The sequence below is a fragment of the Lutra lutra genome, chromosome 1, assembly GCF_902655055.1.
Source record: "Lutra lutra chromosome 1, mLutLut1.2, whole genome shotgun sequence".
Lineage (NCBI taxonomy): Eukaryota > Metazoa > Chordata > Mammalia > Carnivora > Mustelidae > Lutra > Lutra lutra.
Window position 1 is genome coordinate 215,994,964 of NC_062278.1, and position 108,267 is coordinate 216,103,230.

Below are 108,267 nucleotides of genomic sequence, written 5' to 3' on the forward strand. Positions count from 1 at the left end.
CTTTGACTAGACATTAGCGACACCCAGCGGCCGCACGGGGAGACGCCGCGGACAAGAGCCTGAGATCCCCAGAAGAGTTGGGTGGCGGGGATGGGGGGTGGGGGTCCGGGTGAGTTTAGAGGGGGCGTATGTGCGTGAATCCCCGCTCAGGAATGGCAGAGGATAGTGACGCGAGGGGAAGGTTGTGGCCCGAGCCAGGGAAACACTAGCGCCCAAGGCAGGACCACATCGTCCCCACATCCGACCCCCCCCAAGGGCAGGGCCATATCCCTCCTCCATTTAGACCTTCCCAGGGCAGGGTGCTGTACCCCTAGGATTGGAAAATGCTCTGATCAGACACCCCTCCCCAGCGTGGGGTTAGGTCCTCTTCTCTGGGTGCCCGCGAAGAGGTCTTCCCGCCCAAGCCCGCCCCTGCAGTCTGCTCGGGCTGACGTCACTGCGGCGTGGCTGAAGGGGACAATCCCTGGCTTCAGTCTCGCCACCTGCCCCGCCCCTCGCGGCCGCCGCAAACGCCCACCGGGGGTGCAACGCGAGATGAGGGGGGGCTCGAAGTTGGAACGCCAGCCCGTATACCTCCAGGAGATGCCCCGCCGAGGCCCCGCGCCCCATGAGGCGGGGTCTTTGCGGGGACTCCCGGGGGCCTGAACACATGCGCGTGACCCTTTAAGGCAAGCCGGGTCGCCACTGCCGCCACCGCGGTTACTAGGGATATAACGTCATGCGCGGGCGGGGAACGTGCGCGCCAGGGCGGAAGCGGAAGGGGCGGGGCTCCGCAGGCCGAGTCTCCAGCGCTGCCGCTGCCAGAGTCAGACCGGGAGCCGGAGCGGGCTGAGCCGCTGAGGCAAGATGGTGGACTATAGCGTGTGGGACCACATAGAGGTGTCTGACGATGAGGACGAGACGCACCCCAACATCGACACGGCCAGCCTCTTCCGCTGGCGGCACCAGGTAGAGTGCGCGCGTCCATCCCCTGCCTCCCTCTCCCCCCTCCCCCCAGCGCCCGGGACTCGGCTCCAGAGTTCTGACCCCTAGTAGTGCCAGGGACCCCGCCATTGACACCTGGGATTCCCAACGCACAGTCTGGACTTTCAGTATCGCTTGGGGTTCCTCGATTCAACTCCGGACCCCAGAACTGCTAGGGCGCCGAGTCCCTACTAGAGATCGCGGGCCTCCCCTCCGGTTTCTGCATGGAACTCCCACTTGACCCCTAGGGAACCTTTCTCCGAGTCTAAACTGTTAAGAGAAGCTTTGGGGGTGCCCCTCAGTCCCCTCTGGGACTTTCCACTTGTACGCAGAACTCTGCCTCAGAGTCTGGATCCTGATCCTATTCTGGGAGGCATTTCTGATCTTGGATATACCATCCGCCCCTCCCCAAATGGTAGAATGCTCAATACTTTGAATTCATTCTGAGATCTTCTTTCCTAGTTCTTGACAGGGATTCCCGTTCAGATCCAGAGATCCCGCTCCTCCTCCCAACAGAACAAGGAACTGTGTTCTTCCCCGAGATTTCTGTTCCTGGCTTGGGAGTCCAACCCATAGCCAGGACCCCTTCTCTGCAATGTACATGGGTGCTACACCAGGGCCTTCAATCTCATTCAGGCCTGGAGTTTTGGAACCCGTTTCCCCTCCAGACCAAACAACCGGTTCCACTGTGATGGAGCCTTCCTAATGCCAGCCACTCTTAGCGTCTCCTACTGTGGACCCCATTTCCCATTATACCAGGAAACCCTACCCCGCAGGGCTTCCGGCCGGTCTTTCCAGAGCCCCTGCCCCTCCTTGGTATTGCAGGCCCAGGCACCACCCACCCCCAACAGTTTCCTGTAGGAGCCTCTGGCAGCCTTGGAATGCCTTATACCAACTCCAGTCCAGCACCCAAACCCACCCGGCCTTCTTCCTGACCCCAGCTCAGTCTGCTGCTCTCAGACACCCAGACTGTACCTGCTCTCACTAGAGGACCGCCCAATTTGATTCCAAATTTACCATCCCTTCTTTTACCTATTTGCCCCCAAATCCAGATCCCAGAACCCTGTCTGGGTGTCCTCCTGCCTCTCTCCCTGCCCAGCAGTGCTCACAGGCCAACAAAACAGCTCTCCTAAGTCCTAGTAGTCTAACCTCTTGGTCCCGCAAATCTGAGCTCCTACACCGACGTACTGGTGTATACTATACTCTCACACTGAGGACGAGGGATCTCTCAGAACCTTCCAGTTAGGAATTCCTCACCCCACCCTTGCATAAGGCAACTCCCAGTCAGAACCTCCTAGAACAGCCTTTCCCCATTCCGTGGTGTCTTTTGTCCCTACATCTGGTCTCTAGTCCCATTTCCAATCCTTACCCTACGGCAGCAGTCTCTAGGGGAGTGTACCTGCCAGGCAAGCCACGGAGTAAGAAGAAAGTTCTAGCACTTCTGTTTCTTGCTGTGTGTAACATTTTATTACGAAATGCTTAAGATCTGCGCAGAGCTCTAATAAGTCTATTCTTGGGAACACCTACTTCTCTCACATAAAGAGGTTAATCTATACAGCTGTATTGAGAACATTTTGGTCCTGCTGGGTGGCAAGTCAGCGTCCCCTCTCCTTTTAGAGGGCATCCTCCCCACCATGCCTTCCTCCCTCCTGGCACAGGACCTTTACCGGTCCTGCTGAGGACCCTGGAGCTGTAGTGGAGCCTCGTGGGGGTGGGGGAGGGGGAGGGGAGATAAGCATCTCCAGCTGTGACAGGCAAGCTTGGGCTCTAATCCCAGCCCTACCGTTTACTGCTGTACTCTCCCTGCCTCGGGAGACCAACCTGAGAATGAAATGAGATTAGGTTCGACAAGAACTTGGCTCCGGGCCTGGGAGGGAGTAAGCAGATGGGAGCCGGGAGGTGGGATTAGTGAGAAGGTAGCCTGGTGCGCTTCTGAGTATCAGCCTGCAGGCCCGGGGTCCAATCCTGGCTCCGGAATCCAATCCGTTGGCTTACTGTGTGACCTCCGGCGGGTTGTTTGATCTTGTCTCAGTTTCCCCCAGCTGGGACTGCTAAGGGTATCTGCCTGAAAGGGTCTTTAGATAGGAGGGGTTACTTTATTTAACTTGTGTGATGTCCTTGGGATAGACATCATCTGGCGTGTGATAAACTCTCTGTAAACTTGAGCCGTTAGCATCATTGTTGTTATTCGGGTGATCCGTGCTCCTGGGAAAGAAAAATTCCAGAGGTATCCAGAAAGGGTCAGGGGAGTCTCCCAGGCCCTGCCATGCCCCGCCCCCACCCCTCACCCCCAGCTGCTGTTACTGGTTTCTTGTGACTCCTTTTGTGGAACTGGATGGCACCAAGGTTCTGGGAGCCTCGGGTTTTCTATCTGTAGGGCAGATGGCTGGGGACACCTGCAGCGCCCCCCCCCCCCCCCCCCCCCCCCCCCCGCGGGCTGCCCTGCCTGCTCCAGCCCCTCCCAGAGGTGTAAAACCCAGGCTGGGCAAGCTCCCGCCCCCATCGGCTCTGAGAGGCCTTTATTTAGCTTCAGTCTCCCTGGCGGCCACTCAGAGGACACCGAGAAGAGCTCGGTGGCGGCCCAGCAGGAGTCAGCAGGATGGTAGGTTCCTGCTGCCACCTGAGGCCAGCGATGATGCCAGCCTCTTGGCGGCAGGGAGCCTCCTGGGCAACAAAGGCCCATCCCGGGAAGGGGAACGGGCAGGGCCCAGGGCTGCTTTCTCTGGTCCCTCCACAAGAAAAGGCCCTTCTCGGCCTTTATCCACATGGGCAAAGTGAGATTCAGGATTGACTGTAGCAGTCCTGTGGGGCGTGAGAGAAGGCTCCAGGCTTTCTGGTTCCCGCCCACCGCCCGCCTGGCTCCGTGCTAGAACCTGGGGATACGGCTTCCAAGAAGGCCCAGAAGTGAATCGGGAGACCATTCTGGTGGCAGTGGCTGTGACGGCGGTAACAGTGGAGCGTGTTCAGTACTGAGTTGCCAGCAGTTTCCTGGGACTAACTCCCGAGGCCCCGTTTCCCAAAGAGGAACCCCAAGGCTTGGAGAGTTTTAAGTGTCTTAGCTAAGGTCACGTTGCCAGTAAGTGGTGGAGCCGGGTGACTGGACTGTGCAGTGCCGACCGCTCCCAGCTACCGAGCATTTACTCTGGGCTGGAAATTGACCTAAACGCTTCAAGTACGTTTTCTTGTTTGAGGCCCAGAATGGCCCCCAGAGAGAGAGAGAGAGAAATTGTCCCCTTGGATGGTAGTGGCAGTCTCCAGCACGGGAAAGGGGCTTACTGAGCATCCAGCACAGCTCTGGACTGTCGACTTGAGCTTCTTATCTCCTTTGCTTCTCCTAGTGCCATCCTGTGAGGTCGGGGCTATTGTCACCTTTGACAGCTGAAGAAACGGAGGTCCCTAGAGGTTAAGGGATTGACCCAGGGACACCTGGCCTTTACTCGGTGGCTGTGGGTTATGACCCCACATTCGGGGCCCTGCACCTGTCGTCCAGCATCTTACCATGTCATCTGGGGATCATGAAGGGGCCTTGGGGGCACAATGATGTGGCATGGGGGCACTTGGACAAGGCTCTGTCAAAGCTGAGACCGGGGGGCAGAGTAAGTGGAGCAAAGGGAAGAGAGTTCCAGGTAGAAGGAATAGCCTGTGCAGAGGCCACGAGTCAAGAGCAAGCTGGGGCATTTGGGGAACCATGAGGGCCAGCATCTGCCTGGGACCCAGAGTTGGGAGAGGAGAGTGGGACCCAGGCCCCCGTGGGGCCTTGGTGCTATCTGAGCAGCTTGGGGCAAGGGTCAGGGTTCCTGTCTGAACCCAGGCACTCTAGGTGGGGGTGGCGGGAGGGCTGCAGACGGATGTGTGGATTTCAGCGCCTTGCAGCTTCTGAGTCCAGCTTCAGGGAGCAGTGATGGAAGGTAGGGGCGCCTCTCAGGGCTCAGGCAGTGGTTTGAGATTGAGCAGGTACTGCTGAGAGCCGGTGGGGGTGATGGAGCCCAGCTGGGCTGGGGACCAGACGGGGCCATGCTGTGTGACATGGGGTCCGCTGGGGACCTGAGCGAGAAGGGGAATGAAAAGGGACCATCTGAGCTTGGGGAACAGCCGAAGAGGCGGTCTGGGGAGCAACAGCTGGGGAAGGGGGACAGGAGGCTGGTGGTCCCCGAGCTAAGGCTGAAGGAGGTGTGCCGGCCTGGAGACAGTAGAAGGGGTCCTGGCAGCAGTCCAGCAGCAGTGCCCTGAGGGGAGCGAATTGGAGACATCTAGAAGTGGAAGTAGTCAGGACTGGGTAGCAGAGAGGGAGGGAAGGACAGGGCCAGTGAGCAGGCCTCAGCTGGGGGCAGAGGCGGCTGGAGGAGGTTGCTGGGCAAGGAAGGACACCCGAGTGTCCCTGAGGGCAGCTCTAGGGAGGAGGGGGAGCCTGAGACCCCCATCCAGTATTTCATCATTTTATTCATCCAACAAATGTTTCCCATGTGTGCGGTGTGTGTGAGATACAAGAGTGAGCGGATCCCCGCCTCCATGGAGCCAGTATCCCCGGAGCGGGACAGCGTCGATAACACAGTAAATAATTATCACCAGGCATTAGCAGGTAATGAGTGCTGAGGAGGAAGGTGACACAGAGCAAGAGTAAGGGGAGGTTGCCATCTTCAGCAGGGTGGTCAGGGGAGGGCCTCATCTGTAAAGTGACCTTTGAGCCAAGATGGTAAGGATGTAAGGGAGTAAGTGGTATTGGGAGGTGGAATCTGAACAGAGAGCTTTCCAGGCTGAGGAAACAGCCAGTGCAAAGGCCCTGAGGTTGGAAGTGGGTTGGAGAAAGGGTGAGGCAGCCAGTGTGACTGAGGGGAGGGGAAGACCGTCCAGGGCCTTGTGGGTGGGTCATGGGTAGGACTTAGGCTTTTGCTGAGTGTGGTAGATGGCCCGGAGGGTTCCTGGGTGGGGGGTACAACGATGTGCACAGACACAGTTGTGTGCAGGTGTACCGGTGTGGGTGGAAGCTGGCCATCCGGGCCACAGAGGGTGGCACATACATTCCCTGGGCCATCCCAGGTGCAGTGGGTAGAGCCCTGGGTGGGGTGGAGCTGAGGTCCGGGACTGGCCCTTCCCCCCAGTGACGGGCTGTGTATCTACCCCCAGGCCCGGGTGGAGCGCATGGAACAGTTCCAGAAGGAGAAGGAGGAGCTGGACAGGGGCTGCCGCGAGTGCCGGCGCAAGGTGGCTGAGTGCCAGCGGAAGCTGAAGGAGCTGGAGGTGGCCGAGGGCGAGGGCAGCAAGGTGGAGCTCGAGCGGCTGCAGGCCGAGGCTCAGCAGCTGCGCAAGGAGGAACGGAGCTGGGAGCAGAAGCTGGAGGAGATGCGCAAGAAGGAGAAGAACATGCCCTGGAATGTGGACACGCTCAGCAAGGACGGCTTCAGCAAGGTGGGGGGGGCGGGGCTTCCCCTCCTGCAGGGGCGGGGTGCTGCGTGCTGGTCAGGGGTAGGTGGTGGGCAGCAGGTCAAGGTGGGCACGGGCTGGTGGGGGTGCAGGGATAGGTGTGCGGGGCTGGGCGGATGAAGCACCCCACTGGTACCGCCCCTCTGATCTGCCCGAAGGCCCTAGTCCGAGGCCACACCTGCCACACCTTGGCTCCCGCCACACTGATGCTCATGACACCGGCACCGCCTCCGCCATGGAAGGGATGGGCACTGCGGCCTCGGCCCGCCCGGCCGCGCTGGAGGTGCCCTGCGGCCTCGCCCCAGCCCACTCCCCCTCTCGCCCCACCACAGAGCATGGTCAATACCAAGCCAGAGCCGGCGGAGGAGGAGTCGGAGGAGGTGAGGGAGCAGAAACACAAAACCTTCGTGGAGAAGTACGAGAAACAGATCAAGCACTTTGGTGAGTTGGGCGTGGGGTGGAGGGGGCCTGCTGCTGCTGGGGCGTGGGGTGCGCGTGGCAGGGGCCAACCCTCTGCCTCCAGGGCCCTTCAGCACCTTGCCGACGCCTTCCCATAGGCATGCTCCGCCGCTGGGATGACAGCCAGAAGTACCTGTCGGACAATGTCCACCTCGTGTGCGAGGAAACGGCCAACTACCTGGTCATCTGGTGCATTGACCTGGAGGTGGAGGAGGTGAGCAGAGGCTGCCCCGGGGCTGGGGAAGAGCCGTTGTCCCGAGACCGTTCCTTGGTGACCTGGTGTGTTTGTTCCCCCTCGCAGAAATGCGCGCTCATGGAGCAGGTGGCGCACCAGACCATCGTCATGCAGTTCATCCTGGAGCTCGCCAAGAGCCTGAAGGTGGATCCCCGGGCCTGCTTCCGGCAGTTCTTCACTAAGATCAAGGTAGCGTGCCCAGGAGCCGGGCCGGGCTGGGGTGTGGCCCTCTGTGGCACACCAGCCTCGGTCTGCAGCAGGGGTGTCCGCGCGTCCGCTTGGGTTCCCGGCCGTGGGATCGGAGCCTGCTGTAGCAGGGGAGGGCAGAGGCGTGGAGGGGCCAGTGGCCAGCTCCCAGACAGTTTGAAAGACAGGGTTGAGGGACAGAGTCAAGGACGCCTCAGGGCTCCTCAGCTGAGCGCCTGGAAGAACAGGGCGGCCCATGCCGGGGCTGGGGGGACTGAGGCCAGGGCAGCACGTGCAGAGTGGTCCAGAGCGCGAGCAAGCCGTGTTGAGTTTGAGGTGCCTGCCGCCCCCACAGGCGGTTGTGGAGGAGGTGATCGTCGCCGGTCTGTGGCTCGGGGGACGGGGCGGGCAGGTGGTTGTTAGCGCAGAGATGGCAGAGCCGGCGAGGAGACTGCACGGGCCTATGCGGGCTGATCTGGGTGCGGCCCCGTGAACAGCTCTCGGCCCCCGACCCTGCAGACCGCCGACCGCCAGTACATGGAGGGCTTCAACGACGAACTTGAGGCCTTCAAGGAGCGTGTGCGAGGCCGCGCCAAGCTGCGAATCGAGAAGGCCATGAAGGAGTATGAGGAGGAGGAACGTAAGAAGCGGCTGGGCCCTGGCGGCTTGGACCCCGTTGAAGTCTATGAGTCTCTCCCTGAGGTGCGGCTCCCCTGTCCCCAGGTGGGGGGCTGGAGGGGCAGCAGGGAGGGCCCCTGGGGACTTAGGCCCTGACCCCCAGCCCTTCTGCACCCGCAGGAACTTCAGAAATGCTTTGACGTGAAGGATGTGCAGATGCTCCAAGATGCCATCAGCAAGATGGACCCCACCGTGAGTAACGGCGCCCCAGGGCCACACTCCAGCCCCACTCCCGGCTGCCCCGGGAGAGCCTGTCACCCTGTGGCCCGCACGGGAGGCAGCCAGGCTTCCTTTCACACACTTCTACTGTGTGACCACCCCCAGAGGTGAACACAGCGTTTTCAGCATGTCCCCTGCCGCCGAGTGTCACTGCCCCTGTGAGCCATTTACGAGCCTAGTGGTCCCACCAGGTTGCCCCACCTTCATCCAAGGAAGGGGCGTTCCTCCCCAGCCTGGGTTACCCCATCAAACCACAGTTTCTTTGGAGACTGACCTGGAGAATGCTTGGGGGTGCTGAGCATGTGGTACACGTCACCTGTCACTGTATGTGCCCGGCGTGGGGCTTGAACTCATGACCCCAGATCAAGAGTCACGTGCTCTACTGATGGAGCCAGCCAGGCGTCCCCAGCTGCTGCTGCTTTTAGGAGCAGTGATGGTGCTGGTGGATGGGACTCTGTATCTTCATAGATCTCGGTTTGACCCCGTGCCTGCTGCTTGCCTCACTGGTTGGCCACACTAGTTTCCTCATCTGTGAAATGGGTCTAGTTGCAGGACCTGGCCCAGGATTTCTAGAAGCTTCCATGAAAAAGGATCTCTAGACCAAGGCTCCATGTCTGTCTTTAAAAGTAAAGTTTTATTGGAATGCAATTCTCATTCTGGACGTACACTGTTTAAATTTGAGTTAATGTTAAGTGAAACGGAAAGGTCTGTTCCTCACCGGCATTGGCTGTGGCTGAAGGACTTGGCAGGCACACGTGCAGATTGCAGACCATTCCCATCGTTGCAGAATCCCCTAGACAGCTCTGGTCTAGAACAAGCAGTGAGCAGGTTGAAAGATGTGCAGGGGGTAGGGGGGTGGAGGGGGTGGGTGGGCAGCCTGGCCTCACTCGCCATCCTTCTCCCCACAGGATGCGAAGTACCACATGCAGCGCTGCATTGACTCCGGCCTCTGGGTCCCCAACTCCAAGTCCAGCGAGGCCAAGGATGGGGAGGAGGCGGGCCCCGGGGACCCTTTGCTGGAAGCCAGCCCCAAGCCAGGCGACAAGAAGGATGTCAGCGCCTAACTCGCCTCAGCTGCTGCCCACCTGCCTGCAGGCCCCCGTGTGCCCCTCTTCAGAAAACAGAAATAGATGCCGTCTCCCCAGCTCCTGGCTTCCTCCACTTTCGCCTCCTGCCCTGCCTGGGGCTGGGAGAGGGCCTGTCCCTGCCCCCACTGCCCCCACCTCCAGTGCTCATCCAAGTCTCTGCTTTGAGTCAAGGGGCTTCACTGCCTGCAGGACGCTACCCCTCCCCCATCAGCATTATGCCAAAGGCCTAGGGGTCCAGGGAGGGGTGGAGGTCGCTAGGCTGGTTCCTGGGGTGGGGGTGGGGGTCTCCAGCCCAGAGGCCTGCTCTAGTCACTATGGGCTCTGTTTTCACTGTTCATCTGCTGTCGGAGTCTTCTATATGGTAAACAGCAATGATCTTCCAATAAAGGATTTCAGATGCTCAGGGGGGCGTCTCGAGGGCTGTGGACACAGCTCTTCTCGTGGAGTGGGGGGAAACCCAGTGAGTGTTGGAGGCCTGGCCTGCGGTGCCTCAGGCTTTATCCTCCAGCTGTCTGGGCAGCTCCCTCTGTTCGGATTCCAGGCTCTTGCACGTGCTGTTCCACTGCCTACAACATTCTTCCCCAGGGTTCCTTTACCTTGGAGTTCTCAGCCCCACCCCCCACTCTATGGCTTGGCCCCCAGACCCCCTGCCCCATTCAGGAGCATCGTCCATCTCTGATCACTGCCCTTTGCATCCATGGCCTCCAGTTGGGTCCAGATCCCATCCCCTCTGGCCTGCAGCCCACCCCAGCCACTTCCACTATCCCCCACCCCCACCCCAGTCCACATCAGACCCCAATAGGCAGTGGCCAGAGGGGAGCCAGGAGTCAAGTCCCATCCCTCCCTGAGAGCAGAAGCCTGAAGTCCTCTCTGCAGCGCTCTCTGCCCCAGTCTCTTCCTGTCCCCCCCCCCGCCCACTCCACTCACCCCCTCTCCTGCTCCCTCCTTGCAGGTCCTGAGCACTTTAAATTTCTGTATCAGTGTGACCTTGGGCAACTTACTCAGCCTCTGTATACCTCCCCCTCTGCACAATGAGTAATGTTAGTGCCTTTCTCCTGGGGACTTAGTGCTAAAATGAGATCATGCCACAGGCAAGCAGGGCGCCTGGCACTTAAATGCTCAAAATGTGGGCCTTGGCGTGTGCCTGTCCCTCTCCCCGGACACCCCTGCACCCCTCGTGAGGCTCCTTTAAAAAGTAATGAAATATTTGGGCCACATGAAAGGGCTTAAAGAATAGTACAATGAGCAAGGACACCATTTTAGGATGAAGCCCAGCAGGGAGGCCGTCTGCCTGCCCCTTCCAGGGGGTCGCACCCTGGCAGCTGCTTACCCCTCGGACCAGAGCTCGGTGCCACTTCCTCCCCAGGGCCCTCCCTGGCCCACCTGAGTTGCCCCTCACGTGCAGTCAGGCGGCTTGTCTCACCTGCCATGTGCCAAGCTTTGCCAGCCTGTGTGCTGTCCTCTCCCTTCGGCTGTGGCCCTGAGATAAACAGTGCGCTGGATGGATCCGGCCTCAGTGGGCACTCGGTAAACCTCTGCTAAAGCGAAGAGCCAGTAGATGCTGTTGTGTGCAAGCTGATTGCCACCAGGGGGCAGTGGTGAGCTGCAGACCCTGCGGGCATCCCCTAAAGCTTTTATACGGTGGGCATGGCATCTGGAGGGCTTGGGGAGGAGGAAGGCATTCCTAAGGCCCTGGGGAAACCTCGGCCATCCAGGATAGGCGACTTCATTATTTACTGTGAAAACTTTCAAAGGTGGAATCCATATTATTGGTTTTTCCTTTTGCCTCAGGCTCTAATATAACTCAGTACTGTTAATGAATCTCTACTTAAAATTTCAGTATTTTGTTCATGGGTGTTCTTTTGTTCACATTAATTGTGCTTTTTAAAAAATACTTCATTAAAGTATTTATCTTGGTTACTGAGGTTTTGGGTGCCCTCTTTACTTTTCATGCCTCCCCTCCTGCACCATAGAGTCGGCTCTCTTAAGAAAGGATTTAAAACATCAAATGCTATTAAGAGACACTCAAGGGGCGCCTGGGTGGCTCAGTGGGTTAAGCCGCTGCCTTCGGCTCAGGTCATGATCCCAGGTCCTGGGTTCAAGCCCCACATGGGGCTTTCTGCTCAGTAGGGAGCCTGCTTCCTCCTCTCTCTGCCTGCCTCTCTGCCTACTTGTGATTTCTCTCTGTCAAAATAGATAAATAAAATCTTTAAAAAAAAAAAAAAAGACACTCAAGAACTAGCTCTGTCTGTCCGCCCTCCACCCAGGTGGTTCCCCGCCCCCAGTCACGGGCGCCCATGGGAACCAACTGTCCATGCTTTCTTGTGACTCTTCCCAAGATTTTCTTTTTACAAAATTGAATGCATTTTGTTCTTTAATTGAATGTGTTCTTATCCCCTCTCCTCTTCTTTACCTGAAACATAGCATGTTTCACTGTCTGAAATGCATCTTGCTTTTTTGACTGAACAGTATGACCTGCAGACCCACCTTTATCAGTCCATCACCACTTCCTCATTCTTTCTACCCTGTGTGGAAAGCTATAGGGTGTGCCTTTCTTGGGGTTGATTTCATTCAGGGCTTTCCAGTCTCTCTCTTTTTACAAACAAGAAAGACCCTTGTGCACCGTTTCCCGTAAGCACAGGCATCCTACCTATAGGAAAAATTCCCAGAAGCAGGATTGCTGGGTCTTAAGTGAGAGAAACAGAGTTCAACTCAAAAGGGTTTCACAGGGGACGCCTGGGTGGCTCAGTTGGTTAAGCAGCTGCCTTCGGCTCAGGTCATGATCCCAGCGTCCTGGGATCGAGTCCCACATCGGGCTCCTTGCTTGGCAGCGAGCCTGCTTCTCCCTCTGCCTCTGCCTGCCACTCTGTCTGCCTGTGCTCACTCTCGCTTCTCTCTCTATGACAAATAAATAAATAAAATCTTTAAAAAAAAAAAAAAGGGTTTCACAGAACAAACTTTAATGAAGGGATTTGTGTCAGGGATGTCAGCGGGGTTGTGGAACCAACAAATTCATATGGAACGTATTCGTTTTCTATAGCTGGTGTGACATAACCGCAGACTTAGCGTCTTCAACACAAACGTACTGTCTTCCAGTTCTGCTGCTCAGAAGCCTGACACAAGCCTCACTGGGTTAAAATCGGGACATTGGCAGAGCAGCAATCCTTCCGGAAGCTCCGAGTAGGATCCATTTCCTTGCCTTGCCCAGCTTCTAGAAGCTGCTTCCATTCCTTGGCTCCTGGCCCTTCCTCTATCTACAAAGATGGCAAAGATAAGTCAGGGGGCGCCTGGGTGGCTCAGTGGGTTGGGGCCTCTGCCTTCAGCTCAGGTCATGATCCCAGGGTCCTGGGATCGAGCCCCGCATCGGGCTCTCTGCTCGGTGGGGAGCCTGCCTCCCTTCCTCTCTCTCTGCCTGTCTCTCTGCCTACTTGTGATCTCTGTCAAATAAATAATAAAATCTTAAAAAAAAAAAAAAAGAAAAGTCAGGCCTTCATATCATATCACTCTGATTTCTTTTTCTGCCTCCCCCTTCCACTTTTTTTTTTAAGTTAAGATTTTTAATTTTATTTATTTGAGATAGAGTGGGAAGAGGGGCAGTGGGAAAGGGACAGAGAGAATCTGAAGCAGACTCCATGCTTAGTGCAGGCCTGACTCAGGCTGGATCTCACGACCGTGAGATCTCGACCTGAGCCAAGACTAAGAGTCAGTCACCCAACCGCATTCTCAATTTCCATCTGCAATTTTGCTTATTTATTTTTAAAAATATTTAATTTATTTATTTGTCAGAGAGAAAGAGAACATGAGCACGGGGAGGGGCAGAGGGAGAAGCAGGCTCCCTGATGACCAAACAGCCCGATGTGGGACTCGATCCCATGACCCTGGGATCATGGCCTGAGAGGAAGGCAGCTGCTTAACTGACTGATCCGCCCAGGCATCCCTCCATCTACAATTTTTTAAAAAGGATTTTATTTATTTATTTGACAGAGAGAGAGAGATAGAAAGAGAGCACAAGCAGGGGGAACAGCAGGCAGGTAGGCAGGCAGGCAGAGGGAGAGGGAGAAGCAGTCTCCCTGCCGAGCAGGAAGCCCAATGTGGGGCTGGATCCCAGGACCCTGGGATCATGACCAGAGCCTAAAGCAGCCACTTAACTGACTGAGCCACCCAGGCGCCCCTCCATCTACAAATTTAATTCTCCCTTTTTATGCTTCTCCCTAACGAAGCATAACCTATTCACAGATTCCAGGGATTAATTAGTTCCTAATGGGCTTTTTGGGGGGTCTGTTACTCTGCCTGCTACAGGGAGGCACCACAACCAGGGCTCAGGTGCAGGGGCAGGAAACAGAATTAGCAGAACTCATTGAGATCCGGAGCCACAAGGAAGGCACTCCTTGCAGAACATGTGGTCCCAGAGGTACAATCACTGCCCAAACTGTGCCCAGCAGGAAGGGAGCAGGGGACTAGATATCACTCCACGGTTCTCCCACTTCTGGTCTCTGGCCAGGCTTCCCCGTTGGCAGAACCCACCCGAAGCTGGGTGCAGCACTTTGACTACTTCTGGCCACAAGAGGAAGTCCTCAGTATCATAGGCAACAAATACCTAGACAACAACAAATAGCCTAGAACAAGTTCCTCCAGCCCCCGATACGCCTTACTTGGCTAACTTCTTCCCTCCCTACCACTTAGCACCTTCCAACATATCATAAAACCCACTTACTAGTATTTATATCGTTTACATCTACTCCCCGGAGGCAGGGATTCCTGTGTTTTGTTCATGGCTACATCGTCAGATCCTAGAGCACAGCACACAGTAGGCACTCCATAAGTGTGTGTTTTTAAATTGTGGTGAAATGTACATTCCATGAAATTAACCATTTTGGGATGTGCCATTCAGTGGCTTTAACTACAGGAAACTGTTGCCGTTAAACACTTAATCCCCCATTCATAAAATATCTGTAATTTTGTGGGACGCCTGGGTGGCTCAGTCAGTTAAATGTCTCCCTTCAGCCCAGGTCATGATTCCCCGGGGTTTTGGGATCGAGTCCTGCATCAGCTCTTTGCTCAGCAGGGAGCCTGTTTCTCCCTCTACCTCCGCCTGTTGCTCTACCCACTTGTGCTCTCTCTCTCTAGCAAATGAATAAATGAAGTCTTTTTAAAGAATCTGTAGGGCGCCTGGGTGGCTCAGTGGGTTAAGCCGCTGCCTTCGGCTCAGGTCGTGATCTCAGGGTCCTGGGATCGAGTCCCGCATCGGGCTCTCTGCTCAGCAGGGAGCCTGCTTCTCTCTCTCTCTCTCTCTCTCTCTCTCTCTCTCTGCCTGCCTCTCTGTCTACTTGTGATCTCTGTCAAATTAAAAAAAAAATCTTTATAAAAAAAAAAAGAATCTGTAATTTTGTGACTGGTTTATTTCAACTAGCATAACGTTTTCAAGGTTCATCCATAGTGTAGCATGTACCAATTTCATTCCATTTTACAGCTGAATCATTTTTTTTAAAGATTTTATTTATTGATTTGACAGAGAGAGAGATCACAAGTAGACAGAGAGGCAGGCAGAGAGAGAGAGAGGGAAGCAGGCTCCCCGCCGAGCAGAGAGCCCGATGCGGGACTCGATCCCAGGACCCTGAGATCATGACCCGAGCCGAAGGCAGCGGCTTAACCCACTGAGCCACCCAGGCGCCCATACAGCTGAATCATTTTGCATCGTAGGATACAATTTCTTTGCATATACAGTCCCGATGTAGAATTGCTGGATTACATGGTAATTCTACACTTAACTTTAGGAACCACCAAACCATAAACATATTCTAAATTCAGTAATTCAATGTCAGGGACCCAGAAGCAGAGTAAGAACTTGTCCTCAAAATCCTTTTCTGCCTTTTCAATTCAGAACCATGTGAGTGAATTACTTACTTAAAATAAGCAATTCTTTTAAGAAAAGAATGACGATGTAAGAACATTTTTTGGCACCACTTGGAAACCACATAACTGTCCATCCATGGGAGAAGAGACAGATAAACTGTAGCCTACTTTAAAAAAAATTTTTTTAAACTTACTTATTTATTAGAGAGAGAGAGAGGGAGACAGACCTTGTGTGGGGGAGGAGCAGAGAAAGAGGGAGAAGCAGACTCCCTGCTGAGCAGGGAGCCCAACTGTGGATTCAATCCCAGGACCCCGGGATCATGACCTGAGCTGAAGGCAGACGCTTAACTGCCTGAGCCACGCAGGTGCCCCAACACAATGTTTTCCAGGTTCATCCAAGTTGTGGCATGTGTCAGAGCTTCATTCCTTGTAATGACCAAAAGTTCCCCCGTATGGCTAGACCACATTTTGTTTATCCATTCATTGATTTATGGACACCTGAGTGGTTTCTGCCTGTCATCTAGCTGATGTTTTCATGTATTTCCAACCCCTCGTTGAGTGCCTGCGATATGTCCTAATCAAACAATTCTGCAAAATAGATCTATATGCAGGGGAAAGGAAAGATCATCAAAAACTATCACTAATTGAAAAAGGTAACGGCCCTCACTCTGTACTCGGGTTCCAAGATCTCACATGTACTTCCCTGTTTGAGGTCTCTGACATGTCTCAGAGTTTGCGACTCCAGTTAGCCCCATTCTGCAGAGTAGGAGATGGGTATGAGCAGTTAAATGTTTGCCCAGGATCCCACAGTGGCTGAGCTGGGATACAAACCCAGAGTTTCTGGTTCCAGCCTTCGTGTGTGTAACTCTTGTTTCCTCCCAAGACCAGCAAGGAATGCCCAGTTTAAGGCTGCTCGTGGGAATTTCCCGGAGGCATGTATTCACATATGTACCCAACAGGGTATGGCACTTCCTTGGAAGGATTCCCAGGAAACTGACCAGCCTCATGGCTGTTTTGGGGGAAGGCGCTGACTGTTCCATGAACCCTCCAATTCAAAAGAACACAAAGGGGTTTTGTTTTTAATTCACCGACTGGACTCTTGGCTTTTGCCTGGGCTGGTGGGAGCTCTGGGAGGCCCCTCCCTGCAGGGTCAGGGGAATCCCCCAATTCTAGCTTCCTCCTAAACACCCACGAGGGACTGGTGACCAATTGTTCTATTTTGCTCAGGACTGTCCCAGTGACAACCCCGAAAGTCCCTAGTGGTAATCTCCCTCAATCCTGGGCAAACCCTGATGGTTGGTGGGGTGACCAGGAGTGCCCCTGCTGGGACTGGAAATGTCTGTGATGGAGGAGTTTGTAAAGGCGGCCTTGGGCCCTGGGGGCAGGACACTAGCCTTGCCCGCAGTCTCTGTAGTCTCCTTCTTCTTCAGCTGTCAGGTGGGTGTGCTGGTCCCACTTTAAGAGAAACTGAAAGAGCTTGGTGAATTCTAAGCACATGCAGTCTGGGACAGTGTGAGCCGGAATTATCTTCTTATTACTGGGGTTATTAGCATCATTATTATTATCAGTCATCATAGCCACCTGCCACTTCCTGTCCCCCTGGGATGCTGGACACCAGTGCCAGGCTCAGCCCGTGCTCTGTAGAGGCTGCCTCACTTCACCCAGCTGCCTGTTGAAGAATCTGGCAACTTCGACTTCCTGCTGCTGCGCTCTCAGGGGCAGAGAGGAAGCTGAGGCCGGAAGGCCATGGTCAGGCTTTCCACAGCAAGCAGGACAGCCGCTCAGGCCCAGAGGGCTCCCTAGATCATTCACCACCATCCCCCGCCCCACATCTTTAAGGCATCTCCTGGGTGCCAGGCATAATTCCAGATGCCGAGCATATAGTGGAGAACCACACAGACCCCTCCCTTGTGGAGCTGACATTTTAAAGTGGAAGACAGGCGTTAAAATCAGTGCTCACAGAAACTTCCAGAGAAATGTCATAAGGACTGCAGAGAAAAATACAGCAGGGGAAGAGACAGAAAGATGGGATTGTTGGTTTAGATCAAGGAGCTTCTGGGGAGGGCTGAGGGTTTATTTCTTGGCCTGGGTAGTGGGTTTATTACTGTTCTTTAAAACTGGGCCCACAGGTGAAGCCTGGGAAATCTTTCTTTAGTGCATGGTAAAGGAAAACTTTCTCTACTTGCAACACTTCTGATACCCAGTATGTGGGTTTTCCGCACCAGACAACTCTCCAATTTTCTGTGGCAACCAGCTGGGAGGAACTGAATCAGATACAAAAGATGGGGGATGACTTAAAAGGATTCTTGGGGCGCCTGGGTGGCTCAGTGGGTTAAGCCGCTGCCTTCGGCTCAGGTCATGATCCCAGGTCCTGGGTTCGAGCCCCGCATCGGGCTTTCTGCTCAGCAGGGAGCCTGCTTCCTCCTCTCTCTCTGCCTGCCTCTCTGCCTACTTGTGATTTCTCTCTGTCAAATAAATAAATAAAAAAATAAATAAAATAAAAGGATTCTTTACTCGGATAGGACCAAGCAGGCAGAAGATAGGCTCAGGCCTAGGTCGAAGGCTGGTCGAGAAGAGAGCTCAGATGAGTGAGGTCAAGGAGGGCGTCGTTGTCGCCTCTCTGTGCCTCCGTTTCTTGCTCGGAGAAATGGGGACAACACAAGCCCCCAGAGGACTGCTGCCTTGATCAAATGAGATACTGCATGAGAACAGTCAGCGCATAGCCTTCTCGGTAAATGACAGCGACTTGCCGCTGTGTGTTGGTTAGAACTCCGGTCAGGGGGACTTCCAAGCTGCTACTTTGACAGCCTCAGAGAACGGGGCTGGAGGTGATCAGGCGGAGGATGTGAATAGGCGGGCTGGAGACACCGCCCGGGCGTGCGTGAGGGGGTGTCTCGGTCCAGCCAGGTGCAGCTGGCCCGGCGGAGACGAGGGAAGCGAGGCAAGATGGAATGGAGTCACACGGCAGGGGCCTGGAAGACGGAAGGGCGGCTGGCTGTAGCCTTGATCGCCAAAATGAGGACAAGAAGTTTACGCCAGTTCCGAAAGCCTCACTTGGGCCAACAGCCCGCGTAAGAAATCCACGCCGTTTGAACGCCTGCACTGTCGAACCCCGCATACCAGCCAGCGCTTCCGCATCTCCTCCCTCCAGCAGCCAATCACTGACGCCATGGTGCCATCCCAGCCAATCGCGGTTGAGGGTAAAAAAAAATAGGTGAGGGTGAAGGCCAATAGAAGCGCCGCTATTGCAACGAAAGGACCAATGGCTACGTGCGACGGGTCACAACAGCAGCCAATGAATATGCCCATTTCAGGCGGCCAATGGGAGGCGGCGTCTCGGCGGCGATTTGGCGGTAGCTGCCCGCAAAGCGGGGCGGGGTCCCGGGTTCGAGCCAGAGTCCGGGGGGAAAGGGTGAGCCTGGAACCTCCGGGAGGTCCCCTGGAGGGCAGCGGCCGGCGGGAGGTGCGGTGGGAGGCGCGGCGGGAGGCTGCGCGTGGCGGAGGGTGGACGGAAACACCCGCTGCCTCGTGACCAGTCGATGCCTGGTGGGTGCGCATCGCGGCTCCTGCCCCAGCCAGTGAGGTTTTGGGGGTGGTGTTGGGGGGGCGGTGCGGGTCTCCTGGGTGCAGACGTCACTCCTACCGCATCGGCAAAGCTGGTCTGCACTCAGTGGGGACGAGGACGAAGGAAATGGGCACCCCCCGAAACCCCATCCATATTTTCTCAAACGTTAACATATAGTAATAGCGAACATTTATCGAGTATGGACCGCACACCGAGCCCTGAGCTGAGCGCTTCCCCTCCCGCATCTCACTGAATCCTCCCGGCATCGCTCTGGGGGAAACACTGCTCTGTGCCCCTTTTCCAGACGAGGAAACGGGCTCAGAGAGGAGCTGATTCCCGAGGAATCGGACACTGTGCTACGACGACACTCTTCTTCCCGTCACTGTTTATCTTAAACTGGAGGACTTGGCGGCCTGACCCTGGGCCTGGCTCTCGAGGAGTCCCCCAGCTGGACTGAGGGGAGACTGGAAACAACCCCTCCTAGGCTGGGGGGAGTCCGCAGGGCGTGGGGTCACTCGTGCGGGTAGGTGTGGGACGCATGAATCTTGGCCTGCTAAAGAGAGATCATCAGGACGATGAAATCAATAATAATGATTTTATTTTTGTTTTTGTCATATTTTGTTATTTTTTCATGCCTGCATTAAGGGCTAGGTGCTGTGGGGATGTCACAACCTTCTTTTCATGGCAATGCTCTCTGCATCTTCATTTTCCGATGGGAAAACTGAGGCCCGATGTGGCTAAGTGATTTGCCTGAGTTGACACGGAGAGAGCCAAGATTCGTCCCTGGTCTGTCTGACCTGCCTGCCTGGTGATTTGGGGAAGGGGGGTGCAAAGCAGGTTTTTATATTAATGCAAGTTTGTCCAATAAAGGGGTTCATTGTTCATGGCAGATCTAACAGGTGTGAACGTGTACCCCAACTCCATCAAACAGATGTAGAAACAGGCTCAGGGAGGGGAATTGGATGCCTAAAGTCACACAGTGAGGGGGTTCTAGAATTTTCCCCTCAGGCCTAATGTTTGGGGGCTCATGGCCTATCTCTTTCTAGCCAAGCCAGCTGTCAAAAGCATGTCTCTGTGCCACTGGGGTGCCACCACCAGGGACAGCAGGCCTGATGGCAATGGAGCTCAGCCCATGGCCACCAGGGGAGGCCTGAAGGTCCTTCTGCACTGGGCTGGCCCTGGCGGCGGGGACCCCTGGGTCACCTTCAGCGAGGCCACACTGACCGCAGAGGAGGTCTGCATCCACATTGCACAAAAAGTCGGTGAGTCTGGGGCATCAGCCCTGTGGCAGGGGTGGAGGTGCTCAAGGTAGCTGGGCCCATCCGTCTGTCCATCTGTCTGCCCGTTCATTCAGCAGACATTAAGTGAGCAACTACATTGTGCCAGCCCCAAATCACTGTCTTCTTAGAGCTGATAAGAAGGAAAATCAGCAAGAAACTCAATGAATAAGAAAACTGTGTGGAAGGGGCACCTGGATGGCTCAGTTAGTTAAGCGCCTGCCTTTGGCTCAGCTCACAATCTTGGGGTCCTGAGATCAAGCCCGGCACCAGGCTCCCTGCTGGGGAGAAGCCAGCTTCTCCCTCTCCCTCCCCCCACCCCAATTATGCTCGTTTGCTCTCGCTCTCTCTCTCTCAAAGAAATAAATAAAATCTTAAAAAAAAAAAAACAAAAACTGTAGGAGAACAGAGATAGATGATGGAGAAAAATTAAAAATTCAGGAGAGGAGTACCTGGCTGGCTCGCTTGACAGGGTATGTGACTCTTTTTTTTTTTTTTTTGAGATTTTATTTGTTTATTTGACAGAGATCACAAGTAGGCAGAGAGGCAGGCAGAGAGAGAGAAGAGGAAGCAGGCTCCCTGCAGAGCAGAGAGCCCAATGTGCGGCTCAATCCCAGGACCCTGGGATCATGACCTGAGCCGAAGGCAAAGGCTTTAACCCATTGAACCATCCAGGCGCCCCGTGGGTATGTTACTCTTGACTACAAGTGAGGTGGGAGCCACAGAGGACTGGGCGCAAAGGAGGGGCGTGACTGGACTCAGGCGTCACGGGGGCTCTCTGGCTGCTGTGCGGGGAATAGACTGTGGCAGGTGAGGGTGGGAGCCAGGAGACCAGGGTGGCAGTGACCTCCAGGAGGAGATAACGGGGGAGAGGTCAGCCAGGGCCAGATCTTACATTGCCTTAAATGCCAGAGGGAGGCGTTGAGAGTTTACACTTTCTCCTGAGAGCAGTAAGGAACTGCGGAATGCCTGAGAGAGCCCATAGCAGAGGCACCAGAAGTATCCTGTCTTCCTCCTGAGGAGGAGAAGGTCTGTCCAATTGGACCTTGCTTATATGCCCCTTCCTCCAGGAAGTCCTCTCTGATGCCCTTTGCCACAACCAGATGGGGGCCTCATGGTGGATTTCTGCCACCCTTCGTACTTTCCCATGGGTGGCTGATCCTTCATGAGCTCCGACAGGTGTGTTGGGTGGTGAGACACATGCCCAGCAGAAGAAACAGCGTGTGAAAAGCTCCCAGACAGCTTGATATGTGTGAGGAAGCAAAAGATCTTAAGAGTAATGAGTGTCGCTTTCAAGAATTTGAAAAGGGAAGTAGGACTTGAAAGTGGATCGTATTGTCAGACTCCAGGTCATAGTTATTATTATTTTTAAGATTGATTTATTTTAGGGAGGCGGGGGAGGGGCAGAAGGCGAGGGAGGAGAATCCCATGCGGACTCCCCGCTGAACGTGAAGTCCGACTTGGGGCTCCATCTTACACGCCTGAGATCATGACCTGAGCCTAAATGGAGAGTCAGACATGTAACCGACTAAGCCCCCCCAGACACTCCCTGCCCAGGTCATGGTTAGTCAGTGCTGAGGGGGTTGGGCTTTCTTATGGGGGCAATGGGGAACCATGGAAGTTTTTAAGCCAGAGAGTGAAATAGTTAGATTGGTTCTTTAGGAAGTTGTCTCTCTCTTTTTTTTTTTTTTTTTAAAGATTTTATTTATTTATTTGACAGAGAGAAATCACAAGTAGGCAGAGAGGCAGGCAGAGAGAGAGGAGGAAGCAGGCTCCCTGCTGAGCAGAAAGCCCGATGTGGGGCTTGAACCCAGGTCCTGGGATCATGACCTGAGCCGAAGGCAGTGGCCCAACCCACTGAGCCACCCAGGCGCCCCGGGAAGTTGTCTCTCAAGGAGGCATCCTCCTGTGAGAGGCAGTGAGTATACTTGGACCCAGCAACTTTGGAAAGCCATTGGTATCATCCAACATTGTTCCTTGGGGCCGCATAGTTCCACTTCTAGATAGGCCTGGTACAGACGCTCAGCTCATGTGTTCTAGGAGACACATACCAGAATGTTTGGAGCAGCTTCATAATAGGAGACCATCTCAGGGTATCCTGTACGGGAGAGGACACAAACTAAGGTTGAAGGCCGGAAAGCTATACAATCAGGAAAAAGGAAATTTAACCAAAGTTACACCTAATCATATGTGAAGTTTTTTCTTAATTTAATTTAATTTTTTTAAAGATTTTATTTATTTATTTGACAGACAGAGGTCACAAGTAGGCAGAGAGGCAGGCAGAGAGAGAGGAAGGGAAGCAGAGAGCCCGATGCTGGACTCCATCCCAGGACCCTGGGATCATGACCTGAGCTGAAGGCAGAGGCTTTAACCCACTGAGCCACCCAGGCACCCCTTTAATTTATTTTTTAAGATTTTTTTTTTAATTTGACAGATCACAAGTAGGCAGAGAGGCAGGCAGAGAAAGATAGGAGGAGGCAGGCTCCCTGCTGAGCAGAGAGCCCTATGCAGGACTCGATCCCAGGAGCCTGGGATCATGACCTGAGCCGAAGGCAGAGGCTTTAACCACTGAACCACCCAGGTGCCCTTTAATTTATTTTTTAAAGTAATCTCTACACCTAACATGGGGCTTGAACTCGTGACCCCAAGATCAAGAGTTCTACTGACTGAACTAGCCAGGCGCCCGTTGTGTGAGGTTTTTTGTTTTTTGTTTTAAGAGATTTTATTTATTTATTTGACAGAAATCACAAGTAGGCAGAGAGGCAGGCAGAGAGAGAGGGGGAGGCAGGCTCCCTGCTGAGCAGAGAGCCCGATGTGGGGCTTGATCCCAGGACCCTGAGATCAAGACCTGAGCTGAAGGCAGAGGCTTTATCCCACTGAGCCACCCAGGTGCCCCATGTGTGAGGTTTTAAAAGCTGTTGTGATTGGGCGCCTGGGTGGTTCAGATGGTTAAGCATCTGCCTTTGGCTTGGGTCATGATCCCAGGGTCCTGGGATCGAGTCCTGCATTGGGCTCCCTGCTCCTTGGGGAGTCTGCTTCTTTCTCTGCCTCTGCCTCTCTCTCTCTCTCTCTCATGAATAAATAAATAAAATCTTTAAAAAACAAAACAAAACAAAAACCTGTTATAACATGAAGAAGTAAATTGTAGAAGGACACCTATAGTGTAATACTGCATTTATAGTTTATAACATTTGAGACTAGGTCATAGAGGATACGGGAATGATAAACTCTAGTTCAGGAGTGTGGTTAACCCTTTTTTTTTTTTTTTGAAGATTTTATTTATTTGCCAGAGAGAGAGAGAGAGCAAGCGAGTACACACAAGCAGGCAGAGAGGCAGGCAGAGGCAGAGAGAGAAGCAGGTTCCCTGCCGAGCAAGGAGCCTGATGCGGGACTCAATCCCAGGACCCTGGGATCATGACCTGAGCCGAAGGCAGCGGCTTAACCCACTGAGTCACCCAGGCGTCCCAACCCTTTTTTTTTTTTTTTTAAGATTTTATTTATTTATTTGTCAGAGAGGGAGAGAGAGCACACAAGCAGGCAGAGAGGCAGGCAGAGGCAGAGAGAGAAGCAGGCTTCCTGTCGAACAAGGAGCCCAATGCAGGACTCGGTCTCAGGACCCTGGGATCATGACCTGAGCCGAAGGCAGCAGCTTAACCGGCTGAGCCACCCAGGTGTCCCAGGAGTGTGGTTAACTCTTGGGGGAGAAGAGGTGGATATAGGCAGAGGCAAGTTTTCTGTCTTGTGGCTGTACTTTGGTGATGATAAATTATTCTCAACAGATTGTCTTAGATAACAGTTTCAAGTGATATGTATAAAAGGATGTCTTGGGTGGCCGGGGCAGGGAATGGCCACGAGTCTGGAGTCTGGGGTTAGGGCTGGGCTCTGGATCCGAAGGATCCCAGAGATGGAGGATATGGAAAGAGCAGGTCTTGTGACCCATCTGATGTGGATTACAGGCAAAGTTGAGGACAAGGACCAAGTCCTAGTTTAAAAGAACCAGCCAGAAAAGAGGCGGGCTTGGGGACCTGGCATGAGGTCCCTTTGGAACATGGCACATCTAAGGGGGCTTCATGTCCAGGAGGAGACATCCGGGAGGTGGTTGGGTGTCCCTGCAGGGCTGGAGCTCGGAGACCAGGCGACGTGCCAGCGGTTGGGCCGGTCGGTCAAGGGTAGGTTCTTGCTGTAGTAACAAGCAGCCCCCCAAATTTCCCTGGGTCAAGACAATGAAGGTTTACCCAAAATCCAGTGCAGGTCAGATGATTCGCTTCTGTCTCGTAGCTTGGCACAAGGGGTCTCTACCATCCCTGAGCCAGAGGAGATGGTAAGAGTTTATTTCCAGGCCTAGAAATCTGCGTATCCCTTTCGCCAGCATCCCATTGGCCAGAAACTGGTCCTGTGGCCCCATCCCAGCTGCAAAGGAGGATGGGAAATGTAGTCTCTGAAGCCACAGCTCGGTCACCATATTGTATTGTCCTCTGTGGGCAGAAGGAGGCCCAGGGAGGGAGGGCCTGTGATGGGAAACATCAGGTGTGAGGGTCCACAAAGCAGCTGGCAGCAGATGCTGCCCCCTGACCCTCTTTCTCCCCTGTTCCAGGCATCACTCCATCCTGCCTCAATCTCTTCGCTCTCTTCGATGCCCAGGCCCAAGTCTGGCTGCCCCCAAACCATGTCTTGGAGATCCCCAGAGACATGAGCCTGACACTGTACTTCCGCATGAGGTGGGTGATGGGCCTTTGGGAGTCTTGTCCCCTTTGGTTCTGTCCCCTTGCTCCCCTGCACCGCGCCTTCCTGGAGCTGCATCTGAGTCCATGCTAGGTCCCAGCTGTGACCTCTCCATCCTGTCTTGCAGGTTTTATTTCCGGAACTGGCATGGCACAAACCCCCAGGAGCCGGCTGTGTACCGCTGTGGGCCTCCAGGGCCCAAGTCTTCCTCTGAACAGGCAGAGCAGGGCATGCAACTACTGGACCCGGCCTCCTTTGAGTACCTCTTTGAGCAGGTGCATGTAGGGCTGGGGAGGTGGGACTGTTCGTGAGGGACTTTGGTGCCATTGAGGATCCCCCCCAACCTCGCCCCAATTCACTAAGGCTAATAGATTTCAACTCATGCCACCTGGGATCCTTTGGCTGCCTGGACCGAAGGGTTCTGGAACAAAGGATTGCCTGGGAAAGGGGGCTGTGGTCAATTCGTGACGTTCACTGCGGGCCGAGGTTGGACAGAGGAGGCACACATGCTGTGTATTTGGCCTTTCCTGAAAACAGGGGTCCCCTCCCATCCCCAGAGTGGACAGAAGCTGGGGAGTAAACAGGCTCTTATGCCTCCCTTTCTGCCCAATCTGTCCCCCAACCCTCCTGCCCCAACCCCCAGGGCAAGCATGAGTTTGTGAATGACGTAGCATCGCTGTGGGAGCTGTCCAGCGAGGAGGAGATCCACCATTTTAAGAACGAGAGTCTGGGCATGGCCTTTCTGCACCTGTGCCACCTTGCCCTGTGCCGTGGCGTCCCCCTGGAGAAGGTGGCCAAGAAGATCAGGTGTCTGGGAATGCGGCGGGAACGGGTATCTGGGAGCCGCAAGAGACCTCGCCTACTGCCGTGTGTTCATTCAGCACTTATCTAGTACCTGCTGTGGTACCAGCGTTCATTCTGGGTATTGAGGCCACAAAGTGACCAAGTCAGACAGCAGTCACTCCCCTCCTGAGAGCACATCTGGTGAAGGAGGCATCAGTAAACAAAATACAAAAGGGGGAGGTCTGGTGTTTCCGACAGTGATAAATGCCGAGGGGAAATTTCAGCAGGGAAGGAGGAAGAAGGAGCGAGAGGGAGAGGTGTAGGATTTCAGCTTGGAGGGTCCGGGACTCCCTCAGAGAATGTAGCATTCAAATTCTAAGGTGCAAAGGAAGTGAAGGCAGGAGGCTTGCGAGTGTCTGGGAGAGCATTCTAGACAGAGAGGACAGATAACTCTCTGTTTAGAGGACAAAGAGGCCGCTGCAAAGATCCTGAGGCCCGCCTGATGCATTGGAGGATGTGTGGCTGAAGCAGAGCGAGCTTGGAGAATTCCTTAGATTCTAGGGAAGGAAGGTCCCAGGAGTGTGGGGAGCTGGGAGCCAGCTGTGGGCATGGCCATTGCTGTGAGGGCCCTGGTAATCAGGGTAGACTGCCTGGAGGAGGCAGTGGGAGACATGGCTCTTGGAGAACCAGTAGTCCCTCTTAAAGCACATATCTTTCTGTCCCTGTTGTTTTATAACTCTGGAAGACTCTGGCTGGGACAGTAAAGTCCACAGTGCTGGGAAACCCAGAGGATATACCCTCTCTAGCCTGGACAGCAGAGAACGCTTCCTGGCGGGGAGGTGACATTTCTGCTAAGACCTGAAGGTTGAGTCAGCTTTATCCTGATGTGGAATACGTTGGCAAAGCATTCTAGGTCGAGGGAAAAGCATATACAAAGGCCCAGAGGCAGGAGGCAGCAAAGCCTGTTTCTTGGGGATCTGAACTTGGAATATGAGGGCCAGCTTGGCCGGCAACCCCGGACTCCTGACCAGCCCTTCCTGGTTGCCCCCCACCCAGCTTCAAGGACTGCATCCCTCGCTCCTTCCGGCTGCAGATCCGGCGGCACAATGCGCTGACCCGACTGCGCCTGCGGAACATCTTCCGCAGGTTCGTGCGGGCCTTCCAGCCGGGCCACATCTCGCAGCAGGTCATCATGGTCAAATACCTGGCCACACTCGAGCAGCTGGCACCCCGCTTTGGCACGGAGCGCCTGCCCGTGTGCCACCTGGAGCTACTGGCCCAGGCCGTGGGGGAGCCTTACTACCTCCGGGACGCCGGGCAGGCTCCCCCAGAGCCTGGGCCGGAGTTGGCCACCGGACCACCCACTCACGAGGTGCTGGTGACGGGCACAGGTGGCATCCAGTGGCGGCCGGTGCGGGCAGAGGTGAGCAGGGTGCCTCTTCCGTCTAGTGGTCCAGGTCGGGCTGGGGCTGGTACTCCTGCTCAGCCTTGGCCTTGGCCTCTGAGGGTGGCTGCAGGGAACCCTTTCCCCGTGTGGCTCTGGGATGTCTATTTATCCCCCGGGGTGGTTTTTTGGGGAATGTCCTCTGTCTGTGTCTCCCCCCTGGGGGCCTCTGAGGAACCCCTGTCTGGTATTTGAGGGTGAGAGGGCCTGGCTCTTCCTCTCTTCCTCCCTGAGGTTCTGGCCTCTGGCGTGCAGCTCTCTAGGGGGAGGGTCCCCATCATCCAGTCTGTGACACAGACTCGAGTGCGGCTGCCTCAGGAGCATCCCCGGTCCCTCCAGCTCCCGCTTCTCTGCAGGGAGAATGTGCGGGAGACTGAACGGGTATAGCCCTGCGTCACGCACCTGCCCTGCGTGCTGGCTTTCCAGGGTCCCAGAGGCGATGGCAGCAGCAGGAATCCCCATGCTGGCCCATTTGGGAAGAGAACCAAGGCCCCAGCAGCGGGCGACCAGCCAGCAGACAGGCCTCAGGAAGCGCTGTGGACCTACTTCTGTGACTTCCAGGACATCACACACGTGGTGCTGAAGGAATGCCACGTCAGCGTCCACTGTCAGGACAACAAGAGCCTGGTGGGGCCCAGGGTGGGGGCCTGGCAGGGGTGGGGGCTCCTGTGGGCTGGATGCCTGGCTGATGTCCTGTCCCCACCCTGTCCCACCCTTGGCCTGCAGGAGCTGACCCTGCCTTCCCGGGCCATGGCCCTGTCCTTGGTGTCACTGGTGGATGGCTATTTCCGCCTGACCGCAGACTCGAGCCACTACCTGTGCCACGAGGTGGCTCCGCCACGGCTGGTGATGAGCATCCAGGACGGGATCCACGGACCCCTGCTGTGAGTGTGGGTGGGGCAGTGGGGGGAGCTGGGGGAGGAGTGGAGGGAGCAGGGGAGGGGCGGGCGGAGCAGGCAGGAGGAGGAAGGGCACATGGGTGACACAGCCAGGTGGTGGCTGCCTAGAGCTCATGGTGAGGCTTGAATGAGGCACGTGCGTGTTTGTGTGTATTCACGTCTTTGCGTTCATGTTAGTGCGCACGTGTTCACCCATGAGCGTGCACGTGTGGGAGTGCGTGCGGTCGTGTGTACATGCGTGCAGATTGGGCACGCCAGCGGTGTGGGGGAGAGGGGGCGCCTGCAGTGGTGTGGACATGTGGCACAAGGGACCGGGTTTGGGATAGTCAGCGCGCACGTCTGCAGGTCGAACAGCCCGCCCGGCGTGCAGCTGTGCTGCACGGTCGCCTGCCCAGTTGTCCTTGCCTGGTGTTGCGCGGCGCGATGGGCTGGTGATTTTCGTGGAGCCGTGTGTTGCGCAGATGCTGGCGGCCATTCACACGTTCGCGTGAGCATTCACATCCCTGCAGGCGTGTGTCTGTCTTGGTCACTGGCGGTCCCTGCGGTTCTCTACAGACTCGCGGGGCGGAAACTGTGCAGTGTCTGGCCATCAGGGGTCCTTCTGTGTGCCGCTGGGTCACGGGGCTGTGACTCTGAGCTCATGTGGTCATCATACCTGTGCGTGGCTGTCCCCCAGCCTACCTGTGACAGCGGGACTGGCCGTTAAGATGTTTTAAGAGGTCCGACCCCTGGGAGCCTCCTCTCTACACTGGAGGAGGGTGGAGGGGCCATTCCGCCTCTTGAGGGCCGAGGTGGCACAAGGTCACTGCCTGGTGTGTGTCACCTGACAGGGGTCTCTGGGCCCCATCCACGGGCATCCTCGTGCGTTCAGGCGGCTGTAACGGTCCCGGTGACCGGGTGATGCCAAAACAGCGGACATCGATTTCTCACAGTTCTGGAGGCTGAAAGTCTCAGTGCAAGGCGTGGGCAGGTCCAGTGTTTGGCGGAGAAGCCTCCCGCACGGGTGCACAGACAGCCAGCTTCTGGCTGGGTCCTCACATGGGGGAAGGGGCAGGAGCGCTCTCTGCGGTCCTCTTCATAAAAGGGCACGAATCCTATCCATGGGCTTTCCACACTGGCGACCTACTCAGCCCCCAGAGGCTCTGCTTCCTCGAGCTGTCGCGCTTGATTTCCACACGGGAGTTCTGGGGAGACGTGGATGTTGGGTCAACAATAGAATGGAAGCCCCAGTGTCCGGGGCGGGGGCGGTGTGTCTGGACCCGGGTGGCAGTGTCATGGGTCCTGCCCATCTGTGTTCCTGGCGGTCGTCCCCTCTGGGTCTGGGATGTTGTGGCCCCTTATGCGCCCTGTCGCAGGGGTTGCGATTGGTATCGTCTGTACATGTGTGGCAGGCTACCCACCCTGTGTCTGAGTGGCTGGCTGGGCATGTGCCCTCCGGTATCTGATCGATGTCTCCTGTCTCTGGGCACGTGTTACCATGTCGGAGGTGCTGCCTGACCGTCGCCCCACACGCGGGTGCCTGTCCCACTACCTCTTTCATCCCGTGGGTATTTCTGGATGCGCTCAGACTCCACATCCACACAGAAGTGCCGACATTTGTCCCAGCCGGGAGTGCTCCCCTACGGGCAGATTCTCTGTATCCCTGTTGCCTGGCATGTGCCCCATGGTACCCCCCAGATTCTCTGACCGCGGCCCCCTGGTCCCCCCATAGGGAGCCATTTGTGCTGGCCAAGCTGCGGCCCGAGGATGGCCTCTACCTCATCCACTGGAGCACCAGCCACCTCAACCGCCTCATCCTCACGGTGGCGCAGAGAGAGCAAGTGAGCCTGGGGCAGGGGTCCTGGGCCGGGGCTGGATGCGCTTCTGGTCTGGACCCCTGCTCACTGCCCTGCCCCCTGGCCCCCACCGCAGGCCCCAGGCAAACAGCACGTGCACCTGCGCAAATTCCCCATTGAGCTGCAGGCCGGGGTCTTCACACTGGAGGGCTGGGACCGGTCCTTCCCCAGCGTGCGGGAGCTGCGAGCCGCCCTGCAGGGTTGCTGCCTGCGGGCTGGGGATGACTGCTTCGCCCTGCGCCGCTGTTGCCTGCCACGGCCCGGAGGTACGATATGGGGGGCCCTGGACGGGGTGAGGGTGGGCGTTGGGGTCCCCATCCCCAACCCAGGCCAGCCCTCCGTGACGGCACCTCGACCCTCCAGAGATCTCCAACCTCATCATCATGCGGGGGTCTCGGGCCAGCACCGCTCCGCCCAACCTCAGCCAGCTCAGCTTCCACCGGATCAGCCAGGATGACATCACCCAGGTGTGTGGGGTCGGAGCTCCCTGGGGCCGGGGGGTGCTGCGGAGGGCAACCCTAGGTGCTGGTCATGGAGCTGCCCCGTGCCCTGTTCCCTCAGCTGTCCCACTTGGGCCAAGGCACGAGGACCAACGTGTACGAGGGCATCTTACGAGTGGGAGGCAGAGGCCCCAAGGAGGACACGGCAGACAGTGAGGAACCCCCTACGCCCAGTGGGGACTGTGGGCAAGAGCTCCGAGTGATACTCAAGGTGCTGGACCCCAGTCACCACGACATCGCCCTGGTGAGTGAGCCTAGCCAGGGGGCCATGGGGAGAGGTGTGGGGGTCAGGGTCTGTGGCTGCCTGACCTGCCCTGTCCCCACAGGCCTTCTACGAGACAGCCAGTCTCATGAGCCAGGTCTCCCACGTGCACCTGGCCTTTGTACACGGCATCTGCGTGCATGGCTCTGAGAGTGAGTGAGCCCCACATGCCCTCTCGTGTCGTCAGCAGGCCACCCCCCGCCTATGCCCGCTCCCTGGGTTGGACCCTGACCCTCAAGCCTGTGTCCTCCTTACCCTTAACTCTGTGCTCCACCTTGACCTGTACTGGGATCCCTGACTACACACCTCGATCTGTGACTACTTGACCTTCGACCTGTGCCCCAGCCACAGACTATTTCCCAACAGTCCCCGACTACACCTGGACTCTTAGTTTCACCTCGATGCCTGGCTGCACCCTGATCCCTAGCTCCGTCTGCCACCCAGCCTCTGTCTACCCTCTGACCCCACCGTGTGGGTGCCAGTGTTGTGGGGCGCCCTAGTCCTCCCAGATCTCAGTCCCTGCTCTACCCCCACCCCTGCACTTACCCTGCATGTACCTCAGAAGTCCTTGTCCAGCCAGTAGCCCCCAGATCCTCAACCCCATGTGTCTGTCTCTCTTGCTTTCCTTCTAACACTGGTCGACACCCCATGAGCACCCCAAGCCCGTGGTATCCTCTCATCACTTAAGCCCCAGCCCCATGTTCCATGCCTCCACTTGTCTCCACCTGCCCCCAGGTCCCCAGTCCCATCCTCCCCTTTGTCCTTTACATGGCAGCTTTGCCCGCCCCCCACCCCCACCCCGGACTGAGATGCCAGCATTCACCTCTGCCTCACCCTGCACCCACATGGCCTACCCTCCCTCCTGCATCTCCTCTCGCCCCACAGTCACTCGTCGGTCGCCCCCAGCATTTCTGCCCCAGCACCTTCCCTACCCACGGTCCCAGCCCCCATGTCCTGCCCCCACCGTGTCCAGGAGTGGGGAGGCAGGTGGGCGGCCTGTGCAGTGGCTGGGACTTTGCAGACATCATGGTGGCAGAGTACGTGGAGCACGGGCCCCTGGACGTGTGGCTGCGGCGAGAGAAGGGCCACGTGCCTGTGGCCTGGAAGGTGGTGGTGGCCCAGCAGCTGGCCAGTGCCCTCAGCTACCTGGTGCGTGGCCTATGGGCGGGGCCTGGGTTGGTGGGGCGCGCCGGGGCGGTCATGTACACACTGGCCCTAGGAGGTCTTTCCATGAGCCTCTTTTGCTCACACATCCCTGTGACTCCCATCTCCCCCAAGAGAAGAATGCCTCAACCTTCTATGTCCCATGGGGGCCTGAGCTCAGCAACTCTGTCACTCTCTCTTGGCATTGGTCCCAGCTCCTCCTGGTGCAGTCACCCCAGTTTCCAGAGCACCTCTGTGTGCCAGGCTCTGTCCTAGACCCTGAGGACACAGTAGAGAACAAAACCAAAGTCTCTGTCTTTAGGGAGCAGGTATTTTAGTTGGGAGGGGCAAACAAATGATTAACTACTTTACACAGTATTTTAGAAAGCAGTGACAACCGTGGGAGAGTAGCAGGCTGGGAGATAAGCAGTTGCTACAGGCGAGGGAAGAGGTGGAGTTTAAAATAGATGCTACGGTGACCCGGAGGTGAGGAAGGGGGGGGGGGGCACTTCAGGAAGTGCTTTCTAGGCAGCGGGAACAGCCAGTGCAAAGGCCCTGGGGCAGGACCATGCCTGGCATGGTTGGAGGACAGCAGTTGGACCTGACCACGAGCTTTGACCACCAGCTCTGGGAAGACAGGACGGACCTACTGGGTATCCAGTGCCAATGATGTACTTGTATCCCCATGATGGCTTTTGTTTTGTTTTGTTTAACCATGGTTATTTTCTTCACGTGGTCTGTCCCTGTGGAGACCACATGGGATGGGAGTGGGGGCAGCATCTGTAGCACCCCCCCCCAGTGGTCACACCCTCTTTTCACACCCCCACAGGAAGACAAGAGCCTGATTCATGGTAATGTGTGTGGCCGGAATATCCTGCTGGCACGGCTGGGGCTGACAGAGGGCACCAGCCCCTTCATCAAGCTGAGCGACCCCGGTGTGGGCCTGGGTGCCCTTTCCAGGGAGGGTGAGGACCTGGGCTGGCTTGGGTTCAGGGATAGGCTTCCCCCCAACTCTTTTTCCATCCTCGCTGACCTCTGACCCTGGCCCCCAGAGCGGGTGGAGCGGATCCCCTGGACAGCCCCTGAGTGCCTCTCTGGCGGAGCCAACAGTCTGACCACTGCGGCCGATAAATGGGGCTTTGGTGCCACCCTCCTGGAGATCTGCTTCGATGGGGAGGCCCCTCTGCAGGGCCGTGGCCCCTCCGAGGTATGTCTGGGGCATCTCTGGGCCCTTCCCACACAGGGGATTGGTACCTCCAAGGAGTCTAGAGGGCACGTTCAGGGTCCTGGGCTGCCTCCCCTCTGGCTATGTGGCCTGGCATATATATGTGGCCTCATCTCTCTGGGGCTCCATCTGATTGTCAGCTGGGGCTGACAGTCTCTACCTCATCAGGTTGTTGTGACACACAGCAAGTAAGTGACATGCTTCAATTTTAAGCAGAGCAACCAAGGCCGTCATGGGAGAAGCCCTAGGCTGTGGGGGTGAGGGAGGACCAGAGGACCTCCCTGAAACAGCTGAGGGGTCAAGCAAGGCTTCCCAGAGGAGGTTTCAATCCAAGTACAGAAATGTTGCAGTGACCCAGGCTTGGAAGTGCAACCTAGGCAGAGGTCACGGCAGGTACAAAGGCCCTGAGGCATCAGATTGCGGTTGGAGCTTCCTGGAGTCAGAGTGAAGAGGAGGCAGGGCAGGAAGGGCCTCGTGCCGGCTGTTCCCGAGCTCTGCAGAGTCAGCTGGACTTGGGATTCAGCCCAGGCTCTGCAGTGGTGTCCAAGTCTGCTTCCCTCCACCAAGCCACAGTGGCATCATCTGTAAAATGGGAATGACGGAACAAGGACCCAGCATGCTCTGGGGGCTTGACTGTCTTTTGGAAAAGGGGTTTGGGGGCAGGGGATGGGCGGGGGTTACTGACTCCCATGGGTCCCCTTCCTGGCAGAAAGAGTGCTTCTACCAGAAGCAGCACCAGCTTCCTCAGCCCTCCTGCCCGGAGCTGGCCATACTCACCAGCCAGTGCCTGACCTATGAACCAGCTCAGCGGCCCTCCTTCCGCACCATCCTGCGGGACCTCACTCAGCTGCAGCCCCAGAGTGAGCCCCACCCCATTTCTGGGATCCCTGCTGGTGCTGACCCCGGGCCCCTGAGGTTTCTACCCTATAACCCCTGTCAGGTGTGACAGTGTCTGACTCACTTCCGGGTGTGCGGACACCTGTGCTTGCCTTAATGGTTTTTGTGGGGAGAACCACGGCTTCCTTGGACAGATCGGGCGCTTGCAGCTTTCTGGCTTTCGTTTTCTCTCATCTTGAAACACCCTTTACCCTATGTGAGACCTTCCCGAGTGTCCTAGGATGCAGCCACTTCTGCATTTTGGACACGAGGTAGAATTTTCCAACCGTTGCAAAAAAAAAAAAAAAAAAGTTTCCTTATGTTTGAGATAGGATACTGGCAGAGCGGTGGCCCCCTTTCTGTGCCTCCGAGGGTGGGCCTGTCCGGGAAGAGGCAGGAGTCCAGTGACATCCACCGCGGCTCTTCTAGATCTTGCTGACGTCTTGGCTGTGAACCCTGACTCACCTGCGTCAGACCCCACCGTGTTCCACAAGCGCTATTTGAAAAAGATCCGAGATCTGGGCGAGGTGAGGGGCTCAGGGGGCTGGGGCGGGCCTGAGGTTAGTTCTGGAAATATGGGTGGGGCCTGGCCTAGAAAACACACACACACACACACCCCACCCCCGCCTCAAGGGAGTCCGAGTCCCGGCCCCCACAGAGGAGGTGGGGCCTGGGATTTTCCAAGCGCACCCAGCCAGGGGGTGGGGCCTGGGGAGCCGGGGCAGGGCCGACCCGCCTGCGCCTTCCCGGGCCAGGGCCATTTCGGCAAGGTCAGTCTGTACTGCTACGACCCCACGAACGACGGCACCGGCGAGATGGTGGCCGTGAAGGCCCTCAAGGCGAACTGCGACCCCCAGCTCCGCACCAGCTGGCGGCGGGAGATCGACATCCTGCGCACGCTGTACCACAAGCACATTGTCAAGTACAAGGGCTGCTGCGAGGACGCAGGTGGGCGGGGCCGGCGGGGCCCGGGGCCCATTGGAGCCGCTGGCTGGAGCCTCCAGCTGGAGAACGCGGGCAGGGGTGGCTGCGGCCCGGGGCTGCCTCTTTCCCACTTTGGCCCTCTGCGGGGCGCGATGGGTGAGAGGGACTCAGCGGCCCCCTCACCGGGGTTTTTAGGATAGGCTGGCCCGCCTGAGGGCTGGACCTAGTGTGGGCGAGTCAGGGCCCCACGCTGGGGAGGGCGAAGCTGCGGCGCTCGGAACGCGGGCGCCCAGCCCCTGTCTCCGTCGCCCGTCGCCTGCACGGGCCACACCCTGCCTTGCTTCAGGAGAGAAGTCGGTACCGCTGGTCATGGAGTATGTGCCTCTGGGAAGCCTGCGAGACTACCTGCCCCGGCACAGCGTGGGGCTGGCGCAGCTGCTGCTCTTCGCCCAGCAGATCTGTGAGGTGGGCCCGCTGGCCCCAGGACCCGGAGCCCGGCTCCCTCCTCTGTGGCCCCGGCCCCGGTGGCCCCACACCGCCCGCTCACCTGTCCCCGCCCCAGCTGCCGGCCCTGCTCCCTTCTGCGGCTGCCGCCTCCCACCCTGCCCGCGCTGGCGTGGTCCCAGCAGTCCCGCCCCACTCCGCAGCCCCTTCCCATCCGGTCTGGCACGCCTCGGGCTCTGCCCCCGGCCATTGACCCTGACTCGCCCTTCCCCCAGGGCATGGCCTACCTCCACACACAGCACTACGTGCACCGAGACCTGGCCGCCCGCAACGTGCTGCTGGACAACGACAGGCTGGTCAAAATCGGGGACTTTGGCCTAGCCAAGGCTGTGCCCGAAGGCCATGAGTACTACCGCGTGCGCGAGGATGGGGACAGCCCCGTATTCTGGTGACCGGACAGGAACCCGCTGGAGTGGGGGGTCAGGGGTACCTGGAGCAGACAGGGTGAAGGAGATAGATGCCGGGGTCTCAGGCGACAGGGCCTGGTCTCAGTGAAACTGCTCCCCCCCACAAGGGTGGGGCCCTGACTGGGACCAGAGAGCCCCTAAGCCCCAGGTAAGACTCCCACCTGGTCTGGCCAGAAGCATGAGTGACCCCCCATTCCCCCGCCCCCAGGTATGCCCCAGAGTGCCTGAAGGAGTGTAAGTTCTACTATGCCTCCGATGTCTGGTCCTTCGGGGTCACCATGTACGAGCTGCTGACCTACTGTGACTCCAGCCAGAGCCCCCCCTCGGTGAGAGCCAGGCCCTCAGCCCCACCCCATACCAGAGGCGCTGGAAAGGAAGGCATTGAATTCCCAGCTCGCCCACTGTAGGGAGCACTTAAGCCACGTGGGCCTCACAGTCCCACTGTGTAAAACGGGCCCCCTTGCCGCGTCAGGGGGCTCTGATTGTGACAGAAACCCAAATAGAAACAGCTTATTCAGGCGTTTGCAGCCGGGGAGGCACAGCTTGACTTAGATCCTCAGCTGTCCTCAGGAGACCCATTTTTCTCCCATCTCCGCTCAGCTGCTCTCCGAGGAGGCATCTCTCAGGAAGCCCCCCCATCCCCCCCCACCCCCTGCTCCGTTGTGGCAGCAGTGGCCCCCTAGCTCTGCAGGTGCAGCCTCCCAGCTGAGGGGACCAAAGGGTCTCCTCCCCACCCGCATCATTGAGGGCTTTCTGATTGGCCCAGCTTGGCCCCCCCAACCATGGTTATTGGCCAGGCCTGGGCTGGGGGAGGAACCAAGGCTGTGCTCGGAGTTTATTCCCAAAGTCCATGGTCAGAGGGGTGGGCAAAGGATTCTGGACCGATGAAAACAGTTTGCTGAGAGGCTTAACAGCAACCCCCCCCACCTCCGACTTACTCCATGAGTGTTAGTTACCTACCTTCCACATAACCCAGTGGTAGATGTTATTGCCCCATTTTACAGATGAGTAAACTGAAGCCCAGAGAGATGAGGTCATAAATCTGAACCTGGGCACCACATCCTGGTGGAGGCAGGCGGGGACTGCTGAGCCGGCAGCTTCTGACGGCTGTTTAGCTGGCCCCGCCCCCTGAAAAGAGCTGCTTTTGTCTCTGTGTAGAAATTCATGGAGCTCATAGGCCTCACCCAGGGGCAGATGACGGTGCTGAGGCTCACTGAGCTGCTGGAACGCGGGGAGAGGCTGCCCCGGCCGGAGAGATGTCCTTGTGAGGTGAGGAACCCCCCCACCCACTTTTCACCTTCCTGCCATCAGACCGCAGAGAGAGCAGCCCCCGCAGACCCACTTTCTTTCCTGCCCAGATCTATCTCCTCATGAAGAACTGCTGGGAGGCGGAGGCCTCATTCCGCCCCACCTTCCAGAACCTCATACCCATTCTCAAGACAGTCCAGGAGAAATACCAAGGCCAGGCTGCCTCAGTGTTCAATGTGTGCTGAAGCCTAGCAGTGGCTCTCGGGGGACCGGAGCAGGCGCCCACCCAGAGGGCCTTCCGGGTCCCAGAGGAACCTGACAAGGAGAGGCCTGCCTCACCGTTCCCAGTGCCTTACTCCTGACCGGAGCCGCCACGTCTGTGAATGGACTTTCCTTCTGTCTTACTCCCTTGGGTTGCTGTAGCAGTCTTACGGATGGGATGGCTTATAAACAGAAATTTATTTCTCACAGTTCTGGAGGTTGGGAAGTCCAAAACCAAGGTGCCAGCACGGTCACATTTTGGTGAAGGCCCTCTTCTTGTTTCACAGCCAACACCTTCTGGCTGGGTCCCTACAGGGTCGGGGGGGCGGGGGACGCTGGGGATCTCACTGGAGTCCCTCTTATAAGGACACTTAAGCCCAAGGACACCATCATGATTTAGCACCTGCCAGAGGCCCACCTCCTGATACCGTCATATCAGGCATTGGGATTTCAATGTGAGAATTTTGAGGGGACGCAAGCCTTCAAACTGTCACACCCTCCATGGTTATGATCCTGGTGCAGGCCCCTGAGGGACCCAGGACAAGCAAGGACCTAATCAGGCCCTTGAATCCAATCTTCTGGCCTCCCCACTCCCAGCCTTAGTTAGGGCCCGGCATTTCCACTAGCTGGTAATAAACTCATATTTTCTCTGCTGGAGGCCGTGTTCCTTGGGCCCTTCTTCAGCCGGTGTTTGCTGTCCTGGGCTTTGCAGCTGGAGCAGGATGCTGCAGAGGAAGGCAGACATATCTCTGACCTTTGCTTCCACCAAATCCCCAGCTAGCAGGCCAGTGCCTGGAGCACAGAAGGCTCGTGGGAGCTACTCGCATAGAGATCAACAAAGAATGCAGGGCTTGGAGGGGCCCTGCACCAGGTAGATAAGCCTTCCGGGTTCACGCTTTCCTCCCTGTGTGACTTCAGGCAAATGGCTCTCCCTCTCTGGGCCTTAGCTCTAAGCTCTGACTGGGCATTGTCATGCTGGCTACCTCGGGGGACTCACAGAAATAGTTAATGGGGTTCTTTAAGTCAGACGCTTAGTGGACAGATATGCAAACAATGTACTTAATAAACATTTTATATTCTTGTTAATCTGGTGTTTTCCAAAGTGTTTCTTTTTTTTTTTTTTTAAAGGAAATGATTAATTTTGCTTTTCTCCCCCTCGAGATGTATGTGTTAGAGCACGAGCGAGAGGGGCAGAGGGAGAGGGAGAGAGAATTTCAAGTAGACTCCATGTGTGTGGAACCCAGCACGGGGCTTTGATCTCACGATCCTGAGATCAAGACCCTGATATCACCACCTGAGCCGAAACAAAGTGTCCAACGGTTAACCCGCTGCGCCACCCAGGTGCCCCTACTGAGGCGTTTCTACTGAGACAGGATGTGTGTCAGGCCACATTGTGAAAGGCCTGAAATATTTTTCTTTCTGCTTTGGTTTCTCAAGACCTTGTGGCCTGCAGCTCCCCTTTTCCAGATAATTCCATACGGATGTGTTGAGGTTTGCTTTTTATAACAGTTTTCATATTAAATATGCATTACAGTTATAAATGGGCACGAGGTGGTGATACTGACCCATGCGGTGAACTGTCCCTCTATAAGCCACTACTGTCATCTCCCTGAAGGCAGCTAATGTCATCTGGTTTCCCGTTCTTGCTTCCAGAGACTATCTAGAAAAAGGAAATCTATGCGCATACTAGGCTTTCTCAACTCTTGGAAAAATAGTAGCATGTGGTGGGCCCAGCTAGCTCAGTAGGTGGACCCTGTGACTCTTGATCTTGGGGTTATGAGTTCAAGCTCCACGTTGACGTGGAACCTACTTTAAAAAGACACATTCTTTTTAAAAGGCATTTCGGATTTTATTTATTTATTTGAGAGAGAGTGAGAGAGAGCACGAGAGAAGAGAAGGTCAAAGGGAGAAGCAGACTCCCCGAGGAGCTGGGAGCCCGCTACGGGACTCGATCCTGGGTCTCCAGGATCATGACCTGAGCCAAAGGGAGCTGCTTAACCACTTGAACCACCCAGGCGCCCCCCCCCCCCAAAAAAAACATTTTTTAGGGGCACCTGGGTGGCTCAGTCGTTTAAGCATCTGACTCTTGGTTTCAGCTCATTCGTGGGATCAGGTCTAAGAGATATTATTTCAGGAGTCTGAGAAGGCTCAAGATTTTTTCACTAGAAATTGATTGCTTCTTCACTTTCCATTTTTTAAAAAAGGATTTTATTTACTTGAGAGAGGGAGAGAGCGCATGAGCAGGGGGAACAGCAGAAGGAGAGGGAAAAGCAGGCTGCTGGCCGAGTAGGGATCCTGATTCAGGGCTTGATCTTAGGACCCTGGGATCATGACCTGAGCTGAAAGCAGGTGCTTAACCGACTAAGCCACCCAGGTGCCCTAAATAGCCTCTTTGAAGAAATGTCTATTCAAGTCCTTTGCCCATTTTTAAATGGTTTTTGTTGTTGTTGTTGTTGAGTTGTGTTGTAGCTGCATCCCCCACCCCAAGAATATTGAGCCCTCATGCTAAGGCTTTTAGACCCTCCTAGAAGTCCCCCCATTGTCCTCTTGAAATGTTGCCTTGCAATCCCATTTTATCACCTCAAGGAGAGTACCTGCCTGGAGATCCCCTGTTAACTTCCTCTGTAACTTGCAGGAGTTTCTCTAATCTGGATATAATCCCTCACCAGATAACATAAATTCCCCCAGCCATGCCAAAGTGACGCATTCCTATGAAACCTTTTATAAGTCAAAAATGGCCTAAAGTGAAGAAGTAATTATCATGAATTTATGTGGAAAAAATTGTTAGTGTTCCCAGACCCAGAATAAATGGGGAGAAAGCCCTGGTGCTCGCAGACGCAGGTCAGAGCTCTGGCGGCTCGCTGCTGGGGTGCTGAGTGTCATCCCAGGGAAGGACTTGGGGCACCCCTCCCACTGCGTAGTTGGGCGCCGTCCTCTATAATGTCCACTACGAATCCAATGCTGAATACTATTTTCGCTTTTAATCTTTTCTCCTAAAAAGGAAAATTCTCTTCAGATTTCCTTTGGTTAAAAAAAACAGGTACTAATGTAAGTCTTTCGTAAAAGCCAAGTGGTGTAACGGAACTTTAGAAAAGGGAGGGAGACCAGGGTTACTTACAAATACTTTTGATTTTGGTTTTAGGCGCCCTCTCAGGACTTTAGGGGAATGGACGGGGGTGCCCCCCGCCACCTCCCTACCTCCCCACCCAGGGCAGGGCAGCAGGGGAGAGACCCAACTGGAGCGGGGAGATATTCCAGCTGAGAGAGCAGGGGGTTCTGTCTCGGAATGGGGACAGTGGGTGGATGCTGGCTGCTCTCGAGGACCTCAACAAGGTTCCTCTCTGGAGCTCAGATCAGAGGCACGAGACAAGGTCCGAAGCTCTGGAGATGGAGCAGATGGAAATGGGAGTGCCCACCTGGGCCCCCAGAACCTTTTCTTGGGGTAGAGAAAGTTGCTGCCCCCAGGGGAGGGGGTAAGGGGAGGCAAGGGGGGGTTGTGAGGACGGAGGGAAGGGCCAGTTATAAGTAGCACCTTCGGCTGGATTCGGCCCAGGATTTGGCTGTACTCCAAACACCCCACCTCAGCATGACACACAGGGAATGGGGGGATCCTCCAAGATCTTCCAAGTTAAAGCGCCCCCACAGTAGCCACTCAGACAAGTCAATGCAGAGCCAGGCACCCGGGCCCCTTCAACGTGGCTTCTGTCCATTTTCATGTCTTTACTCATCTTAGGGGACCCTCACTATCTCCCCCAAGTCTCTTATTTGCCTCATCCTGGGAATATCAGGTCCCCACGCTAATGCCTTTAGACCCTGCCTACAAGTCCCTCCACTGTCCTTGTGCAATTCCACCTCATCACCTCAAGGACACTGCCTGCCTGGAGATCCCCTGTTAACTTTCTCTCTGGAAACCGAGCACCCCCTTCACCCAAGTTCAGCAGGAAGGAGGCGTCTCATCACCTCCTCCAACGCACCCCAGGCTTCCTAGTACTGAGCACAAAGGAAGCCAACTGTGTTAGCATTTCCTGTCGATCACGGGGGCCAGCGGTGTGAGTCAGGCCTGCCCCGTCCAAGACCCACCAGCAGCCTCTACCTCGCTGGGGTCCCCCCGCTCCGGACCCCCTGCTCTTCTCCAGGGCTGGCCCGAAGAGCCGCCCCTGGATTTCTGCAGTTTTAACGCTGTGACTGGGCTTCCGTCCCGTGGGGGCCACACCCACTCCCCCACCCCACCCCCGGCTGCCCTGGACCGCATTAGGGCGACTTTCGCCTACAGGCTGGCCACCATGGTGCTCCTGGGGCTGCTGCCCAGGGCCTACTGGACTCCACTCATCTCCCTGCTTCTCGTCTGCTGTCTGCTGCCCCCAGGTGAGGCAAGTCAGGCTGGGGAGGACTGGAGCTGGGGTACTGGCCAAGGGCCGGCAGGGTGGGGGTGGGAATTGAAGCAGAGCTCCCCTCACCCCGCTCCTGGCCCTGTAACACTTCCCTAAACTTGCATCTGAGAGGTACTCACCCAGCGGCCTCAATAGAATGGCTGTTGGGCCTTCAGGGCTCCCTGATGCCTCATCCCTGCAATGTGACTTGCCCCACCCCACCCCCCACAGACTCCTTCCCTGGACCTTTGTCTCTACTTTCCCCTCTGCAGGGATCTCTTCCCTTTCACTCAGAACACTCCTACTTTCCCTTCAGAGCTGGCCCGATTTGCCTCCTCCTCCAGGAAGCTTTTGTTGGCTCACTTCCTCCTCCAGGCTGGATCAGGGTCTCCCCTAGCCTTCCTCAGGGCTTTCCCCAATTCCTGACCAATCATCCGTCTTCCCCACTGGACTGAAGCACCACAAACGCAGGGAGGTGGTGTTGAGAGGTGGGGGCTGTCGGGGGCTGAGGAGAGGCACCGGCCAATAGAGTGTCCCTCTGCTCCCACAGGTGCCCCAGGACAGCAGTTCCCGCTGAGGGTGGAGGTCCAGAGCCCCGTGGTGCCTGCTGGGGGGTCCTTCTTGGTCAACTGCAGTACGGATTGCCCCAATCCCAACCTCATCGCCCTAGAGACATCCCTATCCAAGGAACCTGTGGGCAATGGCCTGGGCTGGGCGGCCTTCCAGCTCTTCAATGTGACTGGTGACACCCAGGTCCTCTGCTCTGGCTTCTGCAATGATGTTCAGATGATAGGCTTCTTGATCATCACAGTGTACCGTGAGTGACGGAGCCTGGAGGTGGGACCGGCCTGGGGCAGTAGTTGGGGGGGGGAGATGGTGAGGGGTGTGGGGGAGCAGGGAACCCTGAGTCTGCAGAGATGGACCAGAGTGTGGACCTGAGCGTGTGTGTGTGTGTGTGTGTGTGTGTGTGTGTGTGTGTGTGTGTGTGTAGAGAGAGAGGGGCACATCACAACCATATGCCAAGGCAACAGCTGTGGAATCAATTTACTTGGGTCCCATCAAGCACTTTTTTCGATGACATCTCCTTCTTTTCTTTCTCTATTTCTTATGGCAGGTAATAAGTCATGTATGTGGTTTCAAATCAAGAGTTATAAAAAGGCATTAAAGTCAGAACCTCCATTCTTCCTAGTGCTGGCTGCGATGTTTTCATGTGGACACTGGGCGCTCTTTCAGTTCATAAGCAGCCCCAGGCTGGGAGAGGAACCCTGAGGAGCCTCATTCCGCAGATGAGGACAGAGGGCTCAGTGGGGTCAAGTCGCTTGTCGGGGCTCACAGCCCACAAGTGGAGAAGCTGGTCATCTGGCTCTCAGGTCCTTGCTCCTAACAGCTGAGTCTTCCCCAATCCCCGCCGTTACCACTTTCTTTGTTTGTTTTTTTTTTTAAGATTTTATTTATTTATTTGACAGAGAGAGATCACAAGTAGGCAGAGGCAGGCAGAGAGAGAGGAGGAAGCAGGCTCCCCGTGGAGCAGAGAGCCCGATGCGGGGCTCGATCCAAGGACCCTGAGATCATGACCTGAGCCGAAGGTAGAGGCTTTAACCCACTGAGCCACCCAGGCACTCCTGTTACTAGTTTCTTATGCTTCCTGCCAGAGTTTCTCTGCATTTAAAGGAATCCAATAGATCAGAAAAGAGAGCATGCCCCTCCTGGTCCCTGCCATTTGGCGGAGCCTTCATAGAGAAGTGTGGTATATGCATGGGATCGTGTGTGCGCCTGTGTCTGTGTCCCCATGTGCGCGTCTGTGCGTGTACATACATACGTGTGTCATCATCTGTGCGGGTCTGTGTGGAGTGTACACAGGCGTTAGTGTCTGTCTGCATGTTTGTGTGTGCCTGTGGCGTGTGTGGGTGTGAATGTGAATGTGGGTAAGTCTGGCTCAGGATCTGCGCCTGTGTGTGTCTCTCTGTGTGAGCGTGTGTTTCTGTGTCGATGTGTGTATCTGTGTGTGATGGGCGTGGAGGTCTGCGTCGGGACATGTCTGTGCTTTTATGTCTTTGTATCTGCATTTCCGTGTAAGGTGCAGATCTTTGTGTATCCCAGATACCTCTGTCCAGCGTTCTGTGGAAGCCTGTCAGTCCTGGCTCACAGGAGCCGAATGCACTCATCCCTTCGAGACCCTGCATCATGTTGGGTAGCTTAAAAGCAGCCAGAGTGGGAGTATTTACACTGCAGAAATTGGCAAACGCTCCATGTTGGGGCTGTCCCACCCCACCCTAGCCCTGAGTTCCCAAGCGTTACTAGCATTAGCCCACATGCCACCATCTCTGACCCCTGGTGCCCGAGGTTGGATGGGGGCCCTTTTTGTTAAATACTCTAAAATTGTAAATACAGGCTTCTCCTACTATTCCAAAGGAAAGCACTCCTGTGAAAACTTTTGTGAGTCAAAATGATGTAAAGTGGGTGGGCCTGGGGGCCTCAGTCCTTAAGTGTCTGACTTCAGCTCAGGTGATGACCCCAGAGTCCTGAGATAGAGCCCATCAGGCTCCCTGCTCAGCAGAGAGCCTGCTTCTCCCTCTCCCTCTGCTGCTCCCCTTGCTTATGTGTATTCTCTTTCTCTCTCTCCCTCTCCAAAATAAATAAATAAATAAATAAATAAATAAATAAATAAATAAAATCCTTTAAAAAAATGATGGAAAGTGAAGAAGCAATCAATTTCTATTGAAAAAAATCTTGAGCATTCTCAGACGCCAAAAATAACATCTCCTAGGCTTTTCTGATACATCTTACGGACACATTTTGCTAACAGGCTCACAAAATAAATGGGGAGAAAGCCCTGATGCTCGCAGACACAGGTCAGAGCTCCAGCGGATCGCTGCTGGGATGCTGAGTGTCATCCCAGGGAAGGACCTTGGGCGCCCCTCTCACTGGACATGATATCTGCTGCCCTATAACCCCTCCCTGCAAAACCAACACTGAATGCTATCTTTGCTTTTCGCCAATTTTTTTTTAAAAGGTTGATTTATTTATTTGAGAGGGAGCACAAGCAGGAGGGGCAGAGGGAGAGGGAGAGAGAATTTCAAGCTGAGTCTGCACTGAACACAGAGCCCAACGTGGGGTTCGATCTCATGACTTGAGCCGAAACCCAGGGCTGGAAGCCTAACCGACTGTGCAGAGGCGCCCCTGGCCATTTTCCTTTCCTTTTCTTTTTTAAGAGATTTTATTTATGTGAGAGAGAGAGTGAGAGAGCACAAGCAGGTGGGAGGAGCAGAGGGAGAGGGAGAAGCAGGCTCTCTGATGAGCAGGGAGCCCGACATGGGGCTGGATCCCAGGACCTGGGATCATAACCTTAGAGGAAGGCAGAGACTTAACTGATGGAGGCACCCAGGCGCCCCCTGGCTATTTTTCTTAAAAGCGAAAATCCTCTTCCGATTTCTTCTGCTTAGCGAAAACAGGTGCTAATTAATGTTGGGCTTTCACCAAAGTGGAGTCATGAACTTTTGGAAAGCGGGGGACACCTGCAGGAAGATGTTAGCTATTTTTCACAGCAGCCTGTGCACTGGCCTCCGTGTGATAGCTGAGATCCAGGCTTGAGTTGTTGAGGGTCCAAGATGCTTCCTGAAGGGGGCCTAGGAGGGGCACTGCAGCTGCCGCTGGGAGCAGACCCAGCCAGCCTGGGGCTGTGCAGTCCCTCAGGGCAGTGCCAGGTCACCCTGAGAGGCTGCCCCAGAAGAGCCTTGAGCACCTGGGACTGACTGAGGAGGCCAAGGCCAGAGTCCAGGCCAGACACTGGGAGGTGGGCTGTGGGAGTCCCAGGCTGTGACATCAAGGAGGCAGGGGAACACACAGGGGCCTGGAGTTTGGGTGACTCACCTTCTAACCCCAGCTGGGCCCCTCACCTTACCCTCACCTCTCTGGGCCTCAGCTTCCCTATCCGTAAAAAAGAAGGATATAGAGATTTTGCTTGGTTGCTGTGTGCATGAAGGAGAATGACATTTGGAAAGTCTAAGGAAAACTAAATAAACAGGAACTTTTATAAGTACTAATAACACTGTAAGTGGTCATAACTTAGTCCCCTTTCTCCCCCCCCCCCCTTTTTTTTTCCTCAACTGTGAATTTCTCAGGAACAGAAAATCTGACTTCTATTTCAGTTCCTGGCAAGGGATCCCACAAAACAGGAAATAATAATCATGATGTTAAGGACAATAGCAAACACTTCTGGCACAGTACTAAGCCCTCCCCATTTATTAACTCAAAAATTCAGTTCTGCCCTGGGCCACCCTCAGCCTTCTCTCCGCTCCCTGGGGTGGGAGTTGTAGGGCTGGCTGGTGAGTACAACGCTCCCCCCTCCCAACCCCGCCCCAGGGTTCCCGGAGCGAGTGGAGCTGTTACCCCTGCCCCGCTGGCAGCCCGTGGGCGAAAACCTCACCCTGCGCTGCAAGGTGGCAGGCGGGGCGCCCCGGAGAAACCTCACCGTGGTGCTGCTCCGCGGGGAGGAGGAGCTGAGCCGGCAGCCGGCCGTCGGGGAGCCCGCCGAGGTCACGGTCGTGGTGCTGGCGGGCAGAGAGGACCACCTCGCCAATTTCTCCTGCCGCACGGAACTGGACCTGAGGCCCGGAGGGCTGGGATTGTTCCAGAACAGCTCGGCCCCCAGGCAGCTCCAAACCTTTGGTGAGGGAAGAGATTGCAGAGGGTGGGTGATGAGCTGAGCCAGAGAAGGGGTACCCTGGTCGGGAGGTTTCTTGCAAATGGAGGGCACTGGACCTCAGCGGCTTCTGGGAAGGGATGCCCTTGGCCACTGAGGACGGTGTAGCCTCAGTTGGGAGACTCGAGGCCGCGGTAACTAACGAGAAGTCTAAGGGGGTGTGTCCTGGGAAGGGGGTGAGCCAGGCTGCAAGATATCCTGGGAAAGAAGGACCCTGGTTCGGGACAGTGTGCATTCCATGGGGAAAGGGACGCCCAGGGCTCTGGGAGACCCTCCTCCTGCTCACGTCCGCCCTTCTCCCCAGCACTGCCCACGACCACTCCACATCTCACTGTCCCTCGGTTCTTGGAGGTGGGAACGACTTGGTCCGTGAACTGCACCGTGGACGGGTTGTTCCCCGCCTCTGAGGTCCAGGTCCACCTGGCGCTGGGGAACCAGACGCTGAACTCTACAGTCGAGAACCACGGGAACACGATCACGGCCACAGCCACAGCCACAGCGAGCATGGAGCAGGAGGGTGCCCAGGAGATTGTCTGCAACATGACATTGGCGAACGTCAGCTGGGAGGCCCGGGAGAACGTAACCATCTATAGTAAGAGGGGGCGGAGCCAAGACAGCAGGCCAGGCGAGACAAGGGGCAGGGCTTCGGTATCGGGAGTGGAGTGACATATATAGGGCGGAGACTAAACTGGAGAGGTGGGGTCTGAGCCCGCAGAGAGGAAGGGGTTGTCGTGTGGGCGGGGCCTAAATTACCCGAAGGGTGTATATATAGCAAGATTACCCCAAGCTGGACTGGGGCCGCGGCGGTGGCGGGGGGAAGGGGCGTCGCACCGAGTAGCATAAAGGCATGGCCTGGATACTCCAAGAAGAAAGAGGCAGGTGGAGGGCGGGGACAGATCTATGTGAGGGGCGTGGTCAGTAACCTACTGGGCAATGTCCCGTCTTTAGGCTTCCAGGGGCCCATCCTAAACCTGAGTGAGCCCAGCGCCCCCGAGGGGACCGCGGTGACTGTGACTTGCTTGGCCGGACCCCGAGTCCAGGTCACGCTGGAGGGAGTTCCAGCTCCGGCCCCTGGACAGCCTGTCCAGTTTCAGCTAAACGCCACCGAGACGGACGACAGGCGCATTTTCTTCTGCAGTGCGACCATCCGGGTGGATGGGGAGATCTTACACAGAAACAGCAGCGTCCAGTTGCGTGTCCTGTGTGAGTAGGTCACTCTGATCTTTAAACCCTTGCTCTCCTGGTTTGGTGGGAAGTCTCTCCCTTGCCCCACTGTGCCTCGAGTGTGTCTTATCATTGGACTGATCCACAGACGGTCCCAAGATTGACCAAGCCAAATGTCCTCAACGCTTGATGTGGAAAGATAGGACTATCCATGTCCTGCAGTGCCAGGCTCGGGGCAACCCGGACCCCACGCTGCACTGTGTCCAGGAAGGCTCCCGGCTTGAGGTGCCCATCGGGATCCCATTCCTCGTCAGGTTAAACCATAATGGAGCGTACTCCTGCAAGGCGGCCAGCTCACGAGGCACACAGACTATAACCGTGGTGATGAACGTTTGGGGTGAGCCAAGACGGGGCCGCGGGTATAGATGGGCAAGCCCGGGCGGGGGCGTGGGGCGGCAGAGCGTGTGTATTTATTTCTTGTTTCTCTGCATAGATCGGAACGCCCGCGCCGTCAGCATCGTCCTGGGGGTGTTAGCGGTCCTGGGCGTGGTGACGATCTGCGCTGCCTTACTGTACGTCTTCGGGGTCCACAGGCATAGTGACATCTACCATGTGAACCGGGGGAGCACTTCGTTGCCCCTGACGTCTAGGCAGCCCGAGGAGGCTGTGGGGATGGATCCATCCTGAACTTCCAACTGGGGGAACACTGGACCAAAGACGATGAGGGGTTTGGCTGTATCCCCGGGTTCCGCACCAATAAAGCTCTCAAAATCCGGAGTCTGTGGCTTGATTCCACGTGTGCTGAGGAGCTCACCCACTGCGCTTGGCGTCCTTTGAGTGACATCTCTGTGGCAGCAAGGGGTGGAGCCTGTGGTGCCCAGACGCGGCTTGAACTCTGAGAGGCGGGCTGGGCCTTAGCCAATGGGCTGAGGGGGTGGGAAGGGAGGCGGGGCTTGTCCTGGCCAATCGGCGGGCGTGCCCTCGTTGCCGCTCTATGCCGCTCCGCCCAGGCTCGCTGGTCCCAGAAGGCGCCGGGTTTCCCAAGATGGCGGCCGACGTGTCCGTTACTCACCGGCCCCTGCTGAGCCCGGAGGCTGGGGCCGAGGCTGAAGCTAATGATGCCGCGGAGCGCCGGGCGCCCGAAGAAGAATTGCCGCCGCTAGATCCAGAGGAGATCCGGAAACGCCTAGAACATACCGAGCGCCAGTTCCGTAACCGCCGCAAGATACTGATCCGGGGCCTCCCGGGGGACGTGACCAACCAGGTATGGGGGGGGAGCGTGGCGGGAAATACCACCGTGCGCGTGCGCGGGGGGAACCGGGCGACACCAACGCTGGCCTGCGCTGGGGGGCGTCGGCGGGAGAGTCCAAGCGCGGGATCAGTGCGGGATCGGGAGAAACCAAGAGCAGGATATGGGGGCGGGGGGTGGGCAGTGATGGAGGGAGAAACCAACTTTGGACTGAGGGAGGACGTTGCTAGGGGCGACCACAGGCTTGGACGAAACCAAGTAATTGAAGGGGGGGCGGGGAACTGGAAGGGGGCGGGCAACTTTGGCCTGGTTGGGGGATTGTGAATGAGCAGCTATATTGGGACTGTGGAAGTAGGGATGGCAGTTGCTCCCTGCTCTGATCGTGTATTGCCCCACCCCCTCTACCATGGGTAGGCGGGATGTATCCAGAAGTTTCAGGGTTCATTGGAGTATGCCTTTCCATAGCACGCATTTATCGACCCCTCTGCGTCATCCGGAAGTTGTAGTAGCTCCTGGGGTCTTTTTTCCCCTAAAGCTTCTGGATTAATTTGGAAAAATAGAGTCTAGTTCCCCCAGCTCACAGACCTGCAGGCCTCCCCCACTGTTCTGTGACCCCTCCCTTGACTGGTCTGGCCAGGGCTGCCCTTCTTTTGGGGCCTACATGGGGTAGGGCTTCCCAGTGCTCTTTGGACCCAAGGAGATTGCATCTAGTCGGCCCTGCCCTGCCACAGTGGGATGGGTTCTTTCTCCCTGCTGCTGAGAAATCTCTGCTCTCAGACCCACGTGCACATCTGCCACTGACTCTCCCTAACCACGAGTAGGCGCATGGCTGGTGGGGTCTCAGAGTGTGCTGAGGGGCAGACTTGAGGACAGACCTGGGGCAGGTGCCACTAAGCATGGTCTGTTTTTTTCCTAGAGCTGGCTCTCCTAATGCCTACCATCTCTCAGCTGGGAACACTCTATCTCCTTCAGGGTGCATGGTGTGTGTCTGGCAGTAGCAGGCCCCAGGGTCTGCCCACAAAGCTAGCTTACCAGAAGGCCAGCCCTGTCAGCAGGAGGGAGTTGGGAGGCATGTGAAGCTATGCCCTGTGGTCTTATTAAGTACACAGGGTCCCCAGTTAGGTACCCCCTGGCTGGCATTCTCTCTGCTGCCCTGACCAGCTGCATGACCTACGACATGTTTCTTTGCATCCCTGAGCCTCAGTTTCTTCATCTACAAAATGGGTTAATGCCCAATTTGTTGGGATGTTGGAAAGAGTCAGACTTGCAAACCGAGGTTCAGATGGATTGAAGTTACTTCCCTAAGGACATACAGCTGACCTGGGACTTGAACTCAGACCCGTCTGACTCTTCAGTTGTGTTGTGTTAGTTCAAAGCATGGAGTCTGCAGCTAGGCTCTGAATCCTGGCTGTGAGTGTTCCCTCATTTGTGAGATGGGGATGCTGATTGATCTGCTTTCATAGCTGGTCCATGTGGAGGTGGCTCTGGGTGGGTGCCTTCATCCCCTGGTGACTCTATCCTTTGGCTTCTGTCTCCACAGGAAGTGCATGATCTGCTCAGCGACTATGAGCTCAAGTACTGTTTTGTGGACAAATACAAAGGGACAGGTTTGTGGGGCTGTGGGTTGGGCTAGTGGCAGGAGGTGACAGTCCCTGAAACTGGGAGGGTCTAGGCCCAACATTTCCTGTCCTGAACCTCAGGCCCAATATTGTCCCCTAGGCCATACAGGACAGACTATTGTCCCACTCTGGCTCTCATCCTGGGTGCCCATTTGGGGCAGCCTTGGCCTTCTTCCCCTGGGCTGCCTAGCCAGATACCTGAACACTGGGCTCCCCACTTGCCCACGCCATTCCCCCCAGCCAGCCAGTCACCCAGGCCTAGTCTGGCTTTCTCCTTCACGTCCTCCAGAACAGTTGGCATCCCTTAATTCCCTCAATTTCCATCTGACCCATGCCCCCTCGATCTCTGCCAAAAAGGCAGCTTCCCTCTGATCCGTCCGCCTCTATGATTTCATGCCTTCCCCCCAGTGGCCAGCCCTGATCCAGTTGAAAATCTGACCAAATCTAGGCCTAACCTTCATTGTTCTTCTCTCTCTTCAACATCTCTGAGGCTCCGGCTGACACTACGGTGCAGGGATGGGCCCCGGCCTCACCGTCCCCCTGGGCACCCATCATGTTCCCGGCTGTTCCCTCTGCCAGTGCTCTTAGCTGTCCACTGTGCCATCTGGGCGGCATCGGGCAGCTCCACGTTGTGCCCCGAACGCCCCGCCCACCATAGCACTGTCACGCTGGGCTCTTGTCACTCTCTCACTCACCTGCCTCCTACACTTCGTGGCTGGCTCCATGAGAACAAGGAAGGGTCTTGTCAGCCTTGGCGCCCCCTCTCCCCCGCCCACCAGACATGGGAGGCTCTCTGTGGGTGTCTGTGCCTGCCAGGTATTGTGCCGGTATTAAATCTTCTGGGGCCTGTTCTTGCAGTGTGTAAGATGGGTGAGGAGCTGAGGACAGGTAACTCCTTGCGACCCACCTGGCAGGCTAGGAAGGTTGTTCAGATCTCGGGTGCAGGAGGCAAACGGACCTGGGTTCAGGTCCTGGTCTGGCCACCCTCTGTGGCCCCAGGCAAGTGATTTACCCTCTGGAGCCTCAGTTTTCTCACCTGCAAATTGGGCATGACCTGCTTGGGTTAGCCATGAGGCCAAACCTGTTAAAATACCTAAAAAGCTGGGGGTGCCTGGCACCTAATGGGTGCTTATTAATATTGGTAGAGGCAGTGCATCAAAAGTATTTACTGAGCACCTCGTATGTGTGTGTGCCGGGCATCAGGGATCCAGAGGTTAACTGACATTCTCATCGATAGAGTCTTCCAGCAGTGGTCACTGAATGTTGTATGCCAGGTACTGGGTACATAACTGTTAACCGAGCGGAGAACAGTCTAGTCTGCAGACAAGGGTATTATTCAAACAGCTGCAAACATGGAGGTTTGCACGCGTGCATGCGTACACACACATGCACACACACACACATGACCAGAAGCTCCGGATGTGCAACAGGAGAAGTCAGGCTAGGCTTTGTGGGGAAGTGATGTTTGAAGGGCAGGTTGGGTTAACCAGGCAAAGCAGCATGGAGGTCTGGCTTCCAGGCTCAGGGTAAGCGGGAGCAAAGGTCCGCGGCCGAGTGGGCGTGGCACAGTCCAGGAAGTAGCAGTGAAGAGATGGGAGAGGAGGTCAGCAAGGCCAGTGGGCCAGGCCACACAGGATCCACTGGTCCCTGTAATGAGAAACCAACCCCTAGACAAGGACGCGATGCCATCTGATTATCCTTTTGAAAGGCTCCCTGTCGCTGCTGGGTGGAGAGCAAACGAGGCATGGCGGTGGGACTGGATATGAGAGGTGTTGGTGGCCCAGAAAGGTGGTAAAGGAAGGGTGCAGAGCAGGGCACTGGGGCTTGCCTGCCTGGGTTCAAGTCCCGACTCCTCGATGGGGGCAGGGGGCACTGCTCTGGACCTGTTTCCTTGCTGGCCCAACGGGGGTGGTCAGGAGTAAGTTCTCTCGTTTCCCATGAAGACACTGAGACCCCAGAGCTCCCCTGAGCCATTCAGGGGCTGGACTGGAAGCCCAGGCCCCAGCGACTACATCCTGAACCACTGCCACATAGCCCCCGAGTTAGAGTTAGACGCGTGTAGGACCCAGCAAGGAACACAGTGGGTGAACCCTGCTGTGGGCGGGGATTAGGGACAGAGCAGGGAGCAGGGCTCAGGGAGGCGGGAGGCCCCTACAGCCGGGCCTCAAGGCTGCCAGCCATTCCCTCAGCCGGTCTCTGACAGGTCCTGGTTGTTAAGTATTCTGAGGTCAATGCAAGGTATGGGGGGGGGCTTGCCCCTCAGGGTGCCTCCTGAGCCTGCACTCCCTTCCGCTGCAGCCTTCGTGACCCTGCTGAACGGGGAGCAGGCAGAGGCTGCCATCAGCGCCTTCCACCAGAGCCGCCTGCGGGAGCGCGAGCTGTCGGTGCAGCTGCAGCCCACGGACGCGCTGCTGTGCGTGGCCAACCTGCCCCCCAGCTTCACGCAGCAGCAGTTCGAGGAGCTGGTGCGGCCCTTCGGCAGCCTGGAGCGCTGCTTCCTGGTCTACAGCGAGCGCACTGGCCACTCCAAGGGCTACGGCTTCGCGGAGTACATGAAGAAGGATTCGGCTGCCCGCGCCAAGTCGGACCTGCTGGGCAAGCCGCTGGGCCCGCGCACCCTCTACGTGCACTGGACGGACGCCGGGCAGCTGACCCCCGTGCTGCTGCACTCCCGCTGCCTCTGTGTCGACCGCCTGCCCCCCGGTTTCAGCGACGTGGACGCTCTGCGCCGGGCACTGTCGGCGGTCCACACGCCCACCTTCTGCCAGGTGAGCCCTGGGCCTGGTGCAGGGGCCTGGGGGGTCGGGGCCAGGGACAGAGCGCCTCGGAGGGGCCCTTTGGAGTCACCTGCCTTTTCTAATCTCCTGGGTCCCTTTTCAGTAAAGCAGCGGCCGTGCCACCTTGAATGGGGTTCTTGTTAGAAAGGCCACGTGGTGTAGTGGGTGACAGCCCAGCCCAGAGCCAGATGGCTGAGGTTCAGATCCCTGGGCACCCTTTAGTGACTTGCTGAACCTTGGTGGCCTTGAACCTCCTATCAAGTGCAGGTGAGGCCGCCTTTGAGAAAGCTGGGTGCGAGGCCGGTCACCTCTCTCCCATTCCCGTGTTCCTCAGACGTTTGCAGAGGAGCGTCGTGGCTCCCAGGTCTGGCCTTGGAGAGGCTGTCCAGAGACAGCCACAGTCCCGTGTGAGCCTGGAAGTCAGGATGTCAGGCTTGGCTGAATTCCAGCCCTGCCCTGTGGCTTTGAGCAAGTCAGTCACTCTCTGAGTCACAGTTTCCCTCCATAAAAAGGGATTCAGCACTCACGTCAGGTCGGCAGAACAGTGTCTGTTTCATCCGAGTGGCATGTGTCATGCACTCCGGTGTGTGTGCCTGGCCCTGTGACAGGCACGGTGGCGTGAGAGCAGGCCAGACCCACTCCTCTTACCCACAGAGCCCCTTGTAGGCACTCCTTCAGTACCCGCTGAGTGCGTTGCTGAGAATCCCTTCATCCTAGAACAGCCCACGGAGGCAGGTAATAACCCCGTTTTCGGGCGGCACAAGTTCAAGAGCCCTGCCGGGGCTGTATAGCCAGGGAGGGCGTGGCAGGGCCAGGATTGGAAGGCCGCAGCCTGGCTCCAGGGGCCCCCAGGCAGCCTGACGGAGCTGCCGTACAGGCTCTAACCCCAGATCCCCCCAGTTCTGTGGCCAGGGGCGGCTCCCGCTTCCCTCGTGTAAATGGAATGTTGGGGCCTAGGGACTCCACTGTCTTAGGAAGCCCACTCCTTGCTCACTCTGCATTTGGTCACGCTGCTGCCTTCCGTGGCGTACCTGCCACATGCTAGGTCCGGGTCGGGGGCTCAGGACACAGATGACTTAGGTTGGCAGCTCTGTCCTGTCTTGAGGGGGTGGGACAACAGGGTCATGACCAACGATCAGTTCTCATTCCGAGCCTCAGTTTCCCCATCTGGAAATGGGGCTAGCAGTGCTTTGTGATTGGGTTATTGTAAATGGCTCCTTGTTCATGGTTCCACTTAGAGTACGTGTCCTGGTTGAATGGAGGCCGGGCTCAGGAGTGGGGCACTTTGAGGTTTGAGCCTTACTCTCCCTCTCTAGGAACTGTGAAGCCTCGCTTGCCCTTTGACCCCTCCCTCTCTTCCCCTGCAAGATGGCACATGTTGTTAGAAGATGTGCGTCTGGGCCTTGGTCAGAGGCGAAGCTAAAGTGCTCAGTAGAGGCAGGCTGATGGCCGGAAACCCCCTACCTGGGCACCCAGAGCGGGGGCATGCTGAGAGCACCGCCCTTCCTTGCCCCCGGGGAGGACTGTCTCCTTGAATCCCCACAACCACCCTTAGAGGTGGGTTTGTTTAGTCACAGGTCACAGATGAGGAGAGCGAGGCCCAGGGCTGGGCATGTGCAGTGATGTGCCGACACCAGCCTGCCAGTAAGAGGGGCCTGGGGGTCGAGGTCCAGCAGCTGACCCCGGGGTCCCCCAATCCTGAGCGGGGCACCCTCACCTTTCAAGAAGGTGGGACGCAGAGCTGGGAACTGGCCGTCCTGGTGGGGAGCGTCATTCTCAGCATCGCCAAGCTGAGCCCATCAGGCAGCGCCCTAACAGCCCGCTCTGCGCGCTCTGCCAGCCCCTCACGGGCCGGTCTCCAGCAGTGCTGTAGACGCGAATAAAGCAGGTATCCCAAGGCTCTGGGTGTTGTCAGAAGCCTCTTCCGTTTTATTTATTTTTGCGAATGGGCAGGCCAGTCCTCTTTGGAAATTCAGCAGGTGCAGAAGGGTCAGTGGCGAAGGCGGCTTTGCCCGCAGCCCCTGCTCAGAGCCGGTTGTGGTGTCTCCTTCCGGCGAGATTCTACCATGCATTTCAAGCAGATGCGTGCGGATGTCCTTGCGCTGCCCTCTGCCTGACCCAGATACAGCCGGGCCTGCTTTGGTTTGGTTCTTCCGCTCAGTCTCGGGCATATTTTCATGCTCAGACACGAGGGAGCTTTCTTACTGCTGTCAGGGATGCCCCATATTCGTTTCATGGGGCCTGCTGTCCTCTGTGGATGGACGTGCATCGCTGGGGACCAAGGAACATTGCTGTTTCTTGAAATGGCCAGAGGCGCCCAGAGGTGGTTTCTTGAGGGCAGCAGCATGACCTTGTCCGCTCCCAGGTCTGGCTCTGTGGCCTGGGCCAGGGACTGCCCTTGTCCAAACCCGTTTCCTCCCCTGCAGAGTGGGAGCGCGGCCCGTGCCAGGCTCTGCGACGTGCTGGGACAGCCCCCTGGCACCCAGCCTGCGGCGGGCACAGTCTGACCGGGTGCTTGCCTGGGATCTGCCTGCCCTGGGACAGCACCCACTGTGCCCATTCGTTCCCTGAGCAGGTGGCAGGCTCACATGGTGGCACAGCTGACCTGACCTGACGGGGGCGGGAGGGAGGGCACCCATGGCCTTTATCTTTGTGTCTTGCTGCAGAGACAGACCCGGGTGGTGGGGGAACGGACACGTGACACACATCACATGCGGCATCCTCCCTGTCTCCAAAAACGTCTCCATCCCGGGACACATCTGACCCAGAGTCTGCATAAGGGGCTGTGGGCCTAACCCACAGGCTGCTGTCAGGAGCGGTGGGGGGCCCTGACTGGCTGTATGACTTCCCTCTCAACTGGCACATCTGGTCTTGAACCTGAGCTTGGAGGCCACGTGTTTCACCCCCAAGCTGTGTCCTTCCTCTCCAGCCCTGGCTGTGTGTCTTCAACCTGAGGCTCAGTGGAGCTGTGTCAGAGCCACCCATCTCTCCTCCCCCCAGCACCCCTTCACAGCTCTGTAACTCCGCCTCCCTGTACCTTCGTGTGCTTCACGGTCCCCATCAGAGTCCCCAGGTGGCGCTGGTCTGAGGCCCAGGGGACTTGACCCATGTGAGGTGGATCCCAGCTTTGCGCTCTTACCAGCTGCGTGACCTTGGGCATGTCGACCTCTGAACTTCAGTTGTCCACTGAAAAATGGGTAGGATGCAGCCTCCTAGGGCCATCCAGAAGATTCGATGAGCTGTTGCAAGAACAGGGCTCAGAAGAGTATAGGGCTAAAAATCCACCCCGTCTGGGGAGGTTCACTGTCACGAGGAGCCAAGTCTGGTCACTGTTGTCACTTCACATGAGGGCAGCCACTACCACTTGGGTGCTCATGTCTCCCTCCCCACCCCCTGCCCCCCCCCGCCAGCTGGCATACGGCCAGGATGGGCAGCTGAAGGGCTTCGCTGTGCTGGAGTACGAGACGGCAGAGATGGCCGAAGAGGCACAGCAGCGGGCGGACGGCCTGGCGCTGGGGGGCAGCCACTTGCGCGTCTCCTTCTGTGCCCCCGGGCCCCCCGGCCGCAGCATGCTGGCTGCGCTCATCGCTGCGCAGGCCACGGTGAGTGCGTGCCTGGGAGGTGCGCCCCCAGGGGTGGGGGTGGGGCACCCAGGGGCCAGACCCTCCTCTCTGGAAATGTCAGGGTGTCCGCTGGACTCAGGATGAGAGGGACAGGTGAGCCCGCGTCCCTGCGGCCAGGCGGGGCTCTAAGCCGCTCTCTCTCTCTCTGCAGGCCCTCAATCGGGGCAAAGGGCTCCTGCCCGAGCCCAACCTCCTGCAACTGCTCAACAACCTGGGGCCCTCCGCCTCCCTCCAGCTGCTGTTGAACCCCCTGCTCCATGGCAGTGCAGGGGGCAAGCAGGGTAAGGTGGGGCCAGGCAAAGTGGCGGCCGGGGTCCCCAGCTGTCTCGGAACCCGGCGCCTCCGTGGACTGTTTTCCCATCCAACCGCTAAGTGACTCGAGCCTGTGAGCAGGGGCTGGAGGAGAGCACCACAGAGGGAGCAGGTGCCCCGAGCCCCTCCTGGGGGAAGCAGAGCTAGCTGCAGAGAGGCTGGCTAGTGAAAGGGCCATCCCTCCCTGTGGCACACTCTTCTTCTGGCCCTCTTTTGGGGGACGTCGGTTGCTTTCAGGGAGCTTCAAGCCCAGGGCTGTGCTTCACTGGGGCAGGCGTTTCCATCCTGGGTTTGCCGCTCACTTCCCGATCTCCCCAGGCCTCCTGGGTGCACCTCCGGCCATGCCACTGCTCAACGGGCCCGCCCTGTCCACGGCACTGCTGCAGCTCGCCCTGCAGACCCAGAGTCAGAAGGTAACTGCACGGCCCGGGGCCCTGGGGCCTCCGTATCCATACACACGCTCTGGCCCCATGTTGGTCCATGTCACACCCCGGTCACATCTGCCAGTGGCTTGTCATCGGTGGGGTGAAGACAGGTGCTCAGGACTCTGGCGATGACACAGTCTGGGAGAGAAAGTCCAGGCTTCACAGGAGTCGCTTGCTGGTGTCTCACTCCCACCTTCTCAACGCACAGACACAGAGACCCGTACAGACCAAGATACACACACATCCACACACACACTGCTGACCTACCCGGTTTGGTTCATTAGGGTCAAGTCAGTGACGTGGGGGTGTCTGACCATCACTGATGGCCTCAGGGGCTTGTGGGGCTGAAAGTGGCTCCACGTGTAGCTGTTACCCTGTGTTGGATACTGTGCTTCCTTGATAATCAGCAAGGGGACCGGGTGTGGGACAGTGTGTGCCTGGGAAGGACCGTCATCTTATGTGTGTCTGACGGTGGCTGGCAGTGCGGGGTGATGGGCCCTGACACCCTGAGCATAAGGTGCATGTCCCCGGGGTCTTCCCAGGGCCTGGTGTGCCAGAGGCCCTCTGTCACCACTGGGTGGCTGGAAGGGTGACGGCTGGGATGTGGGAGCCCATGTCCGTGTGTGCCTGTGACTGGCTGGGCCTGGAGTCTGGGCGTGCTGGGTGTGGTGACCCCTGCCTCCTGCCTGGGCCACGATGGTCCATCTCCAGCTGATTGTGCTCTCTCCAGAAGCCTGGGATCCTGGGAGACTCTCCCCTGGGCACCCTTCAGCCTGGGGCCCAGCCGGCCAACCCCCTCCTCGGGGAACTGCCTGCAGGTAACACAGATCCTGCCCCTCCTCATCTTTCTGGACCCGTTCCCTCTCCCCCTTTCTGAGCCCCTTTCCTTACCGGGTGTGGGTGGATGACCCCATCTCTCTCTGGGTCTCAGTGGCCCTAGCTGTCAGTTGGGCCCCCGCCTCCCAGGGTGGCCGGAAGGATCCCGGGAGGTGACATGCTTAGAGGGCTCTCCGCAGTGCTCACTGCATACCTGCTAGTCCCAGTCCTAGCGGAGGCCCAGGACCCCCAGAAGATGGGTCCTTTCCGGTTGGGCGCCAATACCTCCTTCTCCCTGTAGGGGGGGGCCTGCCCCCAGAGCTGCCGCCCCGGCGAGGGAAGCCACCACCTCTGCTGCCACCACTCCTTGGCCCCTCTGCTGGTGACCGGGAAGCCATAGGCCTGGGTCCCCCAGCAGCCCAGCTCACTCCACCCCCGGCCCCAGTGGGACTCCGAGGCACCGGCCTTAGGAGCCTCCAGAAAGACAGTGGACCTCTGCCAGCACCCCCTGGGGTAAGGCCCCACCCTGTACCCAGTACCACTCCGGCCTCCTGCCCTGCCAGACCCCGCCTGCCAGGGGCCCTCACGAATCCAGCTCTCCCACCACAGGTCTCGCTGCTGGGGGAACCCCCAAAGGACTTCCGGATCCCCCTGAATCCCTACCTGAACCTACACAGCCTACTCCCGGCCAGCAACCTGGCGGGTAAGGAGGCCCGGGGCTGGGGAGGCACAGGGAGAAGCCGCCGCCCGGCTGAGGGCCACCTGCCTAACCCCCCAGCCCCTGGAGGTGGCGGCGGCGGTGGCAGCAGCAAAGCCTTCCAGCTCAAGTCCCGCCTGCTCAGCCCTCTGGCCAGCACCCGCCTGCCCCCTGAACCAGGGCTGCCTGACAGCTGTGGTTTCGACTACCCCTCGGTGAGTACCTAGCCGCCGTGTGGTCAGCCCTCCCGGGGGCCGCTGCTATGGCCCTTTGTCCCCTTAGAGCAGGTCATTCTTTAGAGCATTATTTCTCGAGTGCTGATGGCCAGGAGAGCTCTAGGGAGATTGTGGGAAAGGTGCCACACACAGTCCCTGCCCCGAGTCACAGGTCTGTCTCTGCACATCAGACCTGCTTCCTGTCTGTCTGTCTCTCCTGAGAGGCGTTAGGCTGTGCTTCTGGCTCTTAGAGACAAGGCACGGTGTCCTGTTGGTTTCTCTGTCTTCTCCCTTCTCCGACTCCTGTCCCTGTCCCTGGAGAGCTGCTCCTTCCGTGATCCCAGCCCCCCATCCCGGTCAGCCATTGGAGCCTGGCCACTGGCAGGCCCCCTGTGTTGTTTGGCCCACGCTGGACGCTGGGTTAAAAACAAATAACAACTGAGATAAATGTCGACACTAACGTAGAAAAGACCTCACACACCCCAGATGGGCAGCTGCTCCTGAAACACTGTGAACACCTTCCCACACGGGTGCCACACGCCTTCACAGCAGCTGCCTCCAGGACCGATGTGGAAGCCCTCCCTGCTGTGGGGCGCACACCCTGTTTCCTTCCAGCTGCCCAGCCTGCACTTGGAAGTTGCCCACACACAGTCGAGTGTGCCTCCTGCTGGAGGGGGCCAGACTTCCCCGGGAGCAGCAGTGCCCTGGAACTCAGCCAGGGGTGAGGCTGGCGCGGACTCCGACCCAACATGCTTCTCCCCCTTTCCTTCAGGATGTGGGACCTCGGCGGCTCTTCTCCCATCCACGGGAGCCCACACTAGGGCCTCACAGACCCAGCCGACACAAAGTAAGGGCTGCCCTGGCCAGCTTGCCTCCTGGGTGTATCAGTTAGCTCTTGCCGCATAACAAGCAGCCCCACCACTTGGTGGCTCAGAACAGCAGATAATTGATTTCTCCGTCGCGGAGGCCGGTGGGTGGTTCCCTGGCGGCTCAGCTGGGGCTCGGTCATCTGCATTGGTTTTAGTCACATACCTAGCAGTTACTGGGCGGGGTGCTGGGGGGCTCAGCTGGGATGATGACCAGCCCCCGGAGCTCGTTCTCCAGCATACCACCCTGTGAGGGCAGCCCACGTATGGTGGTGGTGGCCCCGGGACTCCCCAGAGGAAGCAGGGAGGCCAGGCCCCTCTGCCTTTACCGTCATGCTGCTCGTCCCAGTGGCCAAAGCTAGTCACTGGTGCGGGGGGCATTTCGGAGGGTCTGCAAAAGCAGGTGGAACTTCAGTCCTCTCTCTCATTCAGCCCGCCCCCTCTCTGCAGATGTCCCCCCCACCCAGTGGTTTCGGAGAACGGAGCGGCGGGGGCGGTGGGGGACCCCTCTCCCACTTCTATTCGGGCTCGCCCACTTCCTACTTCACCAGTGGCCTGCAGGCTGGCCTCAAGCAGAGCCACCTTAACAAGGTGAGGAGCTTCCCCAGCCACCAGTTTCCCCAGGGACAGCCAGAATGCAGGGGCTTCTGTGACCTTTGGTGCCTGGGCCCTGGCTGAGGTGGTGGCAGAGTGGGGTTCTGGGCAGGGCTGAGCTCAAACAGGCCATCCTCCCCACACCTGCGTTGTCTTGCCCCTAATATCCAGCCTTCCTGGTCACCTTTCACTCCCTCTCCAGTGGCCTATGGTGTGGGCGATATTAGCCCCAGTAGACAGAGGACGAAACAGGCTCACAAAAAAGAACTCTTCCTCCCCTAGTCTCCTAGCTGATGAGTGGCAGAGGCAGGATTCGAGCCCAAAACCCCTTCCCTTGGCCCTTGGGGACCGCTTCCTCTCCCATTCCATCTTTCTCCCATGTCTCCCAGGCGGTCGGCTCCTCTCCACTGGGCTCCGGAGAAGGGCTCCTGGGACTCGGTCCCGGGCCCAATGGCCACAGCCACCTGCTGAAGGTACGGGTCATGAGGTGGGGTGGGGTGGCAGCGAGGACATGCCAGGCTGGGGAGCAGTGGCCCCTGGATGGCCCCTGACTTGCCACCCCCTCCCCTCTGTCTCTAGACCCCACTGGGTGGCCAGAAACGCAGCTTTGCCCACCTGTTGCCCTCACCTGAACCCAGCCCCGAAGGCAGCTACGTGGGCCAGCACTCCCAGGGCCTCGGGGGCCACTACGCAGATTCCTACCTGAAGCGCAAGAGGATTTTCTAGGGGGCCAGTGCCAGAGATGCTCAAGGGCCTGCACCAAATCACTTTTGGGTTTTCTGGTGTTCTGTTTGTGTTTTTTCTTTCCCCCTTTCAGTAATAGAAAAATCTCTGAAAGACTTTGTTGACCAACCAGCCGGAACCCAAGGAGTGTGGGGGAGTCTCGGGGCCGCTGTGCACCTCTGGCCTTCTCCCGGCATGGAAACTCTACAGCCTTAAGGGAGAGGGGCCCTCGCCTGCTCTCTGTCCCCTCCCCCATATCCACTTGTGTCTGTGTCTGTCTCTCTGGGAGTCCTCTCCTGCCTCGTCACTCCTGTATTTTGGCCTTTCGAGTGCCTTGGAGGTTCCCCTGACCTCCCGTGAGGATCAGAGACTGTCCCCCTTTTTTAACTTTGACAATTGACTTTTGTTTCCTTTTCTAATTTGTATTATTTTTTAAATAATCCAGGACGACCCCCAGCTCTGATTCCTTCAAGGTCCAGCATGTCTGGGCCTTCATTCCACTCTTTTCGGTTTGAAATGGCTCAGCCCTCTTTCTCTCATGTCTGCTGCAGGCATGGCTGTGTCCTGCCCCTGCCTGCCCACTCTGGCCTGTATTCCAGCTGAGGGGCCCTAGGCCCCTGCCACTGTTCCCTTGCCTTCTGATGCCTTAAAGCTGGGTCCCAGGCCCTGCGGTCAGAGCCTCTTAGATGCCGAGCTCCAGGAGCTTGACTCAGGACCAAATGGCTCTGGCCTGGGGATTGGGCCCCTCTACCCAGGGTCCCCACTCTGAGGACAGTAGAAGGCCAAAGCCTTGGTCTTGGCAAAACAACCCTATCATCCTTCCTGCCCAGGCCTAGGTGCAGAGACAGGTTTTCTCTGCCAGCTTAAACCAGTCTTGCGGTCAGTCTGTGGGAGTCGGGTATTGTGCATCTCACTGAGCCTCTGCTGTCTACCCCCTCCCCCACTACCCCCATGTTGAAGATGAGCTCTGCCTCTCCATCCCCAGGCTAGATCACCTGGAGCTGGCCTCCTGGCCTTCTCTTGGCCCAGTGCCCAGTCCAGCAACTTCATGCAGATAAGCTCTGCCCCTGCCCACCAGCAGGACCTGTCGGCCTGGACCCTCCTTCTGGCCGGCTGGGCCACCAGCTTTCCTCCCCTGACTCTGAGGGGTCCACATCCACTCCAGGGGGGTGTCGTCTCCCCAGTCCTCCCTCACAGACCTTCCTTTGCTGAATTAAAGTTTGTAAGTAAATGGTTTTAAAGAAAGCAGAGCTGGCTGGTTCTTGGGACAAACAGTGGGCCTGGGTGGGTAGTCGGGGATGGCCCCGCAGGTCTTTTGTGGGGGCGAGCCTGCCTGGCTCTCTCGCACTTCGGCAGTCCCTTCCTGGAGTCCTTCCTGGCACACGTCCCACTCAAACGACAGTGCTTGTATTCGGGCAATTACGGGCCTCTTGGGTTGCGGGCCTGCCACTGGGCATGCCCAGTCCCGGGTCACGTGATGCCTGTCATGGCCGCCTCCGTGGCCCGGGGAGGCGTGAGTGCTGGATTTCTGCTGCGGGCGGCCAAGGGAGCCTGGTGGAGCCGGCCTGGGGGCTCCTGGGGGTCTGGGGAGGCAGCGGCGCCAGTGACAGCCAGAAGATTCCGAGCGACAGGTACCTGGGGCGTTTTGGGGGACAGCATTAATCCGCCAGACGCCTGCGAGGCGCGCCGCGGCCGCTCACCCAACTGTGTTTTCCAGGCTCGCGCCCGGCGGGGGAAGAAGAAGCTAGCGGCCCCGACCGGCCCGGGGACGTGTGAGTGCAGGGAGCCAAGTCCCCTGTTCTTTATCCCACGAGGCTCCTCTGGTCCCCACCTTGCCCTGCAGCCTCATCTGTGTCCCCCCCTCTTCCTCGTCCTATTCCCCTGGCAGTCAAGGGGAGGGGAACCAAACCTAGACGTTACCTGCTCACCGCGCCCACCATCAGGTTTGGTATCTGCACCCCCATTTGTCCCCAGGGTGAACGTGGTGTTCGTAGACCGGTCAGGCCAGCGGATTCCGGTGAGCGGCAGAGTGGGGGACAATGTGCTCCACCTGGCCCAGCGCCATGGAGTGGACCTGGAAGGTGGGAACCCGGCACTGGGAATTGGGGAGGTCCTTACCCATTGTTTTAAAAACCCTGCAAATCAGATATTGTTCTCCGTTACTTAACCCTCCTGTGGCTTCCCATCAAACGTGGCTAAAATCTAGACTCTTCACCATGGCTCAAACCCTGACCAGCTCTGACCCTTCACTCTCTCAGCAGCAATTTATTGAGCATTTCTTAGAGGTCAGTAAAATTCCTGCTCTCCAGGAGCTGTATTCTCTCCTTCCTCTTTCTAATCTAGGCAAACTGGCTTTCTTGCTTTTTGCTCAAACGAAAAAGCCAAGTTCATTCCTGCCTCGGGGCTTTTGCATTTCCTGCTCCAGACATCTGAAGTGCTTTCCCACCAGAACTTCTGGCTCCACCTCATCCATTGGGTCTCATTCCTGACAATCTCATCCCCTCAGCCCAGCTAAAACCCTCAGCCCCAGCCCCTCCATCACCTCAGTGTGCTTTATTGTCTTCCTAGCACTTCTCAGTGTCTTGTTTCATTTTTGTCACCTATTCTCAGAATGAGATCAGAAACCGTGGTGCTACTTACCGGTTGCCTGTCATGTTATTTAGATGTAACCGGTATTAAATCTGTATTTGCTGAATAAAAGATAATCATAGCAGACATTACGTTAAGCGCATTAAATACCTACTGACTGACTGAATCTTCTTGACAAGGTTATGCGATAAGGGAGACTGTTATTTCATTTTATAGGTGAGGAAGCAGCCCCAGGTTAAGTTGACATGCTTCAAGGTCAAGTAAGTGGCAAAACTAGATTCAAAGCCTGCTTATTTTAGCCACTGATCGGTGCCGCTCTTCTGTGTATATTGAACACCTACTGTGTGTTAGGCAGCAACGTACAAAACAGACAAGACCCCTGTCATTTCACGTCAGTTTCAACTTCACAGGAACCATAATCCCAGGAGTAAACATGTAATTACATCATGAGCAGCTGGAAAGGGCAGTCTGGAAGAAGGAAAAAAAAAAAAAAAAAAAGGATAGGGTTATTTTTGAGGTGACTGTAATACAGAGCCTGATATAATATCATCGGGGGTGGGGATGTTGGGGGCTGGCCGTGGCAGGCCTACCTCAAGTTCTGTTCTGGAATCCAATCCTAGGAGCCCACAACACTGATTGGAACGTGAGTTTCAGAGGCAAGTGGCCTGTGTTCAGGTTTTGCCTCTTACCAGCTCTGTGACTCTGAGCAAGGTCCTTGACCTCTCTGGGCCTCTGAGGCCTCGTCTATGAAAGGGGACAGTTCATTTGCTGTCTCACTGGGCTGCTCTTGCACTTAGTGCTGAATGCCCGGCCCCTGGTTAGTGTGCTGTTGCCTCGCTGGGACTCTTGTATTCGATAATCTCTCATTGATGAGGACACCCCTGAGGTGGGAAACGGGGCTGGGGACGAGATTCCTTGGGGACTGCCTAGAGCTGCAGGGTTCAGACATTTTATCTCCAGGGGGCAGGGAGGGTGGGCCAAGTCACCAGGTCCCCCCTGGGTGGTTCTTCTGGGTTAGGAGACTGCCTTGCAGCTTCATCCTCATTATCCAGCAAGTTGTGGAAGAGACAGAAATCTGTCCCATTCGCTTATAACATGTCTCGAGCTTCCACCTGCCAGGCTCAGTGCCAAGTAACAAGAAAGCAGGCCAGATTGATGGGGCACAGGTACACCCAGAGATTCAGATGGTAACCTGAGATCGTGGTAAACGCTGTGCAGAAATTAGAGTCCCCACGGCCAGGCAGGGATAGAGGGTGGTGGGTGGTGTGGGGAGAGGATAAGAGACAGGAGATGGGTGGGGGCGCCTGGGTGGTTCGGTGGGTTGAGGCCGCTGCCTTCAGCTCGGGTCTTGGTCCCAGTATCCTGGGATCGAGCCCCGCATCGGGCTCTCTGCTCAGCAGGGAGCCTGCTTCCTCCTCTCTCTCTGCCGGCCTCTCTGCCTACTTGTGATCTCTGTCTGTCAAATAAATAAATAAAATCTTTTAAAAAGAAAAAAAAAAGAAACAGGAGATGGAACAGTTGAGTCCCTGAAGGCAAGAAGGTTCTAGCCATGGTAAAGGAGTGGAGAGAAGAACATTCTAGGGCAAGGGGACAGCAAGGGCAGAGTCCCTGTGGTGGGGATGAGCTTGGTGTGTTGGAACTGAGCAGGGGGGCCAGCGTGGCTGAAGTGAAATGAGTGAGGGGTCGGGAGGATCTCAAGGAATGAGCTGAAGAGTTTGGTTTTATTCTGGCTGCGAAAAGGCCTTGGAAGGTTTTGTTTTATTTATTCTTAAGATTTTATTTATTTATTTGACAGAGACAGCAAGAGAGGGTGAGTGGGAGAGGGAGAAGCGGGCTTCCCATAGAACAGGGAGCCCGATGCGGGGCTGGACCCCAGGACCCGGATCATGACCTGAGCTGAAGGCAGACATTCAACAACTGAGCCACCCAGGTGCCCCAAGGCCTTGGGAGATTTTAGACCCGGAGGGACATTATCCTCAAGCACAGTTCTTAGCGACCAGTCCAAAGGGTGGGAATGTGTCCGGGGGGGAAAAGCCGGAAACCCCAGCTTCTGTATCTTTCAACCCTTATTTTCTGGTCTCTTCCCCTGCCACAATGGGTGTTGAGGAAGGGGGTCCCATCGTCAGGAGCAAGAAGGAGAAGGAAGCCCGTCTGCCCAGCACAGTGACAGGGTCCCGGCTAGGGCTTACATGCTGCAGGGATCCTGCCTGACCATTCCCCTCTCAGCCACACTGAAGTCAAGTCCACGCTCATTTACAGTTCTGTGTGCACCATCTGGTCCACAGCCTGCTGGGGGGTCCTTGGGAGATGAGACACCCTAGACAGCCCTTTGCAAAACGTACACCCAGCTTGGGAACAGCTACTCGAATCAGTGGGGGTGGGGGTTGTCCTCAGTGCAGGCCCCTGAAGGACAAGGGGCCAGCGGGGAAACAAAGGGCCTCTTCCCTCTTCTGTCTGTGCCGCAAGGTGCCTCCGTGACCCTGCCCCTCACTGGCACCTCATCTGTCCCCTGCAGGGGCCTGTGAAGCTTCCCTGGCCTGCTCTACCTGCCATGTGTACGTGAGCGAGGACCACCTGGACCTTCTGCCTCCTCCCGATGAGAGGTGAGCGGGGCCCGCCCCTCCCTGCTGTCCAGAGGCCCTCCAGCGGCCCCAGCCTCTCTCCTCCCTGCCCTCCAGCGGCCCCAGCCTCTCTCCTCCCTGCCCTGTGGGGCCCCCCGCCAGCTGGACAACGCGCCCCCCCATGACTGCTCTTCTCCTCGCTCCAGGGAGGACGACATGCTGGACATGGCCCCCCTTCTTCAGGAGAACTCCCGGCTGGGCTGCCAAATCGTGCTGACTCCTGAGCTGGAAGGGGCTGAATTCACGCTGCCAAAGATCACCAGGAACTTCTATGTGGACGGCCACGTCCCCAAGCCCCACTGACACCGGCAGCCGCGTGGCTCTGGGGAGCCGGGACCAGAGAAAAAACCAAGTCGCCAGCCCAGCCCAGAGCATGGACAGGCCAGAGAGAGATGCTGGAAGCAACCAGAAGGCCAGAGCCCCTGCCTCAGAGAGATCCCATGTCCAGGCTCTGGTTTTGGGCGCGGCAGGGAGACCCAGCCCTGCTGGGGAGGCCTCCCCCCAACTCATGAGAATCAGTGTGCAGATAGGGTGGAGTCTGACCGGAGCAACAATAAAACCGTCTCACGGACCTCCAGTGTCTTGAGTGTCCTTGGGGGGGGGGGCAGGCCCTGGGGGGGGGGGTCTCTGGCCGCATCTTCTGGAGCCCCACACAGTAGCGCTGGGGCCATGGGGGTGGGGGCGGGGGGACGATTGAGGCAGAGACCTGGAAGCTTCCGTCCCAGAGAGCTCGGGAGCGGAGCGCACGTGCAGCCGCGTGGCAAGGCCCCGCCCCCGCAGCCGCAGAGGGATTTGGAGGGACCCAGGCTGGTCTGGAGGGGTGTGAAGACCACCGGAGCAGAGCTGCCGGGGTGGGACCGGGGCAGGCCGGAGGGGTGGGGGTGGGGGTGCTTGGAACCGCGTGCCGGGCGCTGCCTGACAGCCCCACCCCACCCTCCGCTCGCCCCGCCCCCCCCCAGGTGGGGCTCATCGCAGCCTCTGCCAGAAGCGCCCCCACCAGGCACGTTCTGTTCCACTCAGGTGGGGCTCATCGAGTGGGCTCGGGGTGGGCGGGGCCGGGCGTGACTAGGGAAGTGGGACTGGGCCGGAGCGTGATGGAGGCCGAACCCGTCCCAGACTTCTCGAAGTTGCAAGAGCTGCTGGCGTCGCCGTGTCTGGACCCTAAGCCGTCCCGGGCGTCCCCTGCTCAGCAGGCACCAAGGACCCCAGGATGCCCCAGACCCAATGGCAGGTGCGTTCAGGAGCGGCCCCTTCCCCGAACCTGATCCAGTGGTCAAAGGGTCATGACCTCTGGTTCCTGGGGTTATCCAGGGGTCACAGTGTTAGTTACTGGCACTTAAAAAGAAGTTCTGGTCCCGAGGGATCCTTGGGGTCATGTAGGGGTCACATGGGGGTCAGAGGCCACGCAATTCCCCCATGTCTCTGAGGGCTACATAGGTGCTGCCCAGGGCTGGGGGTGACCACCCTGTCCCTTGTCCCCAGGTCCTTCTGGCCTGCACGCCAGGACTCGGTCACCGCCCTGCGTTTCGTCCAAGAAACAGCAGAGGGGCTGGTGCAGCCCCCTGCCCGGGACACCCAAGCCCTCGGGCCCTGCTGGGAGCCAAAGGCCATGGAGACTCTGGGACCCTCACCTCTGGCAAGGGATGCCAAGAACATGCAGGCCCCAGTCAGTCAGCCATGCTGCAGCTCAGGGCCCCCGGAGACTCCCCCAGCCCCCTCAGCCCTACCCCAGAGGAGGCCCCGGAAGCAGTCAAAGCCCCACCCAGGCGCTGAGAAAGTGGACCCCCGCTTCGAGGGGGTGACCCTGAAGTTTCAGCTAAAGCCGGATTCCAGCCTACAGATCACACCCAGCTACAGGTAGGGGCTGGCCCAGAGGAGGGCGCCCTTTTGCAAGTTATAGTGATAATAGTGGGGGCGGGGGCCTCTGGGCGTGGGCTCTCAGGGGCGCCCCACACCAGCCCTACATTACAAACGGCCCAGTCTCTGAGCCAGAGCTCAGGCTGCGACCAGTCTGGGCCCCTGCTACAGCGAGCCCACAACGTCCCGGTCCGAGCATAGGTCCCGTCTATGAGACGGGCCTGACCATCCCAAGGGCTGCTGCTACTGTTTTCTCCAGTAACGATCATGACCACCACCTGTCAGGAACAACAACGAGGAGAGGTAACAGGTGGCCCTTGAGGTGTCTATTGGCTCTCTGAAGCCTTGTGAAGCCCATTTTGCAGATTTGGGGACTGAGGTGCAGACAATGCGATCGCTTATCCGGAGTTACTCATTGAGGTCTCTAGAGAAATGGGGTCTCAAGCCGGCAGGCTGGCCCCAGACTTCCTACCTCTTCACATAATTATTATTATTACTGATGAGGGGGCAAGACCAGACCTTTCAGACAGCAGGTGCCTCCCTGGGGATGCTCCAAATCCCTCCAAATCCGAGGGGCCACTGCTTGGGACAAGGTTCAGGTCCCCCCAATGCTAACTCCTATGTACTCTCCAGCCTGGCCTGCAGTAGCCGCTCTCAGGGTCCCTCTGCAGGCCCTGCCGGAGGTCCTGAGGCCAACTCAGGAGGCGGCGAGGCCCTCGGTGAGTCCTGGTGACTTAAGAGCTATAAATATGGGGGGGTGGCTAGTTTCCCATCCTCTCCTTCTTCCCATCCTGCTTCCCCATTTAGACCCATCCAGAAGGAGTCATGGTGCACCTCCCTCCGCTCAGGCTGAGTCACCCCACCCCCGGTTTCCTCCTCTGCTTAGCTTTGCCATCTGTCTCCCTTCCTGGCTTTCCCTCTGTCTTCGATCTGGTAATACCCAGGGCTGGCCCAGGGCCAGGTGGGGCCATCGCAGCGACTAACAAAATGCCCCACCTGCACAGGCCTCGTGAGCCCAGATTCTTGGCTTCTGGCCCTTACCCTTGGACCTCTGCCCCTTCAGGGCCCCGGTGCTGTGCTTCCTGTAGGACCCAAAGGACCCCCCTCTGGAGAGATGCTGAAGATGGGACCCCTCTCTGCAATGCCTGTGGTATCAGGTCCTCAGGGTGGAGGGAGTTTGGGTGCTTAGCCGGTGTGGGGCTCTGGGAGGGGAAACCCTCAGCCGTGGGGAAAGTGGTTCCTGTGCAGCAGTTTCTGGGCCCCTGCTGCGTTCTGATGGTGGTTTCTCCAACCCCCGCCCCAGGTACAAGAAATACGGCACCCGCTGCTCCAGCTGCTGGCTGGTGCCCAGGAAAAGTGTGCAGCCCAAGAAGTTATGTGGCAGATGCGGGCTGTCCCTGGGCCCCCACCAAGGTCCGACTCAGGAAGGGTAAGCCTTTCCTCACCCAGCTGAGCCAATCTTGACTCAGTTTCTCCAGGGTGGGGGGGATGGGCAGAAGCCCTCCTGGGAGGAGTGGGGGAAAAGACTTGGGTCTTCAGGGGCCCAGCCTACTTCTTCTCTGTCCCCTCCCATTCAGGGATTCCAGGTGGAAGACCCAGGCCTCGGGCTCCAAAGTCCCTGTCTCGGGGGGCCACTGTCCCCCTCTCTGGCCCCTGGTCCCATCAGGTTGGGCTGAGCCTCCCCTCCGAAAATGTTCTCAGCAGTGACACTCCAACTGTGAACAGCAACAGCAATAAAGAACCAAACGACTCTGAGAAAGGGTGCTGTGACTTGGGGATCCCACCTCATGCACATTTCCCTCCCTCCCCCGTGCCAGCAATGTGGGGGCATGTTTTCTCATTAGGATTCTGAGGGACACACACACCCATGTACACAGGGACCAGCCCCCCCACCCCGAGAATTAGCCACATTCACCACAACATCCCACATAGGGCACCAGCTACCCCTTGCAGAGACAAAGAACACTTGCAGAAAGACAGACATGCATGGTGCCTGGCTGGCTCGGTCGGTGGAGTGTACAACTCTTGAGCTTGGGCTTGTGGGTTTGAGCCTCAGGTTGGGTGTAGAGATGACTTAAAAAAAAAAAATCTTAAAAAAAATAAAGGCAAGCAGATACGTGTGTGTGGGCTGACACACATTCACATACAAGCCACACACACCCACATGTGCTGACACATACGTGAGACACACAGACCACACGCTAGGCAGAAACCCACATTGACGCAGACACATCTGATAGACACATGTGTCAGTGGACACATGAGATACACATGACAACACGGAAGATACACCCGGGTGACACACACATTGGCACACAGTGATACACGCACGGTGGTACCTTCGGTGGCCCCCTCTTCCTCTTCCAAGAGCTCTCTAACCCCACCAAAGGGTGTCCCTAGCCTGAAGCCAGAAGCCATGTAGGAGAAGAGGTCCCTGGCCAGAGCTCAGTCTTGTGGCTGTCCCCAGAACACACAGGGTACCAGTGCTCACTGGGAGGACTGGCGGGATACAGCCAGGGTGGGGGGTGGTCCTCTGTGGCTGCAAGTGAGACCTGCCTGGCCACACACCCCAGGAAGGGGAGCCCTTGTGAAACCCTCTTTGTCTCTCTTGGGTGAGCCTGTGGGGCCCAGTTCCTCAGTACTCGGATCCCTGACTCCTTCGTCCCACCATTTCTTGGCTCAGAACACCCTCCCCCGTGTCTCCCATAGCTGCTGTCCTCTCCTTACTGGGAGGGTGGGCAGCATTCCTTGACCACCCAATCTAAAATGTATACCCCACTCCCACACTGTGTCAGGCTCTAGTTCAGCTCCTCACTGGTCTCCCTCTTAGAACCTACCAGAATCTTCAGTTCTCTACTGCTTTGGGCTTATTTCATTCACTTTCATCTTCCCACCAGGACCATGACTGCAGGGGTCCAAGGCCACAATCGGCCACCCCACGGCCCAGCATGGGAGTTCTCTGGGGATACACATTGAACACACGAAGGTCTCAGACCATGTCCCTGTGAACTCACAGCTGTTTTTACCCACTTATTCATCATTTATTGAGAAAGTACTGTGCACCAGGCCCCAATGGGGACACTTTGTGGTGACTAGAAAAAACATCCCTGCTCTAGTGAAGCCAATATTCTAAAACGGCAGTAAACAAGTACTCAAATATCTAAAATATGAAAATAAAATCTATAAGGAGATAAGGGGTTGGAGGGCTACCTCAGTGAGGCTTCTCTGAGGGGAGACAGCCAAGGCCTCTCTGACATTTGTATGGAAACCTGAGGATCAGGAAGTAGCTGTGGGACTTTGAGGGGAGGACAGTCCAGGCAGAGGGAATGGCAAAAGCAAAGGCCCTGTGGCAGGCTGGACTTGGTGGGACTCAAGGAACCTCAAAGAGGCTGGTGGGAGTGGAGGGAGGTGGTTAAGCGTGTGTGTGACAGGAGGGGCCACACCATCCTGGTGCTGTTGCCTGCTGTATACAGGCTTGGCCTTTAGTTCCTCCCACCCCCCAGTCCCCCAGCATCCCCCATTTCCTGTTCTTACCTTTGCTCAGGAAATGTTTGCCTAGGGCAGCTGACAGAGTGGGAGATGTCCGGGACTGCTTCCTTCTCTCAGGCTCTGTTCCTGCTTTTGAGGGAGGCAGAGACTGCCAGAGTGGGGGGAGGCCAGCTGTTCTCTCCTTATGCTGCAGGGGGTGAGTGAGATGGTGGTGTGCAGAGGGGGTTGCATGCATCTCATCTGAATCGTGACAGGCAGTCAAAAGGCAGGTTGGGGTAAACTGAGGCACAGTGGATGGACACAGGGTGGAGGTGGCATTGAGGGTGGGGCGGGGAGGTACTCTCTAACATGAGGAACCCTTTAATGGGAGGGACATCTCACTCATAGTGCAGTCACTGTCCGCATTTCCTCATCCTGGCAAGACCTCAGGATAGGAGCCCACTGCCCAGACCCCTGGGAGGGGCTCCACCCATCCTGGGAAGACAGCCTCTGCTCTGCCAGGAACCAGGCCTGGGGGAATCACCTAGCTCCCACCCCACGAGTTAGCGAGGTTAGAGGGCAGTGCTGGGCGGAAGAGATAAGGGGCAGGGAGCTGGAGGAAGGAGTGCGGTCCCCACCCCAGCCCAAGGTTGGCTGAGAGCAGGAAAATGGACACGGAGAGAACACGCTCCAGCTCACATCGCATGAAGGCGCCTTGGACCGTCCCTGACACACAGTAGGTCCTCAGAAACAAAAGAGTCCATGTATGAATAACCCTCGGGGTTGGGACTGGAGCCTCTGGTTGCTTCCTCACAGCAGAGACTGAAGTGGACGGACCCAGAGTCCTTTATAAAAACTTTATTGGGGGGGGGGGGTAGAAAATGGGCGTGATGCCCCTGGAATTGAATAAATAAATGAATGAATAAATAAATACATAAATAAATAGAACAATAAATAAGCCCCCGTGTGCCTCTGGGGGGCATCCCCCGGCCTGCGGGGAGAGGGGAACCGGCTCACGCCGACGTCAGCTGGATGGCGAAGACCTCGCCCCCCGCCTGCGCCTCTGCGGTGTCCGCAGCCTCGGTTCCACCTTCAGCGCCGGTGCCCCCGCCAGTGCCGCCGCCTGCGCCGTTGAGACACACGGCCTCACCGGAGCTTTCGGCCTCCTGCACGTTATACTCGCCCTTCTTACAAGCGGTGGACTGAACGTAGAAGGCCAGGCCGGCCCCGGCGGCCAGCAGGGCCGCGCCCCCCGCCACGCCGCCCACGGCGACCCACAGCCACGGACCTGCGGGAGGAGACCCTCAAAGACAGTGGACCAGCTCAAGGCTCCCAAGCCCGGCCACCTCTGTTCCCTCCCCATGGGCGAGGTCAGTCCTCACCGGCCTGGCAGGGAACCCCAGGAAACTCACAGCGTGGGATGGGGGAAAGGAGAAAGCCCCCAAAGGTTACCCTGAGCGCTAGTATGACCCCAGACGGCGTTTTACGCATCACTTCAGCACATGAGGCTAGAAGTCCCCAGCCTCAGGGACACCTCCAAGTCAACCAACTCTCTTCACCACCAAGAGGATGAGGGCAGGGGGGACCGGGTCATTCCTTCACCCCGGAAAGCCCAAGACACACGAAGTGGGAGGGAGGGAATCTGGGTGGGATCCTTCCACCCCCGTCACCCCCATCTTCCCCGTCACCCCTTTCCTCTGCCCTAGGTCCTCTCCAACAGTTCTCCACAGCGGCACAGTGAGGGGTGAATTGGCTGGTCTTTACCACACAGGACCTACCCCAAGTTAATAAGCCCATCCCACAGCCGTCACAGCCCTAGAGGGTCCCTCCCTCTGAGCTGCAGTCCGTTTCCTCTTCCTCCACCTTCCACCCAAAACACGCCATCAAAGCCCCCATTCGTCAGGGTGCCCCTGCCTTCTGCCCTGCCCCATCATCTACCCGGAAGGAGAGGGAAGCAAGGACCGGGTTGGGGGGGCGGGGAGCCCAAGGCACAGGCCACGCCCCCTGCAGATCCCTCGTCCCGCCCCCAGCTGCCACTTACCGGCCACGCGCACTGTGATGCGTCGCGCGTGGCGCCCATGAGCGTTGGTGGCTGCGCACTCGTACTCGCCACCGTGGCTGCCCATGGCGCCCGCCACGCTCAGCGTGCTGTTGTTGCTCGACAGGCCGATGTTGAGCGCCCCCGGGGGCGCGCGCCAGCTGATCTGGGCTGGGGGCCAGGCCTCCGCGCGGCAGGTCAACGTGAAGTTCCCGCCCGGCCGCACCCCTCCAGGAGGCGAGGCTGCCAACTCGGCCACCACTGGCCGGTCTGCAGAGGACATGGAGGAGCCCCTCAGAGCCGGTCCAGGCACTGACCAAGGGCCCTTCCGCCCACTGCAATCGGAAAGTCCTGCTCAGATGGGTGGGCAGGGATCCGGCCTTCCGTCCCAGCCACCACCTCTGCCTACTGTGCGGCCATAGTCAGCACTAAAATCCTCTGCCCAGCTTTAATGAAGGAGAGGAAGTGGGGACCTGCTCCAGTGCCCTTCTGACCTAGAATTTGAGGGGGCACGGGCGCCTGTTCCCTGGAGTTTTCATTACCCTAGGATTAGACCGGGAATCCTTGTCCCCAGGAGGGGGAGGCCTGAAGGAGTTACCCTTGAACTGCCCTGGGCAATCCCACTGCTGCAAGTCACCGTTTTGGGAACCGAGGGTCCTCTAAGCGGTGCTGCTCCCACTTACATTCCACGCCCAGGGTGACCGTCCGGACGTCCGTGCCATGCATGTTGGTGGCCAAGCAACGGTAGGTACCCGCATCCTCTCGGGACACGCGCAGTCCCTGAGGCCGGGGCACGCCCTCCCGGGAGCAGCGAACTTGTGGGGACGGGCGACCCCGGGCGGTGCAGGCCAGCCCTGCTGCCTCGGCCCCTTCCAGCCACGTCTGGTGACTTGGGCAGGTGGACTCATCCATTTGCGGCGGCGCTGCAAAGCAGCCATGGGGGGACGTCAGGGAGGGTCCCCGACCCCGGGCCACCCCTACTTCCCCACCAGCCTCGGCCCCGCTCACACTCTGTGCTCACGGCGACAGTCTTGACCATGGAGCCATGTCGGTTGGTGGCGTTGCAAATATAGATACCAGGTGCCAGTCCACTCGCGATGTTGGGGACTCCGGGAGAAGAGTCTGGGGAGGCCAGCGGCAGCAGCAACCCCTCACTGGCACCCTCTGAGCCGATGCACTCCACACTTGGCTCTGGCTTTCCATCCACCTCACAAGAAAACAGCTGCCCAGATCCTTCCACCCACGTCCAATTGCTCGGGCAGCTCTGCTCCTCGAAACTGGGGCCATCTGGGGAGCAGAAGGTCACACAGGGACTGGAAGTAAGGCCAGGGTTATTCTGACATACCCCATCTTGCCCCGTGTTGTCCCCACTCACATTCCACTGTGACGGCCACAGTTTTGGCCACAGAGCCTTGAGCATTAGTGGCTTCGCAGCGGTAGGTTCCCGCGTGCTGCCGCACCACACGCAGCAGGCCCTCGACGACCCCGGCCTCCCCAGAGTGCACACAGCTCACGTTGGGCGGCGGGACCCCGTGCGCCATACAGCTCAGGGAGACCTCTGTTCCTTCCAGCCATGTAATGTGTTCTGGGCAGCCCATGCTGTCCAGCGATGGGGCGTCTGGAGAAGAAAGTGTTGTTGGGTTGGAGGTTTGGGGACTGGCCTAATGTCCCTAGACCTTTCCCTATGAGGGAGGCCTCAAAGGGTTGGGCAGGCTGTGCCCTGCCCAGAGACACTAAACCGAAGAGATTTTAGCCTGGTAGGGTGGTGAGCTGTTTTGAGTCCTTTTTTCTGATTCCTACAAAGTACCCACAGGCTCATCCTCAAGTCTTTGGCCTAGAAACTCTTAAACGCCTTGCAAAGCCCACCTTCCCAAGATTCTGCCCACACGCCACACCGCAGACCCTTAGGGACACATCTGCCTCTCCCCCTCCTTCCTTCTGCAAGACGTTCCCTTAATCCTGCTCACCAGCCTCTTCCGTTTTTCAAAATCCTGCCCAAAGACACATTTCGGACCCACTCTTCCCTGTAGGCTAGGTACCCCTAGACCCTGAGAAACAGAAATGCGCCTGTGCACCCGGACTCACACTCCACCGTCACCGTCACTTCCTTGACTGCCGCGCCCTGGCGGTTGACTGCAGTGCAGCGGTAAATGCCGGCGAGAGCGCGAGTGACCGGACCTTGCAGGCCCAGCGCCAGCACCGCCCCGCTGTCAGGCCGCTCGCAGTGCACGGAGGGCGCGGGGTTTCCGCGGGCTTCGCAGCGCAGCGTCTGCTCCGGGCCCTCAGGCCACGTCCAGCTCCTGGGACAGTCCGAATCATCCAGCCGAGGGGCGTCTGCGGGCAGGGGCGTGGGCCACTGAGAAGCTAGACGCGGTCCTTGAGGAAAAGCCCCACTTCCACAGCAGGGCCAGGGAGCGGACAGGCCGCTGGAAATCACGAGGAGGGAGGCGAGAGGTTAAAGACCAACTCACATAGGACGCGGAGTTCGGCGCTCTTGTTCTTGCTTAGGGTCTGTCCGACCACCTCGAGGCTGGCGTCGCAGAAGAAGCTGCGCTTGTCGTCGTCCTCGGTGGCATTTAGCTGAAGCTGGGCGGGCTGCCCCGGGACCACGGCTGGAATTCCGTCCAGTGTGACCAGGGCTTCGGGTCCAGCTGCGCAAGTTACTGTCACCACCTTCCCCTCGGGGGTGCTGGGCTCGCTCAGGGTCAGGACCGGCGCGGGGAAGCCTGGGGACGGGGCATTGGCCGGGAGTCCACCGACCACGCCTCTCCTTGCGGGTCGAGGCTGCCCCTCATCTGCCCGAACTCTCCCGGCAGTGCCGCCCACCCGTAGGCACCGCGCCCCGCCTCTCCGGATGCTTAGGCTCCGCCCCTTTCCCCCGCCCTCTTGAGGTCGTCTGGCCACAACTTTACAGGGTCCTCGTCGGGTTTGCGATGTTTCCCTTCGGCGGCGGCTCAGACTCTCCCTCTACAACTGTTCAGTCTCAGTCCTTCAACCTTCCCACCCGTTAGGGACTTGGAACCACGGCTATTCCTATACTAAGGCCCCGCCCATCACTTGCCCCGCCTTCCAGTTCCTCTGGCTCCACCCCTGAGCCGCGGCCGTTCCGCTTCACTCCCTCTTACTGTAGACGGTCACGTTCTCCCGGGTCTCGCGGCTCTCGCCCCCCAGGGTCACGTTGCAGACCAACTGCCTGGCGCCCTCCTGTTCTGCATTAGCTGTGGCTGTGGCAGTGACCACGAGCGCGTCCCCCTCCAGGGTGATATCGGGACTCAGCCTGTGGTCCCCCAGCGCCAGGTAGACCTCAGCCTCCGAGGCTGGAAACAGCTCGTCCAAGGTGCAGCGCACGGGTCTTTCTGAGCCCACTTCCAAGAGCCGGGAAACAGCGAGGCGCGGGGGGTCCGGAGACAGGGCTGAGGGTCGAAGAACAGAGCTTGAAGATCATGTATCAAACACTCGAAGCGCGTTACATGCCCTATCTTACCCTATCATCCTCAACGCACAGGGAGGAAAACAACTTACACCTTATGTATTTTGGAGTAAGGACTGGAATTCAGATTTCTTTGCCTCCAGATTCTTAAACACTCGCCCGACTCCTTTTCGTCCCCTTTGGCTCCCTACACCCACTCACCGAAAGTTCGGAGTTCTCTGGGGGCGGAGCTGTTTGAAAACAGCCCCAAGCCATGCGGCCGCAGGTCCAGCTCCGCGCGGCAGGAGAAATTGGCCCCATGGTCCTCCCTTCGCGCCAGTACTGTAGCCGTGAGCACCGCGCCCCGCGCTCGGGGTGGCTCCCCGGCGAAGCTGCGACGGATGAGCTCCTGCGCGCCCCGCAACAAGGTCAATGTGAGGCTCCCACGAGGCCCAGCGCCTGGGACCCTACAGCTCAGGGTGAAGTTCTCGCCCACAGGCTGCCAGGCAGGCAGCGGTACCAGCTCTACGCGATCCGGTCGCTCTGCAACGGGAGAACCACTGCTCTTGGAAACGCCGGGGCTCAGAGGCACGTGGCGTGGAACCCAGGGTGCCAGAGGCAGAGAGCTTGGGGACCCAGGGGGTGGAGCCTGAAGGGGAGGACCCTGGGACCCAGGGGGCGGGGCTTGGAAGGAAGGGAAAATACTAGTAGAGTGGAGCGTGGCCGCTGAGAACTCACGGAAAGTGCGAATGAGCCCACGCGCCTGCAGCGTGCGCCGGGCGCAGCGGAAGAAGCAGACGGGCTGGGTCTCCGGCTCGCGGATGTCCACCAGCTGCCGCGCCAGCCAGCGCAAGCCCCTCTGGGTCCCATTCCGGCGCAGCGAGGTTTCCAGGCCACCGCGCTCAGGTCGTGGGCAGTTGGTGCTGCAATTCAGCCACAAAGATCCCCCGCGCTCCACGAGCGCCACGCGGGGCTGCAGGTCCGCCCAAAAGGGCTCCTGCGCGACCGCTGACCAAGGAAACGTGGGCTCAGCCTGGGGAGCCACCTTCCTGGTATCTTTGTGCCCCTATGTCGAATCAGGGATTCCCGGGGAATTAGCAGAGGCCACAGCCAAGGAGGAACTCAGGAGTCCCGCGTCCTGCCCTGGCCTCAGGTTTGGAGGCGCACTCCCAGGGTTCCAACCTCGAGGGCGTCTCTAAGACATGGCAGCAGAGAGCCCTGGTCTCCAAGGAGCCGATGGAGTGATGGGAAAGCGTGGGGGGGGGGGTGATGAGATGAAAGACGGGGTCTTTGACGCACACAGCAATGATGGGAAGAGGGGACCTCGTGTGGAGGAAGGAAAACGAACTGGTTCTCAGGGTTCTTGCCGGAGAGGGGGAGACAGGTTGAGGCGAGGGCAAAAGAGAGATGAGGCTGAGTCAAGGCTAAGTGAGGACCCCAAACCCGGGAGAACACAGAAAGAACACTGAGGCTGGGCTCATGGAAGGAACCGCGGAACAGAGGAGGGACTCCGTTGCCAGGGCTCCGGATGGAGCGGGAATAGCGCCTCTGAGTCACAGCAGTTGGGGAAATCGGGTCTCTCTGGACCACGACTGAGAAGGATATCAGTCCGTGAACCACGGAGCATAACAGAGCGTGGAGAGGTACCCCGGAAAGGGACACGGGAGACCCGGGGTCTCCAGGGCATGAGATGGGTGCGGAAGAGCACCCAGGATCTCGAAGAGGGCAGGGTAGAGACCTGGGCGAGCGAGGAGTCTGGGAGCTGGGTCTCCACTGCGTGTTGGTGGGGAGAGGGATGGAGGGAGAGGCCCGGGCTCAAGGTGGGACAGAAGCGTGGGAGTAGAGCGAGACGAGGGCGGAGCTGGGAGGGGCTTGTGGCCGCTTCTCTGGTCCCGGAACTCCGCCCCCGCCCTGTCCACCCTGAGCCAGGACCGGGCTCTTACCTGAGAGGCCGAAGAGCCCCGGGCCCAGGGCAGCCCAGAGGCCGAGCAACGCCCGGCACAGCCCCGGCGAAGGCCCCGGCATCGCCGCCGCGGGGGAAGCGCAGGAGGCGAGGAGAGCGCGAGCGCTGAGCTGGGCGAGAGGACCGCGCGGCGGGTGGGTTGTGGAGGAGGCAGAGTTGCGTTCCGGGATTGGTTTAACGTTGGTAACTTGGTTTCCAAGGAGGGGGCGGCGGCAGAGGCGGCTGGGGGGCGGGAGGGCGAGCGTGCTCTAGGCTCCCGGCCTCGGCGGAGGCGTGCTGGCAGGCGCAAGCGACCCCCGGGGTCTACGTGGAGGCCCGCCCCATCGCCCGGAGCCTTCTGGGGGCGACCGCGCGCTCCCGCGTCATCCTCGGCGGCGAAGCCGAGGTCCGGGGTTGCTGGGTTGCCCTTCTCAACCGCCCCCCACCCCTAGCTTGGATGCTGTGGTAATGAGCTGGACTCAGAGCTCCGCCCCCATAGTTAGTTTCCCCGCCCAACCCCCGCGGTCCTTGGGCAGGGGATTGGTGTGAGGGTTGGGAGAGATCCGCGGAGCAGAATGGGGTAAGGCACAATTCTAGGAAAGGGTGTGGGGATTGCCTCCCTCACTGATCCTTTTCCTTATGACCGGGGAGCTGAGGGCTATAGCCACGCCCCTAGTCCCCCTCCGGCTCCGCCCCCGCACGCGACAGAGGGGGTGGGGAAGAAAGTGCCAGCGAGTCCGGAACACGTGTGCGTGCGCGCAGCGTTCGCGGGCGTCTAAATTAGGGTCGGCTCTGCTCTGGGTCTGTATTTACCCAGCGTGCAGCGGGCACGTGTCTACGCGGCGTGTGTGAGCGCAAGCGGCGGAGGAGCGCCCTCGAATCCGCTTTTGGCGCGGTGGGCGGGGCCCCGGACCGCACCAGCCCTCCCAGACATCCAGTGCGAGCCCGGCTTGTGTGTCCACGCGAGACCGAGAGACCAAGTATGACACTTCGACCCTGCATCCGGGCCCCAAGCTTTGACGCCCCCCTGCGTGTGCCCCCGAGGCCGGGTGATCATCAAGACGTTGCCAGGACGCGAGTCTGTGACACTCCACGTGGGCCATCCGAATTTTCCTTCCCCGCAATCACAACATGGGTACCTTTTCTTCGTATCTTCGTCCCTCAACGTGTCATGTGACCCCGTCCATTTGCTCTCTCACCGCCAGCGCTAACGGTGAACTGTGTGGGTCAGTTCTCGCTCCACCCCTGTCCTCCAGTAAAGTGCTGGGTCTGAAGGGGAGGGGCGGGAGGGGGATGGGAAAGGAAACTTAACATCCAATCGGAGCTGCTGCTTTGCAGCGGCGGAGCCAATGCGGGGCGGGGGAGGGGGACCATACTGTGAGCCAACCCTCCCACAGCCCAAGCCCTCCAGTGCCCAAGCTATGCCCATTTGCACCGCACTGATAATGCCCGCGAGGGAGGTATATTACCACACTCGTCTGGGAATGGAGGGGCTGGTGCGCCCGGGTCCCCAGCTGGATGGGAATGAGGAAACCTCAGGGGACCTCAGAGAGACAAGGAACTTGGAGAAAGTGAGGGAGGCAAGGGCAAAACAGAACGCCACTTCCTCGGAGGTGGTACCCTAGTGGGGGACCTTTAGGCCGCGAGACAGAGGGTGACGGGGGAGGACTTTATTGAATCAGCGTTCCCCAAATTGCCCCAGATGCCTTTTTCCTCCAGCTCAGCCGGCAGAGACCCTGTTCTCTTTACTCTGGTTGTGCACCAATGGCCAATGTCGCAGGTAGACGGCCCCCACGACGAGAAGGATCCCCACAAGGGCCGCGATGGAGCTGGAGGCCAGGGCTTTGGACGCGGGGCGCCAAGCTGGGGACGGGAGGTAAGAGTGAGGAACGGAGCACAGGGAGGTAGGCCCACCCGCCGGGAGCTCCCCCCGGACTCGCTCAGCTACCGGCGCGGTGCCCTGCCCGTCCCCTCCTCCAGTGCCCCGGATCGCAGAGGTGCCTCACCGAGGCCACTCAGCGTTATGGGTGCCGAGCTGCTGCGGACCACCAGGCCATCAAGATTGAGGCGTGCGTGGCAGGTCACCGGTTTCCAGAAGTCGCGGAGCCTGGCGGGCGCCGTGTAACTCAGCGTCACGTTGGCCAGATCAGAGCCGTTGTAGCGCCTCAGGTTCTCAGAGTAGATGACCCGGCCGCCGCGCCTCAGAGTCACCACCAGGAAGCCCACGGGGAACACGTGCGTCACGTGGCAGCGCAGAGTGTACTCGCTGCCCACCAAGAGCGGAGGCTCCAGGATCACGCTTCGCGGCCGCTCTAAAGCAAGGGGCGGGCGGGGGGGGCGCTCTAAGCCAGGTCCGCGTGCGCCCCCTAGCGCTACTGCTAAATACCCACTTCCGTCCCCCTCCCCTCACCCCAGCAAGGCCTGAACCCCCGTCCCTCACTGTAGGCGGTGATCTTGGCCGTGGCCCACCGTGTTTCTCCTGCGCAGGTGACGAAGCAGCGCACCTCGGAGCTCCAGGCTCTCACGTCCAACAGCTGGTAGGCTACCCAGCCGGGCCCACTGTGCGTTTGGCCCCGCGGCAGCTGAGTGCTGAGGCTGGAGTACTCCGGCAGGGGGCAGCTAGTGCTGCAGTTGAGCCACACGGAGCCCCCCGGCTGCACCTCCTTGAACTCCGGCCTTAGGCGCACCCAGAACGCAGCTGGGGTCTCCGAGGGCGCCGGGGAGCTTCCTCCCGGGCCCTGCACCCGCGCTCTCCGGCGCGGGTGCGCCCTTCCGCCTCCCGGATAGGCGGCCGCCAGCAAAAGCAGCAGCGAGAGGGGGAGCAGAGACCCCATGGCAAAGGGCCCAGACTGAGGGGCCAGAGCGCCCGGGAGCCAAGGCTGGCTCTGGAGATAAGGAGGCCTTTCAGCCCCGCCTCCGCAGCCCCACCCAGAGGGACAGAGGCCCCCAGAGGGCCGAGGATCCTGCAGTGTGCAAGCCCCTCAGGCCCTCCCTCAGCTCAAGAAGAAATTCCAGACCTTTGTAAAGCAAGGCTCAGAGACTTTGCTGAAGAGGTATCTTTAATTTTCATTTGAGTCTCCCAAGGTCCTAACAAGCCCCAGATTTGGATTTGAGCCTGAGGGGTGGGCCTTGAGCCGGCAGCTTTTTCTTGGGGGAAGTGAGAGGACCAGGCTGGAAAGGGCTTCAGCTGGATGGGACAGCTCCCCTCAACCCACACAAGGCAAGTGTTTATGAAAAAAGCTTAATTAGCATGAGAGAGAGGCTTCTGGAACTGGGAGGGGATCTTCCCAGGCCTCTCCTCCCTACTGCCTGCAGGGTCCTCATCTCTTCAGGAACCTGGGGCTGCCAGAGTGCTCTGGTCTTGCATGGTCCCACTGAGATGGAAACAGGACAAGGCGGGGACACACAAGGGTTGGGAATAGTTTCATAGGACTCCATGCTTTAGCTGCCAATGTGTGGGCGTTCATGTTTAGGCATGCCACAGTATCATTGTGAGCACTAGCAGAGATGCATATGGGCAGAGAGGGGGCTAACAGAGGTCAGTGTCAAAGATGGGGGGAGGGCTCAGTGGGTTGCCCCTAGGCATGGCACCAACTAAACTGTATCACCATAGTCAGTCCCCTTCTGGAGGAAAGCAGCTTAGCCAATGGAATGGGAAATTCCAGCCCCACTTGATCTTTTTGGCCAGGTGCTCCTGTGCAGTACACAACTAGCACACCCGTACCTGGCAACCCTGAATGAGCTCCTTGAGGACAGGAACTCACATTCCTCTTCTTTACCATTCTAGCCCACATAAAAGGCACCCAATAAATAGCTGGTAAAAGAACAAATTAATAAATATGTCATCATTAAAAGTTGGGGACAGTCCATGGACTGCAGGTCTGGAGCTGGCATTTGTCAGAGGAAGTATGGGGGTATGTGTTTCCATGCTGTTTGTGTTTGTGCAGGCTACTGCTCTCTTAGGACTAGAGCATCTCAGTACACGCAATAGAGGTGTTTCACTGTTTCCCAGTTGGGGGTCCCATGTTGAGTGTCCCACCACACCCACCCTAGACAGGTCAGACCCTGACATCCCTCAGTCATGCCCCATGTCCTGCCCCCTCCTTGTGGCTCAGTCCTGTGGCTCCAGGTCAGGCATGAGGCTTGGGGATCCTAAGTGTGCCCGTGACAGGACCCCAAATCCTGCCTGTATCCTGAGGCCTCTATCCTGTCCTCAGGCATCCTGGGAAGGTGGGTGGAGCTGCATGGCTTGTGACCACCCTTGTTCAATGTGGCACTGCTGCCACCGTGTGGGGGGCTGAGGGGGAGGCTGGTTCCTGGCCCAGGTTCAGGGCGGTGTGGCCGGTGTGTTCAGCTTCATGGCAGCTGCCTCCTGGGCCTTCTGTAGCTTGTATTTCTGGATCTTTCGCTGACGGTTATAGAGGTAAGCGGCTCCACTCACAGTTCCCAAGAGGACAGCAACTGCCACCACGATGATGATGGCCATGTTATTCTGGTGGTCTGTGGGGAGGACACAGGGCTGATGAGGGTTGAGTCAGGCTCATTATCCCTGCCCTGCCCAGCTCCAAACCCCAGCACACTCACAGGTCACATTCAGGACCACTTCGCGCCTGGTCACCCCGCGGGGGCTCCGGGCCTCACAAAGGTAAGTGCCCGCAACCTCTCGCTTGACGGGTCTCAGGTCCCCGATGGGCAGCAAAGCATTGTCCCCCTTCCGGTGACATTTCAGTTCAGGAACTGGGTTCCCCCAAGCTTGGCACTGCAGGGTCTGCTGGGAGCCTTCCTCCCATGTCCAGTTTCCCGGACAATCCCTCTCGTCTAGTCGGGGACCATCTGGAGAAACACAGCAAGATGAGGAAGGGGTGAGGAACCAGGGGGACACCCTCACCACCTAGGAATCTGGGGAGAGGGCTGGAGGGTGCCCTCAGAGGGCAGGAGCTCATGGGATCTTAGGGGCTGGGTCCTCGGGGTTATGGGTCACTGGCCAGTGGCCCCACTCACACAGGACTCGGAGTTCCCGGATCTGGTTCTTGTACAACAGGTGTCCAGCCACCATCAGGGTAGCAGAGCAGGAGAAGCTGCGTCCGTGGTCCGCGGCGCTGGCGTTTAGTCGGATTTCTGCTCTGTGTGCTGGAGACTCGGATGACAGGCCTTCCAGCAACACCGTGGCTCCAGCCTGGGCCTCACACTCCACAGTCACCACAGTCCCTTCTGAGACCTCTGGCTCACTTAGGGTCAGGTTAGGCGCGGGGAAGCCTGGGAGGGGGTGGGCGCACAGTGAGCACCGCCCCCCTAGCATTGGGCTGGCCCCTGGGAGGCCCCGCCCCATCCTGACTTACTGTAGAGGACCACATTCTCCTCCCTCTTCTGGTCTCGACCTCCTAGGGTCACCACACACGCCAGATGATGGATCCCCTCCTTTTGTGAGTTCGCCTTGACATTGGCCATGGCCAAGACAGAGTCTTTGCTGTACTGGGATGTAGAGTCCAGTTTCTTTTCTGCTAGCGTCAGGATGACTTTGGCCTCCGCAGCTGGGAACAGCCCATCCAGAGTGCAGTTCACAGTCCACTGTGTGCCCACTTCCACAATTGTGGGGGTAGCAAGGCGTGGCTGGGTCTCTGGCAGGACTGGCGAGAGAGGGTGGGTGTGAACAGAGAGGCGACTGGCAACCTGAAACCCCTTTCTGGGGCATTTTCATTCCCCCATCTGGGACATTCTCTGGTTCCCAGAGACTTTGCGGCTCGGAAATTTCTGTCCCAGAACCCAAGCCGGATTACAGCCTTTTCAGAAGGTCCTTAAACTGGGGCACCCCATCCCAGACCACCCCACCCCAATGCTCAAGAACATGCTCTTTCCTGAAGCCTTAGCACCCCGACCAGAGGCCTCTCTCCCCTGGCTCCCCAAGCAGGAACAAAGCCCTGAGCCCATCCTCTCTGGCGGCTCCCCAGTGCCTCACCAAAGGTTTGGAGCTGCCTGGGGGCCGAGCTGTTCTGGAACAATCCCAGCCCTCCGGGCCTCAGGTCCAATTCCGTGCGGCAGGAGAAATTGGCGAGGTGGTCCTCTCTGCCCGCCAGCACCACGACCGCGACCTCGGCGGGCTCCCCGACGGCCGGCTGCCGGCTCAGCTCCTCCTCCCCGCGGAGCAGCACCACGGTGAGGTTTCTCCGGGGCGCCCCGCCTGCCACCTTGCAGCGCAGGGTGAGGTTTTCGCCCACGGGCTGCCAGCGGGGCAGGGGTAACAGCTCCACTCGCTCCGGGAACCCTGGGTGTTAAGGGGGCGGGGGTGGTGGTGTGTGAGCCGGACAGCTGCCCGCAGGGGGCGCCGGGGCGCCGGCTGCACCTGTCCCAGGAGCCCCGCCACTCTCCGCTCTTGACAAACACTCCCCAAACCACCCGGGACAGGAATTTTAAGAGCTTCAGGATAAACCGGTGGGAAATCCCCAGGTGGTTGTGAACCGGGCAAAAGCAATTCTTTAGTTTCAGCATCTGAGAGTGAAATGCGGAAAAGAAGCTCAAAATCTATCACCAGGAAATTTAAGCTGCCCGGTCCAGTAGAGATTGTTTTTAAAAGCCCCCCCCCCCCTTCTCCTCTTCTTGGCCTCAGTTTTCTCCCAAGCAGCCCTCACTGTGTGGCATCCGAAGGTGACATCCATCCACTCAGTCAACTTGTCTCTACTCTGTGTACCCCCTCCCCCACCACGGGAGGTCAGGCCGGGAGGGCAGGGGTCTTTGCTTTGTCTCCTGACCCATGCGGCTCACAGTGGGCTCTCTATATTCGTAGAATGAATAAGGGTGAGCCACCCACACTGACCCGAGGCCTTTCAGAAGCCCCCTTTTAAGGGAAAGAAGTTTCCAAAATGCAAGAACCACCTGCAGACGCTGAAAACGAGACTCTGAACATCCCCCGAAAACACAACACGGTGGGCTTGTTGCCAGGGTCTCCGCTTCAAGCACTTCAAGCCCGGGCTGCTCATGAAAATTGACAGCAGCAGTGACTCAGCCCTGAGACGCGACCCCCAGCCTTCCCAGGGAGGGGTCTTAAGGACTGCGGTTCACTACACCTGTCCCAAGAGCCCCTGAAGTGTCTGTTAACGTCTCAGGGGCTGACACCTAGCTTCGGGGCTTCACTGCTACCTGCTGTATGCGAGTGCTTTGCCTCTGGAAAAGGGGTAGAAATTGAGCCTCAGTTTCCTGAGCCATAAAATGGGTTATCAGAGGTAAGATTTTTTTTTTTTTAGATTTTTTTTTTTTAATTTGACAGACAAGAGGTAAGACTTTTATGAGTCCATTTAAGAGGTAGAGAGAATGACTGTTAAACAGGGGCAGGAAGGTTCTTTTTAGGGTGATGGGGATGTTCTAAAATTAGGTTGTGGTGATGGTTGTACGACTCTATAAATACGTGAAAAGGTGTTGAATTGTACACTTCAAAGGGGTGTCTTTGACGGTGTGTACCTCACACCGTATAGCAGTAAAGCTGTTTTAAGAAATAAAAGGGCAAGAAACCCCTCCACCTGCTGTGAGCATGAACTTGCAGAGCTGGTGTAAACCTCAAAACCTCAGCCCCCCCACCGCTCCGAAATGGAACTCACATCTCTGAGTCCAGCTCCTTGACCTTCAGGTGAGACTGGGGGAGGAGGTCTGTGTTGCTTGGCCCTCTCTCTGAGCCCCAACCTCCAGTCCTGGTTACTTCACTCTTCAAATATTTGTCTGCCCTCCCTTCCTGTACCCAGCCACTGCCCACACATGTGGTCTGGACGAGGTCCATGCCCAGCTGCTCTCTGGCTTCCCATAAGCCTGCTGTCATCTAGAACCCTGGCCTGCTCACACACCTGCTATGGCTCCCTATCACTCTGAGGAGAAGGTCCCAGCTCATCCACCCGGCATTTGAGGCCCTGCCCACCTCAGCTCTAGCCACACGGCTCTGTCTGTATTCAGTCCCTCCTAACGCCCCTGCCCCTATCCACATGTTTTCCCACTCAAACCCTTGTCTAGGCTGTTCCCTCTGTCCTGAGTGTCTGTGAACTCCTACTCACCCTTCAAGGCCCAGTTAGGGGTCACTTCCTATAGGAGTTAACACCCTTATTCTTTCTAGAGAAATCTCAGCCACCCAGGGATCCTGCCTCAGCTTTACACTGGGGGTGGGGCAGGACCGAACTGGACAGAATGTCTTCTAGGGGACCCTTCTACTGTGTGCCGGTTCTGTTCCATTTCACAGAGCTGGAAATGAAGGCAAAGTCTGGTGCCCGAAGGCACAGAGAGAGAAACGTCACAGAGCCGGGACTCAGACTTGGGAGCACTGGGCTCTCAGCTATCAGGCTGAAATGCAGAAGTCTTTGGGGAGGTTTGCCGGGGGTTTCACAGGCCACCGGGAATGTTCGGGGACTCCCCTCACCTGGCTAGAATCTGTTCAGACATGGTCCTGAAGGCTTCCTTCAGCCACGCACCATGAAGGTGGAAGGTCTTTTATGCCTCACGGCCTCATTATACCTCTGCAAGGAGAGCTCACGGGGAGACAAGCCATGTCCCCCGCCATCGCCCAGTTGGCAGGGCCGTGCTGGGACCGGAACCCGAGGCTGGCTGATCCAAGACCAGTCGGCCCATTCTTTTCCTTTTCTTTCTTCCTTTTTGTTTTGTTTAGTTTGGAGTAGCGTTTTATTTCTTTATGGCATCTGGTAACAGAAATTCTCACGATGCAAAATGCCCAAAGTAAAACAAGGCACGAGACACATCGCCCCCTGCCCTCTCCCAGAGCAGCCCTCCCCCAGCTTCTGTCCTCACAGCTAATACGGTCACTTCTTGCATTTCCTTTCATGCCTCCTTCATGTGACAACACAGGCGTCCCTCACCCCGCCGCGCTGCTCCTTAACACCAAAGTTGGATGCCACCCTTCCCTTAAACTTGACAGTACACTTGGGAGCTCATTCCTCCTTTCTGGACACATGCCCTTCCTCCCTGTTTTTTTCTTTTTTGCACAGCTGTAGACTATTCCCCCCACCCCACCCCAGCCCCCTATGCCTGCCCATGTCTGCCCTTCCAAAGCCAAGGGAATAAGCCCATCCCGCGCCCCACCCCGATCAGTTCCCCTGGTGGGTGGAGCCCCAGGGAAGCCCGATTCCCAGCAGTGGGATTTCTCTGTCCAAGCACATGTGCCTGTGTCATTCAGAGAACTGACACTCCCTTTCCCCGGTTCAGGGCTGTGCTCCTGATGCTCCCACTCTGTCAACAATGTCCCAGGATGGCCTGCTCCCCCGCTCCCAAGTCTTGCCAGCACGGTTCTGAGCAATTCTATTGACTGTTGCCAATATGTAATAAATGCCATCACCGGGCTGCTTTGAAATTGCCTCTTCTTTTCAAGAGTCGCATCTAGGACCTGTCACATGTTTAAAGAGGCCTAGAATATTTGAAGGTACTGACCGAATCTCTGTACTGCACTAAAGGCACCCCAGAAAATTCAAGAAGGGGTTTCAAAGGACAATGAGGCTCTCCGAGGAGGGCCCCCCTAGCCCTTCAGTGAGTCAGCTCTGGCCCCATCAGCAAGCCGCCAGGGCTGTCCTGGCCTGCGGGGACCCCCAAGCACCCACCTCTCCCACCCAGCCCACCTAGTCCGGCATCTGGGCCCAGCCACTCACAGTACACGGTAAGGGACATTGGAGCCATCATCTGATAGCCACAGTTGACAAAGCATATGGGATGGCTATCTTCTTGTACGTCACTCAGTTCAAAGACCTTCCAGTGGGACCCATGGGCCACCTCCTTCTTCGTCAACTGAGTCTCCAGGCCCAGCGTGGGGGTCTGGTCACAGGAAGTACTACAGTTCACCTGTATGGTGCCTCCTCGGGGTATGGTGGCTTCTGGGGGGTGCACTGATATTTGGGCACCTCCAAGTCCTAGAACAAGAGACGGAGGAGGGGACAGGCATTACAAACGGGGTTCAACCACAATTACCGTGGACCCAGCCCGTGCTGGGTGCCAGGGACATCGCCTTGAACGAGACAAAACTCTGCCTTCAGTGTTTGAGACAGAAAAATTCACAAACAAGATAATTAATAACTGATGTTAATCCGAGCTTTGACGGAAACAAAACAGGGTGATAGAATGGACAGTTCCTTGGCAACAGGTGATGTGTGAATGATGAGAAGGGGCTGGCCATTCAGAGGACAGAGACATTAATTCCAGGGAAAAGGAACAAGTGCAAAGGCCCTGCGGCAGGGTAGCTGGAGGAGAGCGAGTGAGGGGGAAGAGCTGGGAGCAAGCAGGGTGGGAAGATCCTGTGGGTGGTGCAGGCCATGCCAAGGTCTTGTTCTTCATCCCAAGGGCAATGGGAAACCACGGAGGATTTTGGCAGAGGATGGCATGATGTCAGTGTTCTTCTTCCTCCCAACGTGTGAGGTGGAGAGGACTAGCCCTCTGGGAATGGAGAGGCTCTGATTAAGCTGGCTCCCTACTCCCTCTGACAAGTGGTCTCCCCTCTCCAGGCCTCAATTTCCCCATCTGTAAGGTGGGTGAATATAGCCATCCCAGTCCCTGCTAATGCAGTGGGCTCACAGCACAGCGCAGGGGAGAAGAAGGCGGGTTGTAGCGGTTAGCTTCCTCAGAGCCCCCACACCTCCGAAGCGGAAAAAAGTGTCTGTCTGGGCCCACCCCTTCTCTCTCTCCTCCAAAGATCCCTGGCTTCAGTTTTCAGTCTACTCTCTCTGGGGTGGAGGTGTGGGAAAACAGCAGCTCTGTAATTTCTCCTAGAGTAATGGGATGGTTCCCGTTTCATGGAATGAAATGGCGAGGCTAGGAGAGGTGACGTTGCTCACCTAAAAAGCCACAGAATCCACACCGGCGTCTGGACTAGAACCCTTCATTGACCTCGTAAGCATAGTTGTCCCTTTCCCACCAATGCACTTCCCAGCACCCACCACTATGTGTGACCCACGGTGTCCCCTTCTCCCCTCCCTCTGGTCTGGAGTTAGCGGAGGGGTGCTGGGACATACCACTCTCAGCCTCTGGGCCCTGGGCAAGTCAGCCCTGGAATTCCCCAGAGCAGAAGCAGTCCCGGACTTCCCCAGAGGTAGGGGATGAGGAACAGAATGTACATGTGTGTTGGGGGGGGGGTCCCCAGTCTACTCAGCTTGGCGCGGGGACCCATTCCCATATGGTCTGACCGGGTCCTGGAGCCAGGCGTGGCTTTGGGCCAGGACACAACCATTTCGAAGTGGCGGCTCTTGCGTTCTCCATTTTACAGCTGAGAAACTGAGGCTCCGGGAGGCTCAACCTGTAGCTTGAGGCCACCCATGGAGATCATGCAGGTCTGAATTCGAACCCAGTGCTGTTGTCTTCGGCTCTAGCCCCAACTTCCCATAAAGCGCTACCTAAGTACGATTGGGGCTTTATCCCCAGCTGGCCGGGAGTCGGTCCTCCCGGTGCATTCAGGGCGCAGCCTGGATTCCGGGAGTTTGGCGCGACGGCAGCCCCCACCCGTCACTCACCTGGGGGCAGAACTCCGATCAGGGCGAGGAGCGCTGGCAGCGCGAGACGGGCGACGCCGGGAGCCATAGCGGGCGGGAGGAGGGCGGAGAGCGCGCGGCAGGAGCGCAGAGGCGTGCGGCGCGGACTGGGCTCCCCGAGCGCGCGGGAGCTCTTATAGTGGCCGGGCACGGGGGGACAGAGGGGCGGGGCTGCTTTCCCGGAAACCTCGCGCCTTCCCCTCCGGAAGGAGGGCTCCGGCATTTCCGGATCGAGAGGGTACCGAGCCCAAGTCGTGTTGACCCCCCTAATGAGCGCTGGAATTTCCGAGTTGAATTAACGAGGGCCGCAGCGGCCCGGCTGGCCCCGGGAGCCGCTCGTGGCGCTGGGGGTCGGGTCCCGGGCTCGGGTGACCGTGGTTCAGCGTTTACGCTGCGCGAAACGCTTTCCTGAATACTGCCCATTGCCCTGGACGGTGGGGACTGCTATTGTGTCCGTTCCACGGAGGGGTAAACCGAGGCTCCGAGCTGCGAGGGGATTCGGACTCAAGTGTGACGTCTCAGCGTAGGCGGGCCTCTTTAACGGAGTGGAGGGTCCCTCGCTTGGACGGGGGCCCAGGAATCCCTTCGGGGCGTCCTCTATCAAGGGCGCCCCTCCCCAAGGAGCATGGCCCTGCCCAGCCGACAGATTTCCCTAAAAGCGGCAGGAGCAGGCCCGGGCACATTCTGGCGTCCGCGACAGCTGGGGGTAAGGGCCGGCGACGTCATCACGTCCGGGGCCCTGCATCCCCCACTCCGATGGGCGCTTCCACCCCCGCGGCCTCGCTTCCCCTTTCGGCCTCCGCAGCGGGGACATCTTCACAGCTTCCAGAAAAGGGAAGGAAGCCGCGTGGTCCTGACGCGCCGAGTCCCCCGCTGCCGTTCCCAGGGGAAACTGAGGCAGCGAACCTGGAAGGGAGGGGGGCGCTCGGACCCTTCCGTTCCGCGGAGAAACAGCTCCCTAAGTGGGGCGGGGAGAGGAGGCCGTCAAATTTCAAGGGCTCCGCGGCTCCTGCAACTTGAGCGCTGGGCGCGCTCGATGAGTACGTGCAGATGTTTGCACCGGCTGATTCCATTAGGGCGGGGCGGGGAGGGCTGTTGTCTCTGGGCCGCCTGCACGCCCCCCACGCCAGGGCCTCGGCCCGCGAGTGTGACCCCAAGACTTGGCATCTACCACGACGACGGTGGGGACCCTGGAGTCTCCCAGCGCCAGCCCGCGCCGCCCGAGGCTTCCTGTTGTGGGGCGCGCGCCACGTCGCCATGGAGAACTCCGAGGGGCCAGGGAGGTCGCTCAGCAGAAGGGGAAGGGAGGGGGGCCCCGGGGACGTTCGGGCCCTTCCTCCGGAGGATGGGCCTGCGAGTCACTCATCAGCAAGAAACGCGTCCCTTCCCCCGCCCCGATCCTTCCCAAGGAATTTCCACGGGGATCTTTCTACGCGGGGTGTGGTGGGTGCTGAATTCCCGGCCAGAACCGCCTAACAAAGGTGCAGAGTGGTAACGGGGACGCGCTGCCCCTCGAAGGGCCTGGGAAAATCCCGTACGGGATGGGGTCGGGGGGGGGGAGTATTTTCCGGTGGATTTTCCTTTTTCTCTAAAGATTTTGTTTGTTTATTTGAGAGCAATAAAGATTACATTTATTTCTTTGAGAGCGAGAGCACGAGCAAGGGGAAGGAAAGGGAGAAAGCAGACTTCCCGCCGAGCGGGGAGCCCAAGGAGGGTCTCGATTCCACGACCCTGAGATCACGACCCGAGCGGAAGCCAGACGCTGTACCCACTGAGCCACCCAGGTGCCCCGGGCGGATTTTTCTCGGGCTCTTCTTGGGTCCCTTGACCTTAGTCCACGGTGCGCAGGCCGCGAGCTCCCCCGCGCGGCCCAAATCTTCCTTGCAGCCATAAAAGCGCCAATCTTTTTCCCATCTCCTGACCTGCTGTGCCCTATTTATTGAGCGCCTGTTGTATACCAAGAATCCTTCCAAGGGGTGCTAACGACAAAGCAGTGATCAGAAAAGACAAAAGTTTCGTCATTGTGCAGAGGTGGTTTTAGTGGGGGGGGGGCAGACAAACAAAAATAAAATACATGGGCTGTTACTTGCGATTAGTGCTGAGAAGAAATAAAACAGGAGGGAATAGGCAATGTGGGATTGATGAGCTTTTTTTTTTTTAAAGATTTATTTATTTATTTGACGGAGAGAGAGAGAGAGAGATCACAAGCAGGCAGAGAGGCAGGCAGAGAGAGGGGGGGAGAAGCAGGCTCCCTGCTGAGCAGAGAGCCCGATGAGGGGCTCGATCCCAGGACCCTGAGATCATGACCTGAGCCGAAGGCAGAGGCTTAACCCACTGAGCCACCCAGGTGCCCCTGATGAGCTTTTTAATAGAGTACTCTGAGACAGACTGAGAAGGTGACATTTGAGCAAAGACCACGGGAGGTGAGGAGGGAGGTGACAATATCAGGGAAGGAGTGTACCAGGCAGAGTACTGAACGTGCAAAGGCCCTGTGGTAGGGACAGCCAGGAGGCCATGGTGGCTGGAGTGCAGTAAGGAAGGGAGGAGGAAAGGAGGGCAGGGAGGAGATGGTGCAGAGCATGCTTGTTGGCCTGCAGGGGACTTTGGCTTTCCTCCCAGTGAAGTGGGAACCATGGAAGGTTCTGAGCAGAGGAGAGACAGCCCTGACTCAGGTGTTTACAGGCACCCTCCTGAGACTGCAGGAGCTATGCTCTGGGCGCAGGGAGGACAGTCTGGAAGCCAGGAAGCCAGAGGAGGTGACTCCTCTAGTCCAGGTGAGTAATGATGGGGCCTGCACTGGCCGGTGGCATTTGGAAACGTGGTCAGATTTGGCCTCCGTTTCGGTGGCAGGGTCAACTGCACTTGCTGGGCCTCGAGGACAAGATGGAGTCAGGGAGGGCTTGTTGGTCCTGACCCGAGCCCCTGGGAGGATGGGGAGCTATTTCCTGAGATGGAGATGGGGCGGTAACGGGGCACAGGTTGGCAAGAGGAGCCTCCACTCTTGGTCTTCCACTCCCTTTGTGTTTCCTTGAGGAAAAGGAAAACAGAGTCTCCCCAGCCCTTCACTGAAGCTTCCAGGAAGGGCAGGGCTTCCTTCAGGGTGCCAGGCAGTCTCAGGCAGGCCAACAAATGTCCCCACTGCAGACCAGAGGCCGTGGACACAGGGCAAAGTGGCCACAACCCACTTTGTGGTTTCATGCCTGCTTCTCCCTTCAGTCCAAGCTCTCGCATGGCTACCCTGCCTTTCCTGGCAGCTTCCGCGAGCTGCTTTTGGCTCTGAGCATTCGGACCATGCTGTTCCTCTAGCCCAGAATTCCCTTCCACCATTTCTACAAAAGGTTCTCAGAGCATCGCATCCCCAAGGTTGTAACAGGATGAGGAGTAGCTGGGGGTTTGAATCCAGGCTCCCATACCTGCCAGCTATTTGAGCGTAAGCTCTCCCCAAAAGTGAACCTTGAAACAAAACTTGGTGTCCAGGCAGTTTGTCTGGAAGGTGATCTCAAGAAACACCTGGGGTGGGGGAGTCCGGGAAGGCAGGCAGTAAAGGTGTGTTAATGGAGGTATCCATTGGGGTCACTGAGGTTCAGTCTTATGGAGGAACTCTTGGAGGTGGGGAGACTCTGTGCCCGTCCTGTGCCTCGCTGGGTGGAAGCTGTTCTGGGACTGTCAGCTCCCCAACACTTTATTACTAGATATATATTTTAATTTAAAAATTGTAATAGATTTTATTTATTTATTTGACAGAGAATACAAAAAGGCAGAGTAGCAGAGGTAGAGGGAGAAGCAGGCTCCCCATGGAGCAGGGAGCCCGCTGTGGGACTCGATCCCAGGACTGTGGGATCGCGACCTGAGCTGAAGACAGACGCTTAACCGACTGAGCCATACAGTCGCCCCTTAAAAATTTTTTAGTCACCAGGCTGTCCATTACATCCCCAGAACCTATTTATCTTATAACTGGAAGTTTGCGCCTTTGACCCCCTTTACCCATTTCCCTACCCCCTGCCTCTAGCAAGCACCAGTCTGTTCTCTGTAACTACAAATTCAGGTGTTGTTTTTTTAAGATTCCACATGTGAGTGAGATCACACAGTATTTGTCGTTGTCTGTCTGATTTATTTCACTTAGCATAATGACCTCAAGGTCCATCTACATTGTAGCAAATAGCAAAATGTCCTTTTTTTTTTTAAAGTAGCCTCCACGCCTACAACATGGGGCGTGAGACTGAGACCCGAGCTGAGATTAAGAGTTGGATGCCTAACCGACTGAGCCACGCCAGGGCCCCACGCTTTCCTTCCTTTTCTTTATGGCCAAATAGCATTCCACTGTATGTATATGTCCATCCATCCACCGATGGACGGTTAGGCTCTTTCCCTGTCTTGAGTATTGCAAAAAAATCCTGCAGTAGCATGGGGGCGTAGAGGCCTTTTCAAGATAGTGACTCTGGGGGCGCCTGGGTGGCTCAGTGGGTTAAGCCGCTGCCTTCGGCTCAGGTCATGATCCCAGGTCCTGGGTTCAAGCCCCACATCGGGCTTTCTGCTCAGCAGGGAGCCTGCTTCCTCCTCTCTCTCTGCCTGCCTCTCTGCCTACTTGTGATTTCTCTCTGTCAAATAAATAATAAATAAAATCTAAAAAAAAAAAAAAAGATAGTGACTCTGTTCCCCTCCAACTGACGCAGAAGCAAAATTGCTGGGCCATATGGTAGTAACTGATTTTAATTTGGGGGGAGCCACAATCCTGGTTTTCAAAGTGACTATGCCAGTTTACATTCACATATATGTGTCTAATTGAGACAAGTTCACATGATATAAAGTTTACATTTTTAAAAGATTTTATGTATTTATTTGTCAGAGAGAGAGAGAGAGAGCACAAGCAGGGGCAGCCGGCGGGGGGTGGGGGGGGAGCAGGCTCCCCGCTGAGCAGAGAGCCCAACGCGGGGCTCGATCCCAGGACCCTGAGATCATGACCTGAACTGAAGGCAACGGCTTAACCCACTGAGCCACCCAGGCGCCCCCGTAAAGTTTACATGTTTGCCCTTTAACAACTTTCTAGAATATTCGCAGTCTTGTACCACCATCACCACGATTCGATTCCGGGCTATTTCCTCACCCTCCCCCAAAACCTGGCGCCTCCCGATTCCCTCTTCCCTCAGCCCCTGGAAACCCCTACTCCACTGTCTGTCTCTGTGGGTCTGGCTATTCTGGACATTTCCCGAAAACGGAATCACACACTCTGTGGCGTCTTGTGTCCGGCTTCTTTCCCTCTGCGTCACGTTCAGGATGTCTCGCGTAAAGGTTCATCCCTGTTGTAGCATCCCACGGCCCTTTTTCCTCTCTCTGGCCAAACAGTGGTCCACGGCAACGATATATCCCGTTTCGTTCATCCATTCATCAACAGCTGGGTCATGCGAGTTGTTGCCACCGCGGGCTGTTGTGAATCAGGCCGCCACAAACGCTGGCTTACAAGTGTCTGCTGCGGTCCCCGTTTTCAGTTCTGGGCGTACCTCATTTCTTGTTACAGCTGGAGAATATTGCCTTGCATGCAGACATGACACTTTGTTGATCCGTCCATCAATCGACGGACATCTAGGGGTTTTCTCCCTTTTGGCCCTGGGGAACCACGCTGCTTTGTACATTCATGTGCAGGCATCGGTATGAACATTTTTTTCAATTCCTTTGGGAATATGGTTAGAATTGCTGGTCATATGGTAATTCCAAGTGGAGTTTTGGAGAAACTGCTAGACTGTTTTCTCTTTCTTTTCTTTTCTTTTTAAGATTTTATTTATTTATTTGACAGAGAGAGAGAGCGAGAGCACTCAAACAGGGGGAGCAGCGGGTAGAGGGAGAGGGAGAAGGAGGCTCTCCACCAAGCAAGGAGCCCAATGTGGAACTCGATCCCAGGACCCTGGGATCACGACCTGAGCCGAAGGCAGATGCTTAACCGACTGAGCCACGCAGGCGCCCTGAGACTGTTTTCCACAGCAGCTGTACCATTTACATTCCCACCAGCAACATACAAGGATGCAAGACTTCCAATTTCTCCACATCCTCTTCAATACCAATTTTCTAGTTTGATGATTACTACCATAATTGCCATCCTAGTGGGTGGTATGTTGTCCTAGTCCCCTTCCCCCTCAGGTCCCATCTCACTGTCCTTCTGACCTGCCCAGCAGACAAGCCCAGCAGAGGGCTGGGGAGTGGGGGGAGGCGGGCATGCCGGACAGCAGGTGTCAAGGATGCTGAGAGCCCCTGCTGTGAGCTGTGACCTTGAGCAAACCACTTCCCCCCACTGCGGGGGGTATCTTGCTGGCCTCAGCTGAAGAATGAGATGGTAACACAGACCTTGAAGGCTGATGTGAGGTGTCACTAATCTAGTTTGGACGCGATGATTGGCCAGCAAAGAGCAAGGGCAATTAGCGGTCGTCACAATTTGTCTGTTTCACGAGGAACCAGTGTGGAGAAACTCCCCCTTAAACTTCCTCGGTGGAAACACAGGCTTCCTCTGCGTTCCCACAGATCTGGTTCATGCCGGTATCACAGTTCATCCTAGCCACCCTAGGGCGTAAAGGCAGAAGTTCCCGTTTACGAGTCAGTCAAAACAGAACTTTGCTTCTCCCTGCACCCCTTGACTCTGTGCTGAAGTCTCGCCCCACTCCTGGCTGAGAAGTCTGCCCAGGACTCAGGCCCAACTCAGTATCGTATTCAAGTCTCTGAACTTGACTTGATGTTGGAGGGGAGCCCCAGGTCAGGCCTCGCTAGGCTGGAGGCCTCAGTGAGGAAGAAGGGCCTGGTCTCCCTGCTGGTGACCTTCTTTCTGTCTGCCTCACCCCCTCTCACTAGCCTGGGTTGGGGGGCCCTCCTTGCTCAGGTGCAGGAAGGAGGAGACAGGGGACAGGGCAGTTCCTCCCAGGCTGAGAGCTCTGGACGGCCCAGAAGCACATAAATGTGGCACCCTTCGGGGATTTGGTGGGTATGTGTTTGGAGGGGCTCTGAGGCTTTCTTTCCTAGAGATCCCTTGGTTAGGGTGGGAGCATCTTTGGTTTGGGTAAATAACCAGTAAGCAGACCCCTGGCCCACCTTCAGAGCTGCCTGCCTCTCGCCCTTCCCCCTCCGAGTGGGGTACCAGCTCTAGCTTTTGCTTTCACTTTCTTAAGCCAGATTCAGCCTGAGTCCTGGGTGTCCGGTCATGGAATGGGTAACTGCAAAGTGCCCTCCCTCTCTGGATTCTGTCTGGGTCAGTCCATGTCCCCAGAGGGTGGGAGGACTTAAGGGTAGCAACAGCTCCCCCGACGAAATGTCTCCACTCATTTCTTCTTAAAAAGGCTCCGTATAGAGAATTTCCAACACAGACAACAGCAGAGGATACGCGGTAAAGCTGCACATGCCAGCTTCCTTGGTCCTCACGGCTGATCTGGTTCCATTTCTCCCCTTACACCCTTCATGGGATCAATTCCCCCCCCCACCCCCACCCCACCTTACCCTGCAAGAAAAAAATAAAAGTGCTAACTAACCCCCAGGACCTGCAAATGAGTAAGAAGAGGTTGGTTATTGAGGCCGGGTGGCGGCAGGGGAAGCAGGGCACTAACCCAACATGACCGGGGTCCTTATAAAAAGGGGGAATCTGGACACAGGCACATCCACAGGGACATTGCCATTCAAAGACGAGGACAGACCTTGGGGTGACCATGAGCCCAGTAACAGCAAGGATCGCCAGCAAACCACCAGAAGCTGGGGAAGAGGGATGGGACGGAGAGTCTCACTCGCAGCTTCAGAAGGAACCCCCTGGCCGACAGCGTGATCTTCGATTTCCAGCTTCTTGGACCGCGAGACAGGATGTTTCTGTTACTTCAGCCCCCCAGGCTGTGGTACTTGGTTCAGGCAAGCCCTAGGAGACCAACACACACGCTGCCTCCCAATTATTTGAAAACACATTCTAGTATCAGATCATCTTTTTTTTCCTTTTTTTAAGGTTATTTATTTGCCAGAGAGAAACACAGCGAGAGGGAACACAAGCAGGGAGAGGGAGAGGGAGAAGCAGGCTTCCCACAGAACAGGGAACCTGTTGGGAGGCTCGATCCTACGACCCTGGGATCATGACCTGAGCCAAAGGCAGACGCCAACAATTGGCGTCCCAGGCATCCGCTCCCCCCCACCCCGTCTGATTTATTTGAGAGAGAGAGAGAGAGAGAGCCCGCACATGCTCCTGAGTGGGGGGAGGGACAGAGAATTTCCGACTCCCCGCGTGGAGCCGACACAGGACTCAATCCCATGGCTCTGAGATCCGCCTGAGCCGACACCAAGAGTCGGATGCTTAACCGACTGAGCCACCCAGATCATTTTTCTCTAATGCCTTTTTTCACCCTTGGTCTGGCTGTAGGTTTCCGGTATGGTTGAACAGGTTCCAACACATCTCTGGAAAGTCCGTGGCGGGAGGTGGGGTTGGGGGGGCGAGTTGGCCTTGCTGTTTCCTGACCGCCGTGAGGTGGACGACTAAGCAGCCTGCCTTCTAGCTACGATGACCTAGACTGGTCTGGGTGCTGTCGGCACAGCTGGGTCTTACTCCAAGCCGCACATCCCCACGTGGCCAGTGAGAGGCACAGGGAGAGGTAGGGACCAGTTTGGCTTCAGCCCAAGGGACATTTCCCACCCGCCCTCTGTACCCATTCTTACACAGGCTCCAAATGGCTTTTTTACTTTGTCAAGTCTGGTGCTTTAAGGATCAAAGTTTTTATCCATGAGGATTTTCAAAGAATGTGCTGCGAGCTCTGAAGGCACTCCCCAGAGACGCATTCCAGAGATGTTTTTTGGTGAGGGGCTGCCTAGCCCATGGGTGGTCCCTGCCCCCCCCCCCCACCTTGGCTAGACAGACGCACAGATGTCCGTTCTGGCTGACTTTAAGGAAACTGACCACATGGTAGTCTGTGTTAGGACTATTACAAGAAAATTAGCTTGGGGAGCAGATATCAGCAGACTCCACAATTAGGATGCTAGTTCAGTGTTTAAATAGTGTGTTTATTTGCTCATTTACTGAGCACAGGGATTCAAATGCTGCTTGTGGGAAATCATGATAAAAGCTTCAGGTTTATGCTTCCTTTTTGTAGAATCACCCCCCCTGCTTGGCCTGCAGGATCATGACCAAAGGCAGCACGAGCCCCATCGGGGATGTGAATTCTCGGGGGCAGCCCTGAGCAGCAGGGAGGCAGCAGGAGCAGGTTCCTAGGGACAGCGGTGGCATGACTCCCCTGCACAGTCCTGGAACCTGACTCCTCCTGGGGAAGCAGACGGTGGGTCATCGCTAAACAGCCCTGAGGTTGCCCCTTGAAGAGAGGTACCTAGCAGCACCTAGCACTGAGGAAAGAGCCAGACTTGCCAAGTGGAAGTATTTACAAAATGGCAATGAGCCGTTCTGTTTCTGATTAAAAAACAAAAAAAAAAAAAACCAGAGTCAATGTTAAAAATGAAAGAGAAAATTGGGGCCAGAGGCCGGTGGGGCTCATGTGCCGAGCGGCCCCTCTCTGGTGGTGACACGCGCTCGGCCACTCTGCACACGGCTGCACGGGGATGAAGGGATTCGGGCGGTGCGGCCCTGCTCTCACAGGGTGGGCACGAGGCTCCCAGGCCTACTGGGGGTTCGGCCTGGCTCAGGGCAAGCACCCGGCACGAAGGGGTCCAGGAAGAGGGCGGCTGAGGGTCCCCCAAGGGCAGAGGACCAGGGCTCAGGGGAAGTCACGGTAGGGCAGGCGGAAGGGGTAGAGAGGCGTGTAGCGTGAGTCGTGCCAGAGCAGCTTCTCCTCCAGGAAGGCGACGGTCTGCAGGGTCAGGACCAGGGTCTGGTGCTTGAGCATGCTGTACACGTTCAGACCTGGGTGTGTGGGAGCGGAGATGCGGTCCAGGCTGGGCTGCCTACCACCTCTGGGCGCCCATGTCCTCCTCGAGGAAGCAAGCCTTCCCAGTATTGCCCCTTGTGGTCCGACACGGGCTCACAGATCTTGCAGGCTAGGCTCGGGCCCTGGCTCAGCTGCTCACTGATGGCAAGACCCTGGGCAAGGGACGGTCCTTAGCTCAGCTTCTGATCGAGAGCCTCCTGCGTGCCTGGCTCTGCTCTGCGACGGGGCTGTGATCCTTGCCACCCTCTCCAGCGGGAGCAGAGGCATGAATGTACGGCGGGAGGCCTGTGGCTGCAGTGAGCCAGCGAGCGGGACAAGTGGGGGAGGCGAGGAGTGCAGGGAGAGGATGGGGCAGGCTGTGGAGGATCCTGTGGGCCTCAGGATGAACTTGGACCTTGACCCAGAAGGGAGTGGGAAACAGCAGAGGGAGGGAGGGGCGAGGCCCGGGTGCTCACGGGCGCCCTCTGGTGGCTGTGGTGGGGAGACCAGGCTGCAGGCGAGAGCAGGAGCCAGGGCCAGGAGGGAGATGGGGGTACTGGGGGTAAGAAGTGGAATGCCCGATATGTTTAAAGTCAGACCCGACAGAGTGAGCTAAGAGATGAGTGGAGGGTGAGAGCATGGTCTGGGGTCTGAGCCACAGGAAGCAAGGAGTTCAAGGAGCCAAGGTGAGACCCCCAGGGGCAATTGTCCGGGAGGAAGTCGGTCATGCAATCAGGAGACGGAGAAAGAGCTCTAGGGAAGAGTCAGTGTGGTGATGGGTGTGACATGCCCAAGCCAGACTGGATCCCACCTCCCAGGCTCTCGGAGGGAGGAGCCAGATGAGGGCAGCAAGTGGCCAGTCCACTCACTCAATGCCCAGCACTATGACCCCAGCCTGGACAGAGCCTTTTTCAAGGATGGCATTTTCCTGATGCTCTGTCTGGGGAAGGTAAGGGCTGGGCTGAGGAGGTGGCAGGTACAGAATCTGAACTGGCCCACGCACTGCTGGGAACCTAGAGGCGGGGAGAATGGGGGCCCTCTGCTCACCGACAGCTGGGATCAGGTTGAAGGTCTTGAGGCTGGAGGTGGCTGCCACGACATTCTGGGGCATGTCCTCATAGGCTCTGAAACAGAGGTCAGGAGGTGAACCCCGCAGAGGATGGCACCCAGCGCCCCCACCCCTGCCCTGCCCCGCGCCCTCACAAGTCCACAAGAAGCACGGAGTCCCCCCAGCGACGGTATCGGGCCAGCTCGGTCAGGTACTGGGGGTCGGAGGTCGGCAGCTCCAGGGAGTCTACGACGTGCAAGTCATCCTAGTAGGAAGAATGGACGGGTTGAGCCCCCGACAGCCCCCCAGAAGCTGCCTGAGCTCTCCAGCTCCCACAGCCTCCCCCCCCTCACCAGGCCAGCAGCTCCTGGTGGGATCAGGCCCGTACCTGGGCCAGCTTGACAGTGAGCGCCACCTTGAGGCCCTGCACCCGCACCTTCATGGGCAGCATGTAGTAGTAGCTCGTGGGGCCCCGGGGGCCGTGGGCAATGCCTCCTGCAGGGACAGAGACGTGTGGACAGGTGAGGACCCCAGCTGGGTGTAGAGTACAGAAATTTCTCACAGTGGCTGGTGTAGGGAGGCTGCCAGGAGGCAAACTGAATCAGCAAAGGGGACAGGGCCTCGGGGAGGGACAGAGAGGAGACACTGGATCCAGCGTTGACTGGGACAGGTGACTTTATCACACTGGGCCTCGATTTCCTCAGTGTCAAACCTTAAGTGAGGCCCATCTACCTGTGCGTCCTCCCTCTGCTGGGCCCTGGGGGGGGTGGGGGGGTGCATCAGGGAAGAAGATGGGCAGGATCCCCGGCCTCATGTCATTCACCTTCAGACAGAGGTTCAACTATATAGGACATCAGGGCTCCTTTGGGTGGCACCAGGAGTTGTTGGGGGTGGGGGATCCAAAGGAGGTCAGGAAAAGCTTTCTGGAAGAGGCACAGCCCAAACACATGAGAAGAGTTGGCCAGGCAAATGGGAGAGGACCCTGACATCAGCTGTCCAGTCAGGGAGAATGTGGAGGAACAAGGGCAGTGGGGGGTGGGGGTGGTCTGCAGGCACCACTGCCTGGAATGCCAAGGAAAGGAGCTCAGACTTACCAAAAAGGCTGCAAGAGCCACCGGGAGGCTTAGGAAAAGCACTCTGGGTGCTGTGTGAAGGGTGGCCCAGGAGAGGTAAGACAGTAGTCAGGGCCAAAGGGAGCTGTGGCCATAGTCTGGTGAGAGAGGCTAAGGCCAGAGCTGGTGGGGGCTGGGAAAATGGACGACTCTCTGATCTCTGACCCGCACACAGGCAATGAGGTCTGAGGGCCAGAGTCCTACTGCCCCTGCCTAGATGAAAGGAATGGGACCGACAAGCTATCCCACCAGATGGGTGTGAAGACACCCCCAGGGTCCCTCCCTCCCTGCCCGCTCACCTCCTCGCCAGATCGGGGAGCGGATGCTGCCTTGCCTAGAACGCCCACTGCCTTTCTGCGGCCAAGGCTTCCGGCCTCCGCCCCGCACCTCGGCCCTAGTCTTGGTCTTGGCATAGCTCTGCGGGTGCAAAGGGAGGAGGTGGATGGTCAGGTTCCCGGGGCAGACACTGTCATGGCTGAAAGGGCCCAGACCTGGGAACAAAACAGTGAGCTGGGCAGTGGGGGTTCGCCATTGGGGAGCCCTACAACAGGAGGGACAGAGATTAGGGCTCCATCGGGACAAGCACACAGCACTTGGGGAGAGAGACGATGAAGAAATCGACAGTTCCCTCATCCGCTCCAGAATGTCAGCCTCAGAAAGGAAGGGGCTCTGCTGCCTGGCACATGGTAGTCACTCTGCAGTTTTTGAATGATTTTAATGTGGTGGCCCACTAAAAGGAAGGTGTGGTGTGGGGAAACGTGTGGAGAGGCTAGAGAAAAATCAGGGAGAGGTATGGGGTGGGGAGATGATGAGAGACTTCCATGCTAAGCTAAAGACTTCATTCCTAGGACTATGGGGAACCAGGGAGGGTGTGGGTAGGGAAAGGACTCACTGGACTTCTGAGATAAGCAGATAGAAAGCAGAGAGACCCTGATTGATACTGGCTTCTTCAATGTACTTGGCAAAAAAAACTAATCCAAACTACTCACCACTGCTCCTGCTGACCTCTGTGGCCACACCAGGCTCCCTGTTGTCTCTGCCGCAGGACCTTTGCACATACTGTTCCCACTACCTCTTCCCTAGCGCCACTGCCCCCTTTACCTAGTTAGCACCTACTACACACCTGAGGTTAAATGTCTCTTTTTCTCCGGGACAACCTCCCTTGTCATATATTTACAAGCTTGCCTACTTGATTCATGTTCACCTCTCTGACGAGACTATAAGCTTCATCAGGGCAGGGATCTTGTCTGTCTTGTCCGCTAGCACAAAGCCTAATGCACGGTGGGTGTTCAGAAAACACCTGGCAAGTCACCTATCAGTGAGTGAATGGTTCAGAAGAGCCTAGCAGTCCAGAGAAGACAAACTGAGGAGCTTCCTCTGCCTCCTTCTGCCAACCTCACCCCATTCGGCCACTCACAATTCTCTTAAAGTTCCTCTGCCAGATGGCAACCTGGTGCAAGATATCCAACCTACGGAGAAAGAAGAGCCCGTGAAAGGCCCACCTCCAGTTAAAGCCCTCCCCCACCTCTCCAGACAAAAACAGGGGCTCCTACCATCCAACTCCAGGGCCCTGTGCAATCTGCCCCCGCCCCTCTCTGCCCCATCTCACACCACCTCCAGGCCAACTCCATTTCCATTCTGTGAAATGGGGTCCAGCCTCCATGCCTTGTGCTCACTGCTCCCTCTGCCTGAAACGCTCTTCCTCTGGCTGGTTCCCCCTTAGCCAGTAAGTCTCAGCCCAGACATCTCCGAGAGGAGCCTCCTTGCTAAGAAGAGAGCCACCTCTTCCTCCTCCTCACAATACCTTACTCTTTTCCTATTGTTACAACTTACTTCTTGTGACCTTCTTTAGGGACTGATTTGCCTCTCTAGCCCTGCACACTGGTCACTGTGGCTACCGACCCCCTGAAACATGGCCAGGGCCTCATGTTGAAATACACTGTTTTAGATATACCAGGTTAAATTAAATAGATTGTTTCTCCCCCCCCCCCTTTTTTTTTTAAATGTGGCTAACAGCAAAATGTAAATTACACACATGACTCATATTATGGGGCTACATTGAACATGACCGCTGGGGAAGCTTGCCAGGGCTTGGCAAGCTACTATGGCTAGTAGGCCAAATCTGGCCTACTGCCTGTTTCTGTAAATATGTGCTTTTGCTTACAAACTGCCTATTGCCACTTTGTACTACATCAGCAGAGAGGAGTCGTTGTCATGGCAACAGGAGAGCCTACAAAGCCTAAAATGTTTACTATCTGGCCCTTTCGAGAAGAGGTTCGCGGAGCCCCGTTCTGCAGTGTAAGCAACATCAGCAACCTTGGTGCTCACTCCCTGAAATCCCAACACCCAGAATGGAATGCGGCACGTAGCAGATGCTTTGTAAGTATTTACAGAATACACGAAATATGTTGTTTTTAATTTCTTTCGTCACTCTCTACTAGATTGGGACTCTAAAAGCAAGGGGCAAACCATACCAATATCAGTAACAATAATAAACTAACAGCACTTATTACGTGCCCAATAGGAAGCAACTGAGGGGCAACATACACCTTGGCAAGCGATAAACCAGCCCAAGGAGCTGGCCCACATAAGGCTGAGATCCCAGTTCTAAAGCTTCCAAGCTGTGTGAGCTTGGGCAAATTTCTTACCCTGTCTGTGCTCAGTTTCTCTGTCCACAAAGCAAGAGTAACTGAACCCTATCCTAGGATTGCTCTAAGGACCTACTTAACCAAAATGCAAAGAGACTATGCCAGGGCATAACCATTGTTAGTGCTTATTTTTGCAAAATTCAGTAACAGCGACCATAGTCAACACATCTACATGACTTATTAGGTGCCAGAATTAACTCATTTCATCATCACAGAAACCTCTTCAGGTCTGACAGAATGGGGACACTGGAACACAAGAGGGAAGGCAGGATTTGAACTCAGTCACTCGGGCTCCAGAATTCTGCGACCTTAACTTCCAGGACGTTAACTCTTAGACCTCAACCTCACCTAACTCTTTGGCAGGGAAAACCATCGTCCCCTTTTGGCACGTGAAGACGCTGAGGCTCAAGCCCCGCTCCTTCTCCCTCTGGAACTCAGTTCACCGTTTCACTCCCACCCACCTGGGCGCTGTGGAGAAAACTTCGGGGTGCAGCTCGGCCAGACCCACGCGCTCCTGCTCGTAGCCCCGCAGGGACTCCACCCAGGCCTGCACCGGACGCCGGGACGCGGGTACCGGGAGCTCGCACCTGCGCAGCACGGGCGCCTGCGGACCTGAAGCGATGGGGAGGTCACGGGTCAGGGCCGAGCGTCGGGACTCTCGGTTGCCGCCCCTCCTAGAGCGACCCTGGCAACCTCACCCGCGCTAGCTACCGACTCTGGCTTCGCCGCCTGGGGTGCTGCCTCTTCCGCCAGCGCGTTCAAGCCCTGTAAACGGGGGACGAGTATGAGAAACGATCCCCGGAACCTCCAACCTTTGTCCTCCGGCCCGTCTCCAGTCCCCTGCCTCACCCGGCAGCCCGCGGGCCGAGCCCAGGCTCGAGCCCCAGCCCGTAGTAGCTGCAGCATTGTCGCGCAGCCCCCAACGCGAGGTCAAGGCTCCTTCTGGCGGCGCGCGGCGCCTAGCGATGACATCACGCCGGCGACACCATGCACCCCGCTCGGATCGGCGCTGGAAAGCTGAGTATGCAAGAGCGACGTAGGCGGAGCCTGGCCCAGCGTGCCTCTATCTTCGCCCCAAAACTAACCCCCAGGTTCCAATTTCACGCCTGGCCTAAAGGACCCCCCTGCAACGCCTGGAAACACGTGACCTTACATCGAGAAGCCGCGCCCCTTCCGTAGGCCCTACGCTTTTCTTTTTTCTGGGTCCCGCCCCCAAAGGGCCTGTGCAGGAATCCAGGCAATGAAACCTCCCCGCCGGAAAAGGTTCGCTCCTCGTTTAGCCAATGAGCGTTAAGTCTGGAAAAATGGCCCGCCTATGGCTGGGCGGTCCTGGGGCGGGCACTAAGAGAATATGACCAATACCTGTTACGCTTTTAGTGTCGGTCAAGCCCTCCACGCTCCGCTCCCGCTCCATCTAGCTTCCCGGACCCTCCTCGGTGGTTTTTCGGTTTTCGATAAAGTGGTTTTGTGTGTTTGTTTACGTGTAGGACCTCGTCTGTCGCTGAAAACCCTAAGTACGGAGGCTGTGGGACCGTGCCTCTCTGATCCCCCCAAGGTAGAGGGGTATCTTTCCCCTCAAAACACAGATTAGGTCTGTGTCTTCACCTCCTAGACAGGGTCCTGTCCCCTCTCAGACCTCTCCCGGCAAACAGAGCAAGGTGAGGAGCCCGCAGACCCCGGATGGCCTCCCTCGTTGCGCACCCTTACAACCGAAATTCAAATATTCATTTTTAGGTTCTTTGCCACGTTCCCCGGGCGGCCTCCAGGGGGCGTCATGAACCCATAGCAGCCTTAGCTGCCTCGCGGAGCCTGTCGTGACCTAGAATGTGGTCTGGGAGCCCTCAGTTTCCTCATCTGGAAAATGGAGAGGTCGTGAGATTTCATTCAATAAAGTCATGCCTACCACAAAGCGAACACTTAATGGTATTACTACTACTACTACTACTACTGAAGATGAATTTTGTCATCAAAACAAGTCAAGAGCCAAGGCAGGGATGGGGTGGACCTAGCAGACTCGAATACCTACTAAAGACGTGAGTGGGCGTTTTGTTTTGTTTGTGTTTGATATATAACATGGATATTTTTGTGTAGTATTAATAAAATTTACAATGCATTTCATTGTGTGTTCTATTCCTGCTAGAATAATTGTGAATGCATATTTAAAACTCCGCCCACTCTGCAATTTAGAAAGCTCTTTCAATCCTTTATGTTGTAGAATTTTATTTATTCATTTTATGTTTGCGTAGGTAATTCACACACCGGGTAAAGACAATTTCAACAACTACAGGAGTATAAACTAGAGTGAAGTGTCTCCTGCAATCTATGATCCTGCCCCTCCCTGTTCCCCTCCCAAAAGCCGCCACCACAACCAGCTGTGTGTCTCCTCCCAGAACCAGTTTAGGATTTTATAAGCAGATTTACTAGTCTGTCCTGTGGGAGGAAGTTTGGATACTATGTAGCAAATGATGGAACAGCACTTGCTTAATGATTTATTAGGCACCTACTGGTACTGCATAGGTAAATCCGGCAGACAACACTGAGATACTCACAGCACAGTGCAGAAGGTTGAAAAATCAGAATAGGGGAAAGGGGATGCCAGGGTGGCTCACTCTTAAGCATCTGCCTTTCCAGTGCCCTGGGATGGAGTCCCGCTTTGGACTATTTGCCCAGCTGGGAGTCTGCTTCTCTCTCTACCTGCTGGTCCCCAGTTTCTCCCTCTGCCTGCTGCTCCCCCTGCTTATGCTTGCTAGCATGCACTCTCTCTCTGACAAATAGATAAATAAAATCTTGGGGGGTGGGGAAGAATGGGAAAGGGAAGCCTATAGTGTATGCAGAAGCCCAGGGGAAGAACTCTTAAACTCTGGGGGCAGGGGTCTTAGAGGTGACTTCTCTGAAGCTGTAACTTGAGAGCTAAGATTTGAGGGTCTATCAGGAGTTTGTCCAGAGGAGAAAACGTGTTTTGAAAGAACAAAGTTGCAAAGACCAGAAGTGGGGAGAGAGCGGCAGGAGCCAGGGGTGACTGGACCTTCCTGATGGCAACTCAATCATTTA

General features: G+C 57.3%; 10 protein-coding genes and 1 long non-coding RNA gene across 24 annotated transcripts; 7 read left to right on the forward strand and 4 right to left on the reverse strand.

Moving 5' to 3' along the window:
* The first annotated feature begins 751 nt into the window (after positions 1-751).
* CDC37 (cell division cycle 37, HSP90 cochaperone) lies at positions 752-9,652 on the forward strand. The gene is made up of 8 exons (XM_047702798.1): positions 752-948; positions 6,088-6,369; positions 6,717-6,825; positions 6,942-7,057; positions 7,145-7,267; positions 7,784-7,966; positions 8,063-8,134; positions 9,070-9,652. Exons 1-8 carry the CDS (start codon positions 847-849, stop codon positions 9,223-9,225), a joined length of 1,143 nt encoding a protein of 380 aa, XP_047558754.1. The 5' UTR covers positions 752-846; the 3' UTR covers positions 9,226-9,652.
* An 8,770-nt stretch (positions 9,653-18,422) lies between these two features.
* On the forward strand, positions 18,423-38,063 carry TYK2 (tyrosine kinase 2). 11 transcript variants are annotated; one of them, XM_047702816.1, is made up of 26 exons: positions 18,423-18,514; positions 18,972-19,190; positions 19,313-19,453; positions 19,714-19,929; positions 24,539-24,662; positions 24,794-24,941; positions 25,310-25,473; positions 26,506-26,872; positions 27,320-27,520; positions 27,620-27,777; positions 29,504-29,612; positions 29,704-29,893; positions 29,991-30,094; positions 30,189-30,371; positions 30,454-30,541; positions 31,411-31,538; positions 32,362-32,497; positions 32,585-32,739; positions 33,467-33,617; positions 34,063-34,160; positions 34,389-34,581; positions 34,904-35,022; positions 35,277-35,449; positions 35,677-35,794; positions 36,627-36,737; positions 36,827-38,063. In XM_047702816.1, the coding sequence occupies exons 3-26, from the start codon at positions 19,399-19,401 to the stop codon at positions 36,959-36,961; spliced, it is 3,624 nt and encodes a 1,207-aa protein (XP_047558772.1). In that variant the 5' UTR covers positions 18,423-18,514; positions 18,972-19,190; positions 19,313-19,398; the 3' UTR covers positions 36,962-38,063. The 11 variants fall into 11 exon arrangements, with proteins under 11 accessions (XP_047558772.1, XP_047558762.1, XP_047558788.1 ...); XM_047702806.1 differs by having other exon boundaries at positions 18,430-18,514; positions 18,845-19,190; XM_047702826.1 differs by lacking the exon at positions 18,423-18,514 and adding an exon at positions 18,525-18,648.
* Positions 38,064-40,998: 2,935 nt separating this feature from the next.
* On the forward strand, positions 40,999-47,990 carry ICAM3 (intercellular adhesion molecule 3). Its single transcript, XM_047702923.1, has 7 exons — positions 40,999-41,342; positions 41,898-42,164; positions 45,710-46,015; positions 46,354-46,641; positions 46,998-47,252; positions 47,362-47,610; positions 47,707-47,990. The coding sequence occupies exons 1-7, from the start codon at positions 41,261-41,263 to the stop codon at positions 47,898-47,900; spliced, it is 1,641 nt and encodes a 546-aa protein (XP_047558879.1). The 5' UTR covers positions 40,999-41,260; the 3' UTR covers positions 47,901-47,990.
* A 66-nt stretch (positions 47,991-48,056) lies between these two features.
* RAVER1 (ribonucleoprotein, PTB binding 1) lies at positions 48,057-62,374 on the forward strand. 2 transcript variants are annotated; one of them, XM_047702911.1, is made up of 14 exons: positions 48,057-48,477; positions 50,003-50,069; positions 52,380-52,849; positions 56,269-56,460; positions 56,633-56,762; positions 57,112-57,206; positions 57,949-58,036; positions 58,336-58,547; positions 58,644-58,737; positions 58,813-58,946; positions 59,719-59,793; positions 60,263-60,403; positions 60,796-60,879; positions 60,986-62,374. In XM_047702911.1, exons 1-14 carry the CDS (start codon positions 48,208-48,210, stop codon positions 61,130-61,132), a joined length of 2,199 nt encoding a protein of 732 aa, XP_047558867.1. In that variant the 5' UTR covers positions 48,057-48,207; the 3' UTR covers positions 61,133-62,374. The 2 variants fall into 2 exon arrangements, with proteins under 2 accessions (XP_047558867.1, XP_047558857.1); XM_047702901.1 differs by having other exon boundaries at positions 58,644-58,946.
* Positions 62,375-62,464: 90 nt separating this feature from the next.
* FDX2 (ferredoxin 2) lies at positions 62,465-66,910 on the forward strand. The gene is made up of 5 exons (XM_047702949.1): positions 62,465-62,760; positions 62,847-62,901; positions 63,104-63,210; positions 66,234-66,321; positions 66,486-66,910. The coding sequence occupies exons 1-5, from the start codon at positions 62,607-62,609 to the stop codon at positions 66,640-66,642; spliced, it is 561 nt and encodes a 186-aa protein (XP_047558905.1). The 5' UTR covers positions 62,465-62,606; the 3' UTR covers positions 66,643-66,910.
* Positions 66,911-67,293: 383 nt separating this feature from the next.
* On the forward strand, positions 67,294-69,943 carry ZGLP1 (zinc finger GATA like protein 1). The gene is made up of 6 exons (XM_047702937.1): positions 67,294-67,570; positions 67,822-68,196; positions 68,830-68,915; positions 69,260-69,353; positions 69,500-69,625; positions 69,774-69,943. Exons 1-6 carry the CDS (start codon positions 67,434-67,436, stop codon positions 69,901-69,903), a joined length of 948 nt encoding a protein of 315 aa, XP_047558893.1. The 5' UTR covers positions 67,294-67,433; the 3' UTR covers positions 69,904-69,943.
* Positions 69,944-72,513: 2,570 nt separating this feature from the next.
* On the reverse strand, positions 72,514-80,243 carry ICAM5 (intercellular adhesion molecule 5). Its single transcript, XM_047702961.1, has 12 exons — positions 79,867-80,243; positions 79,055-79,296; positions 77,850-78,119; positions 77,334-77,654; positions 76,828-77,115; positions 76,174-76,428; positions 75,788-76,036; positions 75,078-75,320; positions 74,711-74,989; positions 74,386-74,625; positions 73,706-73,972; positions 72,514-72,952 (listed from the first exon to the last, which is right to left on the reverse strand). The coding sequence occupies exons 1-12, from the start codon at positions 80,154-80,156 to the stop codon at positions 72,678-72,680; spliced, it is 3,219 nt and encodes a 1,072-aa protein (XP_047558917.1). The 5' UTR covers positions 80,157-80,243; the 3' UTR covers positions 72,514-72,677.
* On the forward strand, positions 78,685-80,265 carry LOC125084977 (uncharacterized). The gene is made up of 3 exons (XR_007122753.1): positions 78,685-78,754; positions 79,041-79,208; positions 80,098-80,265. It is a non-coding gene; the product is annotated as an uncharacterized LOC125084977 (long non-coding RNA).
* Positions 80,266-80,744: 479 nt separating this feature from the next.
* Positions 80,745-82,044, reverse strand: ICAM4 (intercellular adhesion molecule 4 (Landsteiner-Wiener blood group)). The gene is made up of 3 exons (XM_047702992.1): positions 81,494-82,044; positions 81,060-81,365; positions 80,745-80,916 (listed from the first exon to the last, which is right to left on the reverse strand). Exons 1-3 carry the CDS (start codon positions 81,885-81,887, stop codon positions 80,774-80,776), a joined length of 843 nt encoding a protein of 280 aa, XP_047558948.1. The 5' UTR covers positions 81,888-82,044; the 3' UTR covers positions 80,745-80,773.
* Positions 82,045-82,094: 50 nt separating this feature from the next.
* ICAM1 (intercellular adhesion molecule 1) lies at positions 82,095-90,708 on the reverse strand. 2 transcript variants are annotated; one of them, XM_047702973.1, is made up of 7 exons: positions 90,531-90,708; positions 88,683-88,940; positions 85,010-85,315; positions 84,393-84,680; positions 84,055-84,309; positions 83,638-83,886; positions 82,095-83,553 (listed from the first exon to the last, which is right to left on the reverse strand). In XM_047702973.1, exons 1-7 carry the CDS (start codon positions 90,595-90,597, stop codon positions 83,381-83,383), a joined length of 1,596 nt encoding a protein of 531 aa, XP_047558929.1. In that variant the 5' UTR covers positions 90,598-90,708; the 3' UTR covers positions 82,095-83,380. The 2 variants fall into 2 exon arrangements, with proteins under 2 accessions (XP_047558929.1, XP_047558939.1); XM_047702983.1 differs by having other exon boundaries at positions 83,390-83,572.
* Positions 90,709-99,533: 8,825 nt separating this feature from the next.
* MRPL4 (mitochondrial ribosomal protein L4) lies at positions 99,534-106,388 on the reverse strand. 2 transcript variants are annotated; one of them, XM_047703060.1, is made up of 9 exons: positions 106,066-106,383; positions 105,915-105,981; positions 105,678-105,828; positions 103,986-104,037; positions 102,868-102,985; positions 101,845-101,951; positions 101,612-101,721; positions 101,456-101,532; positions 99,534-100,404 (listed from the first exon to the last, which is right to left on the reverse strand). In XM_047703060.1, the coding sequence occupies exons 1-9, from the start codon at positions 106,120-106,122 to the stop codon at positions 100,259-100,261; spliced, it is 885 nt and encodes a 294-aa protein (XP_047559016.1). In that variant the 5' UTR covers positions 106,123-106,383; the 3' UTR covers positions 99,534-100,258. The 2 variants fall into 2 exon arrangements, with proteins under 2 accessions (XP_047559016.1, XP_047559026.1); XM_047703070.1 differs by lacking the exon at positions 99,534-100,404 and adding an exon at positions 100,433-100,581 and having other exon boundaries at positions 106,066-106,388.
* Positions 106,389-108,267: the final 1,879 nt, after the last annotated feature.

What these genes read in the sequence shown, in the direction of transcription:
- CDC37 (XM_047702798.1), top strand. Translation starts at nt 847, where the DNA reads ATGGTGGACTATAGCGTGTGGGACCACATAGAGGTGTCTGACGATGAG. An exon ending in TCTTCCGCTGGCGGCACCAG is followed by an intron (nt 949 to 6,087) that starts GTAGAGTGCGCG and finishes ATCTACCCCCAG; the next exon opens with GCCCGGGTGGAGCGCATGGA. An exon ending in TCAGCAAGATGGACCCCACC is followed by an intron (nt 8,135 to 9,069) that starts GTGAGTAACGGC and finishes TTCTCCCCACAG; the next exon opens with GATGCGAAGTACCACATGCA.
- ICAM4 (XM_047702992.1), bottom strand. Translation starts at nt 81,887, where the DNA reads ATGGGGTCTCTGCTCCCCCTCTCGCTGCTGCTTTTGCTGGCGGCCGCC. An exon ending in GGCCAAGATCACCGCCTACA is followed by an intron (nt 81,366 to 81,493) that starts GTGAGGGACGGG and finishes CCCTTGCTTTAG; the next exon opens with AGCGGCCGCGAAGCGTGATC. An exon ending in CATAACGCTGAGTGGCCTCG is followed by an intron (nt 80,917 to 81,059) that starts GTGAGGCACCTC and finishes TCCCGTCCCCAG; the next exon opens with CTTGGCGCCCCGCGTCCAAA.
- ICAM1 (XM_047702973.1), bottom strand. Translation starts at nt 90,597, where the DNA reads ATGGCTCCCGGCGTCGCCCGTCTCGCGCTGCCAGCGCTCCTCGCCCTG. An exon ending in GATCGGAGTTCTGCCCCCAG is followed by an intron (nt 88,941 to 90,530) that starts GTGAGTGACGGG and finishes CTCTTGTTCTAG; the next exon opens with GACTTGGAGGTGCCCAAATA. An exon ending in CCGGGAACTCCGAGTCCTGT is followed by an intron (nt 83,887 to 84,054) that starts GTGAGTGGGGCC and finishes GTGTTTCTCCAG; the next exon opens with ATGGTCCCCGACTAGACGAG.
- FDX2 (XM_047702949.1), top strand. Translation starts at nt 62,607, where the DNA reads ATGCCTGTCATGGCCGCCTCCGTGGCCCGGGGAGGCGTGAGTGCTGGA. An exon ending in CAGAAGATTCCGAGCGACAG is followed by an intron (nt 62,761 to 62,846) that starts GTACCTGGGGCG and finishes TGTGTTTTCCAG; the next exon opens with GCTCGCGCCCGGCGGGGGAA. An exon ending in CCATGGAGTGGACCTGGAAG is followed by an intron (nt 63,211 to 66,233) that starts GTGGGAACCCGG and finishes TGTCCCCTGCAG; the next exon opens with GGGCCTGTGAAGCTTCCCTG.
- ICAM5 (XM_047702961.1), bottom strand. Translation starts at nt 80,156, where the DNA reads ATGGCCCACGTGGAGTGTCACAGACTCGCGTCCTGGCAACGTCTTGAT. An exon ending in AGTGACGGTGACGGTGGAGT is followed by an intron (nt 75,321 to 75,787) that starts GTGAGTCCGGGT and finishes TTTCTTCTCCAG; the next exon opens with ACGCCCCATCGCTGGACAGC. An exon ending in GGTCACCCTGGGCGTGGAAT is followed by an intron (nt 73,973 to 74,385) that starts GTAAGTGGGAGC and finishes TGTCCTCTGCAG; the next exon opens with ACCGGCCAGTGGTGGCCGAG.
- ZGLP1 (XM_047702937.1), top strand. Translation starts at nt 67,434, where the DNA reads ATGGAGGCCGAACCCGTCCCAGACTTCTCGAAGTTGCAAGAGCTGCTG. An exon ending in TGCCCCAGACCCAATGGCAG is followed by an intron (nt 67,571 to 67,821) that starts GTGCGTTCAGGA and finishes CCTTGTCCCCAG; the next exon opens with GTCCTTCTGGCCTGCACGCC. An exon ending in CAGATCACACCCAGCTACAG is followed by an intron (nt 68,197 to 68,829) that starts GTAGGGGCTGGC and finishes TGTACTCTCCAG; the next exon opens with CCTGGCCTGCAGTAGCCGCT.
- MRPL4 (XM_047703060.1), bottom strand. Translation starts at nt 106,122, where the DNA reads ATGCTGCAGCTACTACGGGCTGGGGCTCGAGCCTGGGCTCGGCCCGCG. An exon ending in AGAGTCGGTAGCTAGCGCGG is followed by an intron (nt 105,829 to 105,914) that starts GTGAGGTTGCCA and finishes CCATCGCTTCAG; the next exon opens with GTCCGCAGGCGCCCGTGCTG. An exon ending in TCACTGTCAAGCTGGCCCAG is followed by an intron (nt 101,722 to 101,844) that starts GTACGGGCCTGA and finishes TCTTCCTACTAG; the next exon opens with GATGACTTGCACGTCGTAGA.
- RAVER1 (XM_047702901.1), top strand. Translation starts at nt 48,208, where the DNA reads ATGCCGCTCCGCCCAGGCTCGCTGGTCCCAGAAGGCGCCGGGTTTCCC. An exon ending in ACACGCCCACCTTCTGCCAG is followed by an intron (nt 52,850 to 56,268) that starts GTGAGCCCTGGG and finishes CCCCCCCGCCAG; the next exon opens with CTGGCATACGGCCAGGATGG. An exon ending in AGCAGAGCCACCTTAACAAG is followed by an intron (nt 60,404 to 60,795) that starts GTGAGGAGCTTC and finishes CATGTCTCCCAG; the next exon opens with GCGGTCGGCTCCTCTCCACT.
- TYK2 (XM_047702816.1), top strand. Translation starts at nt 19,399, where the DNA reads ATGTGGCTAAGTGATTTGCCTGAGTTGACACGGAGAGAGCCAAGATTC. An exon ending in GGCGGCCGGTGCGGGCAGAG is followed by an intron (nt 26,873 to 27,319) that starts GTGAGCAGGGTG and finishes CTGGCTTTCCAG; the next exon opens with GGTCCCAGAGGCGATGGCAG. An exon ending in CCAGCCAGAGCCCCCCCTCG is followed by an intron (nt 35,795 to 36,626) that starts GTGAGAGCCAGG and finishes GTCTCTGTGTAG; the next exon opens with AAATTCATGGAGCTCATAGG.
- ICAM3 (XM_047702923.1), top strand. Translation starts at nt 41,261, where the DNA reads ATGGTGCTCCTGGGGCTGCTGCCCAGGGCCTACTGGACTCCACTCATC. An exon ending in CTGCTGTCTGCTGCCCCCAG is followed by an intron (nt 41,343 to 41,897) that starts GTGAGGCAAGTC and finishes CTGCTCCCACAG; the next exon opens with GTGCCCCAGGACAGCAGTTC. An exon ending in GGAGAACGTAACCATCTATA is followed by an intron (nt 46,642 to 46,997) that starts GTAAGAGGGGGC and finishes TCCCGTCTTTAG; the next exon opens with GCTTCCAGGGGCCCATCCTA.